Below are 144,179 nucleotides of genomic sequence, written 5' to 3' on the forward strand. Positions count from 1 at the left end.
GTTAGGTATCTTTGATATCAATTGAGCAATGTTTCCATGCCCCAAAGAATTCTGGCTGTTCTGGGGGCAAAGGGGGGGTCTGACCTGGTACTAGAGGGGTGTACTTAATAAACTGAGGGGTGTACCTAATAAACTGTATGTAAACCCAGCAACAACAAAACAAATATCCTCTCACGATCAACTGCATTTATTTTCAGCAAACTTAACGTGTAAATATTTGTATGAACATAAGATTCAACAACTGAGACAAACTGAACAAGTTCCACAGAAATTGAATAATGTGTTCCTGAACAAAGGCGGGGGTCAAAATCAAAAGTAAGTCAGTATCTGGTGTGGCCACCAGCTGCATTAAGTACTGCAGTGCATCTCCTCATGGACTGCACCAGATTTGCCCGTTCTTGCTGTGAGATGTTACCCCACTCTTCCACCAAGGCACCTGTAAGTTCCCAGACATTTCTGGGAGGAATGGCTGTAGCCCTCACCCTCCGATTCAACAGGTCCCAGACATGCTCAATGGGATTGAGATCCGGGCTCTTCGCTGGCACTGGCAGAACACTGACATTCCTGTCTTGCAGGAAATCATGCACAGAACAAGCAGTATGGCTGGTGGCATTGTCATGCTGGAGGGTCATGTTAGGATGAGCCTGCAGGAAGGGTACCACATGAGGGAGGAGGAGGTCTTCCCTGTTACGAACAGCGTTGAGATTGAGCTTGTCATTGCAGGCAGTCTGATGCTGTAACACACTGCCCCATGACAGACCCTCCACCTCCAAATCGATCCCGCTCCAGAGTACAGGCCTTGGTGTAAAGCAAATTTTGATAAATGCACATCTGACCACCCCTAGTGAGACAAAACCACGACTTGTCAGTGAAGAAGAACACTTTTTGCCAGTCCTGTCTGGTCCAGCGACGGTGGGTTTGTGCCCATAGGCGACGTTGTTGCCGGTGCTGTCTGGTGAGGACCTGCCTTACAACAGGCCTACAAGTCCTCAGTCCTGGCCCTCTCAGCCTATTGCGGATAGTCTGAGCAGTCTGGTGTAACTCGGGCAGTTGTTGTTGCCATCCTGTACCTTTCCCGCAGGTGTGATGTTCGGATGTACCGATCCTGTGCAGGTGTTGTTACACGTGGTCTGCCACTGTGAGGACGATCAACTGTCTGTCCTGTCTCCCTGTAGCGCTGTCTTATGTGCCTCACATTAAGGACATTGCAATTTATTGCCCTTGCCATCTGCAGTCCTCATGCCTCCTTGCAGCATGCCTAAGGCACGTTCATGCAGATGAGCAGAGACCCTGGGCATCTTTCTTTGGGTGTTTTTCAGAGTCAGTAGAAAGGCCTCTTTAGTGTCCTAAGTTTTCATAACTGTGACCTTAATTGCCTACCGTCTGTAAGCTGTTAGTGGACCGTTCCACAGGTGCATGTTCATGAATTGTTTATGGTTCAAGCACAACAAGCATGGGAAACAGTGTTTAAACCCTTTACAATGAAGATCTGTGAAGTTATTTGGATTCATTTCTTGGAATGCCATTATAGTTGAGGCCAGTAGGCCGTCATTGTAAAATAAGAATTTGTTCTTAACGGACTTGCCTAGTTTAAATTTAAAAAACTATGTATATACGTGTCTATGTTTACACATACAGTACTAGTCAAAAGTTTGGACACACCTACTCATTCAAGGGTTTTTCTTTGTTTTTACTATTTTCTACATTGTAGAATAATAGTGAAGACATCAAAACTATGAAATAACACACATGGAATCATGCAGTAACCAAAAGTGTTGAACAAATTAAAATATATTTGATATTTGAAATTGTTCAACGTAGCCACCCTTTGCCTTGATGAAAGCTTTGCACACTCTTGGCATTCTCTCAACCAGCTTCATCTGGAATGCTTTTCCATCAGTCTTGAAGGAGTTCCCACATATGCTGAGCACTTGTTGGCTGCTTTTCCTTCAACTCATCCCAAACTACCTCAATTGGGTTGAGGTCGGGTGATTGAAGGCCAGGTCATCTAATGCAGCACTGTCGTTTCTATTTGCTTATTTGAGCTGTTCTTGCCATAATATGGACTTGTTTTTTTTACCAAATAGGGCTATTTTCTGTATACCACACCTATCTTGTCACAACACAACTGATTGAATCAAATGCATTAGGAAGCAAAGAAATTCCACATTAACTTTTAACAACACACACCACTGCCAAGTGTGCAAAGCTGTAATCAAGGTGAAGGGTGGCTACTTTGAAAACGCTCAAATATATTTTTGATTTAACACTTTTTGCGTTACAATATGATTCCATGTGTAATTTCATACTTTTGATGTCTTCACTATTATTCTACAACGTAGAAAATAGTGAAAATAAAAACCTTTGAATGAGTAGGTGCCTAAACGTTTGACTGGTACTGTATATGTTATACATATACACGTACATACATATTTCATTTTTTTATTTAACCTTTATTTAACTAGGCAAGTCCGTTTAGAACAAATTCTTATTTTACATTGACGGCCTACCGGCCTCAACTGTTATGGCATTCCAAGAAATGAATGAGGGCAGGGTAACAACTTCAGTATTACTTAATCAATGCAATATATATATATACACACACATACATACATACATACATACAGTACCATTTCAATAAAACAGCTACAGCTCCAGCTCCAATACTATGGTCTCTTACCCCATGCCTGCATCCAGTAGTAGTTCTGATCTGCCTCAGCCTGTGGTCTCTGACTTGTAGAATGGATGGAGGGCCAAACATACTTGCTTGATTTGTAGGCTGTGTCCCAATAGTATGAAATAGGTTCATTTTGCTTTACTAGTCTCCTTTTCTTTAGGACCTCAGGCAGGTGAAATGACTGGTTATGTACAAAACATATTGCTCACGTCTATACATTTGTGGGAACCGTTTAGGACTATTGAGACACAGCCATAGGGACAGTAATGACCAATTATCACAATGGAATGGACAGGGTTGGGGAGTAACAGATTACAAAAAATGAAATGTAATCCATTACCAGCTAAAATTGTACTCAACGTTACAGATACTTCTGAAAAACTATATAGAGTGCCTTGCGAAAGTATTCGGCCCCCTTGAACTTTGCGACCTTTTGCCACATTTCAGGCTTCAAACATAAAGATATAAAACTGTATTTTTTTGTGAAGAATCAACAACAAGTGGGACACAATCATGAAGTGGAACGACATTTATTGGATATTTCAAACATTTTTAACAAATCAAAAACTGAAAAATTGGGCGTGCAAAATTATTCAGCCCCTTTACTTTCAGTGCAGCAAACTCTCTCCAGAAGTTCAGTGAGGATCTCTGAATGATCCAATGTTGACCTAAATGACTAATGATGTTAAATACAATCCACCTGTGTGTAATCAAGTCTCCGTATAAATGCACCTGCACTGTGATAGTCTCAGAGGTCCGTTAAAAGCGCAGAGAGCATCATGAAGAACAAGGAACACACCAGGCAGGTCCGAGATACTGTTGTGAAGAAGTTTAAAGCTGGATTTGGATACAAAAAGATTTCCCAAGCTTTAAACATCCCAAGGAGCACAAATCTGGCCTTTATGGAAGAGTGGCAAGAAGAAAGCCATTTCTTAAAGATATCCATAAAAAGTATTGTTTAAAGTTTGCCACAAGCCACCTGGGAGACACACCAAACATGTGGAAGAAGGTGCTCTGGTCAGATGAAACCAAAATTGAACTTTTTGGCAACAATGCAAAACGTTATGTTTGGCGTAAAGGCAACACAGCTCACCACCCTGAACACACCATCCCCACTGTCAAACATGGTGGTGGCAGCATCATGGTTTGGGCCTGCTTTTCTTCAGCAGGGACAGGGAAGATGGTTAAAATTGATGGGAAGATGGATGGAGCCAAATACAGGACCATTCTGGAAGAAAACCTGATGGAGTCTGCAAAAGACCTGAGACTGGGACGGAGATTTGTCTTCCAACAAGACAATGATCCAAAACATAAAGCAAAATCTACAATGGAATGGTTCAAAAATAAACATATCCAGGTGTTGGAATGGCCAAGTCAAAGTCCAGACCTGAATCCAATCGAGAATCTGTGGAAAGAACTGAAAACTGCTGTTCACAAATGATCTCCATCCAACCTCACTGAGCTCTAGCTGTTTTGCAAGGAGGAATGGGAAAAGATTCAGTCTCTCGATGTGCAAAACTGATAGAGACATACCCCAAGCGACTTAACGGCTGTAATCGCAGCAAAAGGTGGCGCTACAAAGTATTAACTTAAGGGGGCTGAATAATTTTGCATGCCCAATTTTTCAGTTTTTGATTTGTTAAAAAAGTTTGAAATATCCAATAAATGTCGTTCCACTTCATGATTGTGTCCCACTTGTTGTTGATTCTTCACAAAAAAATACAGTTTTATATCTTTATGTTTGAAGCCTGAAATGTGGAAAAAGGTCGCAGAGTTCAAGGGGGCCGAATACTTTCGCAAGGCACTGTAATTACTTCAACCATTACTTTTACATTCAGAAAGGATGTTTGCAAAAAAAAAATACACTTCTCTGTTTACTCAATGACATTCAAATCAGCATCTAAAAAAGCCACAAGCTTTAAGTTTGTTCCACGTAAGCGAGTCTGACCACAAGTCAGATACCCCTATAATGATACACCAAATGTGTTTGATGGATCGCGGAAAAAGAGCAGGAATAGGCTTTTGTAGGCTACAGTCCAAGCTATGTCTTCCAATAGTGCGACTGCTGTCGGCATCCAAAGATTATCCAACTTGAATAAATCAACATACACATACACATGGTTAGCAGATGTTAATGCGAGTGTAACGAAATGCTTGTGCTTTTAGTTCCGACAATGCAGTAGTAACCAACGAGTAATCTAACCTAACAATTTCACAACTACTACCTTATACACACAAGTGTAAAGGGATGAAGAATATGTACATAAAGATATATGAATGAGTGATGGTACAGAACGGCATAGGCAATATGCAGTAGATGGTATAGAGTACAGTATATACATATGAGATGAGTAATGTAGGGTATGTAAACATATAAAAGTGGCATTGTTTAAAGTGGCTAGTGATACATGTATTACATAAAGATGGCAAGATCCAGTAGATGGTATAGTGTACAGTATATACATATGAGATGAGTAATGTAGGGTATGTAAATATTATATTAAGTGGCATTGTTTAAAGTGGCTAGTGATACATTTTTTTACATCAATTTTGCCATTATTAAAGTGGCTGGAATTGAGTCAGTATGTTGGCAGCAGCCACTCAATGTTAGTGGTGGCTGTTTAACAGTCTGATGGCCTTGAGATAGAAGCTGTTTTTCAGTCTCATGGTCCCAGCTTTGATGCACCTGTACTGACCTCGCCTTCTGGATGATTGCGGGGTGAACAGGCAGTGGCTCGGGGGTGGTTGTTGTCATTGATGATCTTTATGGCCTTCCTGTGACATCGGGTGGTGTAGGTGTCCTGGAGGGCAGGTAGTTTGCCCCCGGTGATGCGTTGTGCAGACGCTGTCTGTGTGGGTGGACCAATTTGTCCGTGATGTGTACGCCGACGAACTTAACTTACCACCCTCTCCACTACTGTCCCGTCGATGTGGATAGGGGGGTGCTCCCTCTGCTGTTTCCTGAAGTCCACCATCATCTCCTTTGTTTTGTTGACGTTGAGTGTGAGGTTATTTTCCTGACACCACACTCCAATAAACGCTCGGGGGTAAGGATGACAACAGTGGTGTAGTCCGGCGATACGGAAATCACTTCATATCTACATAGATCATTGATGTGAATCACTCCTGCTCTCTCATTAAGCTATTTATGCCTTACGGAGTGTGGTTGCAAATGTCTGTTCACAAATCTAAATGTGTATTTGAATCCAATAAAAGTTTAATTCAATTAGTTTAAGCTGCCTATCAATCATTGTTTTTGAAACCAATGGACAGCCAGTGAAAAAATGTGCTCTTGCAAAAGCTGCGTAGTGCGGATCCAAGCCAATGGAATAAAAGTGGATCTTTTATTGCTCAATCTAATTCATGCTGCTGATTTTAAAAATACATTTAAAAAGTCCCAATTGACACATGTTCAAACTTGCACACTTTTGATAGACTTGATGGGGAAATCTGTAGTTGCTACATCCATGTTTGGACTTTGATTCCATTGATTCTTGAAGAATATAACTTATAAATGGCTCATGAGCTTAGTTCAATTGTCACACTCCATGAAAATCCAAAATATGAGCTTGTTTAAGTCCGATGTTTGTAAATGTATAGCCTCAACATCATTAAAACAATTTTTATATCTTGGATGGTCAGTCCTTGCATCGATCGCTCTGTCTATTAATCTGAGTGTGGTTATATTTCTCCAGGCCCATCCCTCAGTTTTTTTTTTACCAAAACACAGGCGGGGTGTCCGTTATGTTATTTTTTCATCTGTGGATTTGCCCTTTAAACAGCTGCATATTATCAAGCTATCAGTGTCACCAACAAAAAGGTACACAATAGGCCTATAGCAAATGCAATTCATTTTTCACATGTAAATATCCTTTTTCAGTAGAGCTCAAAGCATGCCATTCCATGAGCGCAGCATGTATTTTTCAACTCAACTCAATGAGCCCAATCAGTTCTCCATGACAACAAAGTCATAAAAAACAGAGTAGGGCTGGCTAATAAATCCTTAGTTTTGGGGTCATGCTCAGGTAAAACAATTTGGCTAATCTATACTTCCATATTCCCAAATCCTATTCTTGAAGATCAAGGGGTATAACATTTATTGGATTGACTGGAATTCTGATAGTTCGTTTTTTTAAATGTAAAGATATAATTGAATCATTATTATATGTGGTAGAAAGCAATGGGTTAGAAGAAGCCTACATAACCAACCCATAAAGTAAAATGTAACATCCATGGCCAGCTAAAGAGGCATTATCATTGATTTTTCCTGCAATAGATGTGGTTCAATTGGTAACATACATTGTCTTCTAATGCCTCTTAATAAAGGGACAGTAATGGAATTTAATCAGATTGTTACAGAGTTTGGGTAATCCAAAAGTTACGTTACTGATTACAATTTGACAGGTAACTAGTAACTAACAGATTACATTTAGAAAGTAACCTACCCAACCCTACCCTGGGAATGAATAATCCGTAGAACTAACTAATTTACTTTTGAAGGGTCGATTTTTAAATGGTCAGGATCACTGTTGACAATATTCCTTTTGACATTTTCAGTGTGTCTTTTTGTGCGACAGGCCTGGATGTTAATTAATGGTCAATTGTTTTTGGAAATATAGTCTGGCTTCTCTTGCAAAAAAATTATTCTCTATACTTGATATTTTGTATTTCATTTCACATGTATAGTTTTGTTCCGGCTGCATCACTAGTCACCAATACTCTTGCAACCTCAAGTCATTTGAGGGGGGCAATGACATAATTAGTCTTTCTGTAAAGTCTGTCCACATTGAACATTATCTGATTCACCAACACTGTCACTAGTTTCATGGAGTTTCTGGCACATAACTTCTTGAGCACCTTCTGACGTTTCTCTAACATCAGTGGATAAAACATAACCGCTCACCTCTACTAGGGAATAGAGAAGGCATCCTGGTCCGCTTAAGTGTAGGTGTCACGTCTCAGTGGTAATTATGAATAGTGTGAAAAATCAGTTGGCTCATCATGGTTGTATCCTACTTTTGAGTTTTACTTTGTTTCTAAGGAACTGGTTGAGTACTCTTCCTGTTCCCTTGGACAGAACGGTCAAATCATTGACAAATGATCACTGGGCATGGATGGAAGATGGAATTTTTGGATCAGAATGAATATGGTTTTGGCAATGAGGGTTATGATCATTACCAATAGCAAGAACTGTACAAAAAGTTCAGTCCCTGGCATCAGAAAAGCTAGTTCAGCAACATAGCACATTTTCAACATGGGTTGTTCAAGGAATCTCAACAGGCAGTTAAAGTCAAAGAATGGTTGGCTTTGGAGAAGAAAAAGCTTCTACATTTTGATCTACTTAATACAGACTTTTCCAAAAATGTAATGCACCGTGAACTATTTGCATTTGAATGTTTCAGCTCATTTCTCTAGTCAGTTTTAAATGCTGGTAGTTAAGTTATCTGTGGGTAAAAATGCTTTATCACTCATTGGCTGATGTGACTGGAGTTCTTAGGGTGATTCTATGGAAACTCTTTAGACATTGATGTATTGCTTTTAATTGTTGTAAAACAATACCTAGAAAAATATTTCCTTGCTGCTTAATCTTGGTTGAACATTGTTGTATTAATGTGATTAACAATACGTTGGAGATCATTGATTATTTGACTTGCATGTACTACAATATCAACTCAAGACATTTAGATGTATCAAAGAATCCTGCTATGTTTTGTCCATCTAATAGTTTGAGGATATGAGTAAGGAAGCCAGATGAACTTGTACTGAAAGATAAATGAATGTTTATTGCTTGTTAAAAAAAAAGGGATTCCGTGTAATATTTTTAAATTCACTTCACTCCCTGAAAGTTTGATCTGGCACAGTAGGACTTCTATACTGTGCATGTGTTGGATATCCATCAAGAGACCTCTTGCATTGGGTTGGTGTGTTCATGACAATGTTCCCCATTTGGTAATGACAGCAGAAATGGAACCAAATTACCCAGAAAAGGGTTGATTCATATAAAGACATTGTATTGGTCACATGCACCGGATACAACAGGTGTAGACTTTAAAGCTTAAGTGTCTAAGCCATGCATTCTTAACTCCTTCACTACCACATGCTCACAGCACATTTATTTGTAAAGCATTGAATTCTTAACAGTCGGACTTAACAATCATTTTTATAGAATAACTCGCCTACCTTTCCCTTGGATAGTGCTACTGTGTGTAATTGTCTCAAACAACCCCTTTATTTGGGCTGGCCATAAACAAGGCCATGGCTTTCATTTTAGGATTTCACTGTGGTGTAATGTTGCCTGCAGAACAGTAATATTGTGAGGAATCTAAACTAAATCATGAGTTCTCTGCATGCTTCTGCTAGGCCCCCCTTCACAAAAGTCTATACAGTACTGTGTATTTCTGTATTATCTAATAAATCAAATTGTACTTTATGGTATGCGTGACTATCCCTAAAAAAACAATGCTTCGATGGAGGGCAATCCTCAAAGGCTCTTAGAAGCTATAAAACAAATGGCATTTCAGATACAAAAAGAAATGGGAAATGCATCTTGGGCAGAAAGCTCATCCACCCAAGGGTCGAAGATGGGTATGCTATGGAAAACGAGTATTAAGGCTAGATTCAATCTTGACCTTGAAGATCATAGCGCAATTTAAATTTAAAAAAGATAATTTCCCATTGACCTGACATATGCAGCATTTACTGTGAATGCAGTCTCCACAAATGCAGGATCATTGCTTTTAAATTCAAATCGTGCTATAGAGCGGATTGAATCTCCCTTTGTTTTAAGACCATGAATAGATTTAGCTGGTCTAACCTATGCATCAAAAGGTATGGCGATGCATGGTTCATGTCACACTGACGGAGGAGTAAATCACACAATAGGAGATTAACTGAGATAAGGATCCATTGTCTAATGGTGACACTGAAGAACATCTCCACCAAGGCCCATATGCAGAGCTAACTGTTCATGCAGTTAAAAATAGGCAGTACTGTACACAAATTTTATTCTCCAGATAGACAAACATACATAGTGTATAAAACCTTGGTGATTTTCTCATTTCAACTACTGGTTCCAAAAATGTGACTGGCAGACAATGACTAGCCTTATAAGACAGACTATTTTAGCAAGCGTTGACTGAATATTCACAATAGCGCTTCATTATTATTTTGGTTGTTTGGAAAGCAGTGGTACAGCTGTGGATGAAAGATGGCTCCCTTAACGGCTCAGACACTGAAATGGTTCTTGATGTCCTTGATCTGTTTCATCATTTCTCCTATGTGTTCTCCCCTGGAAGAGAGAAGGAAACAAGGCTGTCAGGAAAGACCACTGCAAGTGTTACGGATGTCGTCGTCCCCCCTCTTCGGCTCCTAGCTAACTTGAACTTGGGAACTCTGCTTGGCTAACACGTGACCGCCCTCAAACATTCAAACGATTTGAGCAACCCAAAAGCTACAAATTGGATGGCTCAATCAATCTAGCTGTGGAGTACGCTTATGGTACGTTCTTCACTCTGTTACACTCACTCACATTAAACTCGCCAGTCACCCCAGCCGCCGAGCTAAGCCCAACTACGCACCGGAGTCACTCGGCACCATTGTTACACATGTCACATTGCTTGCTTAGCGAGTACCCCTTCCCTCTCCGATTCAGTTCATACCTGGCTCGAACTTGAGACCTCTGCTTTGCTAACACGTGACCGCCCCCCTTAACAACATTCCAATGGTTTGAGCCACCCAAAAAGGTACCAATGTCTCCCATCTGCAACATTTCAAGCTAGCTGTAGAGTGAGCTTATGGTACATTAACTCCGTTACACCAGATCATATTAGACAAGACTCGGGACCAACATTAAATTCTACAAACAAAGGAGATCAATGGGTGTCATAAGGTCAACAGGCTGGCAAAAACTAGTATGCCACCCAGGGAAGAGCTGCCCATACTCACTGTTCCTTTATCACTCCCTGGACACACTTCCTCTGGTGGGGGTTGAGGGCGACAGTAGCTCTGGCTGGAGACAGCCCTTTGTCCATCTGTTTCTTCTGGTACTCCTTCTTCATATTTACCTGGAAGATAAAACACCAGTCCAATTATTACTGTGAACCAGTACGAGCTCTGTGATGATGACAACGATAGACCTCAAGAAGGCAGCCCACTTGTTTAATGCCATTGCCCAGGTGACGCAGCTGGTCGTTGATGGTCTGCAGCTCTTTCTTCATGTCCTTCTCGCTGTCAGACAGAACGGGCAGCTGACTGCGCAGACTGCCCAGAACCTGCTTCACCCTGGAATAGTACAGAACACAAGTCAGAGAAGGAGGAAATAGGGCCATATCGGTTGTAATAGAAGCTCTGAAGCAGATCACATTAGTTTTGAGATGAAGCCAGTTATGTTGTTTGGGCATCTGACCATTTCAATGACTTCTGAAACTAAAGCCTGGAAGAAAGTTTAAATTTGAAAGACGAGCGTATCTAGCTACCTGCTCATGGTGGCTTCCTGGCGATACTTGGCATCCTCGTACTTATCAGCCAGAAGCTCTGCAGACTCTCGCAGACTTTTCCTATTGATAAAATAAATACACAATGAAGAATAGCTCTCAAGTATATGAAATGCAGGTGAGGCTCATATGAAGCCTCTGTACTTCAAATGCTTCCGTTTTGTACTCTTGTAGGAAGCAGTAACTGCCCATTGCTGACCTATACTTATAACTGGGCTCAGAGGTGCAACTTTGGTTTTAGAAACAGCCTACCCAACCGCTCGGAGGCATCTGCATGGTCCTAAAGCCAACCGTTGCCTCTATCACATTCAAATGATAAAACTGGGGGCGAAGGACGACATGTCCCAGTCCCTAGTGAAAATTGCGCCCCTTACTGGGCTAAACTGATCTGAATAGGGCTTTCATTCACGTGATTGAAAGACCGCTAGTAGGGACTACCCACGCTGCGCTCTGGCTCTGCCTACAACAAAATCAGACTCGATCTTGTAAAGCTCGATTTCTCTCATTAAAATGTTGATACAATCAGAAAAAAAAAATCTATATAGTGCAAACTAAAATTGGGTGAACTCAGTTAAGTTCGATCTCTTGCATTTCTTCTGTGCGGCAGTCTGGAGGAAGTGCGCAACTACGCACATGTTTAGAGGGAGCATTGGCCATGGGCATCAAGTTCTATGTTTATTGGGAAACTTTTTCCCGATTTCACCTTTCCTCTCGGCACAGGGCTAGGTCCTCCAGCTGCTTGTTCTTCTGTCCGGTCAGCAGTTTCACCCTGAAAAAGAAACCAGTCAACAACATGCTTCCTCACATGGACACGTGTGTGTGTGTGTGTGTGTGTAAAATCACGTTTTAATTGGTAGTGTACGCATATTTTATCACATGGGTGGTGAAACACTTATGTTTCTACATTCAACAGTGCAGTAATACCTAATACACACATCCCCCAAAATAATGATAACAGAATAGGAATGTCAGATGGCAAGAACAGCTCAAATAAGCAAAGAGAAACGACAGTCCATCATTACTATAAGACATGAAGGTCAGTCAATCCAGAAAATTAAGAACATTTAAATTTTAAGTGCAGTCGCAAAAACCACAGGAAAGGAAGACCAAGAGTCACCTCTGCTGTAGAGGATAAGTTCATTAGTCATTAGTTACCAGCCTCAAATTGCAGCTTAAATAAATGCTTCAGAGTTCAAGTAACAGACACATCAACTGTTCAGAGGAGACTGCGCAAATCTGGTCGAATTCCTGCATAGAAACCACGACTAAAGGCCACCAATAAGAAGAGACTTACTTGGGCGAAGAAACACTAGCAATGGACATTAGACCGATAGAAATCTGTCCAAATGTGAGATTTTTGGTGACAACCACTAACTTTGTGAGACGCAGAGTAGGTGAACGGATGATCTCCGCATGTGTGGTTCCCACCGTGAAACATGGAGGTGGTGGTGTGATGGTGCTTTGCTGGTGACACTGTCAGTGATTTATTTAGAATTCAAGGCACACTTAACAAGCATGGATACCACAGCACTCTGTAGCGATAGCACAAACCAGATGGGATGGCGTATCATTTGTTTCTCAACAGGGCAATAATTGAAAGTCCAAGAACACAGTGGCCAAAGAATTTTAGAACCACCAACTCTTCCTAGAGTTGGCCGCCCGGCTAAACTGAGCAATCGGGGGAGAAGGGCCTTGGTCAGGGAGGTGACCAAGAACCGATGGTCACTCTGAAAGAGCTCCAGAGTTCCTCTGTGGAGATTGGAGAACCTTCCAGAAGGATAACCATCTCTGCAGCACTCAACCAATCAGGCCTTGATGGTAGAGTGGCCAAATGGAAGCCACTCCTCAGTAAAAAAGGCACATGACAGCCCGCTTGGAGTTTGCCAAAGGGCACCTAAAGGACTCTGACCATGAGAAACAAGATTCTCTGGTCTGATGAAACTAAGACTTAACTCTTTGTCCTGAATGCCAAGCGTCACATCTGGAGGAAACCTGGCACCATCCCAACGGTAAAGCATGGTGGTGGCAGGATCATGTGGGATGTTTTTCAGCGGCAGGGACTGGGAGACTAGTCAGGATCGAGGGAGAGATGAACGGAGCAAAGTACAGAGATCCTCCATGAAGTCCTGAGCGCTCTGGAGCAGGTTCTCAGACTGGGGAGAAGGGTCACCTTCCAACAGGACAACGACACTACGCACACTGCAAAGACAGCGCAGGAGTGGCTTCGGACACGTCTCTAAATGTCCTTGAGTGGCCCAGCCAAAGCCCAGACTTGAACCTGTTCGAACATCTCTGGAGGCCTGAAAATAGCTGTGCAGCAACACACCCCATCCAACCTGACAGAGCTTGAGAGGACCTACAGAGAAAAAAAAAAAATGGGAGACACTCCCCAAATACAGGTGTGCCAAGCTTGAAGCATCATACCCAAGAAGACCCGAGGCTGTAATCGCTGCCAAAGATGCTTCAACAAAGTACAGAGTAAAGGATCTGAATACTTATGTAAATGTGATTTCAGTTTCAAATTTCCCAAAAATGCTAAAAAAGTTTGGGATTTGTCATTATGCGGTACTGTATAGATTAAGGGAAAAGAAACAATCAACTTTAGAGTAAGGCTGTAACGTAATAATGTGGAAAAGGTCAAGGGGTCTGACTACTTTACAAATGCACTGTATATACACAGTACCTTGAAAGTATTCACACCTTGACTTTTTCCAAATTTAGTTGTTACATCCTGAATTTAAAATGGATTTAAAATTGAGATGTGTTGGCCTGCCAAGTGGAGCAGCAGTCTAAGGCACTGCATCACAGTGCTAGAGGCATCACTTCAAAGTCAGGTTCGATCCCGGGCTGCATCGCAACCGGCCATGATCGGGAGTCCCATAGGGCTTCCTGTCTTAGTGATCGACGGAGAACCCCGCTGGCTGAATGGACGGGGATAGTATATACGGAAGGAACCATGATTCTGTAAAACACTATTTTACAGTCCCTGATATCTCTCTGGAAGGAGATCCTCACCCTGAGCTCATCTACTTTCTTGTCCAGGGACTGAACATTAGCGAGTAATATTTGGGAGTGGTGGATGGTATGCACGCCTCCTGAGTCTAAGAGCCCACTCCATGTTCCTCTTCTCTGGCGATGGCAACTTGGAGCAGCCCCCGGGATTAATGGAATTGCCTCGGAGTTCAAACAAAGGATCCAATGAAGGAAATTCAAATTTCTGGTCAAAATGCTGATGAGTGACCGCTGAACTAATATTCAAAAGTTATTTTTGGCTGTAGGTAATAATGCAAAAAAACATTCTAAAGAAATAAATGTAAAGTTGGCTAGGCGCTAGAAACAGGGCGACCGTCGGAGCCATCATGATGTGTGGGTATCAGAAAGTGCTGAGCAGTAAGTGCATTTTGAGGCCAGTTTGATCATTTTTTAAATTAATTTTTAAATCAGTTTGATTGCAAAATCAAATTTAAAAATGCATAAGACATTAAATTGATTTGAGCTCCCTTCAGTCATCGTCTGCCTTTTCCATGTCACCGACAGTGGGTGGAATACTAACACAGAATAAAACAATTCATAAGAGCCCCATGATGGTAGTGAATGCCCATTACTGCTCATCACTTATTAACCATAATTCATTCACATTTCAGTTGTATATATTACTAGGTTTTAATTTGATGACTTTAAAGAATGAAATATAAGTCATTATCTCATCTCTGCTCAGGCAGTAAGTGGCAGCCAGCCATCTGTTATCATCTCTGTGCTCCCCATTCGAACAAGTCATCCTATTTGGCTAGGCTAGCAGTAGCTTTCCGGGTGACAAATTATTTTTACTAGTTATTCAAAGTAGATAAGAAAGGCATACTTTCTAGAACGTTTTTTACCAACTACTTTAACTAACAATCGGGTAGAGCTACCTTACGAACTGTCTCTATCCCTCTCGCCATTGTGTTGTCATTACTCTCTCATGCAGTCTCATATGGTGTGCCTGTAACAACCTCTGTCTGTGACCGGAAAGAACAGGTGCAATGGATTATGGTAATTGTAGTTCATTACCAAGTTTATGCTGAACTAGGTTAAATATTTACCTAAACTGCCAATGACCTAAACTCCCAAGCAGCTCAGCGTCCCACATAGTTCTTGACTTAATTTCACTCCCTCTTGAATGATCGTACTTTGAGTTAACATAATTAATGTGACGTCGGTCAATTAGTTGATAAAAAAAAAAAACAGAACAGAACAGCCCTTCGAAATGTTGGTTAAACGCTCAGCACTAATATCCAAACTAAAACTTCAAGTGATCATATGTGTTATTGATTAATTATACAGTACCAGTCAAAAGTTGACACACCTACTTTCATTCAAGGGTTTTTATTTGTACTATTGTCTACATTGTAGAATAATAGTGAAGACAAAAGAAATTGTTGGAAAAATCTCAAATATATTTGGATTTGTTTCTAAGTAGCCACCCTTTGCCTTGACAGCTTTGCACACTCTTGGCCTTCTCTCAACCAGCTTCACGGGGCGGCAGTTAGCCTAGTGGTTAGAGCGTTTCGGTTGCTAGATTGAATCCCCGAGCTGACAAGGTAAATCTGTCGGTCTGCCCCTGAACAAGGCAGTTCGTAATGATGAAAGTAATGATGAACTGTTGTTTCTCTATGCTTATTTGAGCTGTTCTTGCCATAATATGGACTTGGTCTTTGACCAAATAGGGATATCTTCTGTATACCACTCCTACCTTGTCACATCACAACTGAGTGACAAACTCATTGAGGAAAGAAATTCCAAAAATGAACTTTTAACAGGGCACACCTGTTAATTGAAATGCATTCGAGGTGACCACTTCATGAAACTGGCTGAGAGAATGCCAAGAGCATACAAAGCTGTCATCAAGACAAAGGGTGGCTACTTTGAAGAATCTCCCATATAAAATATATTTTGATTTGTTTAACACTTTAATTACTTCATGATTCCGTGTGTTATTTCATAGTTTGTCTTCACTATTGTTCTAAAATGTAGAAAATAGTACAAATAAAGAAAACCCCCTGAATGAGTAGGTGTGTCCAAACTTTTGACTGGTACTGTATGTGTATGTGCATTAGTGTATCTGTTAATGGGAGTGACATTTACCTTCTTTGCATCTCCTCACGGGCAATGTCCTGTTTGAGGATGTACTCCTCCCTGAAAACCTGGGTGGCTCTGCTCAGCAGCTGGAGACACTCTGGAGGAGGAGACGATGTGTCCTTGTCCCCTGCCCTAAACACACAGGACAACAGGACCGAGTACACACACTAAACCAAGGCTAACAGTGTTCCTTTGTGCATGTTATATGGGGAGTTTTATCTAACCTTTATCAGGTCAGGTCATGGAGAAACAATTGTCCTTCACAAAAACAGCAACAAGGGAGGATACTACATGTAAAAAAATAACACAGCATGACGCCAAAGCATGTTGCCATGGAGTCAATTGGGATCTGTGCAAATCCAAGATCTCAAGGGGTGTTTTCAATGCACTGTAGTGAGTGCGTTACCTGAGCATGAGAGGGTTGGTGGAGCTCCGGGCCAGGATGTTGCGGATGTGCTGCTCAAAGGAGTCGTCATGCAATCCACGCAGAGGAGAGCTAGCTGAGCCTACCCCCGGGTGGGAACACAGCAGGGGAGGAGAGGGAGGCCGAATGGAACTCCTAGGCATACACAGACATCCACCATCAGCCTATGACACAGTTTCCCCATCTATAGCAGTTTCAATAATTGAACTGATATAATAATGAATCTAAAAATAATAGGCTATTATCATTCCAGAATCAAAAGCACCAGTTGTCAGAGCAGCTCACAGATCACTGCACCTGAACATAGCCCATCTGTAAACAGTCCATCCAACTACCTCATCCCCATACTGTATTTATTTATCTTGCTCCTTTGCACCCAGTATCTCTACTTGCACATTCATCTTCTGCACATCTACCATTCCAGTGTTTAATTGCTATATTGTACTTACTTTGCCACCATGGGCTATTTATTGCCTTACCTCCCTTATCTTACCTCATTTGCACTCACTGTATATAGACTTTTCTTTTTTCTACTGTATTATTGACAGTATGTTTGTTTATTCCATGTGTAATTGACCAAAACACTTGAGTCCATACTGAACCGTACAGGAGAGGCAGTAGTAGACACTCATAGGTGCTGGTAATGCAGATCATGGTTGCACCCAAAGACAGGTCTGACACGATCAAGAAGCCCCGTACTGGAGCTGACAAGCTGGAGAGTGAAAAAGAAAGAAAGAGAGGAGATAATTGTTCAATAAACAAAGTCAACAACCTTTACTGCCAAGCTGACAATCAATGACAAGTCAGCTGGTTCTCCTAACTTGATGTCATTAATATCTGATGCCTTGATAATTGTGATACCTGCTACTTAGAGGCCTGGTACAGAGAATGTGCTCTACGATGCAGCGGTGCTCAGCAGCCAGCTCCTGGAGACTATCCTTGTCCTCATCTGTGGAGAAAGAGCATTATGGCAAAGCAGGCAAATTAATGCACTAACCACCTCTGATTTATATGGTAAACAACACAATTGAATTGACACCCCCATCTGGACATGAAGGACTCACCTGACTGGAGGAACTTGTGTAGTTTGTTGAACCAAGTGAGGCCTATACTGTGCACTCCTGCCTCATGTGTGCAGTGGTATCTGTGCTGGCACAGGGGGTCTGAAATTGGGCATAAAGCAAGTTTCAATGAAACAAAAGACACCACAGAAAGAAAACCACATTGAAAGTACATTAGACAAACATAATGATGGGGTGTGGACCTTTGAGACTTGGTGGGAAGTACCAATGGATCCAATTTTAGCATTGAACTATATCAGCAAATCAGCATGACCCACTCACCTCTGTGCAGTCGGATTGGGCAAGTGAAGTCGGACTCCACAGGCTCTTCCTCCTCCCCTGCGGGCAGTTTGAGGGTGAGCTCCAGCTCCACACACTCAAACACGTAGAGAGAGGGCACTGCCTCCGAGCCCCGCAACCACCGCTCCACTGCCTGTCAATCACACACAGAGAAGAAAAGTCCTCAGTGTACACTCCTGAAGTGTATTCAGTGAGGTGAAATTGTCAATGTTGCAGATATATGTAAAGAATACAGCCAACAGGTTAGACAATCTTAACCATTCTACACAGAACATTTATATCTGAATATTCTGTAACATTGCACTCTAGTACAGTACTTACTCCAGTCTCCTCCTCCTCCTCTGCTTCCAGCACCACGCAATGGTACAGTGTGCCTGTTTCTGTGGCGATGACCAGGATATTGGGAACACAGGGCAGGCAGAGCACGGCACAGGCGTCATAACCATAGTTATCCTCCGCCGCGGGGTACATGGGTAAGGGCCCAATGGGCTTACTGAGGCTTCCCAAACTGAAAAACAGAAGAACACGGTCTAGGGATGAGATTCAAATAAGATGAGATTCTTACTAATGGATGATTTTTATTAAAATGTCCTCAAACAGTAGCATAATATATTTGTAAAGGTCCACTGAATAAGCTTAACTGAAATTCAGTCAGACAAAACTAAATGTTAAGCTGACCTACAGTACCAGTCAAAATTTTGGACACATCTACTCATTCAAGGGTTTTCTTTATTTTGACTATTTTCTACATTGTAGAATAATAGTGAAGACATAAAAACTATGAAATAACACATGGAATCATGAAGTAACCAAAAGTGTTGGACAAATTAAAATAAATAAATATATATATATATATATATATATATATAGGATATTCTTCAAAGTAGCCACCCTTTGTAGATCTGTGAGTATAACAGAACTTATTTGGCAGGTGAAACCCTGAGGACAAACCATCCAGGATTTTTTTGAGGAACTGCACCTGGTTGCAGTTCCTATGGCTTCCACTAGATGTCAACAGTCTTTAGAAATTGGTTGATGTTTCTTTTGAGTAATGAAGAAGTAGTCCTGTTGTTGCCATGTGTTAAGGACTCTTTGGTTTGGTGTGCGCGACCTGGAACTCGCTCCACTTTGATTTTATCCGCTATTTGACCAAGGAGAGTGATGGCGTGCTGTATCAGATGACCTGGCCGCCACAATCACCCGACCTCAACCCATTTGAGATGGTTTGGGATGAGTTGGACTGCTAAGTGAAGGAAAAGCAGCCAACAACTGCTCAGCATACGTGGGAACTCCTTCAAGACTTCCTCATGAAAAAAAAAGCATTCCTCATGAAGCTGGTTGAGAGAATGCCAAGTGTGCAAAGCTGTCATCAAGGCTAATTTGAAGAATCTAATATTTATATTTTATTTATTTGTTTAACTACATGATTCCATGTTTTACTTTGTCATTTTGATGTCTTCACTATTATTCTACAATGTAGAAAATTGCAGAAGATCACACTTTCAAGTTTAGAACACAGGAAGCATCCAGTTTTCAGGCTTCGCCTCTTTTCCCTGCTTTTCCCCTGAAAACCGGATGCTTCCAGTTTCTAACGTCCCGCTGAGGGTGCTAAGCCACATACCTGTGTGCGAGGCTGGTGTAACTCAGATAGGTCTCTCCGTTCTCGTAGAGGATGTAGAGGGGGTACACTAGCACATCCTCCTTGGACCGCTGGCCTGTGAGCTGTTGAGGGGCGCCAGCCACTGGCCCAAAGTCAAAAGCCACAGCGATTTCGCCCAGAGAGGCTGCATAGGAGCGCCTAAGGAGGGGTGAGAGACAGATCTTATTAGTAAACTACATAGCAGGGTGTAGGTCAATTCCATTTAGATTTGGTCAATATAGAGGGTGAAATAACTCACCCACGAGTGTGTACACTGCTGTCCTCCTCTGACTGGGAAACTGATAGTGCTCTAGCTGGAGTCTGAGGCTCTTTCAACCCGTAGAACCTATACACGACAATACAATGTCAATGCAGTGCAATAGTATGGTCAATAAGGTATAAAACTATCGAAAAGAAAGGCCATGTTCAATGGAACCAACAGACGCATTTCAGCTGCATGGCCTTTGTCAGGTTTGTCAGGGAGTACAAAAATACAATGAATATTAAACTATTAATACACACACACATCACCTGCAGGACATAGGGCCCCAGATAACTAGGGGCCCTATAGCTAACAAACCCATTGATTGATGAGACATAAAAAATAAATTCTAAAAGAAAACACTATCACAACAAGTCATTTCATCAATGAATTGACATTGTGCTTTGTAAATGGTCCATGTATGTTTACCTGATGGTGTTGTCAGAGGTCAGTAGCACTAGGTGGGGCTCCTCCGTCTCACTGGGGAACCAGGCGGCCTGCCGCAGGGTCACGGAGGCTGAGCTGGTGAAGAAACGCTCAGCCACAGGAATAGTCCTGGTAGAGAGGAAACAACCACATCTTTAGTTAATCTACTCCATGGATTAGAGTCAACACAGGATTTGGAGTGGTGTAAAGAATGTTTATTTCATATGGACTGAAATTCGTTTTCCCTATAACTCAAAACAATGAGTGTGGGATGGGGATCCATTCTTACGGTAGGCTATATGGGTGAGTTAGTTCCAGCCCACTGCACGCTTCAGTTATACTAAAAAATACAACTAATGAACCAGGTTCTTCCTAACTGTTCTAGTAGGCACCCCGCTGAGTGCTGACAGTGTTCTATATATCCCTAAAGGGACCAGAATAACCTGAAAAAATGCTTTGATGGGTCAGATAGTTATTTATGTTAGATGGGGTATTGGGCTAACATTTCATACTCACTTGCAGTTAACTTCACTCCGTCCTCCTTCAAACTCGGACCTCTTGCCCCACCGCTGTGGTAATTCTAGAACGGTGACACCCCGTTGTCCAATGAGTGCAACATGGTACTGTGTCGGGCTCAGCAACACCTGGCACACTTCAAACCGTGGTGGATTGATGCACAGCAGAGTCTGAGGAAAGAAATGAAAGTCATCTGACGTTAGTCTTCAACTTCACTGGCTTGGGTGATATTACACCATCGTTGATGGTGACGACATCTTGATGTGTCACATAATGGTTCAGCCTATTTGAACTAAAATCGCAGCGCACAGCAGGGCAGCACACATGTGCCATTCCGAGTAATTTGCCTATTACTGTTTCAATAAATATGTTATATGGCCTACGGAACGCACGAGAGGAATGCAGGCCAGACAGAGCGCTGTCCACAGGGTATTGCATGGCGTTGCAAAATGGTGTGATAGCCTTCCTTCTTCAAGATCCCTTTTACCCTGTACAAATCTCCCACTTTACCACCACCAAAGCACCCCCAGACCATCACATTGCCTCCACCATGCTTGACAGATGGCGTCAAGCACTCTTCCAGCACATTTTCATTTTTTCTGCCTCACAAATGTTCTTGATCCGAACACCTCAAACTTGGATTTGTCTGTCCATAACACTTTTTTCCCCAATCTTCCTCTGTCCAGTGTTTGTTCTTATTCCCATCTTAATCTTTTCTACTTATTAGCCAGCCTGAGATATGGCTTTTTCTTTGCAACTCTGCCTAGAAGGCTAACATCCCGGAGTCACCTCTTCACTGTTGACGTTGAGATTGATGTTTTGCGGGTACTATTTAATGAAGCTGCCAGTTGAGGACTTGTGTGGCTAGACACTAATTTGTATTTATTTTATATTTTTATTTCACCTTTATTTAAACAGGTAGGCAAGTTGAGAACAAGTTCTCATTTACAATTACGACCTGGCCAAGATAAAGCAAAGCAGTTCGACAGGTACAACACATGGAGTAAAACAAACATACAGTCAATAAACAAACATACAGTCAATAATACAGTAGAAAAATAAGTCTATATACAATGTGAGCAAATGAGGTGAGATAAGGGAGGTAAAGGCAAAAAAGGCCATGGTGGCGAAGTAAATACAATATAGCAAGTAACAAAAAAAAACACTGGAATGGTAGATATGCAGTGGAAGAATGTGCAAAGTAGAGAGAAATAATGGGGGTGCAAAAGAGCTAAATAAATAAATACAGTAGGAGGAGAGGTAGTTGTTTGGGCTAAATTATAGATGGGCTATGTACAGGTGGAGTAATCTGTGAGCTGCTCTGACAGCTGGTGCTTAAAGCTAGTGAGGGGGATAAGTGTTTCCAGTTTCAGAGATTGTTGCAGTTCATTCCAGTCATTGGCAGCAGAGAACTGGAAGGAGAGACGGCCAAAGTAAGACTTGGTTTTGGGGGTGACCAGAGAGATATACCTACTGGAGCGCGTGCTACAGGTGGGTGCTGCTATGGTGACCATTGAGGTGAGATAAGGGGGGACTTTACATAGCAGGGTCTTGTAGATGACCTGGAGCCAGTGGGTTTGGCGACGAGTATGAAGCGAGGGCCAGCCAACGAGAGCATACAGGTCGCAGTGGTGGGTAGTATATGGGGCTTTGGTGACAAAACGGATGGCACTGTGATAGACTGCATCCAATTTATTGAGTAGGGTATTTTGTAAAGGACGTCGCCGAAGTCGAGGATCGGTAGGATGGTCAGTTTTACAAGGGTATGTTTGGCAGCATGAGTGAAGGAGGCTTTGTTGCGAAATAGGAAGCCAATTCTAGATTTAACTTTGGATTGGAGATGTTTGATGTGAGTCTGGAAGGAGAGTTTACAGTCTAACCAGACACCTAGGTATTTGTAGTTGTCCACATATTCTAAGTCAGAACCGTCCAGAGTAGTGATGTTGGACGGGCGGACAGGTGCAGGCAGTGATCGGTTGAAGAGCATGCATTTAGTTGTACTTGTATTTAAGAGCATAATGTACTAATATACTTGTCCTCTTGCTCAGTTGTGCACCAGGGCCTCCAACTCCTATTTCTATTCAGCTTAGCGCTGTTCTGTGAAGGGAGTAGTACACAGCAATGTACGAGATCTTCAGTCTCTTGGCAATTTCTCACATGGACTAGCCTTCATTTCTCAGAACAAGAATAGACTAACGGTTCAGCCGTTTCCAGCCACAATAGTCATTTACAACATTAACAATGTCTACACTGTATTTCTGATCAATTTTATGATATTTTAAAATGGACAAAAAATGTGACCCCAAACTTTTGAACGGTAGTGTGTATGTATGTATTATAACAGACACTCCTTAACCATCTTGTGTCTAGCTGTTTATATTAAAAAATATATATCAAATCAAAAGTTCCGACCATGCAGTAATATCTAACAAATAATCGAACAATTTCACAACAACTATCTTTCACACACAACTGTAAAGGAATGAATATGTACATATAATATAAGGATGAGAGATGGCCAAACGGCATAGGCAAGATGCAGAAGATGGTATAGAGTACGGTACATACATATGAGATGAGTAATGTAGGGTATGTAAACATTATATAAAGCGACATTGTTTAAAGTGACTAGTGTTACATTTATTACACCAATTTTTTTTTATTAAAGTGGCTAGAGATTTGAGTCAGTATGTTGGCAGCAGCCACTCAATGTTGGTGATGGCAGTTTAAAAGTCTCTCGGTCCCAGCTTTGATGCACCTGTACTGACCTCGCCTTCTGGATGATAGCGGGGTGAACAGGCAGTGGGTCGGGTGGTTGTTGTCCTTGATGATCTTTTTGGCCTTCGTGTGACATCGGGTGATGTAGGTGTCCTGGAGGGCAGGTAGTTTGCCCCCGGTAATGTGCTGTGCAGACCTCACTACCCTCTGGAGAACCTTACGGTTGTGGAAGGAGCAGTTGCCATACCAGGCAGTGATACAGCCCGACACGATGCTCTCGTTTGTGCATCTGTAAAAGTTTGAGAGTGTTTGCCAAATTGAAGAGGCGCTGTTGCGCCTTCTTCACAACTCTGTCTGTGTGGGTGGACCATTTCAGTTTGTCCGTAATGTGTACGCCGAGGAACTTAAAACATTCCACCTTCTCCACTACTGTCCCGTCGATGTGGATAGGGAGCTGCTCCCTCTGCTGTGTCCTGAAGTCCACGATCATCTCCTTTGTTTTGTTGATGTTGAGTGTGAGGTTATTTTCCTGACACCACACTCCGAGAGCCCTCACCTCCTCCCTGTAGTCAGTCTCGTCGTTGTTGGTAATCAAGCCTACCACTGTAGTGTCGTCTGCAAACTTGATGATTGAGTTTGAGGCGTATATGGCCACGCAGTCATGGGTGTTCAGGGAGTACAGGAGAGGGCTGAGAACGCACCCTTGTGAAGCCCCAGTGTTGAGGATCAGCGGGGTGGAGATGTTTCCTACCCTCACCACCTGGGGGCGTCCCGTCAGAAAGTCTAGGACCCAGTTGCACAGGGCGGGGTCGAGAACCAGGATCTCGAGCTTAATGATGAGTTCAGAGTGTACTGTGGTGTTAAATGCTGAGCTGTAGTCGATGAACAGCATTCTTACATAGGTATTCCTCTTGTCCAGATGGGTTAGGGCAGTGTGCAGTGTGATTGCGTCGTCTGTGGACCTATTGGGGCGGTAAGCAAATTGAAGTGGGGCTGGGGTGTCAGATAGGGTGGAGGTGATATGATCCTTAACTAATCTCTCAAAGCACTTCATGATGACGGAAGTGAGTGCTACAGGTGATAGTCGTTTAGCTCAATTACCTTAGCTTTCCACGCGAATGGTGGCCCTCTTGAAGAATGTGGGAACAGCAGACTGGGATAGGGATTGATTGAATATGTCCATAAATACACCATCCAGTTGGTCTGCGCATGCTCTGAGGGCGCGGCTAGGGATGCCGTCTGTACGCAGGCAAGAATCAAACATTGCCAAACAAATCCTGGCAGAGGTTTATAAACGTTTTATACCACGACCATGCCTTCCTGTGGGGTTTCGACTAGTTACCACAGCCACAAAGTCCATATATGGCTATATTGTAATAATTTATGAAAACAAAAATGTTCTTTTTAGTCTTAATATAGGGTTAAGATTAGGCACAACGTTAGCAGTGTGGTTAATGTTTTACTCACGTTGGCTGCGGTGAAGGAGAGCCCGCAGGTTTTGGCAGTGTCGGTGGCACTGTATTGTCCTCAAAGTGTTTCGTTTATCTGGGAGCAAGACATTGGGGTCCGCGACAGGGCTGGTTTTCTTTTTGTAGTCCGTGATTGACTGTAGACCCTGCCACATCTCTCTTGTGTCTGAGCCGTTGAATTGCGACTACTTTGTCTCTATACTGACGCTTAGCTTGTTTGATCGCCTTGTGGAGGGAATAGCTACACTGTTTGTATTTGGTCATGTTTCCATATGACTGAAGGCCACGCATCATAATTTTATGCATCTCTTCTCCAAATCAAACAATGTAATGGAGATCTCAAAAAGTTATTAGAATAGCCTAGAAACGTAAGGTAGCCAGAGGACTAATAATGAGAGAACAAACAATATCAATAGCCAGTAGAAAAATGTAATTATCCTATTAAGAAAGAAATTATCCATGCATGCCTGGAAAATCCATCCATGTGAGGTTGAAAACCAAATGGCCAATAATCTTTCCTCCCACTAGGCCTATCATAAAAGCTTTAAGACAAGTTAAAGTTATGAACAGTAGCTTATTTCTCAAATATTCTAGACTGCGAGGGTGTTGTCCTAAAGTTGTAGCTTTCAAAAATAACAAGAATGAATGTCTATAGCCTAAGCACAGGCCAACGTTTCCCAAACTCGGTCCTCAGGAACCCAATTGGTGCATATTTAGTTTTTTGCCCTAACACTACACAGCTGATTTCAAATTATCAAAGATCCGCTGTGTAGTGCAAGAGCAAAAACCAAAATGCATAGGCTATTCTCAATCACAGCTTTATGAGGCAAATAAATAATATTATTTGTTCTATTATTTTATGAGGCAAATAAAGCAATTATTATCCCATTGTGCTTCTATTCAGGTTCTCACCAGACAGTCACTGCTCCATCATGACCGCATCACACAGACAGACACACAAACCTGTTCTGCTCCTCCCCCAGAAAGGAATAATAGAAAACACTTTTGCCTGCCATTGCCTGCACTTAGCCTCTGCCCAGGCATTCATGATTTGTCCAGTTGCATTACATTTCAGCTATAGACCAACGGTTGGTTTAGCTGTTTTCTTAATATTAGATTTTTTGGGGGGTGGCCAATAGCATAGTATATCAAAGTTTAATGGCTACATAATCACAATAGGATTAAGGTTGACATCGCTCAACCCCAATGCTTATCACCAAAAAATATATGGTAACATTGATCAGGAGCTGTTGAAGTAAGTGACCGTGTCCAGCAGAAAACCCTAGCCCCTGAAGGAGAATTAAGATTTGAGAGGAGTTCATTAGGTTTAACTTTAGGCAATATGATAACTCCACCTTGCCGGGGCTAGGTGGACTATTAGCTAGAGATTGGACGCTAGATATGTGCTAACTATGATTACATTACTAGGCGTTTCAGGTTAGCTTATTCAAAATGCCACCATACATGTTGAAACTAACCTGCTCTTGGCTTTTCTCTGAATCGAGAACGAAGAGAGTGTCTTATAAATACATGTGTCCAGTTTCTGTTGGTTCTACAAAAACCAGAGAAAACTCAACGACATTAAATTAATGTATTTTTTTTATCGAGTGAGAAATGCCTCTTACATGACCAGGTGTAGAAGTAGATGACAGTGCGACAAAAACAAATATCTAACAAGATCTTTGCTTGGGTCGCACCGTCTTCTACACGTGGCCATGTCGCATGTAAACGAGTAGTTCCTGCAAATATGATTGGAAATGCGTGGCAGCTAAGATGGTTAGGAACCTGTCGCAGTACAAAACATAGACGTAATATCTTTGACAGTATCCCCAAGAGCAGGTTAGTTGAAACATCTACTGGAGCGTTTTGTATAAACTAACCTGTAACGCCCAGTAATGGAAACATAGCTATCGCGTCTGGCGTAATTTACAATATGTAGCTAACAGTAGTGGAATATATTCCATATTGCTTACACCTGTACAATCCTCCCATATCTCCACAAGCGACTAGGGGGACAGTACAGGGGTAATTATGGGTTGTTCTGGATGAGGTCAATGTGAAATACAATTGCATGTTGCGCCAAGAATGAATGGGAGTCGCAGCTACTATTTTAGCTAATATAATACGTTAAAAAGATGAACAACCACCCTTTAAAATCGTTATCCATCGAGAATAACGTGCTCACCTGATATTTCACACTCTCAATGCTGTCCTCCGAATTCAGCTGCCTCAGGTTGGTCGTGTAAAAAACACTGTCTGCGTCGTTCCACACGAATATGTCACCATTGAGGCAAAATGTCAGATTCTTTGCAGTTTTCCTGCAATTCGCTTTGGGTTCCAAATCAAGTTTCTCTCGTAATTTAAAAAAAATATCATGACTTGGTAGCTCGCTTCTCCATCGCTCGCCAGCAAACGCCGCCATTTTCCCGTCGTCTGAAAATGACGTCGTCAGAAACGTACCAATGAACACGAACTTCAGAATACATACTACTCGATCATCCAATCAGATCCAGCGGTAAACTAAAGGCGTACTAATAGTTTTTAGAGCCACTGAAACGAAAGTTGCCTCAAAAGTTGATACATAAAATACCGTTAGTTGCTACAAAATGATACAAAGTAACCACAGATAGAACAATAATTTATGTTATAACAGTCAGCGAAGTGAAAATGCTTTCAGCATTCCAGTTCCCAGTGTACATGCACACTCGCCTACATTACAAATAATTGTGAATGTAGGAAATACAGGTGTAGGAAATAGGAATGTAGGAAATACAGGTTGTACGTAGGCAAGAATCAAACATTGCCAAACAAAATCCTGGCAGAGGGTTATTACTTTTATAGCCTGCTTATAAACGTTTTATACCACGACCATGCCTTCCCGTGGGGGGTTCGACTAGTTACCACAGCCACAAAGTCAATATATGACTATATCGTCAAAATGTATGAAAACAAAAAACAATTGTTTAGTCTTAATATAGTGTTAAGGTTAGGCACAACGTTAGCAGTGTGGTTAAATTTGTGGTAAAGGTTAGGGTTAGGTTTAAAATAATATTTTAAGAAGAGTATTTGTAGAAATAGGCGGCGTTTATGACTTAGTGGTTGTGGTAACTAGTGACGAGGTTCTCGTGGTTGTCGGTAGCATTACATTAGCTGCAATGCAATCGTGGTAAGTATGTGTCACTGCATCTTGTATTGACTCTGCCAACAGAAGCTTTAACCCATTTTCACTAGGCGCTTGTGGCTGTACTATTCACTGCGAACGACATGGAACCAGATGGGCTTGCAAACGAACTCGTCTGAATTGCTTGTGAAGGAAATACAATGTCCAATTTTAAGGACACAAACTCTACCCCAGACGGGTATAGGGCTCTAAACATGAGTGAATTGCAGGAGCTTTTACAAGATAAAGAAAAAATGGACCAGATCGTCCGACTCAATGAGAAGGTATTTGGTTCAACAATGTGGCAACTATCGAATACAGCCACACAGTTTTGCTAAATATATCTGTGTGTTACATGTAGTTGATATTTCCTCTTCCAGATATTGTATTCAAACTTAAATAGGTATACATTATGTTCTCTTCAAATTTCTAAGATTTCTTTCATGCCTCATCCTATGGCACATGATATAGGATATGGCCAATGCATGAGCCGCTTTAGTAGCCTCCCATGACTCTCTGCATTATTGTCTGCGTGGCTTCCAATGGCTTTCGAAAGCCTTTCATTTCCCCCCACGTTCGCCTTCGATCCTATGAAGTTCATGTGATTGTAAACTAAACGTAGGATAGTTATTTACAATTGGCTTTGTTCACATTCCATTCGTTTTTTACTGGATGTTTTTCCATACCACTGAACCTGAACAGGGAATTCCTGCTTGCCATACAGGACATGTTCAGTGAGCAGCAGGATCAACCTATTCGAAATACTACAAAGGCACTCAAATTTTAATTTGAAAACAAATCTCGGTCTCTCTGTTGCACACACACACACACACACACACACACACACACACACACACACACACACACACACACACACACACACACACACACACACACACACACACACACACACACACACACACACACACACACACACACACACACACACAGTAAACACATCTCTCACACACTTGTACATTCAAATGCACCTCTTTCTATATTTCTGTCTTATTCCTCACTAGAACAAATATGCCTGAGTGTAATGTTAAATTACTAGGGCAGTTTTTTTTTCTTCCTATTTGAACCCGCAGTCTTGCACAGTTCCAAAACATTGTCATTCATGGTACATAGCCCTCTGTCTGAAATCATCAGGTGTGGCATTCATTCTTGGACAGAGATAAAATCATTACTCATTTGGGAATGGACGTGGGTGTGTCCAATTCAGAGCAAGACATGACATTTGAAACCTTCCTCGCTGCTGCAGCAAATGAATTAGAGCGATGTTTCCAAAGTGGTCGCATCTCACCGAGAGAGGCCATGGAATTCTCCCAAGGGACTGGATCAGAATGACTTAGCTAGAGCCATGGTCGAGATTTCAGTAATGGTTGTAGTTGCAGTTATATTCGACTTGACCAAGACGTTTAATCGAAAATAAATGTACAAAGTGTTACATGCCAGTAGTTAGTTGAGACATTCACACACACATTCTCATTTACACTGTGTGTAACTAAACATCACTAGGGTGTCTGGGTGTGCTCCCCTCCCATTGCCCTTCCTGCAGATGCCATTACAGTTTAATAAAGCACACATATGCGTAGTTGGCTAACATGTGATGGTAGTTGAGCTCATTGTAGTGGATGGCTCCACAGCCCCTATGATCCACTGGTGAGCAGCGCTCCAATTCAGTAACGGGTTGGGGTCTCCGGCGGCAACCACCCAGTCTGTGGTGGTATGTAGCTGTCTACATACCACCACAGACTGATGATGGCACTAAGACCGCACTGAAGGAGCTGTATTCTGCCATAAGCAAACAGGAAAACGCTCACCCAGAGGCAGTGCTCCTAGTAGCCCGGGGACTTTCATGCAGAGAAACTTAAATCTATCTTACCAAATTTCTATCAGCATGTAAAATGTGCAACCAGAGGGGAAAAAACTCTGGAACACCTTTACTCCACACACAGAGACGCATACAAAGCTCTTCATCGCCCTCCATTTGGCAAATCTGACTATAATTCTATCCTCCTGATTTCTGCTTAAAGCAGGAAGCATCAGTGACTCGATCAATAAAAAAGTAGTCAGATGAAGCAGATGCTAAGCTACAGGACTGTTTTGCTAGCACAGACTGGAATTTGTTCCGGCATTTCTCCGATGGCATTATTAAGGAGTACACCACATCAGTCATTAGCTTCATCAATAAGAGCATCAATGACGTCGTCCCCACATTGACCGTACGTATATACCCCAACCAGATGCCATAGATTACAGGCAACATCCGCACTGAGCTAAATGCTAGAGCTGCCGCTTTTAAGCAGCGGGGACTCTAACCCGAAGCTTAAAAGAAATCCCGCTATGCCCTCCGACGAACAATCAAACAGGCAAAGTGTCAATACAGGACTAAGATCGAATCGTACTACAACGGCTCTGACCTTTGTCGGATGTAGCAGGGCTTGTAAACCATTACAGACTACAAAGGGAAGCACAGCCAAGAGCTGCCCAGTGACACGAGCCAACCAGATGAGCTAAACTACTTCTATGTTTGCTTCGAGGCAAATAACACTGAAACATGCGTAAGAGCACCAGCTGTTCCGGGAAGACTGTGATCACGCTCTCCGCAGCCGATGTGAGTAGGACCTTTAAACAGGTCAACAATCACAAGGCCGCAGGGCCAGACAGATTAACAGGACGTGTACTGTGAGCATGCGCTGACCAACTGGCAAGTGTCTTTACTGACATTTTCAACCTCTCCCTGTCCAAGTCTGTAATACTAACATGTTTTAAGCAGACCACCATAGTCCTTGTGCCCAAGAACACTAAGGTAACCTGCCTAAAGAACTACCGACCGTAGCACTCACGTCTGTAGCCATGAAGTGCTTTGAAAGGCTGGTCATGGCTCACATCAACACCCTTATTCCAGAAACCCTAGACCCACTCCAATTTGGATACCGGCCTAACAGATCCTCAGAAGATGCAATCTCTATTGCACTTCACACTACCCTTTCCCACCTGGACAAAAGGAACACCTTTGTGAGAATGCTATTCATTGATTACAGCTCAGCGTTCAACACCATAGTGCCCTCAAAGCTCATCAATAAGCTAAGGACCGTGGGACTAAACACCTCCCTCAGCAACTGGATCCTGGACTTCCTGACGGGCTGTCCCCAGGTGGTAAGGGTAGGTAGCAACACATCCACCACGCTGATCCTCAACACAAGGGCCCCTCAGGGGTGCGTGCTCAGTTCCCTGCTGTACTCCCTGTTCACTCATGACTGCACGGCCAGGCACAACTCCAACACCATCATCAAGTTTGCCGATGACACGAAAGTGGTAGGCCTGATCACAGACAACAACAAGACAGCCTATAGGGAGGAGGTCAGAGACCTGGCTGTGTGGTGCCAGGACAACAACCTCTCCCTCAACGTGATCAAGACAATGGAGATGATTGTGAACTACAGGAAAAAGAGGACCAAGCACAACTCAATTCTCATTGACAGGGCTGTAGTGGAGCAGGTTGAAAGATTCAAGTTCCTTGGTGTCCACATCACCAACAAACTAACATGGCCCAAGCACGCCAAGACAGTCGGGAAGAGGGCACGACAAAGCCTATTCCCTCTCAGGAGACTAAAAAGATTTGGCATGGGTCCTCAGATCCTCAAAAGGTTCTACAGCTGCACCACTGGTTGCATCACTGCCTGGTATGGCAACTGCTCGGTCTCTGACTGCAAAGCACTACAGAAGGTAGTGCGTACGGCCCAGTACATCACTGGTTCCAAGCTTCCTGCCATCCAAGACCTCTACAACAGACGGTGTCAGAGGAAGGCCCTAAAAATGGTTAAAAACTCCAGCCACACTCGTCATAGACTGTTCTCTCTGCTACCGCACAACAAGCGCAAAGTCTAGGTCCAAAAGGCTTCTAAACAACTTCTACCCCCAAGCCATAAGACTCCTGAACATCTAATCAAATGGCTACCCAGACTATTTGCATCCCTCCCCGTCCATCTCTTTTACACCGCTGCTACTCTCTGTTGTTATCATTTATGTATAGTCACTTTAATAACTCTACCTACATGTACGTATTACCTCAAGTAATCGATGCCCCTGCACATTGACTCTGTACTAGTACCCCCCTGTAAATAGTCTCGCCATTGTTATTTTACTGCTGCTCTTTAATCACTTTTTTTTTACTCATATTTAAAAAAAACTGCAATGTTGGTTAGGGGCTCGTAAGTAAGCATTTCACTGTAAGGTTGTACCTGTTGTATTCGGCGCATGTGACTAATACAATTTGATTTGATTTAATGACATAATAAGATGGATGCTTGTGTAAATAGCCCACATATCACTAGCTAGCTCCTTGTGGAGAAATGTTCTAAGCCTTCTGACTGGCGGAATTGCTATCCTCTAGTGGCTCCATAGGATTTGACATGGGGTATTAGCCGAACTGTGAAAATTCAATTACAGAAATCTGGACACTGTCACTGCTACATTTTAAAACACTCAGTGACTCCTTGAGCATCCCGTCTTACCACAAATGGCAGTGAAGGAGAAGAGTAACACTCAAGCCCTTTCCCCCCCAAAACAAATCTATCTGATCGATTCTAGCAGGTTGACTTGATGGAAAATGAGCCAGTATTCTTAAGCTGGCATAATAAATCACATTTTTCACATTTGTATAATATTCAGTGCATTCACTCATGCTACATTTTAAAACACTCAGTGACTCCTTGAGCATCTCGTCTTACCACAAATGGCAGTGAAGGAGAAGAGTAACACTCAAGCCCTTTCCCCCCCAAAACAAATCTATCTGATCGATTCTAGCAGGTTGACTTGATGGAAAATGAGCCAGTATTCTTAAGCTGGCATAATAAATCACATTTTTCACATTTGTATAATATTCAGTGCATTCGGAAAGTATTCCGACCACTTTACTTTTTCCACATTTTGCTATGTTACAGCCTTATTCTAAAATTAATTAAATCAATATTTCAATCTACACACATTGCCCCGTAATAAGAAAGCGAAAACAGGTTTTTTGGATTGTTTGCAAATGTATAAAATAGAAAAACTGAAAATACTTTATTTACATAAGTATTCAGACCCTTTGCTTTGAGACTCAAAATTGAGCTCAGGTGCATCTTGTTTCCATTGATCATCCTTGAGAAGTTTCTACAACTTGATTGGTGTCCACCTGTGGTAAACTCAATTGATTTGAAAAGGAACACACCTGTCTACATAAGGTCCCACAGTTGACAGTGTATGTCAGAACAAAAACCAAGCCAATACGTCAAATGAATTGTCCGTAGAGATCCGAGACAGGATTGTGTCGAGGCACAGATCTGGGGAAGGGTACCAAAACATTTCTGCAGCATTGAAGGTCCCCAAGAACACAGTGGCCTCCATCATTCTTAAATGGAGGAAGTTTGCAACCACCAAGACTCTTCCTAGATCTGGCAGCAAGGCCAAACTGAGCAATCGGGGGAGAAGGGCCTTGGTCAGGGAGGTGACCAAGAACCCAATGGTCACCCTGACAGAGCTCCAGTGTTCCTCTGTGGAGATGGGAGAACCTTCCAGAAGGACAACCATCTCTGCAGTACTCCACCAATCAGGCCTTGATGGTAGAGTGGTCAGACGGAAGCTACTCCTCAGTAAAATGCACATGACAGCCCGATCAGTAAAGGGCACCTAAAGGACTCTCAGACTATGAGAAACAAGATTCTCTGATCTGATGAAACCAAGATTGAACTCTTTGGCCTCAATGCCAAGCGTCACGTCTGGAGGAAACCTGGCACCATCCCTACGGTGAAGCATGTTGGTGGCAGCATCATGCTGTGGGGATGTTTTTCAGCGGCAGAGACTGGGAGACTAGTCAGGCTCGAGGGAAAGATGAACAGAGCAAAGTATAGAGAGATCCTCCATGAAAACCTGCTCCAGAGGGCTCAGGACCTCAGACTGGGTCAAGATTCACCTTCTAACAGGACAATGTCACTAAGCACACAGCCAAGACAACGCAGGAGTGGCTTCGGGACAAGTCTCTGAATGTCTTTGAGTGGTTCAGCCAGAGCCCAGACTTGAAATCTATCAAACATTTCTGGAGAGACCTGAAAATAGCTGTGTAGCGACGCTCCCCATGCAACCTGACAGACCTTGAGAGGATCTGCAGAGAAGAATGGTAGAACTCCCCAAATAAAGGTGTGCCAATCTTATAGCGTCGTACCCAAGAAGACTCAAGGCTGTAATCACTGCAAAAGGTGCTTCAACAAAGGACTTATTAAAGGGTCTGAATACTTATGTAAATGTGATATTTCAGTTTTCTAAAAAACTGAATTTGCTTTCTCATTATGGGGTATTGTGTGTTGATTGATGAGGGAAAAAACATTGGAATCAATTTTAGCATAAGGCTGTAACTTAACAAAATGTGGAAAAAGTCAAGGGGTCTGAACACCTTCCGAATGCACTGTATATATCCCAATATCAAATGTCGAGCAATTATATTTTGTACTAGGTTCACATCCATTTGTATTGTATTTCCAGTTTTTGTGTCTTCACACATTGACCCACAAAAACTAAACAGTACATTTTCAACTCGAGAAGTGCAAACAACATCTTTCCATATCCAAAGTGCTCTTCAAGTGTTGTTTGTCAGTGACGGTAAACACTGTCAGGTTTGCTTTATAACCAGTGCATCATACCAAGCACACTGTCCCAGGGGCTCCTGGAACTCTCTCTTCAATGGTAAACAGGGGTATGAGCAGCCACAGCAGGAAATGGAAGGTCTGTTGCAATTCCTGTTTAGGGGAAAACTTCTGGTGAATATGAATAGCCACAGATGACACGGATTTGGAGTGAAATGAGCTGTACAGTGTACATGTAGTCACAGGAAATTCAAGGGAAAACAGTGGATTTGCAGTGGTTTTGTGTACAAAGTGCTTCTTTTGAATGGGCCAAATGCTCTGGATTCCACAGAACCTGGGGCTCTGATTGCCTTGCAAATGTTCATTATACAAACCACAAGTGTGAGAGAAATGCACAGTGCGACACTTGTGGATGGACTGAAGTAGCCCAGTTTTGAGGGAGACATTTGAAAAACATTTGGAGCTGAATCACACATCTTTAGAGCACTTTCAGATTGGCTGCTAAGATGTGTGGTCTCTCTAAATTGCTTGCGAGCCACACAGTGTGGTGTCATGGAATTATAATACTCTACAGACTTTGCCATCTTGCCTGCTGTGATGTGACAAAGCAGATATTTCAAGCTGCATCCATGACAAGACTTAAGTATGCACAAAGAGGTGTGACAAGCCTAAAATCTCAGCCACACCGGTAGGATTGTCAAACATTTGCCTGCCAACAGTACTTAGCACCTCTGACCAGAGTGTCGGCAGTCAATCTCTTGTGTTTACACAGCAAACACCTTTGAAGTCATCAGCCTCTCAGCGTTGTTAAAAGAGTGCTCCCTCTGCTGTCTCTTGAAGTCCAAGATCAGCTCCTTCATTTTTTTGATGTTGAGGGAGAGGTTATTTTCCTATCAATACTCCACCAGGGACCTCACCTCCTCCCTGTAGGTGGTCTCGTTGTTGTTGGTAATCAGGCCTACCAGTGTTGTGTCATCCATATACTTGATGATTGAGTTGGAGATGTGCGTGGCCACGCAGTCATGGGGGAACAGGGAGTACAGGAGAGGACTGCGCATGCACCCTTGTGGGGCCCACGTTTTGAGGATCAGCGTAGCGGAGGTGTTGTTGCCCATCTTCACCACCTGGGATCGGCCCGTCGGGGAGTCCAGGTCCCAGTTGCACAAGACAGGGTTCAGATCCAGGGCCCCGAGCTTAGTGATGAAGTTGGAGGGCACTATGGTGTTGAAGGCTAAGCAGTAGTCGATGAACAGCATTCTTACATGGCCAGGTCTCTTGATGATGCTGAGGGAGAGGGCTGGGTCTTAAGCAGTTCTGAGAACGCCCCTTTATTCATTTGAGGATGGGGGCCCTTGTTATAAAGTCCCTATTTCTAAGACTTCTTATTTTCCTCCATTTGATTAATAATGACAGAACACAGCTTAAAGACTTGCTTGTATGTCAGCCCATCATAGCTAACTGAAATACTTTTTTCTAATTGCTTCATCAACCTCAAAGTCTGAGACGATTACGGTTTTAAGTATTGGGGAAATAAATGTATTTTGGACCCACAAAGTTTCTATGATTATTACCGTGCAGTGTTTCTAAAAAGCCTCATATGTCCAGCCAGACACTTTCCACTGAACTGGATTCCCGGGAGCAATGATATAGTTTTGAAGTTGGCCAAAGTTAGAAACAGACGTCTTCATGCTGACTGCCGAGAGAAGCTTTAAATTAGCAATTGATTATCACCCTGATCCAGACGTCTTGGACTTTCTTCTCAGATAAGGTGGGCAGTGTGACATGTTCTCTCCTTCCCTGTACATATAACTGCCTCCAATTACAGAAGTCTTATCTAACATTTTGCTCTGTGGTTTCAGCTTGCGGAAATGGAAGCATTCAATCTGAAGAAGACTTTATCTCCCCTTCCATTTTGGGCGGTGTGAGGTATACAAGGCACCTTTTCTCAGAGACCAGTACGATTGGATCATTGGTTTCTGATTTGCTCTGGTTGGGGAGTGTCAGTAACTTCAGTTTCCTGTTGCAACAAGCTCATGTGGTTTCAGTCGAGAAGTGAAGGTTATTCGTACATTTTGAAGTTGAAAGAAACCACAGTTGAGCCAGGACCGTGCCCTGAACTTTAGTCACTGTCACTAGTCGGCTACCACCCGGTACACAGAGAGATTTCCGCTCTATGTACATAGTCATGGAACACTGGTCACTTTAATAATGTTTACATACTGTTTTACCCACTTCATATTTATATATAATGTTTTCTAGTCTGGGCCTATCCTATTTAACTATTGCTGGACATGCACTATTCTATCCTACATATACTACATATACAGTGCCTCTGGCAAGTAGTCAGACCCCTTGATGTTTTCCACATTTTGTTACGTTACAGCCTTATACGAAAATATATTAAATTTAAAAAATATCCTTAGCAATCTACACACAATACCCCAAAATGACAAAGCGAAAACAGTTTTTTAGAAATGTATTCTAAATAATAAACAGAAATACTTTATTTACATAAATATTCAGAGCCTTTACTATGAGACTCAAAATTGAGCTCAGGTGCATCCTGTTTCCGTTGATCATTTCTTATTTTATTTTATTGAACCTTTATTTAACCAGGTAGGTCAGTTGAGAAGTCCTCATTTACAACTGCGTACTGGCCAAGATGAAGCAAAGCAGTGTGACAAAAACAACAACACAACAAACAACAAACGTACAGTCAAAAACACAATAGATTTATGTACAGTGTGTGCAAATGTAGTAAGGTTAGGGAGGTAAGGCAATAAATAGGCCATAGTGGTGAAATAATTACAATTTAGCATTAACACTGGAATGATAGATGTGCAGATGATGATGTGCAAGTAGAGATACTGGGGTGCAAAAGAGCAAAAACATTTATAATATGGGGATGAGGTAGTTGGGTGTGCTATTTACAGATGGGCTTTGTACAGGTACAGTGATCGTAAGCTGCTCTGACAGCTGATGCTTAAAGTTAGTGAGGGAGATATGTCTCCAATTTCAGTGATTTTTGCAATTCGGTCCAGTCATTGGCAGCAGAGAACTGGAAGGCCAAAGGAGGTGTTGGCTTTGGGGATGACCAGTGAAATATACCTTCTGGAGCGCACACTATGGGTGGGTGTTGCTATGGAGACAAGTGAGCTGAGATAAGGCGGGGCTTTACCTAGCAAAGACTTAGAGATGACCTGGAGCCAGTGGGTTTGGCGATGAATATGTAGCGAGGACCAGCCAACGAGAGCATACAGGTCACAGTGGTGGGTAGTATATGGGGCTTTGGTGACAAAATGGATGACACTGTGATAGACTACATCCAATTTGTTGAGTAGAGTGTTGGAGGCTATTTTGTAAATTACATCGCCAAAGTCAAGAATCGGTAAGATAGTCAGTTTTACGAGGGTATGATTGGCAGCATGAGTGAAGGAGGCTTTTTTAATTTTGGATTGGAGATGCTTAATGTGAGTCTGGAAGGAGAGTTTAATGTCTAGCCAGACACCTAGGTATTTGTAGTTGTCCACATATTCTAAGTTAGAACCGTCCAGAGGAGTGATGCTAGGCGGGCAGGTGCGGGCAGCAATCGGTTGGAGAGCATGCATTTAGTTTTACTTGGATTTAAGAGCAGTTGGAGGTATTTTGAAATGGTCGGTGATCTGTTTGTTAACTTGTCTTTCGAAGAATTTTGAAATGGCAGGGCAGGATGGATATAAGTCTATAACAGTTTGGGTCTAGAGTGTCTCCCCCTTTGAAGAGGGGGATGACCGCAGCAGCTTTCCAATCTTTAGGGATCTCAGACGATAATGAAAGAGAGGTTGAACAGGCTCGTAATAGGGGTTACATCATCCTTGAGATGCTTCTACAACTTGATTGACGTCCACCTGTGGGAAATTCAATTGATTGGACATGATTTGGAAAGGCACACATTTGTCTATATAAGGTCCCACAGTTGACAGTGCATGTCAGAGCCTAAACAAAGCGATGAGGTCAAAGGAATTGTCTGTAGAGCTCCGAGACAGTATTGTGTCGAGGCACATATCTGGGGAAGGGTACCAAAAAATGTTGACCCATTGAAGGGCCCCAAGAACACAGTGGCCTCTATCATTCGCCAATGGAAGAAGTTTGGAACCACCAAGACTCTTCCTGGCCGCCAGGCCAAACTGAGCAATCGGGGGAGAAGGGCCTTGGTCAGGTAAGTGACCAAATACCCGATGGTCACTCTGACAGAGTTCTAGAGTTCCTCTGTGGAGATGGGAGAAACTTCCAGAAGGACAACCACCTCTGCAGCACTCCACCAATCAGGCCTTGATGGTAGAGTGGACAGACGGAAGCCACTCCTCAGTAAAAGGCACATGACAGCCCGCTTGGAGTGCCAAAAGGAACCTAAAGAGGAATCCAAGATTGAAGTCTTTGGCCTGTATGCCAAGTGTCATGTCTGGAGGAAACCTGGCACGACCCCTACGGTGGTGGCAGCGTCAGCCTAAGAGACTGGGAGACTAGTCAAGATCGAGGCAAAGATGAACAGAGCAAAGTACAGAGAGATCCTGATGAAAACCTGCTCCAGAGCACTCAGGACCTCAGACTGGTGCCAAGGTTCGCCTTCCAACAGGACAACGACCCTAAGCACACAGCCAAGACAATGCAGGAGTGTTTTTGGGACAAGTCTCTGAATTCCTTGAGTGGCCCAGCCAGAGCCCGGACTTGAACCCGATCAAACATCTCTGGAGAGACCTGAAAATAGCTGTGCAGCAACGCTCCCCATGCAACCTGACAGAGCTTGAGAGGATCTGCAGAGAAGAATGGTAGAACTCCCCAAATATAGTTGTGCCAAACTTGTAGCGTCATACCCAAGAAGACTCGATGCTGTAATCGCTGCCAAAGGTGGTTCAACAAAGTCCTGAGTAAAGGATCTGAACACTTATGTAAATGCGATATTTACGGTAAAAAAAAAACAATTGTAATACATTTGCAAAAATGTCAAAAAAATCATTTTTGCTTTGTCATTATGGGGTATTGTGTGTAGAAAAAAACTATTTAATCATTTTAGAATAAGGCTGTAACGTAACAAAATGTGGAAAAAGTCAAGGGGTCTTAACACTTCCGAAGACACTGTATATGACATGTACTGTCCATAATGTCTATACATCCCATCATATACATATATATTTATATTCTGGATTCTGATATTGCTCATCCTAATATTTGTATATTTCTTAATTCCATTATTTTACTTTAGATTTGCGTGTTTTGTATTGTTAGATGTAACTGCACTGTTGGAGCTAGGAAAGTAAGCATTTCGCTGCACCCGGAAGAACACCTGCTAAATATGTGTATGCGACCAATAACATTTGATTTGATTTGACTGAGCATTTCAAATCCATAAGTCAAGCTGCAAGAAAACTCAATGCACCCTCACTGCATCATTGACAAAGATCACTATTAGTGACTGTGACTCAGTAACTTACCCCACTTTCTGATGTCACTGAGAAGCTTTTCCTCCTTGGCTATTTCTCAGTCTCAATCACTTTCAACAGACCAACTTTGTTGCATGTTTGATTGTAGAAAATACGCAATGAACATAAATTGTCACATCCCTGTAAGCAAATACTTTCAAGTGGAGGCTTTCCACATGGATACAGCTAAACTGTGTTTTGGTCTTAAAGCAGAATATCATGAGGCAAAAATCTCATATTCATTGAAGTAATAAATCATTAATCCTTTATGCTTTGGTGAGCTCAGCCAGAGTTAACAATATCCTGAGTATTAAACAGTGAAATTGGCAGCTAAAAAAACTAATAATTTCACTTCAGGCAGATGGAAAATAGTGAATCTTTATAAAACCTCCATGCTCTTTTGGCCTCAAACAATTGGAGTTAACAGTGGGGTTTGTGGTTTGCTGGCCTGTCTGTGCTATGCAAATGTCTTCCATGACGACATTCTTGAATTCCTCCTGAGCTCCATAGCTAAAGGTTGCCTGTGGCTGTTGGATTCATCTCGAAGGAGCCCTTTGTGTCGTTTTGGGAACAAAATGGAGGGAGCCCCCAATGACAGGCCACAGAATCTCTTCATCATTTTTTCTAATTTGGTCCAGAGCGATGCATAGTAAAAAAAGCCACTGGAAACGCCATTAGTTCCTGACCATTGGGGCTGGCCCTTTAAATGGAATACTTCTCAATGCATCATTTCTAATTGTCCTTCAGTTTGGGGGTCATTGCCATATATGGATGCTTACTTAAATGCTAAATGGATTTTTGCTTAATTGAAGCCTTAGTCTGCGGAACTGTCACTGTTAATTACTGCGCATATATGAATGTTCTTGCTTGTGGTATGAGGATTGATGAAAGTGTAAGCAATAGCCTGAGTTTAGTCCTGAGTTTGGTTTTTAAACAACTTTAAAGGGCTGATATGTGAAGTAAGCAAAATTGGACTTCACTCATGCCAAGTCATCAACTGAATGCTCCCAGTGTGTATGACAAAGCCACAAGCGTAGCCATGCTTTCCATGTGTAACACGAGCAAGGCTCTTGACCAGGAATTCAGTCCTCTGTTTGACAGATGTGGAAAGTCACATTGGTTTTGGGAATGTGGCCTATAAGTATTTTTTTTAACACCAACTTTTATTTATCTTGTTTAACACATCTTTACTTAACCATCACATGAAAGTAGATTTGAGACGGGCTGAGTTCCTCTTAGTATTATGTGCCCTCAGCTTTCTTTAGCCTGGCTGAGAACCACTTTTCATACATTCAATATGTAGCATAGACTTACTGGCTGAAGTTCACACCACGGAACAAGTTTTGTTCTTAAGTAACTGGCCGTCAAACATGTATGTACTGTATAGACACCCTTGTTCCTTCCTGTGTTTCTAACCCCCAATAACTCTGTTGTTTCTCACAGTTTCATACTTTCCCCCTTGACTCATCCCCTTGCTGTTGCGTTCTCTGCTCAAACCCTATGAGACAAAGTGTTCCAGCTCACCACATTTCAATCTTAGTGTGTAGAGCATTTAATGCGGAGTGAGGTTAGCCTTGAAGATCTGTTGTTGCTTGACAAGTGTTTGATTAACTATACATTCTGGGAAGGCTCAGTTGAGCAGATTTGTAAACATCAATCTCTAAATAGCTAAATAAATAAGTACTTTTCAACTGTTATGCCAATGTTAAACTCCTGTTTATCAAGATGTTATAAGTGGGTTGATACACCAGTATTACTGGAATACTATTTTAAACATGGCACGCCATCATCACAGTCTGCTATTGTTTTAGTTAATCAATTGACCTTTTCTTTGTGTGTGCTGAGCTGTACATCCTCAGGGTCCTGATGCCATGTTTGTCTCCAGTTTCAGGAGCTGCAGGTGGACAGAGCGATCCTGCTGACCTCCAACCGGAGCTTGGCCGAGGAGAGCATCGCCAGGCGACCCCGCCTCAACAACGGAAAACTCCAGCTTGCCGAGAAATACAAGGAGCTGGCCAATCTGGCAACCATCTGTTGGGAAAAACAGAGCCGGCTCGGTGAGTCTACATGTGCCCAAGAGAGACAGAGGAGAAAGGAAGGGAAGACTGTCTTTGTTTCTTTTCTGTTACCAGATGTTCAGGGAATAATGCTGTCCACCATGAGTCAGGATTAAGAATATACACAGACATCTGGATAAGAATGTATGTAAATATATGTCTTATTGTCTGTGTGTGGTGTGATCATAGACCAGGGAATGAGGTTTTGATGAGCTGTTCTAGCAGACTATTTTTTATGTAAGCTGCAAATGGTTTATTAATAACATTCAAACAACCCCAGGGCGTGTGCCTTTGTGTCGTTGGAAACACATCACAGAGCAACAAGGTTCCATAACAACACACCCTAATGTCCACTGGTTTAATTTATGAGGCAGCTATGAACAGTGTCACAACCTTTTGTGTGGAATGTTATCCCATATGGCTGGTTGGCTGGGTGAAATCTGCTGGCATTTTTGGGATCCAAACCATGGTCCACCCTTCTCCCATCCCGTCCCCCTCATGGGTGTGAGGGTTGGAGCCAGAGGCGGGGGTGTAGCAGAGCTATCGTATCCCCATAGGTGAGCTCAGGCCCCACCTGGCTGTTCCACCCCACCGCCAAGAATAACCACTGGAGCAGGTATGAAATAGAAGTCCTGCTCCACATGAGCCTGTTTCACTTCCCAAACAGTGAACAGGGTCGCTCCTCTACTAAGGGACCTCATTTGGCCAAAATGCTGAAATATTATTGTGTTCCTCCCTGTTAAAATGAAATTGTATTAGTCACATGTCCCTAACCAACATTACAGTTTTAAAAAAAGTATATGAGTAAGAATAAGAAATACAAGTAACAAGTAATTAAAGAGCAGCAGTAAAATAACAATAACGAGAATATACACAGGGGGGTACCGGTACAGAGTCAATGTGCAGGGGCACCGGTTAGTTGAGGTAATATGTACATGTAGGTAGAGTTATTAAAGTGACTATGCATGGATAACAACAGAGTAACAGCTGTGTAAAAAGGGGGGGAAACAATGCAAATAGTCTAGGTAGACATTTGATTAGATGTTCAGGAGTCTTATGGCTTGGGGGTAGAAGCTGTTTAGAAGCCTCTTGGACCTAGACTTGGTGCTCCGGTACCGCTTGCTGTGCGGTAGCAGAAAGAACAGTCTACGACTAGTGTGACTGGAGTTTTTGACCATTTTTAGGGCCTTCCTCTGACACCGCCTGGTGTAGATGTCCTGGATGGCAGGAAGCTTAGCCCCAGTGATGTACTGAGCCGTACGCACTACCCTCTATAGTGCCTTGCGGTCGGAGGCCGAGCACCTATACCAGGCAGGATGCTCTCGATGGTTCAGCTGTAGAACCTTTTGAGGATCTGAGGACCCATGCCAAATCTTTTCAGTCTCATGCCCTCTTCACAACTGTCTTGGTGTGCTTGGACCATGTTAGTTTGTTGGTGATGTGGACACCAAGGAACTTGAAGCTCTCAACCTGCTCCACTACAGCCCCGTCGATGAGAATGTTTTCTTCTTGGCTGTGTAAGAAACTGACTGTTTTCTCAGTCAGACAAACTTGCACATCTCAGAGTCATCTTTGGCTCGCTGAACCAAAGAATATGTTATTCAAACAGACAATAAAAATATAAACAGAATACAGTATAAAATAATGTTTCATTGATATGGTACTGTTCATGCATCTTGTTTAGCTACCCACAAGGCCAAAGGGAACGGCAGAAACCTCAGCACCCAAAGAAGAGCAATCACTCTAACCTCATCAGGCTGAGTAATTGCATGGTTTAGTCCGCAGTGGCCCTCATTGTCTTACCTCGTTTTAGGTAAGAGATAAAGGGGCACTTATTGAAGCAGTCCTGCCGAGACTTGAGAGAGAAAGCTTCGGTCTCGCTTTCTTTTCTTAAGCGGTATTCTCAGATTGAACTCGTCTTGGAATCTTCAACACCCCGGTTTCGGCACACTGAGAATTAATGATTTAGATTATGAAAATTTAGGGAGAGCACAAAAAAACTAACAAGGTCTAGATTAGCTTTAAGTCTCCCAGGTGCATCAATTTATGCAGTCGATATGAGGACAAGCATAGGAATGAGATTGCAACACTTCCCCATCCTGCTTCCATTCAATCCTGACCCACATTCTCCTACAGCCTCAGCCAGTGTTCTAGCATTCAAAGCAGACAAGGAGATATGAGTTAAATGTTAACTTTCAACCCCCCCCTCTCCCCTCCCCACCATTGTACAGTCCAAGTGGCAGTGGTGGAACAAGTACCACATTTTCATACTTGAGTAAAAGTAAAGACATCTTAAAAGAAAATGGCACAAGTAAAAGTGAAAGTCAAACAGTCAAATACTACTTGAGTAAAAGTCTAAATGTATTTTGTTTTAAATGTACTTAAGTATCAAAAGAAAAAGTATAAATCATAAAATATTTCATATATTAAGCAAACCAGACAATCCGATTTTCTAGTTTTTTTAAATGAACAGATAGCCAGCGGCACAGTTCAACACACAAAATTCCCAAACAAAGTATTTGTGTTTCGTGAGTCTGCCAGATCAGAGGCAGTAGGGATGACCAGGGATATGCTCTTGATAAGTGTGTGAATTAGACAATTCCTGTCCTGCTAAGCATTCAAAATGTAACGAGTACTTTTGGGTGTCAGGGAAAATGTAAGGAGTAAGAAGTACATTATTTTCTTTAGGAATGTAGTGGAGTATAAGTAAAAGTTGTCAAAAATATAAATAGTAAAGTAAAGTGCAGATACCCCAAAACCTACTTAAGTACTTTACACCGTTGCCAAGTGATGCAGCAAATCTATTTGTCAGGCCTTTTGCCTGCTGCTATCAGGGATTTCAAAGACAAGGGAAAGTTTCACATGACTGTGGAGAACTGTTTCCAAAAGCCTCTGAAGGCAGGTGGCCCACTCCACAGGCTCTGTTTTCTCTGCTGTAACTGTGTGCAAGCTCACCAGCTAATGGTCATGGTAAATATTGGGCGCATCAATGCCAGCAGGAAACTGAACCGTTGTCAGGGGATTTTTGGAGGTGGAAAGGTGCCTTGTCTTTGCCAATAGTAGAGCTGCACCAGTAGGGTATGTGAGAACTCTTAGCTTTAGCAGAGCAGCAGCCGCTCAGTAGAGGAAATTTTAAACCCCTCTTCCTGAATCCTGAGCCACATGGGTGAAACTCAGAAAAATGTTACTCTTCATGAGTCGGGCTGAAGCAGGTGCTGTTCAGCTCCACGTGTTTAAATCAGTTAACTATTTTGATGTTTAGACAAACTTATCCATATTATGTACAGATAGGAAATCTCAAAACCAGCAGATTTAAACTGATCCTTGTGTACAACCAGTGTAACGATCGTCGTTGGAATGAGGTGAGGACCAAAGTGCAGCGTGGTAAGTTTTCATCATATATTTATTAAACCGAGAACACTAAACAAAATAACAAAGGAGAAACAAAACAAAACAGTTCTGAAAGGTGACATACACATAACAGAAAATAATCACCCACAACTCAAAGGTGAAAACCAGGCTACCTAAGTATGGTTCTCAATCAGGGACGATTGACAGCTGCCTCTGATTGAGAACCATACCAGGCCAAACACAGAAATCCCACATTTTAGAAAAAAGAACAGACTGCCCACCCCAACTCACGCCCTGACCATACTAAAACAAAGACAAAACAAAGGAACTAAGGTCAGAACGTGACAACCAGCATGTTTTGTAGCCCGGCGTTTCTCCCCTTTTCTCCCTTTCTACAGCCTTAGCAGCTGTCCAATGATGGAAGGAGGGTGGAATGTTCACCTTCCTGCCACCACACACACACACACACACACACACACACACACACACACACACACACACACACACACACACACACACACACACACACACACACACACACACACACACACACACACACACTGTACCAACACTCCAGCTGCACCAGCAAAGCAGGATGGGTGGGAGTCCTTCCTTCCTCCACAAAACATCTGATTCTCATTTGGCCTGATGACGGGGAAAAGACGGGGGAAAATTGTGGGAAAAAAGGAAGAATTCCTGAGGCAAGCAATCGCAGAGGAGTTAGAGTCTAGCTGTTAGACTGTGTTTTGGCTCAAGGTAAAGACCTATTGAGTAATGCGGCTTGCTTAGAGATGGAAGACATTGAAGGGATAATCCAACCCCAGAAAAAATCATCATGAAACTCCTGTCAATTTGGTGAGAGCCTATGTTCTATCAGTGGGTAAAATAATTGTTTCTTCCATGATTTAAATTCTATGTGGTCCGGCTTGAAATCAGGAAATTGTGTAGGAGCACATCATAGCTACATGGTTCTCGTAATAGTAGATAGGGGATAACACACTATAACGCTTTTAAAACAATTTCCTGCACTCTAGATCACCAAATTAGCCAATAGATGGTATGTGCATACCCATCTAAGACTCACATCCATCCATTTATATCATCATGATACAGTATACAGTGCCTTGCAAAAGCATTCATCCCCTTTCATTTTTCCTATTCTGTTGCATTACAACCTGTCATTTAAATGTGTCTGTTAGGTGGTGGGCTGAAGCCAAAAAACATGAAGTTGATTGATCCCCGTCGAGGGAGGAGCTGACTTATGAATATGGCATTTTATTGGAACCTTCAATTCGTGCAAATTTGCTCATAATAAGTATATTTCAAAACTGTCTGCTTAGGCAAATCTGCCAAACTGCTTAACTTGTAACCAATCAGAACTCCCGTACATACCACTTGTGATGTAAGCACAGCCTCTTGTGAAAATGCGAGCTGCTGTCTGATGAAGAGGACAGATATAGTTAGCTATTTTGTTATGGGCTTAATCATTGAAAGATATAGAATTCCTATTAATTTAATAGGATATCTATGGACCTAATAGTAAAGTAAAGATTTGATGTTTCCTGATGTTTTCATCTGATAATCAAACAATTATGCTACTTCAAAAGGCTCATGTAGGGTACATGTGCACATTGTTCAGGGACGGCAGAAAAAATGCAGGAAAAATTGTTTTTAAGACTCATTTAGCTATTTTTATGCTTATATATTTGGTAAGCTATTTGTTAGTCAACTTGTCTATATATAAGGGCACAAGGCGAGACCCAGATGCAGATGGTTTGAGTCTTGATATTTATTAAACAATCCGAAAGGGGTAGGCAAGAGAATGGTCGTGGATAGGCAAAAGGTCAAAACCAGTTCTGAGTCCAGGTGGTACAGAGTGGCAGCAGGAATGGTCAGGCAGGCGGGTACAGAGTCCAGAAAACAGGCAAGGGTCAATAACTGTGATAACTGTGAGGACTAGCAAAATAGAATAGAAGCAGGAGTATGGGAAAAACGCTGGTTGACTTGAAAGACATACAAGACGAACTGGCACAGAGAGACAGGACACACAGGGATATAAACAGCAGGGAAATAAGCGACACCTGGAAGGGGGTGGAGACAATCACAAGACAGGTGAAACGGATCAGGGTGTGACACTATAATTAGATACATGCAGCTTCTCTTCTGTCATTACTTGATACTTGATGCTTGTCTAGAATAATACATAAAGCCTTGCTTACCAGAATGTCATATATCGATAGAAAGATCAATGTATCGTCAACAATCGAATTGAAATCGGTGAAGTTTTCTCTTTCATTTCTGCTTCTCTCAGATACAGGAGAGCTGAGTAGATCATGTGAGACAAAAGTGAGAGACAATAATTAAACAAATAAATCACAGCTAAGGTTGGGCGGTATCCAGACTAAGCGCAAACCAGATGTGATGGCAGATTGCTGCAGAATGCTGTGGTAGCCATGCTGGTTAAGTGTGCCTTGAATTCTAAATAAATCACAGACAGTGCCACCAGCAAAGCACCCCCACACCATCACACTTCCTCCTCCATGCTTCACAGTGAGAACCACACATAATCCGTTCACCTACTCTGCGTCTCACAAAAACAAATTTAGACTCATCAGACCAAAGGACAGATTTCCACTGGTCTAATATCCATTGCTCATGTTTCTTGGCCCAAGCAAGTCTCTTAATATTATTGGTGTCCTTTAGTAGTGGTTTCTGTGAAGCAAGTCGACCATGAAGGCCTGATTCACACAGTCTCCTCTGAACAGTTGATGTTGAGATGTGTCTGTTACTTGAGCTGTTCTTGCCATAATATGGACTTGGTCTTTTACCAAATAGGGCTATCTTCTGTATACCCCCCAACCTTGTCACAACACAACTGATTAGCTCAAATGCATTAAGAAAGAAAGAAATTCCACAAATTAACTTTTAACAAGGCACACCTGTTAATTGAAACTCATTCCAGGTAACTACCTCATGAAGCTGGTTGAGAGAATGCCAAGAGTGTGCAAAGCTGTCATCAAGGCAAAGGGTGGCTACTTTGAAGAATCTCAAATGTATTTTGATTTGTTTAAACACTTTTTTGGTTACTACATGATTCCATATGTGTTATTTCATAGTTTTCATGTCTTCACTATTATTCTACAATGTAGAAAATAGTACAAATAAATAAAACCCCTTGAATGAGGAGGTGTGTCCAAACTTTTGACTGGTACTGTATACTGGAAGGAGCTACCGAATGTCATTTTTGGTGAGTTTGGACATTTACAAGTGAATGTGAACAAGAGACATTGTGCAAATTAACAAAGTTTTGCCACTTGTTTGTCTGATGGAAGAACGGTACTGGCTCTGGTTCAGCATGTGTACACGCTGTGTCTGTGTGGAGTCTGGAGTCGCTAGGGCAACAGGCCTGCCTGCTCTGCTCGGGAAAAGAGGGGGGGGGGGGGCAGATGGGCCGAGAATGGAAAGGAGAAAGAAAATCAAGAAAATCAAGATAGCATTGGCAGCTGTACAGATTTCTCAAACATGGCAGAAAGTTAACACTATATCATGTATATCATGTTATCATAACACCCCATCTGCTTATTAATTCAGCCACTTACTTAGATAACTAGCAAGTTAAACTTAGGAGTCACGTTAACGGCGAATTCAGCATTTTTCAACCAGAGAAAAAAGATAAAACGCATAATAAATATCTTGCTTGAATGCAGATCTAAAATGCTTTTTATTAAGCAAAACATTAGGAATTGTAGCTGGCTACATTCTTTCTATGATAAACTTTGCAAATATTATGGCCATGCATTGTTTTTGCAAAAAAGACCTTGCTTCTTTTGTAAGCTTGTTTACTTGTGTGGCTTACAGCTAAATAGCTTTGCACTTTTTTCTGCCGAATTTGTTGCACTAATATATATACTGTAAAAGGAAAAATATAATTGCACTCCCTGATCACTCTGTTGAAGCAAAAAACATGCCACATAAAGTGTTGCCGTGCCATATAAAATGCGACCCGTCAATACACAGCTGGACTCACCTGCTCCCGCTTTCTCCCTTTATGCTATTTCCAAACAAACATGTGACTGGCTCAACAGTTCGGGGGAACTATGGTAAGTTTCACAATGTTAAATAATGTGACAGGTTAAATGAAGAACACGATCTGCTTTATCTCCTATCTACTTCAAATGTAGCTACAAATATACAAATTTATTTAAAAACTTCAAAGGAATAGTTACCGGTATTGGCGGTATTGAAAAACCATCTTGTGGCTATTTCCAAATCCCCAATATATGGTATTGATATACCAATACATGGTATATCGCCGAAGCCTGATCACAGCAAAGGAATGTCGTTTGTGAGCTTGAAAATGAACATCCTGACAATCTGAGTCAGGGTGCTCTGCAATCATCCTATTATTGACAGGGGTAATATGGCATTTCTTATTTGTCAGAATGAAATGAGTGGGTCCTGCCTTGATGACTGTATTAGATTTACACTACTTGTTCTATAGATTAAAAAAATGATTACTTGGAATAAACTGATAGCTAGTTCTTGTTCCGGAATGACATGCTAGCTAGTAAAATCAAATCAAATCAAATCAAATCAAATTTATTTGTCACATACACATGGTTAGCAGATGTTAATGCGAGTGTAGCGAAATGCTTGTGCTTCTAGTTCCGACAATGCAGTAATAACGAACAAGTAATCTAACTAACAATTCCAAAAAAACTACTGTCTTATACACAGTGTAAGGGGATAAAGAATATGTACATAAGGATATATGAATGAGTGATGGTACAGAGCAGCATAGGCAAGATACAGTAGATGATATCGAGTACAGTATATACATATGAGATGAGTATGTAAACCAAGTGGCATAGTTAAAGTGGCTAGTGATACATGTATTACATAAGGATGCAGTCGATGATATAGAGTACAGTATCTACGTATGCATATGAGGTGAATAATGTAGGGTAAGTAACATTATATAAGGTAGCATTGTTTAAAGTGGCTAGTGATATATTTACATCATTTCCCATCAATTCCCATGATTAAAGTGGCTGGAGTAGAGTCAGTGGCATTGACAGTGTGTTGGCAGTAGCCACTCAATGTTAGTGGTGGCTGTTTAACAGTCTGATGGCCTTGAGATAGAAGCTGTTTTTCAGTCTCTCGGTCCCAGCTTTGATGCACCTGTACTGACCTCGCCTTCTGGATGACAGCGGGGTGAACAGGCAGTGGCTCGGGTGGTTGATGTCCTTGATGATCTTTATGGCCTTCCTGTAGCATCGGGTGGTGTAGGTGTCCTGGAGGGCAGGTAGTTTGCCCCCGGTGATGCGTTGTGCAGACCTCACTACCCTCTGGAGAGCCTTACGGTTGAGGGCGGTGCAGTTGCCATACCAGGCGGTGATACAGCCCGCCAGGATGCTCTCGATTGTGCATCTGTAGAAGTTTGTGAGTGCTTTTGGTGACAAGCCGAATTTCTTCAGCCTCCTGAGGTTGAAGAGGCGCTGCTGCGCCTTCTTCACGATGCTGTCTGTGTGAGTAGACCAATTCAGTTTGTCTGTGATGTGTATGCCGAGGAACTTAAAACTTGCTACCCTCTCCACTACTGTTCCATCGATGTGGATGGGGGGGTGTTCCCTCTGCTGTTTCCTGAAGTCCACAATCATCTCCTTAGTTTTGTTGACGTTGAGTGTGAGGTTATTTTCCTGACACCACACTCCGAGGGCCCTCACCTCCTCCCTGTAGGCCGTCTCGTCGTTGTTGGTAATCAAGCCTACCACTGTTGTGTCGTCCGCAAACTTGATGATTGAGTTGGAGGCGTGCGTGGCCACGCAGTCGTGGGTGAACAGGGTGTACAGGAGAGGGCTCAGAACGCACCCTTGTGGGGCCCCAGTGTTGAGGATCAGCGGGGAGGAGATGTTGTTGCCTACCCTCACCACCTGGGGGCGGCCCGTCAGGAAGTCCAGTACCCAGTTGCACAGGGCGGGGTCGAGACCCAGGGTCTCGAGCTTGATGACGAGCTTGGAGGGTACTATGGTGTTGAATGCCGAGCTGTAGTCGATGAACAGCATTCTCACATAGGTATTCCTCTTGTCCAGATGGGTTAGGGCAGTGTGCAGTGTGGTTGAGATTGCATCGTCTGTGGACCTATTTGGGCGGTAAGCAAATTGGAGTGGGTCAAGGGTGTCAGGTAGGGTGGAGGTGATATGGTCCTTGACTAGTCTCTCAAAGCACTTCATGATGACGGATGTGAGTGCTACGGGGCGGTAGTCGTTTAGCTCAGTTACCTTAGCTTTCTTGGGAACAGGAACAATGGTGGCCCTCTTGAAGCATGTGGGAACAGCAGACTGGTATAGGGATTGGTTGAATATGTCCGTAAACACACCGGCCAGCTGGTCTGCGCATGCTCTGAGGGCGCGGCTGGGGATGCCGTCTGGGCCTGCAGCCTTGCGAGGGTTAACACGTTTAAATGTCTTACTCACTTCGGCTGCAGTGAAGGAGAGACCGCATGTTTTCGTTGCAGGCCGTGTCAGTGGCACTGTATTGTCCTCAAAGCGGGCAAAAAAGTTGTTTAGTCTGCCTGGGAGCAAGACATCCTGGTCCGTGACTGGGCTGGGTTTCTTCCTGTAGTCCGTGATTGACTGTAGACCCTGCCACATGCCTCTTGTGTCTGAGCCGTTGAATTGAGATTCTACTTTGTCTCTGTACTGGCGCTTAGCTTGTTTGATAGCCTTGCGGAGGGAATAGCTGCGCTGTTTGTATTCAGTCATGTTACCAGACACCTTGCCCTGATTAAAAGCAGTGGTTCGCGCCTTCAGTTCCACACGAATGCTGCCATCAATCCACGGTTTCTGGTTGGGGAATGTTTTAATCGTTGCTATGGGAACGACATCTTCAACGCACGTTCTAATGAACTCGCACACCGAATCAGCGTATTCGTCAATGTTGTTGGCTGACGCAATACGAAACATCTCCCAGTCCACGTGATGGAAGCAGTCTTGGAGTGTGGAGTCAGCTTGGTCGGACCAGCGTTGGACAGACCTCAGCGTGGGAGCTTCTTGTTTTAGTTTCTGTCTGTAGGCAGGGATCAACAAAATGGAGTCGTGGTCAGCTTTTCCGAAAGGGGGGCCTTATATGGGCCTTATATGCGTCGCGGAAGTTAGAGTAACAATGATCCAGGGTCCTTCCACCCCTGGTTGCGCAATCGATATGCTGATAAAATTTAGGGAGTCTTGTTTTCAGATTAGCCTTGTTAAAATCCCCAGCTACAATGAATGCAGCCTCCGGATAAATCGTTTCCAGTTTGCAGAGAGTTAAATAAAGTTCCCAGCCCTAGTAGGGCTGGGAATTGCCACGATATGTATTGCGATTCTCATGATTCTATAGGAATTGTGATTTGATACTGTGATTTTATTGCGATTCGACAAGAGAGCCATGAGATAACAAGTTTTGATCAGAAAATGTAAATAAAAGTGTTAGCTCCCCAATACAGGAGTTTTAATGCAGGTACCACCATCTAGTGCAAAGATAATATTGTGATATTGTCGATCATGTTATCTGTATCTAACTTAGAACACAGCAAGCTAGCCACATTACATTACTAAAGTTTCTGTGTTCTAAGTTGGGAGTCATTTTACAGCTTGAATTTATGGTATCACGTTTCTATAACTAAATAGTTAGATTACAAATCAATAAAAAAATACTTTACCTGATAGCAGTTTGTTGGACGAAGATCTGTCTCGAGATGTCACCAGCTGTCTACTACCTTAGATACAGAAAATGTGATTGGCAGACGAGATCAACAGAGATAGTACCATGGATAGTACACGCGTTATCTGGTTTACGGTTTAGTACTCAGCTGCGTTTTCCTGTCCAGCTAGCGAACATGAAAGTACGTTTTCAGAGAATTGGCATTGCCAACAAACAGAAATGTGTTAAAAATTTAAAAAATACACAATATGTAAAAAATAAATCTGCTCCTCCCTCGACAAAGATCAATCACCTCGACAAAGATTGATCATCTCGACAGAGATCGATCAAAGAAAAAATATGAAGGGACCCCCCCAGGTGGGTAGAAGAATCAGGTGATTACAAATGCAAATGTGAAAAGAAGGACCTAGACAAATGAAGTCCACTTTGAGTGACCTTCACGTGCAAGGCCTTTAATGGCCGCTCACGCACCCACGTCTTTAGACTGATCGGAAGCCAGCTACTTTAGTGTGAAGGTGTGAGATCGCACAGTGACTGGTGGAAGAGTCAAAAATGTCTCAGTTTCATTTTGGTTTGGGTGTTGGTAGGGGTAGTTATCTAAGTTGGATTAAGGCTATTGAACTCCCCTTACACTACTCTTTACCACATGGGGGGAGAATGGGGCCCTTTGCAGGCTTTAGTACTCGATCCCCCTGACAATCAAACCACAACTGCCAGCTAGACAAAGACAGCCCTCACTTATATGTAACAAATGCTAAACGGTTTTTCTTAGCATTGCGCATTCCAATGGGAATTGTGTACCCATAGTTTTGTGCAATTTAGCAAAGATCACAATAAGACTCATATTCAGGGGTTTTATATTTGTATATTTATATTTGTTTGTATTTTAATTTAAGGGGTGATATTGAGGTCAAATTGGAATAGGTTTTTCCTTTCTATAAATAGTTTAGGCCATGTTATCCGTGGAGGCTCCTCAGGGGAGGACTATCTTCAGTGAATTTCATAAAAATAAATAATAGTTAAACATTTTTAAAAAGTATCATTTTTAGATAAAACTACACTAAATATATTCACATGTCACCAAATAATTGATGAAAACATACTGTTTTGCAATGAAGGTCTACACTAGACTCAGCAGCACTCTGTAGGGTAGCACAGTGTTGTAGCCAGAGGACAGCTAGCTTCTGTCCTCCTCTGGGTACATTGACTTCAGTACAACACCTAGGAGGCACATGGTTCCATAGAATTACAAAGTAATTATGTAATTATGTAATTATGTCAACTTCCGGAGGATGTCCTCCAACCTATCAGAGCTCTTGCAGCATGAACTGACATGTTGTCCACCCAATCAAAGGAACAGAAAATGTTTCTAGTACTGAATGCATAAGCTACAATTAGCACTGCAGTGCATCACATGTGGTGAGTAGTTGACTCAAAGAGAGAGAAAGACAATAGTTGAACAATTTTGAACAAATTAATTTATTCCAAAATGAAGGAAAAGCTAGAGAGAGAGAAAGCTTTTTTTGGTTTTATTTTTTAAAACTTTCACTTAGCTAGGTTTTAAACTTTAAACTAATTCATAGGCTAGATTGTAGCAACCTCATGATGGATACCTGGAAAAGTCAAGTATCATGTAGTAGCCTGAACCTATCAATGTTACATTGAGCTGGATGAATGGAATATGAATGACAGTCATCCAATATTCTGTAATCATCCTCCCTAATCTTAAACGGCACCACTGCATGTTATATAGACTCAAGAGCACTGGAAAGCACAGCCCAAGAAGCGAAAAGACTATCAGCATACATTAAGGTAAAGGATGATAAACACACACACACACGTGTGAGAGGCCTCCATTCCTTCACACAGTATGTAGGCCTTAAAGTTGTCATAAAGAGATTGTGAAATAGAGCTTGTGAAATAATTAGCTCAATATCTCATACTGTAAGGAGAAAATAAAAGTCCCAACAAATGTGATATAGCGGTGAGCTATTAAAGCACACACTGTAGGACGTTATCTAGAAGCAAAATCCTCCACCTTTCAATTAGCCCAAAGGTGTAATCTATCTTGCTGTATTTGTCTAAAGAATGCTTTTCATGTTATTTTTAGCTGCAGTGGAGAAACAGCTATGTCGTTGCTGAAGGCACTGGCTGCTAACTGTGTTGCTGTTGTCAGACTGTGGTAAAGTAAAGATGAAGCCACAGAGTTGCTACACACTCAGCGTCAGTCTGGAGAGCAAGCACTATGCTCTAACCTCCTCTGCTCGCACACTGTCTCTTTTGATCTGAGAAAACATTCTGTACAAATTACATTACACAAGATGCTGGTGTGCATTTTCTCTGCCTCATCTACATCCTAAAAGATTTTTGGGAAGTCTCTACCAAACTTGTCATAGGGAGAAATAGATGATGTCAGCACTGTGTATGGTGTTATAAAAGCTTTGAAGAGACAGGGTGACACATTCAGGAAACATGTGTCTCTTTGTGTGAAGCCCATCAAGCTCATTTTATCATCCCCAGTCAAGCGGAGCAGCACCAGTCATCAGTATTTATCTCCACAGACCAAATAACACCCACTGTTATTGACAGGAAGAGTGTGTGTGCGTGTGTGTGTGTGTGTGAGGGGGCTTTCGTTTCGCTGTATGAAATAGCCTCAGAGCTTGCGTGCTTTGTCTTTTTCATCCTGACCTAATTTGAGAGAGAAGACATGTTGGTCTATGTAGGCATCTAAACTGGGCCAGGGTCCTGCAGGGTTATAATTTACTGCTGACCCACTGGCTGATTCTGAACATTCAAATATTCCAAGCCCTGCGAGGCCCCATCTGTGATACTATGACTTATTTTCGTGGCATCAGTATGAGCTGATAGGTACAGTACATTACCATTAGAAAATATGAGATTCCTTTGGACACATGGCCTTATATTGGTGTCTAGCTGCGGTGCTTCAGGCATACCAGTCAGCAGAAATTCTATCTAATAGCCATTGATGAGACAATGTCAGCTGCAGTTCAGTCATGAAATTGGTCTTCTTTCTGTTGGCTTGCTTGGAGACCTTTATACTGTATGCTTTACTGAAAGAATTGTCCAAGGAAGTTTTCAAAGGATTTCACAAAATGTTCAATATACTGCCTTCTCTTTTTCAAATGTATTATTAATAACCAGTTCATATACAGATTAACATGGGCTTGTTTCAACTGTGGTCAGTGTTTTTTCAGTAAAATCCGTCACCAGATCTACCACTACAGTGCGGCGGCCAGGGTTGGGGAGTAACGGGTTACGAAAAATGGTATATGTAATCCGCAACAATATTGTAGTCAGATTACAGATATTTTTGAAAAACTAGATGGTTACTTCAAGGATTACTTTTAAATTCAGAAAGGATGTTTGCGGAAAAAAAACCTTTGACACTTCTCTGTCTTCTCAATGACATTCAATTCAACACTGAAAAAAGCCACAAGTTTAAGTTTGTTCCACCTGAATGAGTCTGACCACAAGTCAGAGACCACTATGATGACACAGCAAATGGGTTTGATGGATCACGGGAAAAGAGCAGGAATAGGCTTTTGTAGGCTACAGTCCAAGCTATGTCTTCCAATAGTGCGACTGCTGTCGGCATCCAAAGATTATCCATCTTGAATAAACGCTTGGAGGTAAGGATGACAGCAGTGGTTGTAGTCTACGGTGATACGGATATCACTTATTATTGATATCTACATAGCGCAATGACGTGAATCACACTGCTGCTCTCTCATTAAGCTATTTGCGCCTTAGGGATTGTGGTTGTTGTGGATGGCTGTTCACAAATCTAAATGTGTATTTGAACCCAATAATGGCTGAATTCAAGAAGTTTAACCTGCCTATCAATCATTGTTTTTGAAACAAGTGGACAGTGTGCGAATCCAAGCCTATGGATTAAAAGTTGGGTTTTTATTGCTCAATCTAATTCATGCTGATTTAAAAAATACATCCATAGGCCCAATGGACACATTCTCAAACTCACACACTTTTGATAGACTTAATGGGGCAATCTGTAGTTGCTACATCCATTTTTAAACTTATAAATTATATATATATATACACACACTATCGTTCAAAAGTTTGGGGTCACTTAGAAATATCCTTGTTTTTGAAAGACAAGCACATTTTTTGTCCATTAAAATAACATCAAATTGATCAGAAATACAGTGTAGATATTGTTAATGTTGTAAATTACTATTGTAGCTGTAAACTGCAGCTTTTTAATGGAATATCTACATAGGCGTACAGTGGCCCATTATCACAACCATCTCTCCTGTGTTCCAATGGCACATTGTGTGATTAAAAGGCTAATTGATCATTAGAAAACCCTTTTGCAATTATGTTAGAACAGCTGAAAACTGTTGTTCTGATTAAAAAAGTCGTGTTTCGTGTTTATCTTTTTTTATTAAACATGAATCAATATAACCACGCTGCGCTTTGGTCCGCCTCTCCGTCAATGGAAGAAATCCCTTACAGAATCACCCACCACAACAGGACCAAGCGGCGTGGTAAACAGCAGCTGCAGCAAAAGCAGCAGCAGGAGAAGGAACAGAGGCAGCAGCAGCAGCAGCAGGAACAGCAACAGCGATGTCAGGATTTCGGGACATGGGAGCAGAATCTGGACTACACAACTTGGGAGGAGATAGACAGGTGGGCGGTCGACCCAGGGAGAGTGCCGGAGCCCGCCTGGGATTCGATGGAGCAGTACGCGGAAGGTTACAGGAGAATGAGGTTGGCAATGCGAACACGGCTGGCAAGGAAGCCCGAGAGGCAGCCCCAAAAATATATTGGGGGGGCACACAGGAAGTATGGCGAAGCCAGGTAGGAGACCTGAGCCAACTTCCTGTGCTTACCGGGGGGCGAGAGGCACCGTGTTATGCGGTGGAGCGCACGGTGTCCCCAGTGTGGGTGCATAGCCCGGTGCGGTACATTCCAGCTCTGCGTATCGGCCGGGCTAGAGTGGGCATCGAGCCAAGTGCCATGAAGACGGCTCTACGCATCTGGTCTCCAGTGCGTCTCCTTGGGCCGGCTTACATGGCACCAGCCTTGCGCACGGTGTCCCCGGTTCGCCTGCATAGCCCAGTGCGGGCTATTCCACCTCGCCGCACTGGCACGGGTAAGGTTGGGCAGGCGCGGTGCTCAAGAGCTCCAGTGCGCCTGCACGGTCTGGTCTATCCGGTACCACCTCCACGCACCAGCCCTCCAGTGGCATCCCCCCGCACCAGGCTGTCTCTCCGTCTCATCCTTACAGGTGCTCCCGCCTGTCCAGCGCTGCCGGAGCCTTCCTCCTCTCCAGCGCTGCCGGAGTCTTCCGCCTCTCCGGCGCTGCTAGAGCCTTCCTCCTCTCCAGCGCAGCCGGAGTCCCCCGCCTGTTCGGCGCTGCCAGAGCTCCCGCCCCTCAGTCCAGAGGCTCCAGAGCCCCTCATTCCAGAGGTGCCAGAGCTCCTTAGTCCAGCGCTGCCAGAGCCTTCCTCTCCAGCGTTGCCGTAGCCTCCCGTCTGCCCAGCGCCATCTGAGCTACCCGTCTGCCCAGCGCCGCCTGAGCTACCCGTCTGCCCAGCGCCGCCTGAGCCACCCGTCTGCCCAGCGCCGCCAGCATCCTGAAGTTGCCTCTTCACTGTTGATGTTGAGACTGGTGTTTTGCGTTACTATTTAATGAAGCTGTCAGTTGAGGACTTGTGAGGCGTCTGTTTCTCAAACTAGACACTCTAATGTACTTGTCCTCTTGCCCAGGTGTGCACCGTGGCCTCCCGCTTCTCTTTCTATTCTGGTTAGGGCCAGTTTGCGCTGTTATGGAATTCTAATAGACTTTGGTTTTTAATGGGAAGATATCATTTAATCGTGTTATTATATGTAGTATAAAGCGATGGGTTAGAAGATGCATACATAACCAACCACTAAAGTCAAATTTAACATCCATATATGACCAGCTATGTAGACTTTAACATTGATTTATCTTGCAATAGATGTGGTTCAATTGGTAACATAAATGTTTGTCATCTTCTAATACCTCTTAAGGGGAAATTGATCTAAAGGTAACGGAATGTAATCAGATTACGTAACTGATTACATTGAGAAAATAACCTACCCAACCCTGGCGTGGCGACACCCCGGGTCCCAGACCCCATGACAGCACGTGCACGACACCCACACCGCTCTAATCAAATTAGATTTGTCACATGTTTAGAATACAACAGTTGTAGACTTTACTGTGAAATGCTTACTTACGAGCACGTTTAAGTTAAAAAGTTAAAATTTGCTACATTTAAAAAAGGAAGTAGTAACACGATAATATAAAAATAGCAAGGCTATATACAAGGAGTAGCGGTACCGAGTCAATGTGCAGGGGTACGAAGTAGTTGTGGTAATATGTACAGTTGAAGTCGGAAGTTTACATACACCTTAACCAAATACATTTTAACTCAGTTTTTCACAATTCCTGACATTTTGTCCTAGTAAAAATTCCCTGTTTTAGGTCATTTAAGATCACCACTTTTTTTTAAGAATGTGAATTGTCAGAATAATAGTAGAGAGAATTATTTATTTAATATTTTATTTCTTTCACATTCCCAGTGGGTCAGAAGTTTGCATACACTTAATTCGTATTTGGTAGCATTGCCTTTAAATGGTTTAACTTGGGTCAAATGTTTCGGGTTGCCTTCCACATGCTTCCCACAATAAGTTGGGTGAATTTTGGCCTATTCCTCCTGACAGAGCTGGTGTAACTGAATCAGGTTTGTAGGCCTCCTTGCTTGCACATGTTTTTTCAGTTCTGCCCACAAATGTTCTACTGGATTGAGGTCAGGGCTTTGTGATGGCCGCTCAAATACCTTGACGTTGTTGTCCTTAAGCCATTTTGCCACAACTATGGAAGTATGCTTGGGGTCATTGTCCATTTGGAAGACCTATTTGCGACCAAGCTTTAACTTCCTGACTGTTGTCTTGAGATGTTGCTTCAATATATCCAAGTAGTTTTTCTCCCTCATGATTATATCAATTTGTGAAGTGCACCAGTCCCTCTTGCAGCAAAGCACCCCCACAACATGATGCTGCCACCCCCGTGCTTCACAGTTGGGATGGAAGCCTCCCCCTTTTTCCTCCAAACATAAGGATGGTCCTTATGGCCAAACAGTTCTATTTTTGTTTCATCAGACCAGAGGACATTTCTCCAAAAAGTATGATATTTTTCCCCATGTGCAGTTGCAAACGGTAGTCTGGCTTTTTTATGGCGGTTTTGGAGCCGTGGCTGCTTCCTTGCTGAGCGCCCTTTCAGGTTATGTCGATATAGGACTCATTTTACTGTGGATATAGATACTATTGTACCTGCTTCCTCCAGCATCTTCACAAGGTCCTTTGCTGTTGTTCTGGGATTGAGTCGCACTTTTCGCACCAAAGTATGTTCATCTCTAGGAGACAGAACACATCTCCTTCCTAAGCGATATGATGGCTGCGTGGTCCCAAGGTGTTTATACTTGCGTACTATTGTTTGTTCAGATGAACGTGGTACCTTCAGGCGTTTGGAAATTGCTACCAATGATGAACCAGACTTCTGGAGGTCTACAATTTTTATTCTGAGGTCTTGGCTGATTTCGTTTGATTTTCCCATGATGTCAAGCGAAGAGGCACTGAGTTTGAAGGTAGGCCTTGAAATACATCCACATGTACTGTCGTGGCCAAAAGTTTTGAGAATGACACAAATATAAATTTTCACAAAGTCTGCTGCCTCAGTGTCTTTAGATATTTTTGTCAGATATTACTATTTAATACTGAAGTATAATTACAAGCATTTCATAAGTGTCAAAGGCTTTTATTGACAATTACATGAAGTATGCAAAGAGTCAATATTTGCAGGGTTGACCCTTCTTTTTCAAGACCTCCTGTCAATTCACTTCTGGGCCATATCCTGACTGATGGCAGCCCATTCTTGCATAATCAATGCTTAGAGTTTGTCAAAATGTGTTGGTTTTTGTTTTGTCCACCCGCCTCTTGAGGATTGACCACAAGTTCTCAATGGGATTAAGGCCTGGGGAGTTTCCTGGCCATGGACCCAAAATATAGATTTTTTTGTTCCCCGAGCCACTTAGTTATCACTTTTGCCTTCTGGTAAGGTGCTCCATCATGCTGGAAAAGGCATTGTTCATCACCAAACTGTTCCTGGATGGTTGGGAGAAGTTGCTCTCGGAGGATGTGTTGATACCATTCTTTATTCATGGCTGTGTTCTTAGGCAAAATTGTGAGTGTGCCCACACCATTGGCTGAGAAGCAACCCCACACATGAATGGTCTCAGGATGCTTTACTGTTGGCATGACACAGGACTGATGGTAGCGTTCACCTGGTCTTCTCCGGACAAGCTTTTTTCCGGATGCCCCAAACAATCGGAAAGGGGATTCATCAGAGAAGATGACTTTACCCCAGTCCCCAGCAGTCCAATTTCTGTACCTTTTGCAGAATATCAGTCTGTCCCTGATGTTTTTCCTGGACAGAAGTGGCTTCTTTGCTGCCCTTCTTGACACCAGGCCATCCTCCAAAAGTCTTTGCCTCACTGTGCGTGTAGATGCACTCACACCTGCCTGCTGCCATTCCTGAGCAATCTCTGTACTGGTGGTGCAGCTGAATCAACTTTAGGAGACGGTCCTGGCACTTCAGAAACAGGGATGTTCGATCGGGTTCCAGTCTGGGCTCTGGCTAGGCCACTCAAAGGCATTCAGAGACTTGTACCGAAGCCGCTCCTGCGTTGTCTTGGTTGTGTGCCTAGGGTCGTTGCCCTGTTGGAAGGTGAATCTCCGGCCCATTCTGAGGTCCTGAGTACTCTGGAGCAGGTTTTCATCAAGGATCTCTCTGTACTTTGCTTGGTTCATCTTTACCTCGATCCTGACTAGTCTCCCAGTCCCTGCCACTGAAAAACATCCCCACAGCATGATGCTGCCACCACCATGCTTCACACCTTGCTGTGAGATGTCACCCCTCTCTTCCACCAAGGCACCTGAAAGTTCCCGGACATTTCTGGGGGGAATGGCCCTAGCCCTCACCCTCCGATCCAACAGGTCCCAATGGGATTGAGATCCGGGCTCTTCGCTGGCCATGGCAAAACACTGACATTCCTGTCTTGCAGGAAATAACGCACAGAACGAGCAGTATGGCTGGTGGCATTGTCATGTTGGGTGGAGGGTCGTGTCAGGATGAGCCTGCAGGAAAGGTACCACATGAGGGAGGAGGATGTCTTCCCTGTAACGCACAGGGTTGAGATTTCCTGCAATGACAATAAGCTCAGCCCGATGATGTTGTGACACACCGCCCCAGACCATGACGGGCCATCCACCTCCAAATCGATCCGCTCCAGAGTACAGGCCTCGGTGTAACGCTCATTTCTTTGATGATAAACGCAAATCCGACCATCACCCCTGGTGAGACAAAACTGTGACTCATCAGTGAAGAGCTCTTTTTGCCTCTCCTGTCTGGTCCAGCGACAGTGGGTTTGTGCCCATAGGTGACGTTGTTGCCGGTGATGTCTGGTGAGGGAGGACCTGCCTTACAACAAGCCTACAAGCCCTCAATCCAGCCTCTCTCAGCCTATTGCGGACAGTCTGAGCACTGATGGAGGGATTATGCATTCCTGGTGTTACTCGGGCAGTTGTTGTTGCCATCCTGTACCTGTCCTGCAGGTGTGATGTTCGGATGTACCGATCCTGTGCGGGTGTTGTTACACATGGTCTGCCACTGTGAGGACGATCAGCTGTTCATCCTGTCTCCTTGTATCGCTGTCTTAGGTGTCTCACAGTAAGGACATTGCAATTTATTGCCCTGGTCACATCTGTAGTCCTCATGCCTCCTTGCAGCGTGCCTAAGGCACGTTCACACAGATGAGCAGGGACCCTGGGCATCTTTCTTTTGGTGTTATTCAGAGTCAGTAGAAAGGCCTCTTTAGTGTCCTAATTCTTCATAACTGTGATCTTAATTGCCTACCGTCTGTAAGCTGTTAGTATCTTAACGACCGTTCCACAGGTGCATGTTCATTAATTGTTTATGGGTCATTGAACAAGCATGGGAAATGGTGTTTAAACCCTTTACAATGAAGATATGTGAAGTTATTTGGATTTTTACAAATTATCTTTGAAAGACAGGGTCCTGAAAAGGGATGTTTATTTTTTTGCTGAGCTTATTTACAAGGGGGTACCGGAGAGTCAATGTGCTGGGGTACCAGTTAGTTGAGGTAATATGTACATGTAGGTAGAATTCTTAAAGTGACTATGCATAGATGATAACAACAGAGAGTAGCAGCGGCGTATTAGAGGGGGTGGGGGGTGATGGGCAATGCAAATTGTCTGGGTAGCCATTTGATTAGATTTTCAGGAGTCTTATGGCTTGGGGATAGAAGCTGTTTAGAAGTCTCTTGGACTTAGACTTGGTGCTCCGGTACCGCTTTCCGTGTGGTAGCAGAGAGAACAGTCTGTGACTAGTGTGGTTGGTCTTTGACAATTTTTAGGACCTTCCTACCTGACACCGTCTGGTATAGAGATCCTGGATGGCAGGAAGCTGTATGCAAATTGGCCTGGGTCTAGGGTTTCTGGGATAATGATGTTGATGTGAGCCATGACCAGCCTTTCAAAGCACTTCATGGCTACAGATGTGAGTGCTACGGGTGGGCAGTCATTTAGGCAGGTTACCTTAGTGTTCTTGGGCACAGGCACTATGGTTGTCTGCTTAAAACATGACTCAGACAGGGAAAGGTTGAAAATGACAGTGAAGACACTTGCCAGTTGGTCAGCACATGCACGCAGTACACTTCCTGTTAATCTGTCTGGCCCTGTGGCCTTGTGAATGTTGACCTGCTTAAAGGTCCTACTCACATCGGCTGCGGAGAGCGTGATCACACAGTCTTCTGGAACAGCTCTCATGCATGTTTCAATGTTATTTGCCTCGAAGCGAGCATAGAAGTAGTTTAGCTTGTCTGGTAGGCTTGTGTCATTGGCAGCTCTCGGCTGTGCTTCCCTTTGTGGTCTGTAATGGTTTGCAAGCCCTGCCACATCCAACAAGCTTCAGAGCCAATGTAGTACGATTCGATCTTAGTCGTCTATTGAAGCTTTGCCTGTTTGATGGTTCATCGGAGGTCATAGCGGAATTTCTTATAAGCTTCCGGTTTAGAGTCCCGCTCCTTGAAAGCGGCAGCTGTTGCCTTTAGCCTAGTGTGGATGTTGCCTGTAATCCATGGCTTCTGGTTGGGGTATGTACGTACGGTCACTGATGCATGGGCTCGTCAGATCTAAGGTGGACTGGGGACAGCCAGGAGGCCAGGAGTCATCAGGCCATGTAGTCCGGGAGGGGAGGTAGAGAGGATTATATATATTTTTTTGCCTTTTTCTCCACAATTTCCTCGTATCCAATTGGTAGTTACAGTCTTGTCTCATCATTGCAACTCCCGTACGGACTCGAGAGAGAGAGGCAAAGGTCGAGAGCCGTTTGTCCTCTGAAACAAAAACCAACCAAGCTGCACTGCGTCTTGACACAATGCCCACTTAACCCGGAAGCCAGCTGCACCAATGTGTCGGGGGAAACACTGTACACCTGGTTGTACTGCTAACCTACGAAACATTACATGGCTTGTCACTACCTATCTCTCCAATTTGGTCCTGCTGTACATACCTATACAAACTCTAAGGTCACAAGATGCAGGCCTCCTTATTGTCCTTAGAATTTCTAAGCAAACTGCTGGAGGCAGGGCTTTCTTCTACAGAGCTCAATTTATCTTCGGACGGGGCCACAGTGTCCCCCGACCCACCCCTGTCTCAGTCTACAGTATCTATGCTGCAATAGTCTATGTGCTGGGGGGCTAGGGTCAGTCTGTTATATCTGGTGTAATTCTCCTGTCTTATCAGGTGTCCTGTGTGAATTTAAGTATGCTGGACGCTCGAGTGGTGCAGTGGTCTAAGGCACTGCATCGCAGTGCTAGCTGTACCACTAGAGATTCTGGGTTAGAGTCCAAGCTCTGTCGCAGCCGGCCGTGACCGGGAGACCCATGGGGCGGCGCACAATTGGCCTAGCGTTGTCCGGGTTAGGGGAGGGTTTGGCCCGGCAGTGATGTCCTTGTCCCATCGCGCACTAGCGACTCCTACGGCTTGCTGGGCGCAGTGCACGCTGACACGGTCGCCAGGTGTACAGTGTTTCCTCCGACACAATGGTGCGGCTGCCTTCCGGGTTAAGTGGGTATTGTGTCAAGAAGCATTGCCGCTTGGTTGGGTTGTGTTTCGGCGGATGCACGGCTCTCAACCTTCGCCTCGGAGTTGCAGCGATGAGACAAGACTGTAACTACCAACTGGATACCACGAAATTGGGGAGAAAAATGGGTAAAAAATGACAAATGGATACATGACAAACCAGTTATAATTTTTTAAAATTATGATAAAATGTATTTAATTAGAAACAACAATGCTATTAATAACAAATTGATAAGCTTCTATGAAAATCTTTATAAATCAGAATTAAAGAATAATTGGACTGATCCTACTATCACGTTTCAGGTAAGACCCAGATGTAGACAATGTCGAAGTAACAATAGTTTATTAAATCAAACAGGGGCAGGCAAAAGGCAGGTCAATGGCAGGCAGAGGTCAGTAAACCAGATTGGTGGGGCAACAGTGAAGAGGCGAAAAAAAGAAAAAGAATAAGCCATATCTCAGACTGGCCAATAAAAATAAAATATTAAGATGGGCAAAAGAACACAGACACTGGACAGAGGAACTCTGCCTAGAAGTCCAGCATCCCGGAGGCGCCTGTTCACTGTTGACATTGATCTTCAGTTTCTTGGAAATTTCCTGCATGGAATACCCTTAATTTCTCAGAACAAGAATAGTCTGGCGAGTTTCAGAAGAAAGGTCTTTGTTTCTGGCCATTTTGAGCCTGTAATTGAACCCACAAATGCTGATGCTCCAGATACTCAACTAGTCTTAAGAAGGCCAGTTTTATTGCCTCTTTAATCAGAACAACAGTTTTCTGCTGTGCTAACATAATTGCAAAAGGGTTTTCTAATGATCAATTAGCTTTTTACAATGATAAACTTGGATTAGCTCACACAATGTGCCATTGGAACAGTGATGGTGATGGTTGCTGATAATGGGCCTCAGTACACCTATGTTGATATTCCATAAAAAATCTGCCGTTTTCAGCTAAAATAGTCATTTACAACATTAACAATGTCTACACTGTATTTCTGATAAATTTGATGTCATTTTAATGGACAAAAAATGTGCTTTGCTTTCAAAAACAATGACATTTCTAAGTGACCCCAAACTTTTGAACGGTAGTGTATATTTAAAAACATTTTCCTTAGTATAATATTTTGAAAGTGCTAATGTTACTGTCATTACACTTTTTGGTGTTTTGTAACAAATGTCTCGAGTGCACAGTTCAATGTTTGGATGCTGGAATTATTTTGTAGTGGACATACATGCGCAGGTAGCATACTTTTTGAAGTGATTTGTTGTTCAATAAGATTACGTTATGTTCATGCCAAAATAAAAAAGTGAATAAAAAAAACATGATTATATGATGTCTTTACTATTAGGCCCAGAAAATGTTTAGGTTCCATGAAGAAAATAGAGACCCCCGAATTTCATTGTTTAATTCGTACTCTGCCTACCGATGACACTGCAAATATTATTCAATGGAAGTGGAACCTTGATGTGTGGATGTCTCTCTCACCGGTTGGTTGACAGACTGAGACAGAAGCGACTGGGTCTTCTTCTGCTGAACAAACCTCAATGTTTTGAAATGTTTGCTCACAGGCAACGTTTGCAGCTCCCTAGACCCTCTCTCCGAGCCCCAAAAAATGATTTAATCTCTCCTGGTTTCTCATTGACTGAACCACCCTCAGTCTTGAGCTAGTCATAAGTCACTCTTTTTGGTAAGCTCTTTTATGTAATTAACTGATCCCTCTGTCACTGTCATTCCTTGTGAATCAATTATGTTTCCTTGTCCTTGCAGTGCCCCACACACAGAAGCACAGCCTCCAAACAGCACAGAATCTTCTCCACGAAGATGTGGCGCGTGCTGAGGAACAGTCTGAGGTAATTCCAAAGCCTGAGCTCTATTGTTGGGACTTAGCATTAACCACTGAGTGTGTTCTTTGCATTGTCAGCACTAGTGTAGAATCATTGAAAAGCCTCCACGTAAGTCGACAGCCAGGCCACACTTGTTCATTCTGCGCTCCATTAAAATCGGACAAATTCTAGGAATAGTCTATGAAACTCATGCATACTTGAGTATTCAAGCCTGCAGGAGTTAGGATCCACACTGAACTGGTTGCCTTTTTCAAGCGAGATCAAACAAAGAATTTTGCCCAAAGTTTTCTGTGCACTATATTACATCTGGCCACGATTTCAATAGAAATGTCTACAATTTGAACGAGAACATTTGCCTTGACCTATTGATTTAAAAATATTCAGGTCTTTCAAATGTTAATTTTCTTATTAAACACATAATGTTATAGATGACTAGACGGTTAATAGAAATACACACAGACCTCACGATACGATATTATCATGATATTTAAGTGGCGGTACGATATGTATGCCAATTCTCACAATTCTATATGTATTGCGATTCGATACTGTGATATTATTGTGATTCAATGTTCCAAAAATATTGCTCACCATATATCTGCTTCAGAGGGACATGAGAGAGCCATGAGAAAAAAAATGTTTTGATCAGCCATGGAAAAACAAAAGGTTTCTATATTTAAAAAGAAGATAGAAAACAAGCTATGATGGACAAATACTGGAGTTTTGTTGTAGTTACAGCAAACGAGCGTAAAAATAATATTGTGATATGGTTAAAATTATACGATACAAAAAGAATATCCCAATATATAAGTGTAGTTTTGTTACCCGCATCAGCTACTTTTTTAATGTGCACTGCACGTTGACTGCCACGGTTTACTGAACAATTTAAATACCTCATTAACCTACAGCTACAATTTTCATACAACTACATTCAGCTCCTTCATTACTTTAACCAAGAGACTACACAGCAAACATGCCCACATTGGTATGTTTTTACCCTTGTAGGAAGGTTTTTTTTTTTACAGGGCAATTGGTGCAAACTATACACATTTAATCCGACCTCATACGTTTCTAGGTGATATAACATTTTATTTGGAGAGGAATGTATGGCACTACACATTTATTGAGCTTGATCCATTAGCAAGTGGCCCTTGTAAACCTTAATTTCACAAACCATATACTGTAAGGAAGTGACTGTATAAACGTGCACAGACCATAGTCCTATACAGCACGTTCCCATAATGACAAAGGCTTACTACCATAGACTATCCTTCCAACATATATCCATGAAAGGCCGTCCAGCTCGTGGCCATAATAAATAGCCTATTTGTTTATTAAATGGATTTCACACAATCAATATACAGTGGGGCAAAAACGTATTTAGTCAGCCACCAATTGTGCAAGTTCTCCCACTTAAAAAGATGAGAGGCCTGTAATTTTCATCATAGGTACACTTCAACTATGACAGACAAAATGAGAAGAAAAAATCCAGAAAATCACATTGTAGGATTTTTTATGAATTTATTTGCAAATTATGCTGGAAAATAAGTATTTGGTACCTACAAACAAGCAAGATTTCTGGCTCTCACAGACCTGTAACTTCTTCTTTAAGAGGCTCCTCTGTCCTCCACTCGTTACCTGTATTAATGGCACCTGTTTGAACTTGTTATCAGTATAAAAGACACCTGTCCACAACCTCAAACAGTCACACTCCAAACTCCACTATGGCCAAGACCAAAGAGCTGTCAAAGGACACCAGAAACAACATTGTAGACCTGCACCAGGCTGGGAAGACTGAATCTGCAATAGGTAAGTAGCTTGGTTTGAAGAAATCAACTGTGGGAGCAATTATTTGGAAATGGAAGACATACAAGACCACTGATAATCTCCCTCGATCTGGGGCTCCACGCAAGATCTCACCCCTTGGGGTCAAAATGATCACAAGAACGGTGAGTAAAAATCCCAGAACCACACGGGGGGACCTAGTGAATGACCTGCAGAGAGCTGGGACCAAAGTAACAAAGCCTACCATCAGTAACACACTACGCCGCCAGGAACTCAAATCCTGCAGTGCCAGACGTGTCCCCCTGCTTAAGCCAGTACATGTCCAGGCCCGTCTAAAGTTTGCTAGAGAGCATTTGGATGATCCAGAAGAAGATTGGGAGATTGTCATATGGTCAGATGAAACCAAAATATAACTTTTTGGTAAAAACTCAACTCATCGTGTTTGGAGGACAAAGAATGCTGAGTTGCATCCAAAGAACACCATACCTACTGTGAATGCATGGGAGTGGAGACATCATGCTTTGGGGCTGTTTTTCTGCAAAGGGACCAGGACGACTGATCCGTGTAAAGGAAAGAATGAATGGGGCCATGTATCGTGAGATTTTGAGTGAAAACCTCCTTCCATCAGCAAGGGCATTGAAGATGAAACGTGGCTGGGTCTTTCAGCATGACAATGATCCCAAACACACCGCCCGGGCAACGAAGGAGTGGCTTCGTAAGAAGCATTTGAAGGTCCTGGAGTGGCCTAGCCAGTCTCCAGATCTCAACCCCATAGAAAATCTTTGGAGGGAGTTGAAAGTCTGTGTTGCCCAGCAACAGCCCCAAAACATCACTGCTCTAGAGGAGATCTGCATGGAGGAATGGGCCAAAATACCAGCAACAGTGTGTGAAAACCTTGTGAAGACTTACAGAAAATGTTTGACCTCTGTCATTGCCAACAAAGGGTATATAACAAAGTATTGAGAAACTTTTGTTATTGACCAAATACTTATTTTCCACCATAATTTGCAAATAAATAAATAAAAAATCCTAATTTTTTTTGAAAATGGTAGATTTTCTGGATTTTTTTTTCTCATTTTGTCTGTCATAGATGAAGTGTAGCTATGACGAAAATTACAGGCCTCTCTCATCTTTTTAAGTGGGAGAACTTGCATAATTGGTGGCTGACTAAATACTTTTTTTGCCCCACTGTATCTAATGAATGGCAGTAAGGGTGGGTTATTTTGTGTGTTCCAGCAATTTGGTTTTGTGTATCGCCAGTGCCACTCATTAATATCTTTAGCGGCTCCCTGTTGAAGCTGACAGATTTCAGCCCCCGAGGCCGAAGGTAACATCATAGAGAGTTGATTGTGTAGGGTTAGGCGGTATCCAGATTTCATACCGGCATACCGTTTCTGTACAATACCGGGGTATAGGGTATTACCGAATGTGCACACAAGGGGATTGAAAAAATATATGAATATATTGACGCACAAAACAATTTAGGCAACAGGGATCTTGATCCAGGAGGGGATTGAAAAAATATAATAAACCGTTGGTATTTCGAATACCCCAGTATACAGGTAAACGGTATATCACCCAATATACAGTATATTGCCCAAGCCTAGTGTCAAGCCATCTACAGCTGGCAATTATGAATAAAGAAATGTCCAGGGAAATTATGGTGGTACCATGGGGACCATTTGTGCTGCTCTGATATGGAAGATACACAGTAATGACCCAAACCTTTTTTGTGTGCGTAGCCGGTCGCTTCCTGCTAATTGAGTTCTTCCTATTGAGTATGCTCAGGCAGAGGTTAGAGTGGGGAGGTGGGCTGTGCAGACTGTAATCAATTATTCACTCCCCCAATACTAGGCTAGACAGGTTTTTCCACCTGCTCCCAATGACTGGGGGTACAGTTGCCAGTCAGACTGATTACAGTCATTCTAGGGCTGTTCCAGTGGAAGTGATACTGGATATACCATTTTGGCCCATGTAAAATAATATATCTTGCAATTAAATTATCAACACATCTGTGTCAAAGTTCATGGCAAGCATTACAATGTGAAACCCCGTTTTACATGTGGGGTTGTGTTTACACTGTACCCAGGGGTTGTGAATCCTTTTGTTAGACTTCCTGGCTTCTGATACCTGGGCCTCTGCTTCACAGGACCTCCTGGAGAAGTTCATGGAGGGGAATGTGCCCTTGGAGGGGTTCCTGGATTCCTTCCAAAGCTCCAGGAAGAGCTACCACATCCGCCGTGTTCAGGCAGAGAAAATCCAGGAGCTCAGCCGAGCCAAAGAGAATTCCAGCAAACCCAAAAAGCTAGAGGAGCGAGAGGACAAGGCGCAGGAGGTGAAGAGAGACGAGCACCCTGAAACCCAGCAGCCCAACGGCTTCGTGGCCCAGGGCCCGCCCCGGGTCTTCCAGCTCCGCTACGGCCTCACCCCCGCCATCCTGCTGCCCCACTTCCCCCTGCCAACCACCTTGCCCTCTGCCCCGTCCCACGCCAGTCTACCTCCGCTGGACTCCCAGCCGGGCCAGACCCACATCCTGAGCCCAAATGCCCAGTTCTCGGGACATGGGCACCCTGTGAACCTACGGGTCATTGGACAATTACCCGGTGGCTGGCCAACCAGACCGGTGCGGTTACAGCAGCTCTATAGACCCGCCACTCACCAGCCTGAGCCTCTATACCGATAGCTGAGGCATGGGCCCTGGAGGTCTCTAGACATGGAACCAAACAGCGGCTACCAGACTCATGCACGCAAAGATGGCCTTTGAAGACTTTGTGGAATTGATCTGACACATACGTTCTCCAGCCATGACACAAAATGTAAACATACCTAAAAAGGGAGATAACCAGAAGCCATTAAGCATGGAGTAACTGTAGTTGAAAGCAAGCAAGTTAATGAATGAATGAAGGAGCAACAGGTTGTGGTTTTCATTGTTGTTCGTTTTTTTCTTTGAATGTTACACTGTCAGGGCGTCACATGGTTGTGAAGCACAGCAATGATATGGAAATGTCTCAAATGGAGTAGTGCCTCCGGGTTGTCATAAAGGACCCCATTGTCCATTCCTCTGACTAAGAACTGCAAGGCTTCTATGAAATGGCCTGGTGTCATTTTGCTGATGATCAATAAAGTACAAATGGTGGTGTTTATTATTAACCTAAATCCCTGTTGTTACTTGTTTCATAGTTCTGCCCAAGCGATGCAGTCGTATTTCTGCAATTTTGGAATAATTTCCAAGCCATTTTCCTGATGCGCAAACACAAGACATCACAACACAAAGATGAACAAAGAACACTGAATATGTGACAGAGTGTTTATGCAGCTTCCCCTTTCAAATTCATATTTAGAGCAGATGGTCTAATATTTATTATTTATCCGGCCAGTAGATATATACTGGCAACATGACTGTTTGCTCAGGCTTTTCAAATGTTTTATTATCACATGGATAATGATGATGATGAATATATCGCTGAGAGTGGATATGGGGGAACAGTAAAATTGTTATCTTTGGACCGGCTCCCAAATAGGGCTACATTTTCTAAAGGATCACCAGGTTTCTCAGCTGAAGTTGATTACCGTCACAAATAAACCTTGAGGAGCGCACAACTCTGCCTTTGTTATTTCACAAACAGTGTATTCGAAGCATTCACATCGGTGAATAGTTGACTTATTTATGGAAATCCTATTTTAAATGCCCAGCTTCAAAGGCTTTTGTTTACTCTGATAAATGAGAGGCTGTTTTTCTTTCAGGGCTTCCTGAATGTTTTTATTTCTCCTCCGAACTGAGTATAAGAGCGTGTAATTGAATCTCTGTGAGAAAGTCAGCCTTCTGCCGGAAGCACGTACTGTTATGATTTAATATGAAACAATTGCTAACCTCTTTAATTTTCTTACTATCAGTCCAGCATAGAAGTGCAATTTGGGGTAAATAGGATAATTGGTCATTATAACGTCCTGGTTTTGCGCTTCAAATCAATGGGGCGCAAAATTTGCAGCAATGAAATACATTTCTCCAATGATGTGATTAGCATTATATTCATTGTGAGAGAACTACTATCACAGCAGGTCCATTACATCAGTGAGCACAGGAATCTCCACGTGACAAGGCAGGCTTCCAACCAAACAAAACACATTGTTTAGCTCTCAGGATCAATCTAAGGACATGGTTGACGAACTAAAAGGTGAGTGTGAATTTAGAGCCTTCTCCATAGGAGACCCGTGCCAAGGCATGCCAAAGAGAACGACCATGACTGGGAGGGACTGTAGTCACAAACAAGCAAGTTTTTCCCTATGTCCTAATTTTTTTCACGGCAGGAAGATTGTACAGAGTTCATGTGTAACCTAAGGGATTAGAATAAGATTACTTTAATTAACCCACATTGTTTGTGTACCGGGCGAATTGACTTAACTCATGTTTTAACACTTTTGCAACAGCGAGGTCTACTGTCACCCTGAAGTTTACCATAAGTATCAACCATAGCCACTGGAGAGGGATTTCAATTCTAACCCAGATATTAGGCCTAATGATAATAAACAGATTCTATCACAGAAAATCTTTATGAAGGGGAATGGTGTGTTATATCTATGTGGGATTTTCCTTCTGTTTCAGGATCACATCTAAAGCTTTTTACATTTTGTCCAGTACAGTATATTTCCCTTCCCATTTCAAGGTTAACCGAATACTCCTTCAGCTTTCCTGTAAATGGAGGGGAATATGGTGATGACTCACTCAGACGAAAACTATACTATTGACATGAAAAGACCATAGCTTTTCATGTCAGTGGATTGTGGTTGCAAGCACAATGTCAAAAAGTATTGAAAATCCATAGAAAATTAGCTATTAATAATAGTCAAGTCAATTTCCCCTTTCTGCCTGTTCTCAGTATGAACACGTGTGGCATATAAAATATGAGTGCTAAGAGAAAGCGCACCCAGGGCAGGCCTCTCCGAATAAGATCATGGTGTCTCATTAGGGAAATGTCAATTGGTATGGATGTCTGGACACTGAACTGCCAGTGACCTGATTGCTTGAGGTGGAGAAAAAACATTGTCCCCGTTGTGTGTGGAAACACATTTACATTCGACATTTTAAGTCATTTAGCAGACGTTCTTATCCAGAGTGACATATAGGAGCAATTTACACGCTACATGCCTGATTCACTACAATACACCACTTACTATGAATTCATTGATCTCATAATTTCAACCTGGCCTACATTATCAAATCTTAACAAACAAAGTAGAAATACACACAATGTTCGCAAATTAAAGATGTTGGCCTTATTTGTATTCCTTGTAGGCGACACGGCCGTCTATCGGCTGGACAATGGGTAGTGGCACAGTGATTGGGTGGGCCTTCAATATCCTTGAAGCTTAAATCCAGTTATAATCCTTTTCATTCACACCAAGAAAATCATCAGCCGTATTTAATAGTTGAAAGATACATTTGATCTATGAAAGCATATTTGCCTCTTTCCTATACATGTATATTTAAGTCAGGTGAATGTTTAATTGAGGCAGACATTTTTAAATATTTGTTTTCCCTTCCAACTATTCACAGTATGGGATCAGGTGAAAATGTGTGTGTGTGTGTGTGTGTGTGTGTGTGTGTGTGCGTGTGCGTGTGCGTGTGCGTGTGCGTGCGCTGCTATTTAGCAGGGGGGGGGGGGGGGGGGGGGGGGTTTATTCAAGGAAAGGCCCAACGGAAGACAAGAAAGGCAACATGGGGAGAAGCTGTAATGTTCCACCTAGATATTTATCCGCCTTTGGTCTTTTAGCAGCGTCTATCTGGTGATTGGTCTGGGTTAAAACTGAATTTGAAGAGAGGAAGGGGGTAGCCCCGATCAATGTCCAATTCATGGGGGCCGTATCAAATGTATGTAAGTCCCTGCGCCCCCAAGACATTGGGCTGTAGCACAGCACAAACAGTACATCTCACTCAGTCTCCCTCTCTCTGGCTGAGGTTTTCTGGCTTGTTAATGCCGAACCCTTCCATCTATTCAGATTCATTTTGTGCCCATCTGCATGTTTTAAACATCACAGCGTGAGTGTGCTGCATATTACGTAATTGGCACATCCTTGCTTACATTAAAATGCTGTGAGCGTAATGGGGAAAATTCAATCATAGAGACGAGACAATCTAGACCCTCTCTTCCTAAAATGATCCGCCGCCATTGTTGCAATACCTATTACTAGTCTGTTCATCCTCTCTTTCGTAATGTCTGAGATTCCTAAAGATTGGAAAGCGGCCGCGGTCATCCCCCTCTTCAAATCAAAATCAAATCAAATCAAATGTATTTATATAGCCCTTCGTACATCAGCTGATATCTCAAAGTGCTGTACAGAAACCCAGCCTAAAACCCCAAACAGCAAGCAATGCAGGTGTAGAAGCACGGTGGCTAGGAAAAACTCCCTAGAAAGGCCAAAACATAGGAAGAAACCTAGAGAGGAACCAGGCTATGTGGGGTGGCCAGTCCTCTTCTGGCTGTGCCGGGTGGAGATTATAACAGAACATGGCCAAGATGTTCAAATGTTCATAAATGACCAGCATTGTCGTATAATAATAAGGCAGAACAGTTGAAACTGGAGCAGCAGCACGGTCAGATGGACTGGGGACAGCAAGGAGTCATCATGTCAGGTAGTCCTGGGGCATGGTCCTAGGGCTCAGGTCCTCCGAGAGAGAGAAAAAAAGAGAGAATTAGAGAGAGCATATGTGGGGTGGCCAGTCCTCTTCTGGCTGTGCCGGGTGGATATTATAAATGAACATGGCCAAGATGTTCAAATGTTCATAAATGACCAGCATGTTCGAATAATAAGAAGGCAGAACAGTTGAAACTGGAGCAGCAGCACGGCCAGGTGGACTGGGGACAGCAAGGAGTCATCATGTCAGGTAATCCTGGGGCATGGTCCTAGGGCTCAGGTCCTCCGAGAGAGAGAAAGAAAGAGAGAAGGAGAGAATTAGAGAACGCACACTTAGATTCACACAGGACACCGAATAGGACAGGAGAAGTACTCCAGAAATAACAAACTGACCCTAGCCCCCCGACACATAAACTACTGCAGCATAAATACTGGAGGCTGAGACAGGAGGGGTCAGGAGACACTGTGGACCCATCCGAGGACACCCCCGGACAGGGCCAAACAGGAAGGATATAACCCCACCCACTTTGCCAAAGCACAGCCCCCACACCACTAGAGGGATATCTTCAACCACCAACTTACCATCCTGAGACAGGGCCGAGTATAGCCCACAAAGATCTCCGCCATGGCACAACCCAAGGGATGACCACATCAGTGAATCAACCCACTCAGGTGACGCACCCCTTCCAGGGACGGCATGAGAGAGCCCCAGTAAGCCAGTGACTCAGCCCCTGTAATAGGGTTAGAGGCAGAGAATCCCAGTGGAAAGATAAAGCAAAGCAGTTTGACAGATACAACGACACAGAGTTACACATGGAGTCAATAATACAGTATAAACAAGTCTATATACAATGTGAGCAAATGAGGTGAGAAGGGAGGTAAAGGCAAAAAAGGCCATGGTGGCAAAGTAAATACAATATAGCAAGTAAAACACTGGAATGGTAGTTTTGCAATGGAAGAATGTGCAAAGTAGAAATAAAAATAATGGGGTGCAAAGGAGCAAAATAAATAAATAAATACAAATTAAATACAGTTGGGAAAGAGGTAGTTGTTTGGGCTAAATTATAGGTGGGCTATGTACAGGTGCAGTAATCTGTGAGCTGCTCTGACAGTTGGTGCTTAAAGCTAGTGAGGGAGATAAGTGTTTCCAGTTTCAGAGATTTTTGTAGTTCGTTCCAGTCATTGGCAGCAGAGAACTGGAAGGAGAGGCGGCCAAAGAAAGAATTGGTTTTGGGGGTGACTAGAGAGATATATCTGCTGGAGCGTGTGCTACAGGTGGGAGATGCTATGGTGACCAGCGAGCTGAGATAAGGGGGGACTTTACCTAGCAGGGTCTTGTAGATGACATGGAGCCAGTGGGTTTGGCGACGAGTATGAAGCGAGGGCCAGCCAACGAGAGCGTACAGGTCGCAATGGTGGGTAGTATATGGGGCTTTGGTGACAAAACGGATTGCACTGTGATAGACTGCATCCAATTTGTTGAGTAGGGTATTGGAGGCTATTTTGTAAATGACATCGCCAAAGTCGAGGATTGGTAGGATGGTCAGTTTTACAAGGGTATGTTTGGCAGCATGAGTGAAGGATGCTTTGTTGCGAAATAGGAAGCCAATTCTAGATTTAACTTTGGATTGGAGATGTTTGATATGGGTCTGGAAGGAGAGTTTACAGTGTAACCAGACACCTAAGTATTTGTAGTTGTCCACGTATTCTAAGTCAGAGCCGTCCAGAGTAGTGATGTTGGACAGGCGGGTAGGTGCAGGTAGCGATCGGTTGAAGAGCATGCATTTAGTTTTACTTGTATTTAAGAGCAATTGGAGGCCACGGAAGGAGAGTTGTATGGCATTGAAGCTTGCCTGGAGGGTTGTTAACACAGTGTCCAAAGAAGGGCCGGAAGTATACAGAATGGTGTCGTCTGCGTAGAGGTGGATCAGAGACTCACCAGCAGCAAGAGCGACCTCATTGATGTATACAGAGAAGAGAGTCGTTTTGAACCCTGTGGCACCCCCATAGAGACTGCCAGAGGTCCGGACAGCAGACCCTCCGATTTGACACACTGAACTCTATCAGAGAAGTAGTTGGTGAACCAGGCGAGTCAATCATTTGAGAAACCAAGGCTGTCGAGTCTGCCGATGAGGATGTGTTGATTGACAGAGTCGAAAGCCTTGGCCAGATCAATGAATACGGCTGCACAGTAATGTTTCTTATCGATGGCGGTTAAGATATCGTTTAGGACCTTGAGCGTGGCTGAGGTGCACCCATGACCAGCTCTGAAACCAGATTGCATATCAGAGAAGGTATGGTGAGATTCGAAATGGTCGGTAATCTGTTTGTTGACTTGGCTTTCGAAGACCTTAGAAAGGCACGGTAGAATAGATATAGGTCTGTAGCAGTTTGGGTCAAGAGTGTCCCCCCCTTTGAAGAGGGGGATGACCGCAGCTGCTTTCCAATCTTTGGGAATCTCAGACGACACGAAAGAGAGGTTGAACAGGCTAGTAATAGGGGTGGCAACAATTTCGGCAGATAATTTTAGAAAGAAAGGGTCCAGATTGTCTAGCCCGGCTGATTTGTAGGGGTCCAGATTTTGCAGCTCTTTCAGAACATCAGCTGAATGGATTTGGGAGAAGGAGAAATGGGGAAGGCTTGGGCGAGTTGCTGTTGGGGGTGCAGTGCTGTTGACCGGGGTAGGAGTAGCCAGGTGGAAAGCATGGCCAGCCGTAGAAAAATGCTTATTGAAATTCTCAATTATGGTGGATTTATCAGTGGTGACAGTGTTTCCTATCTTCAGTGCAGTGGGCAGCTGGGAGGAGGTGTTCTTATTCTCCATGAACTTTACAGTGTCCCAGAACTTTTTTGAGTTAGTGTTGCAGGAAGCAAATTTCTGCTTGAAAAAGCTAGCCTTGGCTTTTCTAACTGCCTGTGTATAATGGTTTCTAGCTTCCCTGAACAGCTGCATATCACGGGGGCTGTTCGATGCTAATGCAGAACGCCATAGGATGTATTTGTGTTGGTTAAGGGCAGTCAGGTCTGGGGAGAACCAAGGGCTATATTTGTTCCTGGTTCTAAATTTCTTGAATGGGGCATGTTTATTTAAGATGGTTAGGAAGGCATTTAAAAAAAATATCCAGGCATCCTCTACTGACGGGATGAGATCAATATCCTTCCAGGATACCCCGGCCAGGTCGATTAGAAAGGCCTGCTCGCAGAAGTGTTTCAGGGAGTGTTTTACAGTGATGAGTGGAGGTCGTTTGACCGCTGACCCATTACGGATGCAGGCAATGAGGCAGTGATCGCTGAGATCTTGGTTGAAGACAGCAGAGGTGTATTTAGAGGGGAAGTTGGTTAGGATGATATCTATGAGGGTGCCCGTGTTTAAGGCTTTGGGGAGGTACCTGGTAGGTTCATTGATAATTTGTGTGAGATTGAGGGCATCAAGTTTAGATTGTAGGATGGCTGGGGTGTTAAGCATGTTCCAGTTTAGGTCGCCTAGCAGCACGAACTCTGAAGATAGATGGGGGGCAATCAGTTCACATATGGTGTCCAGAGCACAGCTGGGGGCAGAGGGTGGTCTATAGCAGGCGGCAACGGTGAGAGACTTGTTTTTAGAGAGGTGGATTTTTAAAAGTAGAAGTTCAAATTGGATAGTAGGATAGTAGGACAGAACTCTGCAGGCTATCTTTGCAGTAGATTGCAACACCGCCCCCTTTGGCAGTTCTATCTCGTCTGAAAATGTTGTAGTTTGGAATTAAAATTTCTGAATTTTTGGTGGTCTTCCTAAGCCAGGATTCAGACACAGCTAGAACATCCGGGTTGGCAGAGTGTGCTAAAGCAGTGAATAGAACAAACTTAGGGAGGAGGCTTCTAATGTTAACATGCATGAAACCAAGGCTATTACGGTTACAGAAGTCGTCAAAAGAGAGCGCCTGGGGAATAGGAGTGGAGCTAGGCACTGCAGGGCCTGGATTCACCTCTACATCGCCAGAGGAACATAGGAGGAGTAGAATCGTTGCTCCAGAGCCTTTCCGTTCACCTTCCCACTCCTGGGCCAGACTACACTCAATCATATGACCCACTGAAGAGATGAGTCTTCAGTAAAGACTTAAAGGTTGAGACCGAGTTTGCGTCTCTGACATGGGTAGGCAGACCGTTCCATGAAAATGGAGCTCTATAGGAGAAAGCCCTGCCTCCAGCTGTTTGCTTAGAAATTCTAGGGACAATTAGGAGGCCTGCGTCTTGTGACCGTAGCGTACGTGTAGGTATGTACGGCAGGACCAAATCAGAGAGATAGGTAGGAGCAAGCCCATGTAATGCTTTGTAGGTTAGCAGTAAAACCTTGAAATCAGCCCTTGCTTTGACAGGAAGCCAGTGTAGAGAGGCTAGCACTGGAGTAATATGATCAATTTTTTTGGTTCTAGTCAGGATTCTAGCAGCCGTATTTAGCACCAACTGAAGTTTATTTAGTGCTTTATCCAGGTAGCCGGAAAGTAGAGCATTGCAGTAGTCTAACCTAGAAGTGACAAAAGCATGGATGAATTTTTCTGCATCATCTTTGGACAGAAAGTTTCTGATTTTTGCAATGTTACGTAGATGGAAAAAAGCTGTCCTTGAAATGGTCTTGATATGTTCTTCAAAAGAGAGATCAGGGTCCAGAGTAACGCCGAGGTCCTTCACAGTTTTATTTGAGACGACTGTACAACCATTAAGATTAATTGTCAGATTCAACAGAAGATCTCTTTGTTTCTTGGGACCTAGAACAAGCATCTGTTTGTTTTGTCCGAGTTTGTCCGAGTTTAAAAGTAAAAAGTTTGCAGCCATCAACTTCCTTATGTCTGAAACACATGCTTCTAGCAAGGGCAATTTTGGGGCTTCACCATGTTTCATTGAAATGTACAGCTGTGTGTCATCCGCATAGCAGTGAAAGTTAACATTATGTTTTCGAATAACATCCCCAAGAGGTAAAATATATAGTGAAAACAATAGTGGTCCTAAAACGGAACCTTGAGGAACACCGAAATTTACAGTTGATTTGTCAGAGGACAAACCATTCACAGAGACAAACTGATATCTTTCCGACAGATAAGATCTAAACCAGGCCAGAACTTGTCCGTGTAGACCAATTTGGGTTTCCAATCTCTCCAAAAGAATGTGGTGATCGATGGTATCAAAAGCAGCACTAAGGTTTAGGAGCACGAGGACAGATGCAGAGCCTCGGTCCGATGCCATTAAAATGTCATTTACCACCTTCACAAGTGCCGTCTCAGTGCTATGATGGGGTCTAAAACCAGACTGAAGCATTTCGTATACATTGTTTGTCTTCAGGAAGGCAGTAAGTTGCTGCGCAACAGCCTTTTCTAAAATTTTTGAGAGGAATGGAAGATTCGATATAGGCCGATAGTTTTTTATATTTTCTGGATCAAGGTTTGGCTTTTTCAAGAGAGGCTTTATTACTGCCACTTTTAGTGAGTTTGGTACACATCCGGTGGATAGAGAGCCGTTTATTATGTTCAACATAGGAGGGCCAAGCACAGGAAGCAGCTCTTTCAGTAGTTTAGTTGGAATAGGGTCCAGTATGCAGCTTGAAGGTTTAGAGGCCATGATTATTTTCATCATTGTGTCAAGAGATATATTACTAAAACACTTGAACGTCTCTCTTGATCCTAGGTCCTGGGAGAGTTGTGCAGACTCAGGACAACTGAGCTTTGAAGGAATACGCAGATTTAAAGAGGAGTCCGTAATTTGCTTTCTAATAATCATAATCTTTTCCTCAAAGAAGTTCATGAATTTATCACTGCTAAAGTGAAAGTCATCCTCTCTTGGGGAATGCTGCTTTTTAGTTAGCTTTGCGACAGTATCAAAAAGGAATTTCGGATTGTTCTTATTTTCCTCAATTAAGTTTGAAAAATAGGATGATCGAGCAGCAGTAAGGGCTCTTCGGTACTGCACGGTACTGTCTTTCCAAGCTAGTCGGAAGACTTCCAGTTTGGTGTGGCGCCATTTCCGTTCCAATTTTCTGGAAGCTTGCTTCAGAGCTTGGGTATTTTCTGTGTACCAGGGAGCTAGTTTCTTATGAGAAATGTTTTTAGTTTTTAGGGGTGCAACTGCATCTAGGGTATTGCGCAAGGTTAAATTGAGTTCCTCAGTTAGGTGGTTAACTGATTTTTGTCCTCTGGCGTCCTTGGGTAGACAGAGGGAATCTGGAAGGACATCAAGGAATCTTTGTGTAGTCTGTGAATTTATAGCACGACTTTTGATGTTCCTTGGTTGGGGTCTGAGCAGATTATTTGTTGCAATTGCAAACATAATAAAATGGTGGTCCGATAGTCCAGGATTATGAGGAAAAACATTAAGATCCACAACATTTATTCCATGGGACAAAACTAGGTCCAGCGTATGACTGTGACAGTGAGTGGGTCCAGAGACATGTTGGACAAAACCCACTGAGTCGATGATGGCTCCGAAAGCCTTTTGGAGTGGGTCTGTGGACTTTTCCATGTGAATATTAAAGTCACCAAAGATTAGAATATTATCTGCTATGACTACAAGGTCCGATAGGAATTCAGGGAACTCAGTGAGGAACGCTGTATATGGCCCAGGAGGCCTGTAAACAGTAGCTATAAAAAGTGATTGAGTAGGCTGCATAGATTTCATGACTAGAAGCTCAAAAGACGAAAACGTCATTTTTTTTTTTTTTTAATTGAAATTTGCTATCGTAAATGTTAGCAACACCTCCTCCTTTGCGGGATGCATGGGGGATATGGTCACTAGTGTAGCCAGGAGGTGAGGCCTCATTTAACACAGTAAATTCATCAGGCTTAAGCCATGTTTCAGTCAGGCCAATCACATCAAGATTATGATCAGTGATTAGTTCATTGACTATAATTGCCTTTGAAGTAAGGGATCTAACATTAAGCAGCCCTATTTTGAGATGTGAGGTATCATGATCTTCAAAGGGGGAGACACTCTAGACCCAAACTGTTACAGACCTATATCTATCCTACCCTGCCTTTCTAAAGTCTTCGAAAGCCAAGTTAACAAACAGATCACCGACCATTTCGAATCCCACGTACCTTCTCCACTATGCAATCTGGTTTCCGAGCTGGTCACAGGTGCACCTCAGCCCGCTCAAGGTCCTAAACAATATCATAACCAACCATCGATAAAAGACAGTACTGTGCAGCCGTCTTCATCGACCTGGTCAAGGCTTTCGGCTCTGTCAATCACCGTATTCTTATTGGCAGACTCAACATCCTTGGTTTCTCTAATGACTGCCACGCCTGGTTCACTAACTACTTCTCAGATAGAGTTCAGTGTGTCAAATCGGAGGCCCTGTTGTCCGGACCTCTGGCAGTCTCTATGGGGGTGCTACAGAGTTCAATTCTCGGGCAGACTCTTTTCTCTGTATATATCAATGATGTCGCTCTTGCTGCAGGTGATTATTTGATCCACCTCTACGCAGACGACACCATTCTGTATACATCTGGCGCTTCTTTGGACACTGTGTTAACAAACCTCCAAACGAGCTTCAACGCCATACAACACTCCTTCCTTGGCCTCCAACTGCTCTTAAATGCTAGTAAAACAAAATGCATTTCCTTCAACCGATCGCTGACCGCACCCGCCTCCCCAACTAGCATCACTACTGTGGACGGTTCTGACTTAGAATATGTGGACAACTATAAATACCTAGGTGTCTGGCTAGTGTCACGCCCTGACCTTAGAGAGCCTTTTTATGTCTCTATTTGGTTTGGTCAGGGTGTGATTTGGGTGGGCATTCTATGTTCTGTTTTCTATGTTTTTGTATTTCTATGTTTTGGCTGGGTATGGTTCTCAATCAGGGACAGCTGTCTATCGTTGTCTCTGATTGGGAATCATACTTAGGCAGCCTTTTCCCTTCTGTCATTGTGGGAAGTTGTCTATGTTAGGGGCACTATAGCCTTTGTAAGCGTCAAGGTCGTTTTGGTTTTTCTTGTTTTGTTGGCGCAATTTTAACAAATAAAAAAAATGTATGCTCAGCACGTTGCACCTTGGTCTCATTCTGATGGCCGTGACAGCTAGACTGTAAACTCTCCTTCCAGACTCACATTAAGCATCTCCAATCCAAAGTTAAATCTAGAATTGGCTTCCTATTTCGCAACACCACTGTGACCTGTATGCTCTCGTTGGCTCGTCCTCGCTACATATTCGTCGCCAAACCCACCGGCTTCAGGTCATCTATAAGTCTTTGCTAGGTAAAGCTCTGCCTTATCTCATCTCACTGGTCAACATAGCAACACCCACCCCGTAGCACATGCTCCAGCAGGTATATTTCACTGGTCATCCCCAATGCGAACACCTTCTTTGGCCACCTTTCCTTCCAGTTCTCTGCTGCCAATGACTGGAACAAATTGCAAAAATCACTGAAGTTGGAGACATATTTCCCTCACTTACTTTAAGGGTCAGCTGTCAGCGCAGCTTACCGATCGCTGCAACTGTACACAGCCCATCTGTAAATAGCCCATTCAACCAACTACCTACCTCATCCCCAAATTTGTTTTTGTTTTTCTGCTCTTTTGCGCACCAGTATTTCTACTTGCACATCCTCATCTGCACATCTCACTCCAGTGTAAATTGCTAAATTGTAATTAATTCGCCACTATTGGCCTATTTATTGCCTTACCTGCTTACTTCATTTGCACACACTGTATACAGATTTTTCTATTGTGTTATTGACTGTACATTTGTTTATCCCATGTGTAACTCTGTGTTGTTTTTGTCGCACTGTTCTTGTTCTCAACTGGCCTACCTGGTTAAATAAAGGAGATGTATTTTTTTTTTTTTTAAGACTAGAGCTCACACAACGCCTCAAGATAATCTCATGCAGGGTGAGTGGCATGAACAAAAAAATCCAGTGCCCTAGAGAGAAACTCATTGGAAGGTTGGGGGGAGAGTAAGTTACAGAGTTGGGGGTGATTTGTGAGTGCAGTGTCTGCTTTAGTCAGGGAGCTGTTGTGAGAGCTGCCACAGCCTATTAAGACATGGGCTGGCATTAATGAAGAGAGTCTGTGTGCGCTTTCACAAACCAGTTCAGACAGGATTTAGTGTGAGAATCCATCCTGTTGCTTCTGGACCTCCCTCAACCTGTTTAGCACACGTACATGCTCTAACACAGGCATGAACAAACACACACACTCACTCACTCAGTAAGTGTGTATGGTGTACGTGTGCCTATGGGGAGTTCAATTGTGTTGATATCTGCCTGGATGACTGTCCATAAACATATTTTCCCTAAGGTGGATGTGCAGAGGGGGGAATTATCCCTACTGCTTTCTGTTTGGGATGTAACCAGTCTAATGCATTAAAATGCTATGAGTTGATGCATTTTTTATGTGTATCTTATTTGCTTTGCGCAACTGCCTTTCTCTGTGGGACTGAAAGTAAGCCTTTTGAAATAGCATTCTCTGTAACACTGTGGCTTTGACCATTCAGAGCATTTTGCATTAGTGGATGTATGTTTTTCATAACCGAGACCAGACCATTGATTGTGTGTCAGCTTGGGTATGGATAAGTGAGGTTAGTTTTCTCTTTACTGAGCAATGTGCATGATGTTGATGTTGAGGCTAATTTATAGCATCTTTAGAGTCTGACTAGGAAAGCTACAGTAAATGTTTTAAAAAATGCTATGAAAAGAAATGGAGTTATATGCATATTCTTAATTTTTTGGGAGGGTTAGGGCTAACCTTAGCTCGCTCTTCTCCTTGGTGATGCATCCTCTTATGCCAACATGCCCAACAAGCATTACATGATGAGCAATGGCGACAGGTAGCCTTAGTGGTTAGAGTGTTGGGCCAGTAACTGAAAGGTTGCTGGATTGAATCCCGAGCTGACAAGCTAAAAATATGTCCTTCTGCCCCTGAGCAAGGCAGTTAACCCACTGTTCCCTGGGTGCCGTGGATGTTGATTATGGCAGCCACCTGCACCTCTCTGATTCAGAGGGGTTGGGTTAAATGCTAAAGACACATTTCAGTTGAATACATTCAGTTGTACAACTGACTAGGAATTCTTTCCCCAATGAGCAATAAAGAAGTAATGTGTCTTATTTAAAGTAAGAGAGTTGATTACTTGGTCACAATGTGATACTACTTTTACTGCGCAAGAGCTGTGGATTCTGTTGCTCAAGGCAGAATCGAGCCAAGCCTCCCAAGATTTTTCCTTTAAAGGGGAAATTTGCGGTTGAAACAATAACAAAGAATTTTCCCTGCCACTGTTTCTGTAAACACCTGAGGGATGGGGCTGGAGAAATGAAACACTCAAATTCATAGATAGATCTATGGATGCAAATACTGACCATATATATAGTTTGAAGCATGTTTTGAGGCTATACATTGTTTGTTTACATTTACGTTGTTTACAAACATTGGAGTAAAACAAGTGTAGCCTATATGTTAGGTTCTGATAGGGTAAGACAGTTGAACTAAGTTTGAGGCATTTATAAGATATATTGTTCAAGAATCAATAATGGGTACTTAAATAATAAGGCACGAGGGGGTGTGGTATATGGCCAATATACCACGGCTAAGGGCTGTTCTTATGCACGACTCAACACAGAGTAGATGGATACAGCCCTTGTCCGTGGTATATTCGCCATATACCACAAACCTCAGAGGTGCCTTAATGCTATAATAAACTGGTTATCAAAGTAATTAGAGCAGTAAAAATACATGTTTTGTCATACCCATGGTATATGGTCTCATATACCACGGCTGTCAGCCAATCAGCATTCAGGGCTCGAACCACCCAGTTTATAAATATCATGAATTTATAAGTTAAAAAAATGGTAGTAGCAAATGCAGATCGATCTTTTAAACTAGAGGGAGGAGTGCTCCCTACTGGCTTATCTAGAACTCTGCATTGCAATTTTCCCAATGAGGTACTGAGCCTTCTTTAGAATAACATTCTGAAAGGTAAATCCATTACCTTCATTTGAAAGAACATCGTTATTTTGTGTTTGTCTACAAGTGCTTGCCTAATATACCATAGGTAAAATAATAACCTCACCAATTTTGTTCATACAAATTTTTAATTTCCAGCATTGCACCCCCTTATAACTAAGTATGCAGCCCCAGTACGCTAGGTGGAGCTAAACATTTTACGTACAAATCAATGTAGAAGAAGACAAACATCATATTCGAAAGATGTCGGCGACCAGGGAAAAAGATGGTCGACCTGGGAAACCGTCAGGAAAGGAATCTCAACCTTTGATTATAGCCAAAACTCCGGCAGAGGAGCAGCGCCTTAAATTGGAGAGATTGATGAGAAACCCTGTAAGTGTCGGGGGGGGATATTTTAGGATATAATCAAATATATCATGTTTATCTCCACAGCCAGCAAGGCTAGCTAACGTTAGCGCCAAACGCAGTGATTCTGTTTACGCAGATAGTTAGCTAGAACAGTCCCTGATTCACAGTCTGAGATTGATGGCATTCATTTGTTTGGAAAAATTCATCTCACAAGCCCTACAAGCCATAATGCTGAATACCATTGTATTTCAACGTAACGTTACTGTGCCATTTGTGTGTGCGGTTTGTCCTTTCTTTGGTAGGAATTTGAGAAAAATATCCGCAGGAAAGTACAGTATCAATAAACCAACTTTTCCAAACGCTGGTAATGGTTTATATCACATGTCACAAAACTTCCAAAATAATGCAAACACGTGTATGTATTTACATGCGCAACGGTTTCAGGTGATAAGGCACTTGAATGCACTACCAGCGCTTTGAAAAGATGGCGGAAGTGGATGCTGAGTTCGAATTAAGCAGGAAGTCAGTAGTGACAACAGTAGTATCGAAAACTAACGAAAATGAATTTGTCTAAGATTGGAGTGCAGTAAATGATAATGAATTGCATCTTGTTCGGATGCATATGTGGAAAACCCGTTTGTGTTTTCGAAAATGGTGACGTCAGAGTGACATGAGCTGTGTTCGAATACCCATACTAACTTACTGTGTAGTACATACTTAATGAGTATATATTATTAGTTCATTTTATTATACTGTAAACGAACGGTATCCTTTCAGTTGAGCATACTAGCGCTTCGCCTGTCTACAGGAAGTTGATTATGTTGCTATGCAACCTCTTGCTCTCTTATTAGCATAACACATTACTAGCTAGACTTCGAGTGTGTTTGTAAATTCAATCTGGAGTGCCAGAGTGTGCTTTGGGCGTTTGTAAAATCAGGGCGTTGATTGTCCGATAATACATTCTGAGAGTTTCGCTCCTGGAGTGTGCTTTGGAGGAGTAGGGTTGATCTGAGCGTTCTGACCTCAACTGCACCCAAGCTAACTGGCTAATGTTGGCTAGCTACTTCCAGACACAAATGAGAGAACACCTCACTCTGACCATTTTACTCGCCCCAGCAGAGTTGGTTAGGCAGTTTTCATGTTATCCAGAGCGTTGGTGACTAACTGTGCTGCTGGCAACAATTTAATTACGCTTTTTTGCCAATGTTTACTGACACCGGCCACATTCAACGATCATTTGTAAATTCATCAGCTATTCTGCGTTCTGCCTCTGGCAGTCAGGCGAGAGTGCTCTGAAATTGGAGTAGATATTCAGAGTGAATTTATGAACAGACCCGAACGACTATACCACTTAGCTAAGCTATGAATGACGTGAATAATCAAGTCAATAAACGTTGGGTTGTTAGCATAAAGTAGATATACTGGCAAGTTCGTTGTACTCGGAGCCAACAAATCTGAAAACGTTGTGAAGCCACGCCCATTTCCAAAGAATTGCATTATGTGCCCTAAAAGCATGGAAATGTTGTCCATTGCTTTTATACTTTGTATTTTGGCGAATGTAGGACCACATCTGGGACATTTTGGCATACTAACTCTTTCCATACTATGACCAATAAGCATACTACATACTCAATTTAAGTCACAAATAGTATGGTTAGTATGAGTTTTCCAACACAGCTCAGGAGTGGTAATATTTTGATTAATTACATTTTTGAAGAGCAGAGGAAGATTGCAGTGGGCCTCAAAAGAATCAGGACAACAAAGGAGTCATCTCAGGGGTGACGAAGTATGTTCATGTTGAATACCTGAAGAGAATTCCTGATGTGGTTGGTGCCCGTAGTCTGACCCGCTGGGTGAATGGAGTAAAAGAAAGTCTGTCAGTCCTGTTGTTTTTTGATAAAGAGCAAATACCCACGCAGGTGAACCTTGGTTATGTAAGATATGCCGTAATGGCTTTCATCCCTAAACCACTGCAGTGTAAGAATTGAAAAGGATTTGGCCATGTTTCAAGTGTGTGCAGATGAACAGAGTATACTGAAGAATGGCGTGTAAAAGGATGACGTTGTTGCAATTGTGGTGGGGATTATGATCCTGAGTTCCTGGAATGCCCTGTAAGAGTGAAGGAAATTGAGGTGGCAAAAGTCAGTGGTCAATTGAATCTCCTATGCAGAGGCGATTTAAAAGAATTGAGAAAACAAGTGATGCTAGTGAAGTTATGGTAGTGGATACACCACAGCCTGTAGTAAATGTTTGCTGCCAGACAAGAGACCCTGTGTGTTAAATTGATTTTGTGTTCATTGCCACAGTTAAACTGTACAGCACAAGTCTCAAAGAAGTCGAGGAAACTGGACATTATTGTGGCTGTGGCAGAAATGTTTTTGGGACTCAAGGATTTTACATCTGAAGACTTGCAAGGGGTACTGGCGCTGGAAGACCCACACTCCCAGGTTCCCCATGAGCCTGTATAGGGATGTATTTAATTTTTTTTACCAAAGTTGTTTAATGTTAAAATATATATATTTTGTTTCTGGTAGTTCAGTTTTTTGGGGGAATCCTGTTTCCATCCCGCATAGTAGGTGGCAGGATGCACATTAAATTGTGTGATCGCCAATATACCATAAAAGAAGAAGCACTTTGAAAAGTTGATTTAATTATGCTTTCCTGTGGACATTTTATCACCACTTCCTTCCATCAAAAGGACCAACAGAATGGGCAACCATTAAAGTAAGTTTAAATATAATTTATTCAACATTCTGGCTTGTAGAGACTTTTAGGGTAACTTAATTCAGACTGAATGTCCATGGGGTGACCCATGGTAAGTCTGTATTAGGCAAGCTAGAACAGTGAGTGACAATACTAGCTAGGTAATTGTCGTAAAAATAAATACTCATGTATGTTTGTAGGATAAACCTGCTCCTATCCCAGACCGACCAAAAGAATGGAACCCTCGGGCTCCTCCGGAGTTTGTGCGGGATGTGATGGGTAAGCCTGCAAATTTAGCTAAATACCTGTGGTGGATTAATTTGTGAATTAGCAAGGGCAAGTAATTTTTTTGCAGCCAACAAGTCGAGCGAGCTCTGCAAGAATTATGGTTATTTATCTTGCAAGACTCGTTATCTACGCACATACACACTATCACATTATTAGGTAGGCAATGGCATGTTGGCACAGTTCTGGCACTGGAAATCTTACCCCCTACTACTGAGGTGATTTTAATAAAACATCTAAATAATTAAAAAACCTGTAAGCCCGCTGATTACATGTGTAATGAATCTCCCCAGGCTCCAGTGCAGGGGCTGGCAGTGGAGAGTTCCATGTGTACAGACACCTTCGCAGGCGAGAGTATCAGAGACAGGACTTTCTGGACAAGATGACTGAGAAGGTGGGCAGCTGACCTTATCGTTTCTCTTGGGAACCAATTTCTTTTAAACGCTGGGGTTCAGCAATAAACTCTCTTCTTTTTCTTGCAGCAAAAGATGGATTTGGACTATCTTGACAAGGTGTCAGATAACCAACAGGCAGCTGATGAAAGAACAGCCAAACGCAGGAAGAAAAGGTTGGTACATTAATCAAGGACCCACTAAAAATAAAATCTATAGAGTTTTTATTCTCTGCTATAAACTTTATACTTGCTGGTTTGTTACATTACATGTTTGTGTATTTCAGGGAAAAGCTGAAGCAGAAGAAGCTTATGGCAAAGAAAGCCAAGCAGGAAGCCAACAACGTTGAAGGTAAATTAAACAAATAATATTTAAGTGATGGATTTCATTGAAACATGTTCCCTTCAGACTTTAAGTGCAAAAGCAAGTCCATTACTTGTGTTGCTATGGCCAGTGCAGGAGCCAAATTGTACTCGCATATTATGCTTCAGCAGGGTTTTTGTGGATCAGAAAGGGGCTTTGGTGGAGGGCGTGGCAATGGGCATGGTCAGCCTGTCGGTGTTGCTGACGGTGTAGAGACGGTGTAGAGACATTTTTGTAATTTTAAGCCAATTTCCTGCAATTCTACAAATGTATCCATGGTTTCCTGTGACTACATATTCTGCCATGAAGCTGAGAGAAGATTTAGCTGTTTTTAAAGCTAATTTCCTTAAGATCTATACCTTTTGCCATGGCTAATGCTTTATTTTTCTCAAACATGATAACAAAATCAATATTGCTAAATTCATTGTTTTGGAATTTTAAATTCTCCCATCTAGCTTTTATTTAGGTGATTGTTGTCAAATATGATTTAAAAAAATAGGTAAATTGTCTTTTTAAGTAACTTTACAGTGCATTCGGAAAGTATTCAGAACCCTTGACTTTTTCCACATTTTGTTATGTTACGGCTTAATTCTGAAATTGACTAAATTGTTTTCCCCTCATCAATCTACCTCATAATGACAAAGCAAAAACTGATTTATAACATTTACATACGTATTCAGACCCTTTATTCAGTACTTTGTTGAAGCACCTTTGGCAGCGACTATAGCCTGTATTTGGGGAGTTTCTCCCATTCTTCTCTGCAGAGCTTCTCAAGCTCTGTCAGGTTGGATAGGGAGTGTTGTTTCACAGCAATTTTCAGGTCTCTCCATAGATGTTCGATCAGGTTCAAGTCCGGTCTCTGGGTGGGTCACTCAAGGACATTGAGACTTGTCCTGAAGTCACTCCTGCATTGTCTTGGCTGTATGCTTTGGGTCGTTGTCTTGTTGGAAGGTGAACCTTCACCCCAGTCTGAGATACTGAGCGCTCTGGAGCAGGTTTACATCAAGGAGCTCTTTGTACTTCGTTCCATTCATCTTTCCCTCGATCCTGACTAGTCTCCCAGTCCCTGCCGCTGAAAAACATCACCACAGCATGATGCTGCCACCACCGTGCTTCACCACAGGGATGGTGCCAGGTTTCTTCCAGATGTGGCATTCAGACCAAATAGTTCAATCTTGGTTTTATCAGAACAGAGAACCTTGTTTTCATGGTCAGTCCTTTAGGGGCTATTTGGCAAGCTCCAATCGGGCTGTCGTGTGCCTTTTTACTGTGGAGTGGCTTCCGTCTGGCCACTCTACCATAAAGGCCTTATTGGTGGAGTGCTTCAGAGATGGGAGAACCTTCCAGAAGGACAATCATTTCCACAGAGGAGCTCTGTCAGTGACCTTCGGGTTCTCGGTCACCTTCCTGACCAAGGCTCTTCTCACCCTATTGCTCAATTTGGCCGGGCGGCCAGCTCTAGGAAGAGTCTTGGTGGTTCCAAGCTTCTTCCATTTAATAATGATGGAGGCCATTGTGTTCTTAGGGACCTTCAATGCTGCAGACATTTTTTGTTACCCTTCCCCAGATCTGTGCCTCGACACAATCCTGTCTCGGAGCTCTACGGACAATTCCTTTGACCTCATGGCTTGGTTTTGCTCTGACACACACTGTGAACTGTGAGACCTTGTATAGACAGGTGTGTTTCTTTTCAAATCATGTCAAATCAATTGAATTTACCACAGGTGGACTCCAAGTTGTAGAAACATCTTCAAGGATGATCAATGGAAACAAGATGCACCTGAGCTCAATTTTGATTCTCCTAGCAAAGGGTTTGAATAGTTATGAATTTGGCAGGTGGCCTAGTTGTTAGAGCGTTGGGCCAGTAACCAAAAGGTTGGTGGATCGAATCCCAGAGTTGACAAGGTAAAAAAATCTGTTCAGCCCCTGAACTGTTCTTGGGCAGTTATTGTAATTAAGAATAAGAACATACAGTGCCTTGCGAAAGTATTCGCCCCCCTTGAACTTTGTGACCTTTTGCCACATTTCAGGCTTCAAACATAAAGATATAAACTGTATTTTTTTGTGAAGAATCAACAACAAGTGGGACACAATCATGAAGTGGAACGACATTTATTGGATATTTCAAACTTTTTTAACAAATCAAAAACGGAAAGATTGGGCGTGCAAAATTATTCAGCCCCCTTAAGTTAATACTTTGTAGCGCCACCTTTTGCTGCGATTATAGCTGTAAGTCGCTTGGGGTATGTCTCTATCAGTTTTGCACATCGAGAGACTGAAATTCTTTCCCATTCCTCCTTGCAAAACAGCTCGAGCTCAGTGAGGTTGGATGGAGAGCATTTGTGAACAGCAGTTTTCAGTTCTTTCCACAGATTCTCGATTGGATTCAGGTCTGGACTTTGACTTGGCCATTCCAACACCTGGATATGTTTATTTTTGAACCATTCCATTGTAGATTTTGCTTTATGTTTTGGATCATTGTCTTGTTGGAAGACAAATCTCCGTCCCAGTCTCAGGTCTTTTGCAGACTCCATCAGGTTTTCTTCCAGAATGGTCCTGTATTTGGCTCCATCCATCTTCCCATCAATTTTAACCATCTTCCCTGTCCCTGCTGAAGAAAAGCAGGCCCAAACCATGATGCTGCACCACCATGTTTGACAGTGGGGATGGTGTGGTCAGGGTGATGAGCTGTGTTGCTTTTACGCCAAACATAACGTTTTGCATTGTTGCCAAAAAGTCTTTAAGAAATGGCTTTCTTCTTGCCACTCTTCCATAAAGGCCAGATTTGTGCAATATACGACTGATTGTTGTCCTATGGACAGAGTCTCCCACCTCAGCTGTAGATCTCTGCAGTTCATCCAGAGTGATCATGGGCCTCTTGGCTGCATCTCTGATCAGTCTTCTCCTTGTATGAGCTGAAAGTTTAGAGGGACGGCCAGGTCTTGGTAGATTTGCAGTGGTCTGATACTCCTTCCATTTCAATATTATCGCTTGCACAGTGCTCCTTGGGATGTTTAAAGCTTGGGAAATCTTTTTGTATCCAAATCCGGCTTTAAACTTCTTCACAACAGTATCTCGGACCTGCCTGGTGTGTTCCTTGTTCTTCATGATGCTCTCTGCGCTTTTAACGGACCTCTGAGACTATCACAGTGCAGGTGCATTTATACGGAGACTTGATTACACACAGGTGGATTGTATATATCATCATTAGTCATTTAGGTCAACATTGGATCATTCAGAGATCCTCACTGAACTTCTGGAGAGAGTTTGCTGCACTGAAAGTAAAGGGGCTGAATAATTTAGCACGCCCAATTTTTTAATTTTTGATTTGTTAATAAAGTTTGAAATATCCAAAAAATGTCGTTCCACTTCATGATTGTGTCCCACTTGTTGATTCTTCACAAAAAAATACAGTTTTATATCTTTATGTTTGAAGCCTGAAATGTGGCAAAAGGTCGCAAAGCACTGTACTTGCCTAGTTAAATAAAGATTTTAAAAAATAAAATAAAAAAATGGTATTTCTGTTTTCTATTTGCAAACATTTCTAAAAACCTGTTTTTGCTTTGTCATTATGGGATATTGTGTTTAGATTAATTGAGGACATTTGTGACCGACTGGCTCAAATCAGTCTTGAAATAGTTTATTTTTTACATTGGATAAAAGCAGAGACTCAGAGCTACAAAATGTTATATCATACACTACAGTTGAGGAACAAGGGGAAAGTAATTTTGATTTTGAGAAAATGGAATTTGAATGTTTTGGTACTACTATTGGAGAGCCCTTTGTGTACCCCGATTCTGCACCGTTCATACCCTCTTAAGCTTTAGCCCCACCCTTCTCTTTAAGGGTTGATCCTAATGTACTAACAGCAGTCAAGCACCCAAGCTATCTTGCTAGCTGTTTCCAGACATTTTAAGTGCGAGAGAACAGCTCACTGAACATTACTCGACCTAGCAGAGCTGGCTAGGCTGTTACGTTATTCAGTGCGTTGGTGACTGCAACTGTGTTGTCAGATCGCAAATTCAGAGCGTTTCACGTTGAGTGTACACTGGACGAGCTAGCTTGCTAGCTATTTCCAGACACATAATAAGAAATCCCGAATTCTAACCATTTTACTCACGCTAGCAGAGCTGGTTAGGCTATTTTGATGTTATCCAGAGCGTTGTTGACTAACTGTGCTGCTGGCAACAATTTAATTACACTTTTTTGCCAACGTTTACTGACACTGGCCACATTCAACGGGTGTTGAGCGTTCGTAAATCATCAGTTATTCTGCGCTCTCTGGCACACTGAGACGAGTGCTGGCCAACATGAATCTGCATGTAGCTAACCAACCAGGTTTAATGTAAGCTAGATAACATTAGGGTATAGCTAGCCAAGCAAATAGCTGAGATACGAATAATAATATCAAACACATTTAGCTAAATTTAACTAGTTAAACAATGAACAATCGTAACTCATGACTTTATTATTCTGCCTGAATCTGCAGGTGATTAACCAACCAGGTTCAATGTTAGCTAGCCAACATTAGGCTAGCCACGCAAATGGCTCTTTCTGTCAATTTTAAACTTGTAATTACTGAAAAGGTAGTCTAGCTAGCTATCTTACCCATATATATCATTCATGGTTGGACACGTCTCCTGTCGGATGCCATGGTTGCCCTTAGTTTGAAGATGTAATCTGGAGACAGGTGTTTTCTCAATCTCCTTAGCTATCATATTTGAATTACACTGATTTTCAAAAACTCAGTCCTCCAGAAAGTGGAGAGCAACACTTATGTAGTTTTAGTACATAATAATTTAAAAAAAGCCGCATTAGACAGGATTACCTAGACATACTGACCAGCTCAAATAGAGAGAAGCATGCTATATGGCAGACCAATCCAAACTCATCTCTCGGCATGTCCAGCCCACTTATTATCTCAGCCAGTCATGGCTAGCGGGAAGGTTGCTGACTTTTTCTGTGGTTAAACCAACTAGGCTCGTAATTTAACAAATGCCTTCTCGAACATGTGAACATTCATGTGCCTTTGCAACAAACTTGTATGCCATCTGTAAATACGAATAAAAGACAGCAACCTTCGTCTTGCACCGAACTGCGCATATGCAGGCCGTCAAATCAAAAGGGACTGCTTTCAATAGTTGTTTTTGACGGGGGGAAAAACGTGTCAGTTTGTCACTTTCATGAAGTTGGAGTAATAACATGTTCAAATACTTAAGACATTGGCTTGAATCTAGGTTGTGCCTTTAGATTGGGAAAATTAATAACTAAGGAAGATTTTTTTCTCTTCTCTCATTGACTTCTCAAACCCCAAATCCGGTTAAAATTGCATTTTAACTCTGTGATCTTGAAAAAGGTTGGTGACCACTGTTCTACAGTTTTCCCTGTTAACACTCAACATTTCCCTTTACTGTGGAAATTGTGATCGAATCAATGCAATATTAGCCATTTTATATGCAACATACCGAAACAACAAAAGGAACTATGCAAGAGATTTTGTTGTAGGCAGAACGCATCGGAGATGTATTCTATTGCATTGGTACACACAACTCAGCCCGTACTCTACACAGACCGGTGGGGCATAATCAATCAGAGCTGCAGTAGGCCTATATGCAAATAGACCATTTTCATATGGATCTGTGCCATTTACTTTTAACTGGACTGTGTTTACAGCATGAGTGGTAGTGAGTAGATACACTTGTTTTGAGTTGAGAGCGGCCTGTAGCCACGTTTGCACATTTTGTTCATGTCCTTTGCTAGTTAGTTGTTAGCACAGTTTTATAATTTGTAGCCAGCAATAGGGGAATGATTGCTTCCTACAAGAGCACAGAACGTGTACATTTCTAGGCACTTATTATAGTGGCAGTGTTTTCAGTCGCCTCCTTGTCTGAAGGACAAGTGGATAAACAGGTTAATGTCAAGGCCTGCATGTTTTTTTTCAAGGCCTGCATGTTTTTTTTCAAGTCTTATGGAATGTAGGCTTACAATGAACAGCATTTCTTTGGGGAACATTACTCCCAACCCATAGGAATCCCCACCCAGTTGACATTGAAATGGCAGAAGCCCTCAATGATAATGTCCGTGCCAAAATGGATATAACTCCTCTAGAGCCCTCTTTTTACCTTTATGGTGTAAAGTGACGCGGGAGGGGAAACATATAATCCAAAGACACTTCTATGAGTGGTCTGATGCATTTGTTAGATTACTAGCATTTAAGTGCAACATTGGCAGCAATGGTTTTGGAAAACAGCTTAGATTGAACACTAAACCCGGCCCAGTACAGTTTCTTAGTGGAAAATGGTAAAGGTAATAAGTTATGGCAGAAGAGACTGATTTTTAGATTGTACCCTCTGTTCAGATTCTGAGAAGTCCTCCTCCAGCAGTGAAGAGGACGACCAGGAGAGGGAGGCTGAGGATGATGCAGAGGCGCCCAGCTTCGTCATGGGGAAGAGGTGAATGCCTGCCACCGGGTCATGAGACACACTTCAGGAAGAAATTGAACAGGGGGGTCAATATCTAATACCTGTTTAGAAATCAACACAGCTGAGCAACACAGCCCAGCTTTTATCAATGTCATGAACTCCATAGACATCTGAGAGAGAACAATGGGAGATGAGCCTCTGTTAGGGAACTGACATTATTCCAAACTCATGTTTGTAGTTTAGAGCAGTGTTACCTGGCCCTGGTCCTCGGGTACCGCCAACAGTACACATTTTTTGTTGTAGCCCTGGACAAACACGCCTCATTCAACTCATTGAGGGCTTGACGATTAGTTGACAAGTTGAAACAGGTGTGCTTGTCAAAGGTTACAATAAAATGTACTGTTGGGGGTACTCAAGGAACAGGGTTGGGAAACACTGGTTTTAGAGGACCTTGTTCCAATTCAGTGATTCAAGGTTGACAAAGCTGGGTTTCGCATTTATTAGGCACCAAACAGAGGAAAACTGACTAAAACAGGGAGGAATACCTGAACTTGAAATGCTCCTATAAGAAATACATATTTTTGTTTTCTGTTGCAAAACCTTTTGCTACAGTGTGCCCTAATGAATGCAATGATACAGGTGTTTCTCATTTGAAACATTTTCTTTTATGTGGTAGTATAATTGCTCACTTGTTTATTTTTTTATACTGTACTTGTGTATATATTTTTAATAAACATCTGGGAAGAATAAGGCCTATATTTGCTGTAATTTCCTCCTGTAGAATCTTCTGGAATAGTTTATTACGAAATGATAGCCCAATTTCATAAGCTATACATTTACTTAAGGACAAGCATTGTCAAGCTATTTTCACAGTGCTGATCAGGACATAACTCCTATAAGGGTCACTCTCCACTCATGAAATGAATTTGGGGAAGGATAATGGAAATTTGAGTATTTGTTCTAAGAGGAAAGCAGATGCTTGTATTAAGATTTTTATAAAGAAGTGCTTGCAGTAATAACCTGGGTAATACATGGGTCTGCAATTACTTTACCAGGAAGCAATCTTTGCAGGGTATGTTGTCATCTTTATTGCATGTGTCTTGTTCATCCAATGAACAAAACATTTTGGCCACCTACTAATTCAAGGTTTAACTATTTTCTACATTGTCAAACTATGAAATTACATATGGAATCATGTAGTATCCAAAAAGTGTTTAACAAATCAAAATGAGATTCTTCAAAGTATTGTCTGGAATGCTTTTCCAACAGTCTTGAAGGAGTTGCCACATATGCTGGGCACTTATTGGCTGCTTTTCCTTCACTCTGCGGTCCAACTCATCCCAAACCATCTCAATTGGGTTGAGGTCCGGTGATTGTGGAGGCCAGGTCATCTGATGCAGCACTCCATCACTCTCCTTGGTCAAATAGCCCTTACGCAGCCTGGAGGTGTGTTGGGTCATTGTTCTGTTGAAAAACAAATGATAGTCCCAGTAAGTGCAAACCAGATGGGATGGTGTGGCAATGCTGGTTAAGTGTGCCTTGAATTCTAAATAAAATCACCAACAGTGTCTCCAGCAAAACACATCACACCTCCATGCTTCATGGTGGGAACCACACATGCGGAGATCATCCGTTCACCTACTCTGCATCTCACAAAGACACAGCATCTGGAACCAAAAATCAAAAGTTTTGGACTCATCAGAGCAAAGGACATATTTCCACCGGTCTAATGTCCATTGTTCATGTTACTTGGCCTAAGAAAGTCTCTTCTTATTGGTGTCATTTAGTGGTTTCTTTGCAGCAATTCAACCACGAAGGCCTGATTCATGCAGTCATTGTAAGTAAGAATTTGTTCTTAACTGACTTGCCTAGTCAAGTAAAGATTTTTAATTAAATTTAAAAAAGTTGTTACTTGAACTCTGTGAAGTAGTTATTTGGGCTACAATCGTAGGTGCAGTTAACTCTAATGAACTTATCCTCCTCAGCAGAGGTAACTCTGAGTCTTCCTTTCCTGTGGTGGTTCTCATGAGAGCCAGTTTCATCATAGCGCTTGATGGTTTTTGCGACTGCATTTGAAAGTCCTTGAAGTGTTCCAGATTGACTGACCTTCATGTCTTAAAGTAATGATGCACTGTCATTTCTCTTTGCTTATTTGAGCTGTTCTTGCCATAATATGGACTTGGTCTTTTACCAAGGAGGGCTATCTTCTGTAAACCACCCCTACCTTGTCACAACACAACTGATTGGCTCAAATGCATTAAGAAGGAAAGAAATTCCACAAATTAACAATGCACACCTGTTAATTGAAATGCATTCCGAGTGACTACCTCATGAAGCTGGTTGACAAAATGCCAAGTGTGCAAAAATGTCAAGCCAAAGGGTGACAAAAAATATTTTATATTTGATAACACTTTTTTTGGTTACTACATGATTCCATATGTTATTTCATAGTTTTTATGTCTTAAAAAAAACCTGGAATGAGTAAGGTGTCCAAACGTTTGAATGGTAAATGAATAGGTGTCAACTTCTCTACTGAACTAAGTTTTCAACATAACATTCTATTTAGATTGTTCCTATTCTAAGATTTTTTTAAAGTAAGCTTAATCTTATTTCCACATCTACCAAGTCTAGACTTTTCACAAACTACCTCCGAAGTGGGTTGTTGCTCTAAAGTTGTAGAACTGGAGATGCAGCAGTGCAGTTGACAATGTAAACAACAGCTGCCTATATTTATGAAGCTGTCTGAATGTCTTGTTTACAGTCTCAACGCATTTTGTTTGTAGTCAAATGAAAGTCAAATGTTATGTCACATTTTTAGACTAACAAGTGAAATGCTTACTAACAGGTCCTTTTCCAACAATGCAGAGTTAAAGAAAATAAAAATAGTGACACGAGAAATAAATACACAGTGAATAACGAATAACAACTAGTAAAGATAACATGGCTATATACAGGGAGTACCAGCACCAAGTTGATCAAGGTTACGAGGTAATTGAGGTAGCTATGTACATATAGGTAGGGGTAAAATGAGTAGGCAACAGGATAGATAATAGACTGAGCTGTAGCAGAAGCGTATACGGTGAGTGTGTGGCGTCAGTATGCGTGTGTGGGCTTATGTAGTGTATGTGGGTAGAGACCAGTGTGAGTCGGTGAAAGAGAGTTAAGTAAATGCAGGTAGTCCGGGGAGTTATTTAGCAGCCTGGTTTAGCAGCCTGGTTTAGCAGTCTTTATTGCTTGGGGGTAGAAGCTGTTCATGGTCCTCTTGGTTCCCGACTTGGTACACTGGTACTGCTTGCCGTGCTTGGGTGGCTGTAGTCTGACAATATTTTGGGGGCCTTCCTCTGTCACCGCTGGGTATAGAGGTCCTGGATGGCAGGGAGCTCGGCCCCAGTGATGTACTGGGCTGTACTCGCCACCTTCTATTGCGTCTTGTGTTCGTTCGGGTGCCTTGCAGTTTCCGTACCAAGCGGTGATGCAGCCAGTCAAGATGCTCTCAATGGTGCAGCTGTATAACTTTTTTGAGGATCTGATGGGAGCTGTGCTGGACTGGTGAGGCACACAGGGACATAACCTAACAATGGGTAGTTAGTGGGGTTAATTTCAATGAATGCCAAGGCAACAAAAATGACTTATTGTGAATTTCTAAGTTATACCAGGTTATACAGCCCATTACATATTCTTTACCAACTAATGTCTCATCTTGAGGTGTGTCTGTTTTTGACTTCAGTCTTCCAAAGACCAGATAGATGTCGACTTCTCCTGCACGTAGCCCTGGGATCAGAAATTACAGCACACACCACCTTAGTAACTACTACAGCAATGTCCATTAAGGAAAATACACTTTGCTTTACAATGAAGGCATAACATGTATTTTCTTTTATATAAAAAAGTGATCACTACAGTTTTACATATCTGATCAAATCATGTTTGTCTCATTTTGAAAAACACCCTAAACTGTTTAATATGTTTCAATTCCTACAAGTGTTATTTGACTTACATAGGATACCCTTTGAAGGTGTGAACATATGTTTGTAATACAAACTGAAGACTAATAACTTTGAATAGTTCTGCAGGTATATTTACAGATTCTCAAGCTTTGACATAATGATTGTTTCTTACACCTGTCCGTTTACAATGTAATAAACCACATCTCTGGAGAAATGAATGAACAATTGAGTAACTGGTAATACCTGCCAAGAATATGTCAAATGAATATTCACCTGAATGAAATAATAGTCAACATGGGCTATGCCATGCGGTTTTGGTGTATTAAGCAAATAAAACTAAATTGAACAAAAGAGTATGCATGTCTAGGCGTGCAAAACACCTGTAGCAAACACCACAAATGGTTTCAATCAGGAATAACCACACACACCCATACAGACCAACCTGTGTTTGATTCAATCTCTTTTAAAAAGGGATGGGTAGGGAATCTATTTAGGAACGGTTCACATCAGCTAAGTTCAGTCACTTTCCCAGGCGCAGTGAGCAACATACAGCATACCAAATTGTTCAAAGAAATGGCATTACTATTTTATGTAGTGTTGTGCCTGTCTGTCTGGACTGGGTTCTGTCAAAGTAAGTGGATTTTTTCAGTTGTAATATTCACAATATGTCGAGTGTCTGAATACGTTTTTTTGTGGATTGTTAAAGTTATTAATATCCAGGATTATCTTTCACATATGATCTTAAAGGTATTTACCTCAGTTTCAGTTATGCAAGTTAGTATTTATTTAACCATTATTTTGACTGGGAGTCATGCTGAGACTAAGGTCTCTTTTACAGATGAGCCCTGTATCAAACATATACATTAATATACACTATAAACATCAATACAAGAAAAGCAAATCATTATTAAAGCAATCATTATTAAACAAACCATTCAAATCAATAAAAAGGTCCTCAATCAGCCCTAGAGGAACCAACCCTTCCAATTTTAGAGAGCTTTGGAGATAACCCAGAAGTAAGGTGTAAAAAACCCAAACAAATCCGATTTAGCTAACTCAGTTGAGATCAAAGGGATCTCCAGAATTAGCCATTCCTGAGACCTGGTATGGTAGCTCATATGTTTTTTAAATGGATGATAATTATTAAAACAAATCACAGCAATTAAAGAAAGTGGGGATTTGAAATGTGTTTTTTTGGCATTGAATGTAGGCTGCATGTAACTGTTTTGCAAAGTTTTACGTGTTTTGAGTTTTTACTGAAAAACAGGTGGGTTCCATAAAACAAAATGTGTACTATAAGAGAGCAACCTTTCTTCAGATTTAATGTGTGAAACTATCAAGCTGGCTCCACCAGTATTAGTCAGATGTGCTGAGTTTCTGTTGAACAACATTGCAGAAATTAGTCACTTAAATACGCGTGGAAAACACACTCACAAGGTATGCTGAATGGAACACCTACAATATTGGGAGGAGACGTAATTACTAGATATAGTTTTCAGATCCAATTGGCATGACTGAACATGAGTAGTGTGACGTCTCATGTTGCACAATAACCTGACCTCCCTCACTGGTTTGGCCAGTATTGAGAAATTGGGCCAAGATGACAGATGTGTCATTTCAATTAAATATATTGATGCTAAGTTGGATAGAAAGTCCATAACAGTTTTTTTTTAACAGGCTTTTTATACAACCGTCTAGCATATTCACTCGACACACCCAAAATGTGTGTTGGAACATTTCAGGTAGAAGAAGAATCTGTAAAAACAAAGAGAGGAAACAGTTTAGACTAGAAAACGTTCTCTTTCATTGTAATGCTCAAATTATCAATAGTTTTTGGGAATAGTCTAAATGTTTTTTTCTTTGTCCTTTCACAGTACCAGTCAACAACACTCCTGCAATAAACCCTTCCAACCTGGCTGCGAAACTGACCACTAATTCAGTGATACTGACGTCCCCAAGTTGTTACTTCAACAGTCTGGCCAATTTGCCCTGCAATTCTACTACTACCTGTGAATTATGGCTCGTATCGGCCATAGATACAGGTACTGGAATCCTCTGCATTTGATTAGAAAATATAAAACCAAATGGCATACAGGAAGAGCAATTGAACATTCTTCCGTCTTTGATTTATGAAGAAAAAGACATGTAATGTCAACATTTTAGGATGTTTTGGTGCACCAAAGTAGATACAGTATGTTGTACTTCACATACAGAACAAAGAAAAAGAAAGCACAGTATTGCATTTTTGTTCTTTCTTATTCTACAACCTTGTTACATTTCAACAGGAGTCAGCAATTATGATGCCGACAAGAACAGGTCCAACATTGACACCCTCTCTCCTTATCCAACCGCCTTCTCTTCCAACACCTCGAAGAAATACTTCCTGACCAAGTTGGGGCTTCAGAAAGACTACCCCTGCCCCATCGCCGCTGGAACAGACTACTTCAGGGTTGGCTCTGACGGTAGCTGTTCCACTCCGAACTGTAATGGAATATTGCCTGTTGGCTCCACTGCCAGGTCAGAACCCCTCCTTCACCACAGTGCATTGACTTTGGATCTAAGTTGAAGTACCATTGTGTGAATTCAATGCACCCAACCTAAATTATGTTCTTCCACTATTTCAGATTTAGGTATGTTCTTATCAACCCAGAGAACAAAACAGTTGTTGCGGAGAGTTTGTGGTCCAACAACATCACTCTTTACCCTTGTAAGGACTTCCCATATATTTTCTGAATCTACAGTATTCAGTAAATCAGAAATCTCCATGTACCTCTGCTAAACGTTAAAACAACACCGTTGTCTATTCCTCCAGTGAAAGACCTTGAAAGCATTGATAATGGCTTTGCTGGAAGGTCTGCGTCCATGATTGTCATTACATCTATCCTGTGTTCCTTCCTGGCCTTGCTGCTGCTGCTATTGCTCATCATGCTGATCTATATCCTGTGAGTCATATTACCTACTGCCTTTCCCAGTTAAACTTCATAGACATAGGGTTCATAGACACAATGTTCATTTCCATTTCCATAGTTGGCTACTTAGCATGTATCTAATAGGCTACCTGACATTCATTGATTTCTCCAACCCTCTATTTCCTCTGCAGTTGCTGTCGGAAGGAGAAACAGGAAATCCAAGTTCCAGGATCAGTGCGCATGTATGACACTCACAACTTGAAGGAGCCTTCCCCCTATGTAAACCGTGCTTATGAGGATGAGCCACAGAGACCCACAGCCACTAGCCCCATTAGGCTCAAGAGCTACACTGACTATGATTTGAAAAAACCAGCCACAGAATTGTAGTAAGTGTTTATGAGAGGAAAATGTTGCACTTAGTGGTTCATTGACACAACATCAATTTCTTACTGTCATTCATGATCAATATGTTTATGATATTAAGGCTGGGGGTTTGATAGCTATTTAGAGGTCTAATTTTGTTGCTTCATTTAAAATAGCCGGAGTCGAGTCCTATGTTTAAAATACAATGTTAAATTCACGTTATAGGCTAAATTTATTTGGAGGCAATGACTTGTGTCATAAATATAATCTATTTAGACAGAAAATATGCAATTGAGTGTGCACCAAGCTAATCAAAACTCAATTTTTTAACCATATATTTATAGGTATTTTTTCTCCCTTTTTACAATAATCAAAATAGAAAGAGAAGTTCATAATACTCAATTTCTCTCATATCTCCTATATGCTGTCATCATTGCTGTGTAGTGTGTAAATGGGTCATTCTATGAAAATGAACATTAAAAATAATTGTTTACCAAACTTTGTCAGATAATAGCTAACCCCTTAACATTTTAAATCAACATAAATGACAGCTGGGGGTGATGCCTGTGCTGAAAGGACTAGTAATAAAGGACTGCTAACCTACAAAGCATTACATGGGCTTGCTTCTACCTATCTCTCCGATCTGGTCCTGCAGTACATACCTACACGTACGCTAAGGTCACAAGACGGAGGCCTACCCTGCTGGTCATCTTTGAACGTTTGAACATCATGGCCATGTACTGTTATAATCTCCATCCGGCACAGCCAGAAGAGGGCTGGCCACTCCTCAGAGCCTGGTTCCTCTCTAGGTTTCTTCCCAGCTTCCTGCCCTTCTAGGCAGTTTTTCCTAGCCACCATGCTTCTACATCTGCATTGCTTGCTGTTTGGGGTTTTTGGCTGGGTTTCTGTATAGCACTTTGTGACATCTGCTGATGTAAGAAGGGCTTTGTAAATACATGTGATTGATTGACTAGTAAAGGCCTAGTGCACTACTTTTGTGATTTAAAAAAACCAAAATGTATTCAAGTGTTTACCAGCATTGCCATTAATGCATCATTTCCAATATATTTTTTTCTTTATTATTTTCCCCTAACCCTAGCATCCCTCCCCTAATTAGAGTCAACTAATGGACAACAACACTTAGGTTTCTACTTCCAGCTTATACATACTATATACATTTTACGGACACAGTATATTTTACAATAGTTATCTTTTGTTTGTTTTTATTCCCATCCTACATCTCCACTCAACTCCTCCCATCTACCTCTGAACACCATCCAGTTTTTATTTCTATGTGCCATATACTTTTAAACTGTGCTGTGATGTTCCACAAAAGTTCTGTACCTTTCTATTCTCATAGATCCTACATTATTGTAAATAAAAAATACACTTTTTTTGCTAAAGGTATTATTATATTATTGATAGTCAATCTATGATTTCTTTTAGGGCTCCCGGGTGGTGCAGCAGTCTAAGGCACTGCATCTCAGTGCAAGGGGTGTCACTACAGTCCCTGGTCCTCCCATTTTTGGGGGCATCTAAAGCACATTTCTACACAATTCTTTATGACACATGGCCCTTCTAGCCATCTCTATTTAGAAAAACAAAAGTAAGCAAAAATGCCCACAGACATCAAGCTAGGTAAGCGATTATTAAATATATTTAAGTGATTGATAAGACTGAACTAGATCCATGATAATTCAATAATCAATATTGTGTTGCAATAATTGAAATGACCAGTTATTCCCAGATCCCAGACGGTAGCTTTAAGCTTAAGCAGCTGTCATGTAGCTACTATAGGTTTAAGCATCAATTCAAGATGGAACTTTGAATCATTCACTGAATATACTGCAAAATTGCACTTGGGACAAGTTCTTGCAGCAGGTGGGAGTCAGACAGAAAGCCAGCGGGAGCAGGCAGGAGCAGGATTAAGAAATCGGTCCCACACAGACCTCTACTGTGCACCATGACAGTGAAGCCTGTAATGTTAGAGCTGTTTATTACTGTGTCAGTGTGACAAGTAGGGAATTAGCTAGGCAAACTAACAGATCAATAAAATGACATTGCCATACTGACTAATAAAACTCACATTGCAATGAAAAAAATATCAATCTTCAATCGTTTGGCCGATTGTTTCATCGTTTGATTCAGGTCAAGTTTGAGTGAGGCAAAAATAATAGCTAATGTAAGCCAACTTTTGACCAGCTCTCTCTCTAACGGTACATCGACTGGTGAACGCTTGCCAAGTTCATTAACTTCTGAAACGGGACAAAACAAAGGCTACAAAACATTTCCATACAAACAACTGCTGTTAGATAGTAATAATAGCCACCTCATATCGCTGTCTGACAGATAAATAAAGGCTAGAGCTGACCTGGCTGTGGTTGCTACTCACTAGTGTAGCATATTAATTCACCTCAGTCGAGAGGGGATTAAACATTAGCTAACGTTACATGTCAGTTACAGTACTAGCGCAGCACTGCGAATAAACACTAGTTTAGTTTTTCCTGTTAAGTTAAACAACAGTTACCTTGCCAGCTACATTAGTCATCTAAAGAGTAGCCAGTTTCTGTTCTGCTACCTTTTACAACTCAGTGAAAGAGCGCAAAAGTTACACACTGAACCATGCTCAACTTTGCCTTCACACAGCCTGTAAAATCCAGTCGGGTAAACACTCCAAAAAGCCTACCCGACTGCTCGGAGGCGTCCGCAGGGTCCTAAAGCACACGGGTTTTGTATCACATTCCAATGTTAAATATGTCCCCCCTGTCCTCAGGGAAGGTTGTGCCCATAACATGACAGTGCGCTTGGAGTTTGCTTGATATACTGTACAGCACAAAGCTGTTATCAAGGCAAAGGGTGGCTACTTTGAAGAACCTAAATATATTTTGATTTGTCTAACACTTTTTTGCTTACTGCATGATTCCATATGTTACATTTCATAGTTTTGATCTCTTCACTAATATTCTACAATGTAGAAAATAGTAAAACATAAAGAAAAACCCTTGAATGAGTAGGGGTGTCCAAACTTTTGACCGGTACTGTATGTTTTAGAGTTTCTTGAAATGCAACGTATTTCTATGTGGAAACTGAAATGGTCTATTCATTCCTTTTCCCTTTTAGTAGACGCTCTTATCCAGAGCAACTTACAGTAGTGAGTGCATAGCCGTGGGAAGTAGTTTGGAGTTGGGGCTGCGATTTGCTGTTGGAAAATGTGCGCACTGAAGACATCTGTCATCTGCTAATACAGGACTAGTAAAGGCCCAGTGCACTACATTTGTGAATAAAATATATATATATTATGTAACTTTGTGACATCTGCTGCTGTAAAAAGGGCTTTATAAATACATTTGATTGATTGATATGTATAATATAGTAATGTACATTTACATTAAGTGTTTTTTTTAATACTGAACTATCACATTTACATTAGTATTCAGACCCTTTACTCAGTACTTTGTTGAAGCACCTTTGGCAGTGATTACAGCCTCGAGTCTTCTTGGGTATGACGCTACAAGCTTGGCACACATGTATATGGGGAGTTTCTCGCATTCCTCTCTGCAGATTCTCTCAAGCTCTGTCAGGTTGGATGGGGAGCGAAGCTGCACAGTTATTGTCAGGTCTCTCCAGAGATGTTTGATTGGGTTCAAGTCTGGGCTTTGGCTGGGCCACTCAAGAACATTCAGAGACTTGTCCCGAAGCCACTCCTGCAGAGTCTTGGCTGTGTGCTTAGGGTAATTGTCCTGTTGGAAGGTGAACCTTCGCCCCAGTCTGATGTCCTGGGTGCTCTGGAGCAGGTTTTCATCAAGGATCTATGTACTTTGCTCTGTTCATCTTTGCCTCAATCGTGACTAGTCTCCCAGTCCCTGTCGCTGAAAAACATCACGTCAGCATGATGCTGCCACCACCATGCTTCAACTTCGGAGTTTTGGCAAACTCCAAGCGCACTATCATGTCATGTGCCTTTTACTGAAGAGTGGCTTCCGTCTGGCCACTCTACCATAAATGCCTGATTGTTGGAGTGCTGCAGAGATGTGAGAACCTTCCAGAAGGACAACCATCTCCACAGAGGAACTCAAGAGCTCTGTCAAATCAAATCAAATGTTATTGGTCACATACACATGGTTAGCAGATGTTAATGCAAGTGTAGCGAAATGCTTGTGCTTCTAGTTCCGACCGTGCAGTAATATCTAACAAGTAATATAACAATTTCACAACAACTACCTTATACACACAAGTGTAAATGAATGATGCAGTAGATGGTATAGAGTACAGTATATACATATGAGATGAGTAATGTAGGGTATGTAAACATTATAAAAAGTGGCATTGTTTAAAGTGACTAGTGATACATTTATTACATTATTTTTTTTATCATTAAAGTGGCTAGAGATTGAGTCAGTGTGTTGGCAGCAGCCACTCAATGTTAGTGATGGCTGTTTAACAGTCTGATGGCCTTGAGATAGAAGCTGCTTTTCAGTCTCTCGGTCCCAGCTTTGACTGTACTGACCCCGCCTTCTGGATGATAGCGGGGTGAACAGGCAGTGGCTCGGGTGGTTGTTGTCCTTGATGATCTTTTTCGGCCTTCCTGTGACATCGGGTGGTGTAGTTATCCTGGAGGGCAGGTAGTTTTCCCCCGGTGTTGCGTTGTGCAGACCTCACTACCCTCTGGAGAGCCTTGCGGTTGTGGGTGGAGCAGTTGCTGTACCAGGCGGTGATACAAGCCCGACAGGATGCTCTCGATTGTGCATCTGTAAAATTTTGTGAATGTTTTTGGTGACTAGCCAAATTTCTTCAGCCTCCTGAGGTTGAAGAGGCGCTGTTGTGCCTTCTTCACCACGTTGTCTGTGTGGGTGGACCATTTCAGTTTGTCCATGATGTGTACGCCAAGGAACTTAAAACTTTCCACCTTCTCCACTACTGTCCCATCGATGTGGATATGGGGGTGCTCTCTCTGCTGTTTCCTGAAGTCCACAATCATCTCCTTTGTTTTGTTGACATTGACTGTGAAGTTATTTTCCTGACACCACACTCCGAGGGCCCTCACCTCCTCCCTGTAGTCCATCTCGTCCTTGTTGGTAATCGTACTACTGTTGTGTCGTCTGCAAACTTGATGATTGAGTTGGAGGCATGCATGGCCATGCAGTCATGGGTGTTCAGGGAGTACAGGAAGAGGGCTGAGAACGCACCCTTGTGGGGCCCCAGTGTGGAGGATCAGCGGGGTGGAGATGTTGTTTCCTACCCTCACCACCCGAGTGACCATTGAGTTCTCGGTCACCTCCCTGACCAAGGCCATTCTCCCATTTAAGAATGATGGAGGCCACTGTGTACTTGGGGACCTTCAATGCTGCAGACAGTTCTTGGTACCCTTCCCCAGATCTGTGACTCCACACAATCCTGTCTCGGTGCTTTACGGACAATTCTTTGACCTCATGGCTTGGTTTTTCTCTGACATTCACTGTCAACAGTGGGACCTTATAATGACAGGCGTGTCTCTTTCCAAATCATGTCCAATCAATAGAATTTACCACAGGTGGACTCCAATCAAGTTGTAAGAACATCTCAAGGATGATCAATGGGAACAGGATGCACCTGAGCTCAATGTCGAGTCGCACAGCAAAGGGTCTGAGTACTTACGTAAATAAGACATTTCTGTTTTTTATTCTTTATAAATTGGCAAAAAAAATCTAAAAACTTGTTTTCGCTTTGTCATTATGGGGCATTGTGTGTAGATTGGAGTTTTTAAAATGAGATTTAATCAATTTTAGAACAAGGCTGTAACTTAACAAAATGTGGAAAAAGTACATTCCTGAATACATTCCGAAGACTATATTTTAGTTTTTTAAGTTGATTTACTACTTCCCGCGGCTATGCACGGGTGACACAAGTGTATTACCTGGATCCTAGATGATTGTTCAAATGGAGTCTCAATATCAACACAAAAATATTTGCGATGTCTTGGACATACAGTTGAAGTCGGATGTTTATATACACTTAGGTTGGAGTCATTAAAACTCATTTTTTATCCACTCCACAAATTTCTTGTTAACAAACTATAGTTTTGGCAAGTCGGTTAGGACATCTACTTTGTGCATGACACAAGTCATTTTTCCAACAATTGTTTACAGACAGATTATTTCATTTATAATTCACTGTATCACAATTCCAGTGGGTCAGAAGTTTACATACACTAAATTGACTGTGCCTTTAAACATTGTGAATCTAATGTTATATTTCGAAATGCAACCCTGGAATGCAGACTCAGAAAGTTAGTGCCAGTTTGTGTGTGTGTTCAGATTTCACTTTCACCTGCTACTCTTTTTGTTGACTTCGCGACAAGATATTGTACCAAGTCATCTCATTCAACATATGGTAAGTTGCTGAAATCAATTAGTGTAACACAAGGATGTTGTCTTATATACTGTTTATTACCATTCTGCGACGACAAACTTTTGACATATAAATTAGCAGTATTTAAACATGAAAAACCACGTACTAATACTACTTTACAATATGCGTACACTTCCCAGTTGCCGAAATTTGAATGGTTCGTCTAATTTCAGTTTGTGACAAAACGAGCAATGTATAGTGTGCAGAATCATTGTGCCATCTAAAGCAGTGAGAAATATATTATCAATAACCAAAATATCCCATTTTCAGCACTTTGAAACTGGTGTACAAAACCGAAAGTAAAAGCTACAATTTTATTTAAGGGGAGAAAAGAAATGGTGCAAATAGAACAGGTCTACCGATTTACACTCACATTTGTAGATTAATTTGTTCGGGTCGCCCAAAAAACTGAGAGGGGTGTAATTGCGGTCCTCATTTCGGGCCGTTCCAGTATGTGGGCATTTCTGTATCTGCCCTTACGAAGAAAATACTGCAGTCAGAGTGCAGTATAGCTGCAAATACTGCATCCAAACACCACAGTCGTTACTGCAGTTTCAGATATATTTTTTTAAGGGTGCTTGAACCCATCTTCATACTTCTATCTGTTGGTCAATTTTTATTAAACTAGGTCTCCGGTACATAGGTGGGAGTCGGGGGCGCGTACACGAGATGGCGGTAATGCACCACAACGTTGGATGCCAACCGCGATAAACCCCATTGAAGAGGCGGGGACAATAACCGTAACCAGTAATGCACTATTCGTCATTTTCTTGCTTTAAAAACGATTTGACAACTGAAATATAGTGGTTTATTATTTAAAATGTTATTTCACCTTTATTTATTACAGACAACAACACATGGAGTAATCAATAAACATGCCAATAACACAATAAACAAATCAATGACACAGTAGAAAAAAATAAAGTCTATATACAGTGTGTGCAAAAGGCATGAGGAGGTAGGCAATAAATAGGCCATAGGATTTAGCAGATTAACACTGGAGTGATAAATGAGCAGATGATGATGTGCAAGTAGAGATACTGGTGTGCACAAGAGCAGAAAAGTAAATAAAATAAAAACAGTATGGGGATGAGGTAGATACCTGTTCCTTGTTCTTCATGATGCTCTCTGCGCTTTTAACGGACCTCTGAGACTATCACAGTGCAGGTGCATTTATACGGAGACTTGATTACACACAGGTGGATTGTATTTATCATCATTAGTCATTTAGGTCAACATTGGATCATTCAGAGATCCTCACTGAACTTCTGGAGAGAGTTTGCTGCACTGAAAGTAAAGGGGCTGAATAATTTAGCACGCCCAATTTTTCAGTTTTTGATTTGTTCAAAAAGTTAGAAATATCCAATAAATGTCGTTCCACTTCATGATTGTGTCCCACTTGTTGTTGATTCTTCACAAAAAAATACAGTTTTATATCTTTGTGTTTGAAGCCTGAAATGTGGCAAAAGGTCGCAAAGTTCAAGGGGGGCGAATACTTTCGCAAGGCACTGTAGATTGGGTGGGCTATTTACAGATGGACTATGTACAGCTGCAGCGATCACTTAGCTGCTCAGATAGTTGATGTTTAAAGTTGGTGAGGGAAATAAAAGTCTCCAACTTCAGCTATTTTTGCAATTCGTTCCAGTCACTGGCAGCAGAGAACTGGAAGGAAAGGCGGCCAAATGAGGTGTTGGCTTTGGAGATGATCAGTGAGATATACCTGCTGGAACGTGTGCTACGGGTGGGTGATGTTATCGTGACAAGTGAACTGAGATAAGGCGGAGCTTTACCTAGCATAGACTTATAGATGACCTGGAGCCAGTGGGTCTGGCGACGAATATGTAGCGAGGGCCAGCCGACTAGAGCATACAGGTCGCAGTGGTGGGTGGTATAAGTTGATTTGGTAACAAAACGGATGGCACTGTGATAGACTGCATCCAGTTTGCTGAGTAGAGTGTTGGAATCTATTTTGTAGATGACATCGCCAAAGTCAAGGATCGGTAGGATAATCAGTTTTACTAGGGTAAGTTTGGCGGCGTGAATGAAGGAGGCTTTATTGCGAAATACAAAGCCGATTCTAGATTTTTGATTGGAGATGTTTAATATGAGTCTGGAAGGAGAGTTTACGGTCTAGCCAGACACCTAGGTATTTATAGTTGTCCACATATTCTAGGTCGGAACCGTCCAGGGTGGTGATGCTAGTCGGGCGGGCGGGTGCGGGCAGCGAACTGTTGAAAACCGTTTGTAATGTTTTGTAGTCTTAACATCTGGCACATAATAACAGCACAAATACCAGAAAATAGTCTAACATTCGTTTTTTTAATGTTCATCCAAGTGTTTCTTGCTTAGAGATTTCGAGATCCTCTGACCAATTTTCCTCACTCAAACTCTCCTGTCGGATTTATCTACAGTTATGCACATGCGCAAAGGGGATTTATTTACAATTATAAACCTGGTTCGAGCACTTAATGCTGATTGGATGAACGCCTTGGTATATCAGACCATATACCATGGGTATGACAAAAAAATACTTTTTATTGTTCTAATTACGTTGGTAACCAGTTTATAATAGTAATAAGGCACCCCAGGGTTTGTGGTATATGGTCAATGTACCACGGGCTAACAGCTGTATCTAGGCACTCCGCTTTGCGTCACGCTTAAGAACAGCCCTTAGCCGTGGTATACAGTGCATTCGGAAAGTATTCAGGCACCTTGACGTTTTCCCCATTTTGTTACGTTACTGCCTTATTCTAAAATTGATTCAATTGTGACTCCTTGCGGTGGGCTGGGCGCCTGCAGGCTGGACGTTTTTTCCTCAGTTGAACGGTGTTTCCTCCAACACATTGGTCCAGATGGCTTCCGGGTTAATCGTGCGGGTGTTAATTAAGAAGCGTGGTTTGGCGGGTCATGTTTTGGAGTATGCCTGACTTGACCTTCACCTCTTCCGAGCCCATTTGGGAGTTGCGGCGACGAGACAAGATCACAAAATTGGGGAGAAAAAGTGGGTAAAAAAATAAATAAACGGAAACATCACATTTACATAAGTATTCAGACCCTTTACCCAGTACTTTGTTGAAGCACCTTTGGCAGCGATTACAGCCTTGAGTCTTCTTGGGTATGATGTATATCTGTCTAAAAACATAATCTTGAAAAATACCTAATTTTGAGAGCAATTTGATGTCGATGCAACATTCAAAGTTCTATTATGTGCTTCATTTAGTCAAATTTCTCATAAAAACATAATGTCTGTCAGTTTTATTTTGTTAGGGGTAATAAGTCTTACTGCCAGTGACGGCTAAGGAGGAAGAAGTGTGGAGAACACAAAATGGCAAGTAGGGCTCCTCCCTCCCTCGGTAAGTTCTGTGGCAATGTTCAGGATATACAGTACCCTGTAAAAGAAAAACTCATTCCCATTTGAGGAGTGCCTCAGGAATATACTGAGCTCTTTCTTTGACAGGGGAGACCCACCATCAGTCAGAGATGAAGATTGTGCTAATTGGGGGAAGACAGATGTGGGATATAGAAGCCAGCGGGAAGAGTTCAATAGGAAACACCATCCTGGGCAGAGACATTTTTGAGACAGGAAGAAGAACTGCCCAATGTGTGAGCGGACAACGGTATGTGTATGGGAGGCAGATAACTTTGATTGACACCCCAGGCTGGTGGTGGGGTTATCCTGTAGATGATACTCCCAAATTGGATCAATTGGAAATCATGAGAAGTGTATATCTATGTCATCCTGGACCCCAAGCCTTTCTCTTGGTCATTCCCGTGGACACTGTTTTTCCCAACATATTCAAAAGATCGTTACAGGAACACCTGGAGCAATTCAATTGATAGAGTCTGGAGACACACTATTGTGCTGTTTAGTACAATCACTCCCCCCAATGACAGAAGTTTACAGAAACACATAAGCGATTGGCCGGATCTTCAATGGCTCATTAAGAAGTGTGGGAACAGGTATCATGTTTTGAATGTCAATAACAGGGGTGATGACACCCAGGTCACAGAGCTGCTGGAGAAGATAGAAGAAATGGTGTCAGGAAACGATGGCAATCATTATGAGACAAACCAAGCTCTGTCTGAAGAGCTGGAAGAGAAGAGATTAGCAGTGATTGAAGTAGCCAAACGGATGATGACTAAGGTACAGAGACAAAGGACCAGACTCAGAGCGCTGATCAAAGGTGAGCTTAAATGTGTGTGTGAAATACTAAGGACAAGATTGAATGAAACCTGACAGCATTATACATATAGTTTCTTTTTGAGTACCAGAAAAATTGCATAACACAGGAGCAACCACCCCTTCTCTTACCTCAGAGCATTTGATCTGCATCCTCCCTGTAGATTTCTGATTTATTTTCAATTTTAAAGGAGAGGCAACTAGCCCAACATACCTCAGGCTTGTGATTGTTGGGGCACAATGGGCTGCCAGGAGCTCAGCAGGAAACACCATTCTGGGGGAAGGTGTGTTTGATGTTGCTGATAATACAAGAAGAACAGTGCACTGTGTGACAAGACATGGTGAAGTAGCAGGGAGGCAGCTTACGGTGGTTGACACACCAGGCTGGCACTACAATAGTTCTCTACAGAACACCTCCAAGATGGATAGATTTGAGATAGTGCACAGTGTGTTTCAATGTCCTCCAGGACCCCATGCGGTCCTTCTGGTGGTTCCCTTTGCAACAGCATTCAACAAATCATATGAGAGAGCTGTTGAGGAGCACATGGGTCTCCTCACAGATGCAGTCTGGAAGCACACGATTGTGCTCTTCACACGAGGAGACTGGCTGGGAGACACAACTGTTGAGCAGCGCATTGCGAGTGAAGGGAAGGGTCTTCAGTGGCTCATTGAGAAATGTGGTAACAGATACCATGTTTTTGACAACAAGAATCGAAGTGATGCAACACAGGTAATCGAGCTGCTGGAGAAAGTAGAGGAGATGGTGGCAGAAAACAGAGGTTGTCCTTATGAAATTGACACAGATGTTTCAGCAGACTTGGAACAGAAAAAGAGGGCTGGAAAAGAAAGAGCTCAAAAGATCACAATGAAGGTGCAGAGACAAATGACGACACTCAGAGAACTGTTTAAAGGTGAGTTTATTTGAATTCTAAGCATAAAACGAACAGATTATATCTACTTTCACCACTTCTACATTGTTGTTTCTGTTTCCTCTGTGGACAAACATTTGTGCATATCTCCTAGGTTTAAAAAAAGGCATTTGTTATTGATTTAGTCTTTGTAAACACCCTTGAGTTGAGGAAATAGAAGAAACGTTTTTTTTGTTGTAACAAGAGCATGCAGAAATTGTAGATTTTTATTTTTAAGGGGAGGAACACATATTCTCTGAGGATGAGTTGAGAATTGTACTTGTTGGGAGAAGAGAGGCTGGGAAGAGTGTGGCAGGAAACACAATACTGGTTGGAGAGTTGTTTCCGACAGCTTTGACCAAGGTATGGAAACTTGAATTCACCCTGCTCTATATCCCTTCAGATACTGTATGAGTGCAACATACTTTGAGATTTTGGGTCCTCCTGTCCTGTAACTGTAACTATCGTTTAAAGTGTCTCTATCATTAAAGTAGAAATTAAAGCCCATGAAATGTTTCTTTAATACTAAGGAGTTTGTTGAAATGAAAAACATAAAGTGATGTTTGTTTATGACATTCCCCTGTTGGTAACTCCTAAATACAGGTAAAGTTATTTTCTGCTTAATTATTCTGATTATAAATGTTTTTGTTGTTGATATATTTAGGAATTCAGAATTCAAAACAGAACTATGCAGTGTGTAATGCAACAAAAGAGAGTTGCTGGGATGAAGCTCAAAGTTGTAGATACACCAGGCTGGTGGAAGAGAACCCCACAGGATGCACGAGATTGGATTCAAGATGAAGTGGTGCGCAGTGTGTCTCTCTGTCCACCTGGCCCCCATGCTTTTCTTCTGGTCATTCCCATTTCTGCACCATTTTCTGAGGGAGACCTCAAAGCAGTAGAGGAGCACCTTGGGCTATTAACTGAGAAAGTCTGGAGACACACAATGGTGCTGTTCACCTGGGGAGATTGGCTAGGAGACAGAGCCATTGAGGAATATATTGAGAGAGAAGGAGAGGCACTCCAACAACTTGTTGAAAAATGTGGGAACAGGTATCATGTAATGAACTGCCGTGGCTGGGATGATAGCTCTCAGGTCACAACACTGTTGAGGAAGGTAAAGGAGATGGTTGTACGTAACAAAGGGCACAATTTCACTATTGAACAGAAGAGTAGGCAGAAGCCAATGCTTCACTGGTTAGCAGGAAAGGGCATGATGACCGAAGAGGAATGGAACAGGAGAGAAGAGGAACTCATAGAGCGGATGTTGAAGGCAGTGGTGGTAGAACCAGAGGAATCCAAACTGCCATTTGTACGGGGGAAGGAAAGCATTGATTTCTTCATCCCCAGCAGTACGTTTGACATTACATTTTCCAAATCTGTTTTTTTATTTTTTTTTATCTTAGAAATGTTTCTTAGAATCCTTAACATTTATTGTTGGGTATTCCAGTCAAAGGGATCTTCTAACAGTGTTTGTTGCCCTGGTTTTCAGTGAGCTGTGAGACTCCCTCTGAAGTTGGGAGTTCCTACATAAATTATGGAGCACATGCCAAGGTGTCTGAATGGAGAGTGAAGTATGCTGGGAGATCTGCTGCATCCTCTGGGCACGGCACTATGAGTTCAGCAGTCAGTTACATGGGCGAATCTCTGGACCGATGGGAGAATCTAGTCAAGGAGAGTCTGGGGGACGGCAAGATAAGGGCAAGGATGTTGGATAGTCCTGCAAAGTCAGAGGCCCACACTTATGGGGTGAAAACCAAACGTAGGAATTCACATTGAGCATAGCTCAAAATGACAATACTAAGAGTAAGAAAGTAATACCTACTTTTGAGAAAATACATAACACATGTACTGTTCTTGGAACAAGCTCTTGCCTTGGCTTGACACATCTGGGGCATAATATCAGGACCTCATCCGAGAATTGCCATAAGCAAATGTTCTTGCAGGATATTTCAGCTTTGTCATGGGAGTTTCTTTATGTTCTTCTTTTTAGTTGAAGATGGTGGCAGATTACTTGTATCTTTCCATGTATTTGTGTACATATACCCTGAGTGTACAAAACATTAGGAACACTTGCTCTTGGTTTCACCAGGTGAATCCAGGGGAAAGCTTTGATCCCTTACTGATATCACTTGTTTAATCCACTTAAATGAGTGTAGATGATCAGTAAGAGACAGGTAAAGAAGGATTTTTAAGCCATTTGAAGCATGGATTGTATATGTGTGCCATTCAGAATGGGCAAGACAAAAGATTTAAGTGCCTTTGAATGGGCATGGTAGTAGGTGCCAGGCACACCGGTTTATGTCAAATACTGCAACACTGCTGGGGTTTTCATGCTTAAGAGCTTCCCATGTGTATCAAGAATGGTCCACCACCCAAAGAACATCCATCCAACTTGACACAACTGTGGGAAGCATTGGAGTCAACATGGGCCAGCATCCCTGTGGAACACTTTCGACACCTTGTAGAGTCCATGCCACAACGAATTGAGGCTGTTCTGGGGGCAAAAGAGGGTGCAACTCAATATTAGGAAGGTGTTCCTAATGTTTGGTATACTCAGAGTACATTATCAAGTCAAACCAATTAACAAATGATATGTTGACCAGATATGTATGTGACTACTATATACTACTATTCTACTATTATGACTCTTTCAACATGCCACTGAAAAGATTGAGAGCTGCAATTAATTGTGTTCCTAATGCTTTGTACACTCAGTGTATGTTGACAGAGATGGGCAGTATTTCTGTTACATGTATTTGAAATATGTATTTCCATTAACTTTGTGTATTCCGTCATTTATATTTCACTGGCCTGAACAAGAATTAGATTAGTTTTGTAACAATAAACTTTAGAGATCTGTATTTTTGTATTTTGTGTAAATGTAAATGAGCACTTGCAAAGCACACATGGTATTATTTTAATGAGCTCCGTACCCAAACAAGCAAGAGGCTTGACTCCACCCTAAAATCTGGCTGTGCAAAATTACAGCGTTAATCAGTGTGAAGTGGGGATATTTTTGCATGGAGGTCTATGAGAGAGTCGAATTTGGTCAAAATAAAATATAATTGCTCATGTGCTATGTGAGGCTTATTTGATCGAATATGCGTTTTTTTATGTGTAGGTTCTAAAAAATTTACTCATAAACAGTCAGGTTCACAATTATTGGCACCCTTGATAAAGATGAGCAAAAAAGACTGTATGAACTAAATAATACAAATACTGAAGCAAAAACAAAAAATGATATATATTATTTGAAAGTAATACAATTGCTCAGAGAAAAATATTTTGTAATATAGTAATAAAAAAATCTAAAAAAGATTACCCCTGTTTTCAATGAAACTTTGAGTTAGGTGGTATCCAGACTAGAAGAAACCACGTTTTGGCTAAAATGTCCTGGTACTTGGTACAGTTCATGATGCTGCTGACCTTAACATGGGTACCAGGATCAGTGGAGGCAAAATAGCCCCATAACATAAAAGATCCATATGTTTCAGTTTTTCGACGCCAAACCTACCACTGGTGTGTGTGGCTAATGAGCTTTATTTTCATGTCATCTGACCATAGCACCAGTTTCAAACCAAGTGCCAATGCTGTTTAGCATTCCAGGCGGTGCTATGGTCAGATGATACGAAAATAGAGCTCTTTGACCACACACACACTAGTGGTGGGTTTGGCATCGAAAAAACGTAAGTAAAATCTTTGTTAAAATACAAATTGTTTGGGGCAGAGCTCATTAGAATAGTTCTCAGTTTGCACATTTACATTTAGGTAATTTAGCAGACGCTCTTATTAAGAGCAACTGAGGTTGATAAACAACCACATAAAACAGTCATAACAAGTCAAACGTTTATGTAACCTTTACTGAGAATGTAGTTGTAGTTTGGGGGTACTTGCAGTGGTAGTTTTGGTGTTTTAGTTAGATACATTACTTGGCAAAAGTATCTTTGCCCATCTCTGTATATTTATTGTTGTTTTTTATGTCCCTTTTGTATGGTGTTTTGGACCAAATGACTCACTTTTTGGGGATAATAAAGTTAAAGATATGCTTTGGAACTTTGGAGACTACTAAGTATTTTTTAAACATCTCGCTTTGGGCTGGAGGTGTCTATCTGTAGTTTATACATATATCATCTATGAGCGGAAGGACTGTCTTACCTCCATTTAAAAGTAGTCAATTCCTTCTACTTCTATGAGTTGGTTAACACACTGAAAGGGTGTACACTACTACCGGGAGTGTGTTGTCTGAACAGACAAAAAGCCAAGGTTGGTGATTTACTGCCATCTGCAGTTATGGAATCCCTTTCTCTCCCGTGTAGAGTGGACACCACCAGAGGGAACTGTGGCCTTTCCTCAATTGAATTTTATCAACTCCTCACATCATCTCCTCCCATCCTTTCCTCTCCTCAGTAAGGAAGCGAGGAAAGGAAACGTGGAAACAAAGGCGCTTGTAAGAAATGAGACTCCTTCTCCACTAGCAAATTATGTTTATCGGGGTGGAATCCAAAAATACATGTGTAAAGTGGTAAAAAGAAGTGCAGCTAGTAGTGCTATGCATTTTATAGATAAATGGATAATTAGCAGATAATTTTAAAATGTTTGCAAGCATGCTTTTCACCTCTGAGAAACATCAGCCGTTTGCAGGAGGTGTGGCTGATTTCAAAAGTCTTCCACAGTAGGATACACCTGCGCATCCTCCACCAGAGGAGGCAATTGAAGAGAGTAGGAAAATCCTTCATTCACCTAATAACGAATTGATACTCACCTACATTTGTCAACCACTTTTCAGTTTCAGGGTCACTGAGGATTTGATCCAATTGAGAAAAGGCCTATGGGTCTATCCTCCCTATCAGTAAGCTTAAGCCCTTCCCCATCCACTATCCTACCTATTCTGATTAAGGACATTGACGGCCGGAACGTCATGTTTTTAGTAGTTGTATAAATAAAATAGCAAGTTTCTAATAGTGAGCAAGCACTGCGCCTGTTCGTGCTAAAAGTAATAACCCTTTCTGCTTTACTTCTGTATCTAGTCCCATACTGTTTTAATTTAATCTACCAGATGCCTTTTAGGATGATTTTTGATTTACGAATATTGATACATTTGAAGGATTGATTGATTAAGTGTCGAAAGTAAACAAAATATCCCAAAACTGCCTTCATAAATCAACTACAGCCATGGTAGAAGGAAAATTGTGTTAGTTTGTATTCTGAGTAAACTATCTCTTTAAAGATGATGTAGTGTGAGTTTGAAACAATAACACTTTTTGCTAAGCAACATTTGCAAATGGATTTGAATTACTCTGCAGTATTTTCAGGTATCATAAAATGAATTGCAGTGCTCAACCTATTCAATGGTATGTTGAAAGAGTTATACAGTAGATGAGTGTCAAATACAATTAACATATCATTGTTTAATTGGTTTGCCTTGATAATGTACTCCTGGGGCAATGGGCATTCAGGAGAACATTTACAGAATGTTCACATAGAAATGTATTGTGTAGAACAAATATGACAATATGATTGGAATAGTATAGGAGATTGTGTGTGCTATGATATGATAGTTCTATGTTCAACATGCTGTTCCAGATACAGCCCTACCATTAATTGAAGACAGTCAATCCAATAGTTTCTGAAAAGTAGTCACCTCCTGAGATCTGTATTCAAATTAATTGTTTAAGTAGTTGCTTTGTCGGTGTCACGACTTCCGCCGAAGTCTGCCTCTATCCTTGTTCGGGCGGCGTTTGGTGGTCGACGTCACCGGCTTTCTAGTCATTGCCGCTCCATTTTTGTTGTTTTGTCTTGTTCCCTGCACACCTGGTGCACACATCATTCCCCAATCACACTACATGTATTTATTCCTCTGTTCCCCCTCATGTCTTTGTGTGAGATTGTTTTGTGTTACGTGTCTATGTTGACCCGCTTTACTGGTATGCGTTTATTCCATGTTTTATTTCACGAGGTATGTTATTGTGTTTATAATATTACTGTGACTGTTTGCGCGTTTGCACTTTTGCATTGGCTGGAGGTTTCGACGCAGTGGCGTCCGTCTGTTGGTTTCTCCTGCCTAATAAAGTGTGCGCCTGTTCACAACTCTCTGCTCTCCTGCACCTGACTCCGCTCCCAGTACGCACGCCATTTGGCAGTCGGATCTGTTTTCAAATGGGTCAATAAGAATTCAACCCCTTTCTTGTGGTAAGCCTAAATAAGTTCAAGCCTAAGTAACAAGTCACATAATACGTTGCATGGAGAAAACTGAGGATGGATCAACAACATTGTAGTTATTCCAATATCCACAATATTAACCTAATTGACATACTGAAAAGAAGGAATCCTGTACAGAATAAAAATCCTAGAGGAAAACCTGGTTCAGTCTGCTTTTCACCAGACACTGGGAGATGAATTCATCTTTCAGCAGAACAATAACCTAAAACACTTGGCCAAATCCACAGTTGTGGCCAAAAGTTTTGAGAATGACACAAATATTAATTTTCAAAATGCCTGCTGCCTCAGTTTGTATGATGGCAATTTGCATATACTCCAGAATGTTATGAAGAGTGATCAGATGAATTGCAATTAATTGCAAAGTCCCTCTTTGCCATGCAAATGAACTGAATCCCCAAAAAACATTTCCACTGCATTTCAGCCCTGCCACAAAAGGACCAGCTGACATCATGTCAGTGATTCTCTCGTTAACACAGGTGTGAGTGTTGACGAGGACAAGGCTGGAGATCACTCTGTCATGCTGATTGAGTTTGAATAACAGACCGGAAGCTTCAAAAGAAGGGTGGTGCTTGGAATCATTGTTCTTCCTCTGTCAACCATGGTTACCTGGAAGGAAACACGTGCCGTCATCATTGCTTTGCACAAAAAGGGCTTCACAGGCAAGGATATTGCTGCCAGTGAGATTGCACCTAAATCAACCATTTATCGGATCATCAAGAACTTCAAGAAGAGTGGTTCAGTTGTTGTGAAGAAGGCTTTAGGGCGCCCAAGAAAGTCCAGCAAGCTCCAGGACCACCTCCTAAAGTTGATTCAGCTGCGAGATCGGGGCACCACCAGTACAGAGCTTGCTCAGGAATGGCAGCAGGCAGGTGTGAGTGCATCTGCATGCACAGTGAGGCGAAGACTTTTGGAGGATGGCCTGGTGTCAAGAAGGGCAGCAAAGCAGATTCAGATTGGACTGCTGAGGACTGGGGTAAAGTCATCTTCTGAATGAATCCCCTTTCCGATTGTTTGGGGCATCCGGAAAAAAAGCTTGTCCGGAGAAGACAAGGTGAGCGCTACCATCAGTCCTGTGTCATGCCAACAGTAAAGCATCCTGAGACCATTTATGTGTGGGGTTGATTCTCAGCCAAGGGAGTGGGCTCACTCACAATTTTGCCTAAGAACACAGCCATGAATAAAGAATGGTAACAACACATCCTCCGAGAGCAACTTCTCCCAACCATCCAGGAACAGTTTGGTGATGAAAAAGTGATAACTACGTGGCTTGGGGAACAAAATATCGATATTTTGGGTCCATGGCCAGGAAACTCCCCAGACCTTAATCCCATTGAGAACTTGTGGTCAATCCTCAAGAGGCGGGTGGACAAACAAAAACCCACAAATTCTGACAAACTCCAAGCATTGCTTATGCAAGAATGGGCTGCCATCAGTCAGGATGTGGCCCAGAAGTTGATTGACAGCATGCCAGGGCGGATTGCAGAGGTCTTGAAAAAGAAGGGTCAACACTGCAAATATTGACTCTTTGCATCAACTTCATGTAATTGTCAATAAAAACATTTGACACTTATGAAATGCTTGTAATTATACTTCAGTATTCCATAGTAACATCTGACAAAAATATCTAAAGACACTGAAGCAGCAAACTTTGTGGACATTAATATTTGTGTCATTCCCAAAACTTTTGGCCACGACTGTACACTGGACTTGCTTACCAAGAAAACAGTGAATGTTGAGTGGCCGAGTTACAGTTTTGACTTACATATACTTGAAAATCTATGACTAGACCTCAAAATGTTTTACTAATGAGAGAATAATGGGAAAATATTGCACAATCCAGGCATGCAAAGCTCTTAGAGACTTACCCAGGAAGACACACAGCTGTAATCCCTGCCAAAGGTATTTCTACAAAGTATTGAGTGAGGGGTGTGAACATTTACGTAAAAGAGATATTTCTGTATTTCATTTTCAACACATTTGCAAAAAATTTCTACAAACGTGTTCACTTTGTCATTATGTGGTATTGTTTATAAATGGGTGTGAAAAAAATATTGGCCAAATTAGCCACATTTACATGTCCTTAAAAGCAGCCTATAGCAAATGACAAAAACACTATTCCTTGTGTTTCGATGTGTATCATTAAAACACTTTATAGTCTATTGTTTCATTGGTTTTTACTTTCCTGAAATAAATTGTCCGCCTCACGGTTCAACTGTCTGGGATTTGAGCACTAAATGCATCAGGGCATTGCATGCATAGGCTTATTGGCTTAGGCTTCCACTGTTTGATATCAATATAAAAATGTAATATCAAGGGAGAGAAGCATAGGCCGAGAGAGAGAGAAAGATATGTCGCCGGCATGCTATAACACCGACATGCATTTCATTATCCGTGTCAGATAGGCTAGCCTGACTGCGTCTGCTATACTGGTATAGGCGTACAGAAGGAGGCTACTTCGTACGCTTCTTTTATATATTATTTTATAAAGATAAGAATTATACTGTAAGATTATATGATTCACTCTGGTAGGCCTACGGGATATTATGTTGTGGCAAACACAACATTACAGGTGGAACATCATTTGGCCAAAGAAAACGTCTCAGAATGTAACAAAACACTTGCAAACTGGTTTAAACCTTCGCAAAAGTTTTGAACAGGCTGTATTGCAGAAATGACCAATAAGTACCATCCCCAACAAAGGACAGCAATAGGCTAATTATATTTATTTTACAACAAGCCTAGTTATAACCTATCTTAAACTAAATAATAAGTACAATTAAAAAGACATGAAAATGTCTCAACAGAATGAAACAAAAGTTTTCATATTTAAAGAACTGGTTTAGAGTAATAAATATGACTACATTAATACAAATGATGTACAGTACAGTAATAATAATGATGAAACAAATGATTATGAATCCGAAAAAATTTAAACATTTAAAATGACATCCTAAATGAATAGCGAGTTGCACATTAGCCTGTATTTGGCTAAGCCAATGTTCTTCCCATCTTTGTCCATCACAATATTACAACTTGTCTATATGGAGGACCTTCCCCTTATAGGCTTTTCACTTTTATTTCAATGATAAAGGCCTCCATCTTCACAATCAACAGTAGCCCAAGGCTCCTCTCTCGCTTTCTCTCGCTCCTCAATAGCATGCATGTCAGGCAGTGGGCACGGAGTGAGAAAATGACCCTGAAGTGTGAAATCAGGATGTATGATATGCAGGTATACTTAATTTCAAAATAGGCCATCATCACTGTCAAAAGTGAATGATAATTCTTCATGTTTTACCAGTGAAATGTCCAAACTGCGTCTGCATGCCAATCATTTGATCTCAATCAGTTTCATAGGAATATGCATTTATATCTTCTTGAATGACTGTTTCATGAGTGAATTAGAGCAGATGGTGTTAACAAACTATTAGACTTTCTTGTCTTTTGTTTCAATCAAAGCATATATCCTGCCTTGTGGGGCTCGCTGTTGAGTTTTGGCCGGAGGAGAACATAAATGTGACTATTGAGCTTCAGCTAACCATCCTAAAATCTCACTACAAATGAGGTGTTTTTGGCTGTAACAGTAACGTTACAGGACTACTATGCTATGCTATTATATTCGGTTCTGTTATGTAAAATACTAATTCATCATTATGTGATCTTGCAGTAAATGATTCAGCTTCAGAATCTTTTTTCACAGAAATATTTTTACCAGCTCAGTGTATTTTCAAAATGAAACAAAATGAGGCCTTGCACTCTTGCAGCACTACACCCCTGGTAGGCTGCTATCCTACTTGAAATAAAATCACGGCCAGGTTAAGGCGTCCGCATGCTTCACAGCCGAAATAGTTCGGAGCCGTTTGTGCATATATTATGACGACCTTTTCTAACGTTTTTGTTTGTTTTGGACTTCGGCAATGAGGCAAGCTGAAATCTACACCCTCATTCAACAAAAGACGACTCGTCCTCATGCACATTTTTGGGAGAAATGCTGCACCAAACATCCTGGTCAGATAAAAAAAAAATGACCGAATTCTTGAGTTGTTTTAGATTAATTCGGACTATTTTGAGGAAGGGTATACTGGCTACGGCATCACAAAATGGACAAAGAGTACTATTGCCACTTTTGTCAAGTTTTTCAAGCGAAGGTCATTTAGATTATTTTAACTCTTTTTTGGTTACTACATGAGGTGGCAGGTAGCCTAGTGGTTAGAGCGTTGGACTAGTAACCGAAAGGTTGCAAGATTGAATCCCCGAGCTGACAAGGTAATACACGGTCATTCTGTCCCTGAACAATGCAGTTAACCCACTGTTCCTAGGCCGTCATTGAAAATAAGAATTGGTTCTTAACTTACTTACCTAGTTAAATAAAGGTTAAAAAAAACATGATTCCATATGTATTATTTCATAGTTTTGATGTCTTCACTATTATTATGTAGAATATAGTAAACATAAAGAAAAACCCTTGAATGTGTAGGTCTGTCCAAACTTTTGACTGGTACTATATATTGTCATGTCTTTGATTGTGGGCATTTCTCAGAATTTGCACTTTCATTTTCAAGCTTGCAATATTCAATTTGTCCACAAGATATAGCAGGTACTCCATGCAATTTCACCATACTTGTATTTCCCTTCAATAAGCAAGTCAGCCCTCTGTTTGACTAGATTTCTTTAATAGCTTTATATCACCCCATCTATGTATTTCATTATCTCATTCCTAATTCATTCATTCTTATTTATAGTTTGGCAATGGTTTTCACTGATAAGGAAAATGCAATAGAGGACTAGTATAGTTTCATCTGGAAAATTAACATACTGTATACAGTATACTGCAATGAAGCATCAATGATACAAGACCTTAAAAGAGGACTTACGTCAATAAATCAGGGTATCTCTAATTTTGTACTTGTTTTTTACGGTTCAATTCCAACATACAGGTTTGTACTTTGTACTTATTATTTTGTTTAAAAATTTACAAAACCAACAAATACAAATATGAAAACAATAACAACAAAAAACAACAATATCATAACATGACAATAGAAAAACAACACACACAGAAGTAAGGCATTTTACATTGCATCTTGGTGACCAAACCTTGCACAAAGATTATGCCAGATCATGCCATCCGGTATTGAATTCATTTTAATCTTGAGGTCTACAGAATTCAGATCAATGTTTTGCATACATCCTATGATTCGAAAAGGACTGAAATGACATTCACGTTGAATATGATTACATGCCAGATGGCCTAATATGAGCATTCAATTCATTTGGCGTACATGGACATTTGTGGAAGTGTGATGGTCCATAGAGGTGTCATGGTAGAAATCAACACTTAGCTGCAATGAATAAAGATTTCTCTAGACTCTAGTAATCACGTCACAAGAAGTTAACAGTTTCTGCTCTTGCTTTAGCCTGGTGCTGATCACTGATTTCCAAAGAACTTTTTGTGCTCACACTCCCTCCATCCTTCACTGCCCTTTTGGGCTGCTAATGATCTCTCCCTCCCCCTGACATACTGTATGTGATCATTACTCATCATTGAGCCAACATGGTGTCTTGTTTGCCAGTTGCCAGCCAGTGTCTTTTGGATAAGTGATGTGTTAGTGCTCAAGTCTGTCTCTGGTGACATTCTGCTTTGATTGCCTTTACAAGCTACTCTTGTCCCTGAGGGGGGTTTGTATAGCATGGAACACAGCATCCCAGAGTTATTGCAGGCACTTCAGTTATAGAAACAAGTTGAGGAAAATGTAACTAAACAAAACGTGTTTTATTGGCACCTGAAACAATACATTTATCCTGAATGAAAAGGTCATATTTTGCAATCTTCCCCAAATAAATGTTCATTCAGTAGAGCGGCAAGACTCCGTGAAGATGATGTGTGGTGTAATGAAATACGGCACAATGTGTATAGGGCATAAACAGCTATCTTGCACACATTACTGAAATGTAATAGAAGAAAGCTCTCACAAATGTTGTATATCAAATAACGTAAAATGAATTGACTTTAAGATCTTGCAGAAAATACACCCTTGTAATAACTTGTCTAAATTCATGGACATAGAGGACAAATACCTTTTTTTGTGAAAACGAAGGGGAAACTTCTTTGAGTGTGTCACAACTTCTGCAGAAGTCGGTTCCTCTCCTTGTTCAGGCGGTGTTCGGCGGTCGACGTCACCCGTCTTCTCGCCATCGCCAATCCATTTTTCATTTTCCATTTGTTTTGTCTTGTTATCCCACACACCTGTTTTTCATTCCCTCATTACGTGTGGTGTATTTAACCCTCTGTTCCCCCCATGTCTTTGTGTGGTATTCAATATTACTTGTCTCACAAGGTCTTTCTACTGATCTCTTTACACCAATCCCCAGCATAGTCTGTTGTCAAAAGGTTATCTGATTTGATCCCTGAGAGTTTCATATGCCTTTCCTTTCAAGGTTAGGATGTGATGAAGAGTGATGACATGGACACCCATAAAAAGCAGTCGATGGTGGCCTGTTTTTGTTTGAAGTCAGTTGATGTTTCAGGCGAGCATCTGTTTTACTGTTCCTCTGGGTCATATACACGCTGATAGACTATCAATGTTAAGTATTCATCAAGCTGTAAACAAAAGGTGTGGCGGTGTCTATGTTGACACAGGTAATGAATATAGACTCACTGTGACACATTAACAGACCCCCACCCCACAGGTCAAACATTGACTGTTGTGTCCTTGCTGAATGAGAATGTGATGATATGGTTTCATTCATATCTACATTACTGTATGGTGTCAATATGTGCGCCTCATTTTGTGTCACGGTTTCACTTAAACTTCCCTGTAAACCACAAAGTACAAATCGTTCTGTTCAATGCGCATACTCAGCACAGCTTCCAACACAAAGAAAGAAGGAGAGAGAATGTGTACTTTTTCTCTCATAAGGCATAAGGTCAAAGACAGAGTACTGTTCAAGGCAATCTGGTCTTGTTAGTTCCGCACATTTTTCATTTCAACTGATAAGTCGTACACATCTCCACTTTCTGGCAAGTCAACAGGCCCCAGCAGCACAGTCTTTCATAAATGAATCAAGATAATATTTTAATATCCTGGTCTGTATATTAGCTACAGAAAACTCATCAGCACACACAGTTATTTCTTAAAGAGACAAGGGCTGACAGGTTGTAGGCATAATACAACAACGAAGCGGCTTATTTTTATTTTGAACGAGCCAAAACCATTTTTCTCTTTATGGAGAGGTTGTTGAATATAATGTTGTGAGTGAGTGGGAGTCATTGGAATGTGGCAATGCCAACAAGAGCAAGTGAGAACATTTTTAAATGGTGAAAAAATCTGATGACACGTGCACTCCCCAGGTTTCATGCTGATAGTGGTCGGTGCGCAATGCTCTGTATCATCACTGTTATTACGTTGCACTATATGGAAACCACAGGAAACTTTTGATAAGATGTGTTATTCTTAAACCAGCATTTTTCACCTTGTTTTTCTGTGTTTTAAACATAAATACTATGCAATGGATATACCCATTAATTTTTTGAAGAATTTTATTTATAAATGCCTCATAAGCTTAGCTCAACTGTCATTCCCCATCATAACACCAAATATATACTTGTTTCACTCCATTGTTTGTTAACAATGTTAATCGTAAACAAACATTGTATCGCCTCAAAACATGGTTAAAACTCTAATTTTGATGTCATGGATGGTCAGACCTCGTACCCATAGCTCTATGAATTTGAGAGTGGTTACATTTCTCCAGCCCCATCCCTCAGATTTGTACTAAAACAGTGGTGGGGTGAGGCTTTGGTATTGTTTGAAATGCGGATTGCACCTTTAATCTATTTACACAGATCATTAAGCTCTTTTCATCATCTAATAAGCACATTTTATCCTCCAGTCATGTCTGCTCTTGTATCATCATCACGTATCGGAGTCCATGATTCATCTTTCCTGGAACTTTCCCACTCCCGGCAAGCAAAGGTTCATGTCGATACAAACATTCCACAGTGTCAAGAGTCAGTACAGATGCCTTAAATTACAGAAAAGCCAAGTTGTTTAAATGTTGGAGTTGACATGTTATGGAATAAACCTGTACCCTCCCTGCTTGAGCCCCCTGAAGAAATTGTTTTTGAGAGCCTGCAGTGTGATTGGAGTGTTGAAGCAGACTCCGCCTCCAGCCTGAAGGGGAAGGGCTCACTTACCGTAAGTGGCACTGGGTGGAACACTTCCCACTTCACATTTTTTTTGCCTTACCCTCTAGTGTCAAAGACAACTGGCAACCTGCCACTTTAAACAAACAGCCTAGCCTAATCTGCTTTTATCAGATATGGGGCGATAAACTTCCCACAAGTTAGCACTGGTGGAGGCGTCCGAGTGGAGGTGGTGTGCGTACTCTGCCCAAGGTTCCAAATACCTGAGAAATGCAGGGCCTCCCTTTCAGCGTTTTCACTCTTTACTTTGACTGAGTGTTTATATGGTCTCAACTCACATTCCTTGTATGGTTATTCAGGGAGTACCTTTTCATCACTGTAACATACCGTGTTTGAAATTGGCACAGATGCAGATAATAATAATTTATTACATTTGTAAAGCGCTTTTCATTATACAAGAATAATCTCAAAGTGAATCAAATAAAAAAATAAAAATGTTTAAAAAACAAAACAAATATATCTAACCATATCACGAAAGCAACAATCAAAGTCTAGGAGTCTAGGAGGAAGGGTAGGCCAGCCAATAAAGATAAGTCGTAGTCCTTTCCTGCAGTCAAATGACCTAGTGGCCTCACTGGTGGAATGTTATTCATATTTTTCATAATTAATAAACATAAAAAACACAACACTGAAAATACGGTATTTCTATGTCAAACAGTTTTGTTATAGCTCAGTCTTGTGATGTACTGTATATAAAGTGTAATATTGGGATGCAAACTCAAAATTGAATACATTTCAACTCTGCAGTATATCTGACATGGTGCAGGTGACTTCTTTTATGTAAGTCCATAACCATGTGTATAAGGTGTATACTTTTGTTTTAATGTGGATTTGTTTAAGACTACCAAAAAACATTCTGTGTGACCTTTATTTAGCCAGCTGAGGTAAAAGGTTAAGGCCTGCTTTAACAACAGTCTGAACAGCCCTGAGATTATCTGGAAGGGAGTTCCATAGGAGTGGTGCATGGGAGAGGAAGGCATAGTCCCCCATTGTTCAGAGCCTGGTCCTGAGGGCATGAAGGAGTTTGGCGTGGTTTGAATGTGGGGTGTGTGGAGGTTCGTTGGGGGAGAGTATGTCTGACAGGTAGTCGTGTCCAATGCCATTTAGGGCTTTGAAGTCGAGGAGGAAAATGTAATAGTCAATTATTTGAGGAGATCAGCCAATGGAGATCAGCAACGATGGGGGGGATGGGAGAATACTTTTTTGTTTGTCAGAATCGATTCGGTACTGTTTTGGATGAGCTATAGCTTATGAATTGAATTTGCAGGCAGATTACCAAGTACTGTGCACCCATAATACATTTGGGTGAAAATGTATGCATGGATTAGCTTTTCTGCGTCAGATGTGGTGAGGCGGGCTGCTTTTAGTGTTTTGAAACAGCACCTGGTGGTCTGTATAGGCCATTAGGTTGACAGTTAGGCCAGTACTTCTCCACAAACTCCCTAAACTTCGGCCATGGGTCTTCATGCTGTGCAGGCCCTTTGTGAACCATGAGGAGGACCGTTGGAAGGATACTTGACGTGTTTTTTCAGGGGCAAGGCTGTTTAAGGTGTGCTTAGAATGCTATTATACAGGTCGAACATCTCGTCAGGGGTGGACTGAAGGCACTCAGCTTGTAGAGCAGGGCGAACAGACTCCTGGAAGACGGAATGTTCAAGTTGAAAAGTACATTTTTGAGCTCCTTACTCAGGGTTTATTTAATCCTCTTGAAACTATGAAGGAATCCTCCTGAGTAAAATATATGAGTGTTCCCCATTTCTGTACTTTGTGGTCCTTTGTAGTCCTCCAGGAGATAGTAAGTGAAACACTTCAACTTAGGTATTCAACTTAGGTATTCAAAAGAAAACATTAACAAACATCTAGCTATACTTTGTTGATGGCAGGAAAGTCCAATTCCTTAACCGTTTCCAACGTTCAAAATTACTAGATTAAAATGATCAGTACTTGATTAGTTACTCAAAAACAAAAGGTTATTCAATAAAAATGCACATTAAAAAACAATAAATTGCAAATGAAATAGCAAAGCAATCAGCCTCGCCTCTTCAACCTCAGGAGGCTGAAGAAATTTGGCTTGTCACCAAAAGCACTCACAAACTTCTACAGATGCACAATCGAGAGCATCCCCTCGGGCTGTATCACCGCCTGATACGGCAACTGCTCCGCCCACAACCGTAAGGCTCTCCAGAGGGTAGTGAGGTCTGCACAAAGCATCACCGGGGGCAAACTACCTGTCCTCCAGGACATCTACACCACCCGATGTCACAGGAAGGCCATAAAGATCATCAAGGACAACAACCACCCGAGCCACTCCCTGTTCACCCCGCTATCATCCAGAAGGTGAGGTCAGTACAGGTGCATCAAAGCATGGACCGAGAGACTGAAAAAAAGCTTCTATCTCAAGGCCATCAGACTGTTAAACAGCCACCACTAACATTGAGTGGCTGCTGCCAACACACTGACTCAACTCCAGCCACTTTAATAATGGAAATGGATGGAAATTGATGTAAAAATATATCACTAGCCACTTTAAACAATGCCACTTAATATAATGTTTACATACCCTACATTACTCATCTCATATGTATATGTATATACGGTACTCTATATCATCTACTGCATCTTTATGGAATACATGTATCACTAGCCACTTTAAACTATGCCACTTTGTTTACATACCCTACATTACTCATCTCATATGTATATACTGTACTCTATACCATCTACTCCATCTTGCCTATGCCGTTCTATACCATCACTCATTCATATATCTTTATGTACATATTCTTTATCCCTTTACACTTGTGTGTATAAGGTAGTAGTTTTGGAATTGTTAGGTTAGATTATTGGAATTGTTAGGTTAGAAATGCACAAGCATTTCGCTACACTCGCATTAACATCTGCTAACCATGTGTACAGTGCCTTGCGAAAGTATTCGGCCCCCTTGAACTTTGCGACCTTTTGCCACATTTCAGGCTTCAAACACAAAGATATAAAACTGTATTTTTTTGTGAAGAATCAACAACAAGTGGGACACATCATGAAGTGGAACGACATTTATTGGATATTTCAAACTTTTTAACAAATCAAAAACTGAAAAATTGGGCGTGCAAAATTATTCAGCCCCCTTAACCCTTAAGTTAATACTTTGTAGCGCCACCTTTTGCTGCGATTACAGCTGTAAGTCGCTTGGGGTATGTCTCTATCAGTTTTGCACATCGAGAGACTGACATTTTTTCCCATTCCTCCTTGCAAAACAGCTCGAGCTCAGTGAGGTTGGATGGAGAGCATTTGTGAACAGCAGTTTTCAGTTCTTTCCACAGATTCTCGATTGGATTCAGGTCTGGACTTTGACTTGGCCATTCTAACACCTGGATATGTTTATTTTTGAACCATTCCATTGTAGATTTTGCTTTATGTTTTGGATCATTGTCTTGTTGGAAGACAAATCTCCGTCCCAGTCTCAGGTCTTTTGCAGACTCCATCAGGTTTTCTTCCAGAATGGTCCTGTATTTGGCTCCATCCATCTTCCCATCAATTTTAACCATCTTCCCTGTCCCTGCTGAAGAAAAGCAGGCCCAAACCATGATGCTGCCACCACCATGTTTGACAGTGGGGATGGTGTGTTCAGGGTGATGAGCTGTGTTGCTTTTACGCCAAACATAACGTTTTGCATTGTTGCCAAAAAGTTCAATTTTGGTTTCATCTGACCAGAGCACCTTCTTCCACATGTTTGGTGTGTCTCCCAGGTGGCTTGTGGCAAACTTTAAACAAAACTTTTTATGGATATCTTTAAGAAATGGCTTTCTTCTTGCCACTCTTCCATAAAGGCCAGATTTGTGCAATATACGACTGATTGTTGTCCTATGGACAGAGTCTCCCACCTCAGCTGTAGATCTCTGCAGTTCATCCAGAGTGATCATGGGCCTCTTGGGTGCATCTCTGATCAGTCTTCTCCTTGCATGAGCTGAAAGTTTAGAGGGTCTTGGTAGATTTGCAGTGGTCTGATACTCCTTCCATTTCAATATTATCGCTTGCACAGTGCTCCTTGGGATGTTTAAAGCTTGGGAAATCTTTTTGTATCCAAATCCGGCTTTAAACTTCTTCACAACAGTATCTCGGACCTGCCTGGTGTGTTCCTTGTTCTTCATGATGCTCTCTGCGCTTTTAACGGACCTCTGAGACTATCACAGTGCAGGTGCATTTATACGGAGACTTGATTACACACAGGTGGATTGTATTTATCATCATTAGTCATTTAGGTCAACATTGGATCATTCAGAGATCCTCACTGAACTTCTGGAGAGAGTTTGCTGCACCGAAAGTAAAGGGGCTGAATAATTTTGCACGCCCAATTTTTCAGTTTTTGATTTGTTAAAAAAGTTTGAAATATCCAATAAATGTCGTTCCACTTCATGATTGTGTACCACTTGTTGTTGATTCTTCACAAAAAAATACAGTTTTATATCTTTATGTTTGAAGCCTGAAATGTGGCAAAAGGTCGCAAAGTTCAAGGGGGCCGAATACTTTCGCAAGGCACTGTATGTGACAAATACATTTGATTTGATTTGATTTGAGGCTGCACTAAGGGTGCCATGGGAACGAATTGACGTGGAAACATTGGCCCTGTATATTGTTTTCTGAGATACTGAGCAACATGGCTTTGTTGTCTATTGTGCAGTCTGAATATCCAGAACCATTTAGCTCAAAGTGTGCTGTGTGCTGCCATAACAACTCCTTTTTACAGTGCCTTCATTGTAAGAGTAACACAAGGCTGGCCCTGACAGATACAATATCCATTATTCTCTAATGACCACATAAATCTGTAATGACATATGAAACTAAAAGCATGGTACGTTTGACAGGCACCATGTCATTATGACATTGTTATAGAGCAGCGAGGCATTTTGTCTTTTCAGGTATGTCACCTAATGCCCTACTATCATACTATTCTACTAATGAGCGATATGATGATGGGTATGGTGTTTGATGCGTTTATATGAAAGGTATGTTTCCCAGGGTAGGCCTATAGCCCATTTCCTCTAGTTTGTTAGGCCATGCTTCGCCTGTGCAATAAAAACATGTTGTAATGATTCACTTGAGCATTTTAATGAGCCTCTGCCGGGGATGGTTACCATAGAAGCCAGACGTCACAGTCTGGTCTGCTGAGTTTATTGGTTTCTAATAACCTGACTGCTCATAGTGTTTTGGTTAGCGCTACTGTGTAGGCTACTAAGTAGTGTCAAAACGGAGCACCAAATCAAAAAAAAATGTTACATTCATATGGAAATCGCAGGAGTTGATGCACTGTGCTACTATGCAACTATATCTTTGGTAATCAATTTGTGCAACTAAAGTGAATGTGTGGTAAAACAATTTATCTTTAAAATGTGTTTTATAGGTGTGAGGACACAGTCTTATAACCAAAGGATATTACACAAAGTGCATTTATTGGTTCAATCTCTAGTTATATGGACACCATGATAAAGGAGTCAAAGTTACCAGAGAGCCACTGGACTATGGAAATCCTTGCATAAGCTAGCTGTTATGTGTCACTGTCGGGAACTAATGTTGGAAATCTATAACTGTAAATAGGAAAAATACCAGAGCTAAGTAAGGTTTACTTCTACAGCCAACTAAGGGCTCAGACACACAAATAGCGTTTGCGAAACAAATGTGCACCGATTTTACATGTAGAATCATGTGAAAAATGCCTGCACTCAGATGTCTACTGCGGGTGGTCCCTAAAATACAATTGATCTTTTATCTCTGTGCTTCATAATTTTCCTTAAATTTGCAAGAGGCTGAATATATCTCACCGGAGAAAGCATCCGAGCAAGCGAAACAGCACCCCTCTGTCTCTGTATATATAGGTAATCTATCTGATGCTGTCTGGTCAAAAAGAGTATGACATTGTTACTGCCAATAGCATTGAATCCAAGGGAAACCAGCAAGCATTTGGCCTGCCTTGATAAAAATAGTTGTAAAATAATAGCCAATTAGCGCTGAGTTAAACTGATTGAGCTCAACTGTGAATGGTTCTGGCGCACCAGAAAAGTGTCAAAGGAAGCCAGTTTGGATTTGATTTTACTCCAATCACATCGAGAGCAATATGTCATTGACAGGACAGAAACAACTTGAGTTGCTGCATCTTGTTGTCCTTCGGTGGCTAGCTAGCTAAAATTCTCAATTTCCTAAATTAGCCATGAATGGAGATAGAGATTTGGATTTGTTGTTTTACTTAATTCGCTGTACTGGCCAATGATTATAACAGCGATTCTGTTTCAACCATAAATTCATACATTGTGCCCCTGGCCTGAGAGGATGGAACTTCAATATGTAGCTAGATGTACAGTAGAAGGCTAATGTTAACTAGCTAATGTTGCCCATGAAAGGAAGTTAGGCTAGTGAGCAAGCAATTTAGCCAGGTATCTGAGGACAACCAAAAATAAAAGCATATACTGTATGACAGAGTCATAGACAGTTTCGTCAACATGAATGAGAGGAGGATGGCATTGGCGTTTCTCTAGAGGTAGGGTGCGTCAACATGCTTTTTCTACTTGTGCACACACACACGAAACATGGTACAAACATTGGGCACAGACAACAGCACAAAGGGCAAGAAGGTAGAGACAACGTTTCATGTTATATGGTTATTGTCAGTTTCTTTAAGAAACCACTTGAACTCAAACAACTCATTTTGCTGAGCAATAAATTGGAAACTGTTGAAATGTTCCCTTCCATGCTGATCGATGGTCTAGACCAGGTATTCCCAAACTGGGGTACACGCGCAATGCCGTTGGGGGTATGCCAAATAAAAATTGGATTCACTTAAAATATATATATATATTTAAATCATTTTCAAACAGTACATTTATATTTTCCAACGGGGCTATACATTTGATTCGTTTTTTTTCTTGCCTGATTTGCCTCGTTTCACTGCCAAAAGTCAAATTAAACAGTCTAGTGTTCAGCAAAATAACCACACAATATCAAATATAGGTAGCTTAGTCAAATAATTAACATCCAATCACATTAACCGTTACTCTCTCGAGGGAAACCTTCACTCTTAAGCAGACATTTAGAAACGAAACAAGCAAGCCCCATACTATAGTGGAGGACTTCATTCTTCCTGCTGCCGCGGATATGCCTGGGACAATGCTGGGAGAAAAGGCCCAAAAAACTATACAGACAATGTCTTCATCAAACAACACTGTTTCACGGCGCATCAGTGACATGGCAGGAGATGTTTTGAAACAATTACTGCTTCACATACAAGCCTGTGAATTACATGTGTTACAGCTGGATGAGTCAACATCCAACAGCTGCCTGGCACAGCTCCTGGTATATGTCTGTTACGTTTATGGGGGTTCCATTAAGGAAGACATCCTTTTCTGCCAACCACTAGAAACCAGGACAACATGAAAGTATATGTTTAAAGTACTGCACAGCTTTGTGACATCAAATGGACTTTGGTGGTCAAGATGTGTTGGTATCTGTACTGATGGCGCAAAAGCCATGAAAGGGAGACATAGTGGAGTGGTAACGTGTGTGCAAGCAGTTGCTCCCGATGCCACTTGGGTACACTGCAGCATCCACCGAGAGGCTCTTGCCACTGAGAGGCTCTAAGGGAATGCCTGACAGCTTGAAAGACGTTTTAGACACTACAGTGAAAAGCAAGGCCCCTGAACTCTTGTGAATTTCTGCATTATGCAATGATATGGGCAGCGACCATGTAGCGGTTTTACAACATACAGAAGTGCGCTTGTTATCAAGGGGGAAATAATTGACATGTTTTTTAAAATTGAGAGATGAGCTTAAAGTTTTCTTTACTGACCATAATTTTCACTTGTCTGACTGCTTGCATGATGACGAGTTTCTCGCACGGTTGGCCTATCTGGGTGATGTTTTTTCTTACCTGAATGATTTGAATCTAGGATTACAGGGACTCTCTGCAACTATATTCAATGTGCGGGACAAAATTGAGGCTATGATTAAGAAGTTGGAGCTCTTTTCTGTCCGCATTAACAAGGACAACACACAGGTCTTTCCATCATTGTATGATTGTTTGTGTGCAAATTAACTCAAGCTTACGGACATTGTCAAATGTGATATAGCGAAGCACCTGAGTGAGCTGGGTGTGCAATTACGCAGGTACTTTCCCGAAACGGATGACAAAAACAACTGGATTCGTTATCCCTTTTATGCCCTGCCTCCAGTCCACTTACCGACATCTGAACAAGAGAGCTTCATCAAAATTGCAACAAGCGGTTCCGAAAAAATGCAATTTAATTCGAAACCACTGCCAGATTTCTGGATAGGGCTGCGCTGAGAGTTTTTTGCATTGGCAAATCACTGTTAAAACACTGATGCCCTTTGCAACCATGTACCCAGAGACTGGAGAGTGGATTCCCGGCCCTCACTAGCATGAAAACTAAATACAGGCACAGACTGTGTGTGGAAAATGATTTAACTTAAGGCTAGGGACGCCTGTCGACAACATCCGGTGAAATTGGAGGGCGAACAATTCAAATAAATATCATTCAATCATTTATTCAAACATTTATGAGCATACAAGTATCTTATATTTGTTAAAAGCTTAAATTCTTGTTAATCTAACTGCATTGTCCGATTTACAATAGGCTTTACAGCAAAAGCATACCATGCAATTGTTTTTAGGACGGCGTTCCACATCAACATATTTTTCAACCGGCACAGGCTTCATAAAATCACAAATAGCGATTAAATAATCACTTACCTTTTGAAAATCTTCCTCTGTTTGCAATCCCAAGGGTCCCAGCTACAACATGAATGGTCGTTTTGTTAGATAAAATCCTTCTTTATATCCCGAAAAGTCAGTTTAGTTGGCGCCATTGATTTCAGTAATCCACTCGTTCAACTTGCAGACAAAGGAATCCAAAAAGCTACCGCTAAACTTTGTTCAAACAAGACAAACTACCTTTCTATTTAATCCTCAGGTACCCTAAAATGTAAATAAACTATAATATTTCATACGGAAGGAAGTATGTTCAATAGAACACTAAAATTAGCAAGTGCGCGTCCTCTTCCTCGCTCGCCCACAGACTGATTTTCCACTGTGACTCTTCGTACCAAAACTGCAAATTCTTCCTCGTTTTGGAAGAAACAAGCGAGAACACCATGAACAAAGACAGGTGACATCTATTGGAAGCCATATGTATTGCAATCTGGGAGCTGGAATTATATAGGACCCATAGCTTTCCATTGAAAGAGCATGGGATCTCAAAAAGCAAAACATTCTGGTTGCTTTTTCTTCGGATTTTCGGCTACCATATCAATTGTGTTATAGTCTCATACATTATTTTTACATTTTTACAAACTTAAAGTGTTTTCTATCCAATGATACCAATTATATGCATATCCTGGCTTCTGGGCCTGAGTAACACTTTGGGCATGTCAGTCAGGTGAAAATTCTGAAAAAAGGACCCTAGCCTGAAGAAGCTTTAGATTTCTAATTAGACTGAGACTCTCTCCAATACAACCCAACATTGCAGAGTTATGTGCATCCTTTCAAGCACTCATTAACCTGTGGTGAGTTATTTATACATTTTGATGAACAAATAAGGTTTTATATGTACGGTGGCTAAATAAAGAGCAAAATTATTGATTATTATTATAATATTATTTGTGCCCTGGCCCTATAAGAGCTCTTTGTCAATTCCCACGAGCCGGGTTGTGGCAAAGCGCACACTCATTCTTATGTAAAAAAAAATGTATAGTATGTGTGTGGCAGGCTTACAATGATGGCAAAAAACAACATTTGGGAGTGCGCTGACCCTGGTACTAGAGGGGGTACGCAGCTGGAGGTTGAATGTTTGAAGGGGTACGGGACTATACAACGTTTAAGAACCTAGAGCCTCACTCTGGGAGGCCTTCTGTTGAAATCCATGTAAATAATGAATTCCTTTTCATGTGGGTTAGTGTAAATGTCTGCATGTGTAACAGTATCTCTGACTCAAGCTGTAATGTAGTGCCGTTTCCACCAATAATGTGTAGCTCTCTCTGACTTATGGTAATGTTCTTCCAGATTGCATGCTATATTCTAAGATAAAGCACACCTACCAACCGACATGCCAGCCCACTCCATAACATACGTAAACAACTGAAAGCAGTGGGTTTTTATTGTGGGAGTTCTCGTCTAAACGTGATAATCTACAACTACAGTATATGGCACTTCCCCCTAACTCTAGCGGCTGTCTGTGTGTATGTGTATATATTTCTCTGTGTTTCTAGTGCGTAAGTGTGCATGGGAGTGGGACTGAGTATCTTGTCTGTATGTCAATATCATTGAGTGGTCTGCATGTGTGTGTGTATGTGTACAGTACCAGTGGACATACTCATTCCAGGGTTTTTCTTTTTGACTATTTTCTACATTGTAGAAAAGTAGTGAAGACTTCAAAACAATGAAATAACACATATGGAATCATGTAGTAAGCAAAAAAGTGTTAAACAAATCAAAATATATTTTCTATTTGAGATTCTTCAAAGTAGCCATCCTTTGCCTTGATGACAGCTTTGCACACTCTTGTCATTCTCTCGACCAGCTTCATGAAGTAGTCACCTGGAATGCATTTCAATTAACAGGTGGGCCTTTATGAAAAGTTAATTTCTGGAATTTCTTTCCTTCTTAATGCGTTTGAGCCAATCAGTTGTGACAAGGTAAGGGTGGTATACAGAAGATAGCCCTATTTAACCAGGTAGGCCAGTTGAGAACAAGTTCTCATTTACAATTGCGACCTGGCCAAGATAAAGCAAAGCAGTGCGACAAAAACAACAACACAGAGTTACAGATGGGATAAACAAAACGTACCGTCAATAACACAACATTAAATTCTGTATACAGTGTGAGCAAATGAAGTAAGGAAGTAAGGCAATAAATAGGCCAATAGTGGTGAATCATTTATAATTTAGCAATTTACACTACAGTGATATATGTGCAGATGAGGATGTGCAAGTAGAAATACTGTTGTGCAAAATAACATAAAAACAAAAACAAATATGGAGATGAGGTAGGTAGTTGGATTGGATGGGTTATTTACAGATGGTCTGTGTACATCTGCAGCGATCGGTAAGCTGCTCTGACTGCTGACACTCAAAATGAGTGAGGGAGATTTTTGTAATTCGTTCCAGTCATTGGCAGCAGAGAACTGGAAGGAAAGGCGACCAATTAGGTGTTGGCTTTGGGGATGACCAGTGAAATATACCTGCTGGAGAGCGTGCTAAGGGTGGGTGTTGCTATGTTGACCAGTGAGCTGAGATAAGGCGGAGCTTTACCTAGAAAATACTTACAGATGGCCTGGAGCCAGTCAATCCGGAACATTTCAAGAACTTTGAAAGTTTCTTCAAGCGGAGTCGCAAAAACCATAGAGCGCCATGATGAAACTGGCTCTTATGCCGACCGCCATAGGAAAGGAAGACCCAGAGTTACCTCTGCTGCAGAGGATAGGTTCATTAGAGTTAACTGCACCTCAGTGGGGGTGCTTTGCTGGTGACACTGTCTGTGATTTATTTAGAATTCAAGGCACACTTAACCAGCATGGCTACCACAGCATTCTGCAGCGATACGCCATCCCATCTGGTTTGTGCTTAGTGGGACTATCATTTGTTTTCCAACAGGACAATGACCCAACACACCTCCAGGATGTGTAAGGGCTCTCCGAGAAGGAGAGTGATGGAGTGTTGCATCAGATGACCTGGGCTCCACAATCACCCGACCTCAACCCAATTGAGATGGTTTGGGATGAGTTGGACCGCAGAGTGAAGGAAAAGCTGCCAACAAGTGCTCAGCATATGTCGGAACTCCTTCAGGACTTTTGGAAAAGCATTCCAGGTGAAACTGGTTGAGAGATTGCCAAGAGTGTGCAAACTTGTCATCAAGGCAAAGGGTGGCTACTTTCAAGAATCTCAAATATATGTTTAACACTTTTTTTGGTTACTACATGATTCCATGTGTTATTTCATAGTTTTGATGTATTCACTATTATTCTACAATTTAGAAAATCGTAAAGAATAAAGAAAAACCTTGAATAAGTAGGTGTGTCCAAACATTTGACTAGTTCTATACGTGTGTAGTGAGGTGGTGGTGGGGGGGGTTCTCTGAGTGTACAGTACATGAGTGAACAAGCATGAGAGAGGGGTGCTTGGCTGGGGATCTGCTCCAACCTCAGTTGGCTGAAGACCAGCAGCACATTTCCTTATTCTTATTTAGGGTGTGACGTCAATGGCAGTGCCAGGGGCAGTTTCTCAGGTAACCACTTGCAGATGGAGCTGGTTGACTGGCTCACTGGCTGGACCTCCCATAGCACTGTTCCTGGAACTGAGCAGCCACCGGGTAACCTGACAACAAAACAACACACAGTGTAGTACAGTAAACAGAACTGTTTAGTCAGAGAGAGTCTTTACTGTGTGTGTGTCAAGGTTTTTATAGTTTTGGGATTTTCTATTCTTTTTTTCTATTAGATTATTTGAAATTCAGTTTAGTATCAGTTCGTCTTCATACTTGATTTACTAGTTTTTATCCAGTTTCAGTTTTTATATTATTTAGTTTCAGTTTTAGTGTTAGGGAAAGAAAGTTGTTTTATGCATGGGAGGCTAGGAGCCATTTATGTTTTGTAGGCCTATAGCAGGGTACTATAAGTACTATTTGTGATTGTCCGGTCACACAAATGTCCTAGGTGACAAAGGTCCGAATGGATTTGATCATTTATTGGCATAGTAACAAACCCCTACCTCAAACCCATATGACCCCAAACTGTCTCAAACTGTTCAAACCAGTCTTTTGTTGGCAGAGGGAAAAATTTGCAGTTTTAAAGTAAATATTCTGCAATTCTACATGTTAGGCCATCAAGCGAATAGAACATTGAGAAGTTTTAAAGCTAATTTCTTGCAATTCTACACATTTTCTATGTCTTATCTGTATTCATGTGATACCAGGAGTCGAATTCTGACCGGATTCCAAAAATGTGGCCGATTTATATTGCAAAATTTGAAATGGTGTTTTTTACATTGGATAAAAGCAGAGACACAGGGCTATAACATTGTATATCATACACTGCATTGGAGGAACAATGGGAAAGTAATTCTGCTTTGAAAGTTTATAAACTTGTAACCTCACTTTTGAGAAAATGGCCTTTGAATGTTTTGTTACCTACTGGAGAGGTCTTCTTTGTTTACACCCATTCAGCATCGTTCACATATTTTTAAGCTTTAGCCCCACACATCTCTTTAAGGGTTGATCCAAGCATTCTGTTCTAACAACAGCAATCAAGCACCCAAGCTAACTGGCTAACGTTGGCTAGCTTGCTAGCTACTTCCAGACGCAAATGAGAGAACAGCTTATTGACCATTTTATTCACCCTAGCAGCACTGGTTAGGCTGTTTTTATGTTATCCAGAGTGTTGGTGACTGCAACTGTGCTGCTGGCAAAAATTAGCACTTTTTTGCCAACGTTTACTGACACCGGCCATATTCAACAGGTGTTGAGCTTTTGTAAATTCATCAGTTTTTTACCAGCTACGTCTATCAACAGTTGTCGCAGTGACATTCTATTGATATGGTTACTTGCATGGTGGAGTCTTTTGTTAAGACATGTAGCTAGCTAGCTAGGTAAACAATGAACCATAATCCCAACTCA

General features: G+C 41.9%; 5 protein-coding genes across 8 annotated transcripts; 4 read left to right on the plus strand and 1 right to left on the minus strand.

Moving 5' to 3' along the window:
* Nucleotides 1–9,664: 9,664 nt before the first annotated feature.
* nup88 (nucleoporin 88) lies at nucleotides 9,665–27,562 on the minus strand. Its single transcript, XM_020485606.2, has 17 exons — nucleotides 27,288–27,562; nucleotides 20,916–21,085; nucleotides 20,403–20,528; nucleotides 19,971–20,057; nucleotides 19,694–19,870; nucleotides 18,394–18,580; nucleotides 18,055–18,205; nucleotides 17,776–17,874; nucleotides 17,573–17,660; nucleotides 17,319–17,423; nucleotides 16,694–16,846; nucleotides 16,294–16,419; nucleotides 11,873–11,938; nucleotides 11,152–11,232; nucleotides 10,831–10,957; nucleotides 10,622–10,740; nucleotides 9,665–9,965 (listed from the first exon to the last, which is right to left on the minus strand). Exons 1-17 carry the CDS (start codon nucleotides 27,522–27,524, stop codon nucleotides 9,902–9,904), a joined length of 2,163 nt encoding a protein of 720 aa, XP_020341195.1. The 5' UTR covers nucleotides 27,525–27,562; the 3' UTR covers nucleotides 9,665–9,901.
* Nucleotides 27,563–28,280: 718 nt separating this feature from the next.
* LOC109892815 (vacuolar protein sorting-associated protein 37D-like) lies at nucleotides 28,281–72,920 on the plus strand. The gene is made up of 4 exons (XM_020485607.2): nucleotides 28,281–28,546; nucleotides 42,236–42,407; nucleotides 67,459–67,541; nucleotides 71,470–72,920. The coding sequence occupies exons 1-4, from the start codon at nucleotides 28,424–28,426 to the stop codon at nucleotides 72,001–72,003; spliced, it is 912 nt and encodes a 303-aa protein (XP_020341196.1). The 5' UTR covers nucleotides 28,281–28,423; the 3' UTR covers nucleotides 72,004–72,920.
* A 14,162-nt stretch (nucleotides 72,921–87,082) lies between these two features.
* prkrip1 (PRKR interacting protein 1) lies at nucleotides 87,083–98,147 on the plus strand. The gene is made up of 6 exons (XM_020485609.2): nucleotides 87,083–87,250; nucleotides 90,130–90,208; nucleotides 90,508–90,608; nucleotides 90,697–90,782; nucleotides 90,893–90,957; nucleotides 97,328–98,147. The coding sequence occupies exons 1-6, from the start codon at nucleotides 87,122–87,124 to the stop codon at nucleotides 97,423–97,425; spliced, it is 558 nt and encodes a 185-aa protein (XP_020341198.1). The 5' UTR covers nucleotides 87,083–87,121; the 3' UTR covers nucleotides 97,426–98,147.
* A 2,318-nt stretch (nucleotides 98,148–100,465) lies between these two features.
* Nucleotides 100,466–106,013, plus strand: upk3b (uroplakin 3b). Of its 2 annotated transcripts, none has more exons than XR_004210300.1 (6): nucleotides 100,466–100,940; nucleotides 103,213–103,380; nucleotides 103,624–103,855; nucleotides 103,963–104,045; nucleotides 104,151–104,280; nucleotides 104,439–106,013. XR_004210300.1 is itself a non-coding variant. In XM_020485608.2 (6 exons), the coding sequence occupies exons 1-6, from the start codon at nucleotides 101,912–101,914 to the stop codon at nucleotides 104,632–104,634; spliced, it is 867 nt and encodes a 288-aa protein (XP_020341197.1). In that variant the 5' UTR covers nucleotides 101,787–101,911; the 3' UTR covers nucleotides 104,635–106,013. The 2 variants fall into 2 exon arrangements, 1 of the variants encoding a protein (XP_020341197.1); XM_020485608.2 differs by lacking the exon at nucleotides 100,466–100,940 and adding an exon at nucleotides 101,787–101,969.
* A 4,886-nt stretch (nucleotides 106,014–110,899) lies between these two features.
* Nucleotides 110,900–120,141, plus strand: LOC109892818 (GTPase IMAP family member 8). 3 transcript variants are annotated; one of them, XM_020485611.2, is made up of 7 exons: nucleotides 110,900–110,979; nucleotides 114,251–114,350; nucleotides 114,455–115,181; nucleotides 115,369–116,088; nucleotides 116,324–116,448; nucleotides 116,750–117,437; nucleotides 117,578–119,163. In XM_020485611.2, exons 3-7 carry the CDS (start codon nucleotides 115,031–115,033, stop codon nucleotides 117,862–117,864), a joined length of 1,971 nt encoding a protein of 656 aa, XP_020341200.1. In that variant the 5' UTR covers nucleotides 110,900–110,979; nucleotides 114,251–114,350; nucleotides 114,455–115,030; the 3' UTR covers nucleotides 117,865–119,163. The 3 variants fall into 3 exon arrangements, with proteins under 3 accessions (XP_020341200.1, XP_020341201.1, XP_020341202.1); XM_020485612.2 differs by having other exon boundaries at nucleotides 114,265–114,350; XM_020485613.2 differs by lacking the exon at nucleotides 110,900–110,979 and having other exon boundaries at nucleotides 112,944–114,350; nucleotides 117,578–120,141.
* The last annotated feature ends 24,038 nt before the right edge of the window (nucleotides 120,142–144,179 follow it).

Source organism: Oncorhynchus kisutch, linkage group LG6 (genome assembly GCF_002021735.2).
Source record: "Oncorhynchus kisutch isolate 150728-3 linkage group LG6, Okis_V2, whole genome shotgun sequence".
Classification (NCBI taxonomy): domain Eukaryota; kingdom Metazoa; phylum Chordata; class Actinopteri; order Salmoniformes; family Salmonidae; genus Oncorhynchus; species Oncorhynchus kisutch.

Coding starts and splice junctions, on each gene's coding strand:
- nup88 (XM_020485606.2), bottom strand. CDS start 27,524: ATGGCGGCGTTTGCTGGCGAGCGATGGAGAAGCGAGCTACCAAGTCAT. Junction 10,741..10,830: donor TGGGCAATGGCATTAAACAA/GTGGGCTGCCTT, acceptor TTTATCTTCCAG/GTAAATATGAAGAAGGAGTA. Junction 9,966..10,621: donor CAGGGAGTGATAAAGGAACA/GTGAGTATGGGC, acceptor TCTCTCTTCCAG/GGGAGAACACATAGGAGAAA.
- LOC109892815 (XM_020485607.2), top strand. CDS start 28,424: ATGTCCAATTTTAAGGACACAAACTCTACCCCAGACGGGTATAGGGCT. Junction 42,408..67,458: donor GGAAAAACAGAGCCGGCTCG/GTGAGTCTACAT, acceptor TTGTCCTTGCAG/TGCCCCACACACAGAAGCAC. Junction 67,542..71,469: donor GTGCTGAGGAACAGTCTGAG/GTAATTCCAAAG, acceptor TCTGCTTCACAG/GACCTCCTGGAGAAGTTCAT.
- prkrip1 (XM_020485609.2), top strand. CDS start 87,122: ATGTCGGCGACCAGGGAAAAAGATGGTCGACCTGGGAAACCGTCAGGA. Junction 90,783..90,892: donor GCCAAACGCAGGAAGAAAAG/GTTGGTACATTA, acceptor TGTGTATTTCAG/GGAAAAGCTGAAGCAGAAGA. Junction 90,958..97,327: donor GGAAGCCAACAACGTTGAAG/GTAAATTAAACA, acceptor CCCTCTGTTCAG/ATTCTGAGAAGTCCTCCTCC.
- upk3b (XM_020485608.2), top strand. CDS start 101,912: ATGGCATTACTATTTTATGTAGTGTTGTGCCTGTCTGTCTGGACTGGG. Junction 103,856..103,962: donor CCTGTTGGCTCCACTGCCAG/GTCAGAACCCCT, acceptor CCACTATTTCAG/ATTTAGGTATGTTCTTATCA. Junction 104,281..104,438: donor ATCATGCTGATCTATATCCT/GTGAGTCATATT, acceptor TTTCCTCTGCAG/TTGCTGTCGGAAGGAGAAAC.
- LOC109892818 (XM_020485611.2), top strand. CDS start 115,031: ATGGTGTCAGGAAACGATGGCAATCATTATGAGACAAACCAAGCTCTG. Junction 116,089..116,323: donor ACTCAGAGAACTGTTTAAAG/GTGAGTTTATTT, acceptor TTTATTTTTAAG/GGGAGGAACACATATTCTCT. Junction 116,449..116,749: donor TTCCGACAGCTTTGACCAAG/GTATGGAAACTT, acceptor TGATATATTTAG/GAATTCAGAATTCAAAACAG.